Source organism: Xiphophorus maculatus, chromosome 14, assembly GCF_002775205.1.
Source record: "Xiphophorus maculatus strain JP 163 A chromosome 14, X_maculatus-5.0-male, whole genome shotgun sequence".
Taxonomy (NCBI): domain Eukaryota; kingdom Metazoa; phylum Chordata; class Actinopteri; order Cyprinodontiformes; family Poeciliidae; genus Xiphophorus; species Xiphophorus maculatus.
The window spans coordinates 18,340,714-18,482,889 of NC_036456.1; the positions used below are offsets into that span (position 1 = coordinate 18,340,714).

At 37.7% G+C, this 142,176-nt stretch overlaps 8 protein-coding genes, 1 long non-coding RNA gene and 7 other non-coding genes across 28 annotated transcripts in view; 2 read left to right on the plus strand and 14 right to left on the minus strand.

The window, feature by feature from the left end:
* Positions 1 to 1,123: 1,123 nt before the first annotated feature.
* On the minus strand, positions 1,124 to 50,707 carry ppp2r5b (protein phosphatase 2 regulatory subunit B'beta). The gene is made up of 13 exons (XM_023346359.1): positions 49,572 to 50,707; positions 27,059 to 27,255; positions 22,293 to 22,394; positions 21,679 to 21,771; positions 20,597 to 20,727; positions 19,624 to 19,683; positions 14,955 to 15,063; positions 10,477 to 10,530; positions 10,109 to 10,159; positions 9,907 to 10,026; positions 9,629 to 9,756; positions 8,258 to 8,359; positions 1,124 to 7,323 (listed from the first exon to the last, which is right to left on the minus strand). Exons 1-13 carry the CDS (start codon positions 49,762 to 49,764, stop codon positions 7,095 to 7,097), a joined length of 1,569 nt encoding a protein of 522 aa, XP_023202127.1. The 5' UTR covers positions 49,765 to 50,707; the 3' UTR covers positions 1,124 to 7,094.
* Positions 50,708 to 53,702: 2,995 nt separating this feature from the next.
* LOC111610768 (uncharacterized serine-rich protein C215.13-like) lies at positions 53,703 to 66,349 on the minus strand. The gene is made up of 4 exons (XM_023345614.1): positions 66,030 to 66,349; positions 64,010 to 64,129; positions 57,113 to 57,962; positions 53,703 to 55,722 (listed from the first exon to the last, which is right to left on the minus strand). The coding sequence occupies exons 1-4, from the start codon at positions 66,120 to 66,122 to the stop codon at positions 55,709 to 55,711; spliced, it is 1,077 nt and encodes a 358-aa protein (XP_023201382.1). The 5' UTR covers positions 66,123 to 66,349; the 3' UTR covers positions 53,703 to 55,708.
* A 3,903-nt stretch (positions 66,350 to 70,252) lies between these two features.
* On the plus strand, positions 70,253 to 72,780 carry arl2 (ADP ribosylation factor like GTPase 2). The gene is made up of 5 exons (XM_005814820.2): positions 70,253 to 70,439; positions 71,187 to 71,297; positions 71,470 to 71,632; positions 72,400 to 72,480; positions 72,549 to 72,780. The coding sequence occupies exons 1-5, from the start codon at positions 70,375 to 70,377 to the stop codon at positions 72,681 to 72,683; spliced, it is 555 nt and encodes a 184-aa protein (XP_005814877.1). The 5' UTR covers positions 70,253 to 70,374; the 3' UTR covers positions 72,684 to 72,780.
* A 760-nt stretch (positions 72,781 to 73,540) lies between these two features.
* Positions 73,541 to 80,713, minus strand: LOC102238428. 2 transcript variants are annotated; one of them, XR_002753949.1, is made up of 15 exons: positions 80,659 to 80,713; positions 80,024 to 80,057; positions 79,780 to 79,810; positions 78,422 to 78,467; positions 78,188 to 78,243; positions 77,971 to 78,002; positions 77,713 to 77,763; positions 77,149 to 77,188; positions 76,898 to 76,956; positions 76,586 to 76,634; positions 75,898 to 75,921; positions 74,886 to 74,912; positions 74,175 to 74,221; positions 73,854 to 73,880; positions 73,564 to 73,643 (listed from the first exon to the last, which is right to left on the minus strand). It is a non-coding gene; the product is annotated as an uncharacterized LOC102238428 (long non-coding RNA). The 2 variants fall into 2 exon arrangements; XR_002753950.1 differs by having other exon boundaries at positions 73,541 to 73,643; positions 73,854 to 74,221; positions 77,149 to 77,183.
* LOC111611271 lies at positions 73,733 to 73,805 on the minus strand. The gene has a single exon (XR_002753972.1). It is a non-coding gene; the product is annotated as a small nucleolar RNA SNORD31 (small nucleolar RNA).
* On the minus strand, positions 74,282 to 74,360 carry LOC111611273. The gene has a single exon (XR_002753974.1). It is a non-coding gene; the product is annotated as a small nucleolar RNA SNORD31 (small nucleolar RNA).
* LOC111611272 lies at positions 76,478 to 76,551 on the minus strand. The gene has a single exon (XR_002753973.1). It is a non-coding gene; the product is annotated as a small nucleolar RNA SNORD31 (small nucleolar RNA).
* LOC111611274 lies at positions 76,723 to 76,848 on the minus strand. Its single transcript, XR_002753975.1, has one exon. It is a non-coding gene; the product is annotated as a small nucleolar RNA SNORD22 (small nucleolar RNA).
* LOC111611269 lies at positions 77,030 to 77,097 on the minus strand. The gene has a single exon (XR_002753970.1). It is a non-coding gene; the product is annotated as a small nucleolar RNA SNORD30 (small nucleolar RNA).
* On the minus strand, positions 77,265 to 77,331 carry LOC111611268. The gene has a single exon (XR_002753969.1). It is a non-coding gene; the product is annotated as a small nucleolar RNA SNORD29 (small nucleolar RNA).
* Positions 80,714 to 82,319: 1,606 nt separating the features above from the next.
* Positions 82,320 to 88,826, minus strand: LOC102217220. 2 transcript variants are annotated; one of them, XM_005814823.2, is made up of 3 exons: positions 88,729 to 88,826; positions 85,609 to 86,238; positions 82,320 to 83,523 (listed from the first exon to the last, which is right to left on the minus strand). In XM_005814823.2, exons 2-3 carry the CDS (start codon positions 86,197 to 86,199, stop codon positions 83,368 to 83,370), a joined length of 747 nt encoding a protein of 248 aa, XP_005814880.1. In that variant the 5' UTR covers positions 86,200 to 86,238; positions 88,729 to 88,826; the 3' UTR covers positions 82,320 to 83,367. The 2 variants fall into 2 exon arrangements, with proteins under 2 accessions (XP_005814880.1, XP_023202921.1); XM_023347153.1 differs by lacking the exon at positions 82,320 to 83,523 and having other exon boundaries at positions 83,530 to 86,238.
* Positions 88,827 to 94,021: 5,195 nt separating this feature from the next.
* Positions 94,022 to 101,948, minus strand: b3gat3 (beta-1,3-glucuronyltransferase 3). Its single transcript, XM_005814819.2, has 8 exons — positions 101,788 to 101,948; positions 101,527 to 101,627; positions 100,899 to 101,082; positions 99,873 to 100,056; positions 98,626 to 98,787; positions 97,050 to 97,136; positions 95,837 to 96,040; positions 94,022 to 95,726 (listed from the first exon to the last, which is right to left on the minus strand). The coding sequence occupies exons 2-8, from the start codon at positions 101,618 to 101,620 to the stop codon at positions 95,628 to 95,630; spliced, it is 1,014 nt and encodes a 337-aa protein (XP_005814876.1). The 5' UTR covers positions 101,621 to 101,627; positions 101,788 to 101,948; the 3' UTR covers positions 94,022 to 95,627.
* A 3,170-nt stretch (positions 101,949 to 105,118) lies between these two features.
* naa40 (N(alpha)-acetyltransferase 40, NatD catalytic subunit) lies at positions 105,119 to 115,899 on the minus strand. 3 transcript variants are annotated; one of them, XM_023347131.1, is made up of 8 exons: positions 115,542 to 115,899; positions 111,970 to 112,065; positions 109,768 to 109,820; positions 109,590 to 109,685; positions 108,308 to 108,466; positions 108,142 to 108,225; positions 107,364 to 107,441; positions 105,119 to 106,218 (listed from the first exon to the last, which is right to left on the minus strand). In XM_023347131.1, the coding sequence occupies exons 1-8, from the start codon at positions 115,545 to 115,547 to the stop codon at positions 106,071 to 106,073; spliced, it is 720 nt and encodes a 239-aa protein (XP_023202899.1). In that variant the 5' UTR covers positions 115,548 to 115,899; the 3' UTR covers positions 105,119 to 106,070. The 3 variants fall into 3 exon arrangements, with proteins under 3 accessions (XP_023202899.1, XP_023202900.1, XP_023202901.1); XM_023347132.1 differs by lacking the exon at positions 115,542 to 115,899 and adding an exon at positions 114,712 to 114,813; XM_023347133.1 differs by lacking the exon at positions 115,542 to 115,899 and adding an exon at positions 114,282 to 114,380 and having other exon boundaries at positions 111,970 to 112,068.
* Positions 115,900 to 116,444: 545 nt separating this feature from the next.
* Positions 116,445 to 116,526, minus strand: trnal-aag. The gene has a single exon. It is a non-coding gene; the product is annotated as a tRNA-Leu (tRNA).
* Positions 116,527 to 122,792: 6,266 nt separating this feature from the next.
* rcor2 (REST corepressor 2) lies at positions 122,793 to 138,456 on the plus strand. The gene is made up of 13 exons (XM_014468971.2): positions 122,793 to 122,939; positions 127,395 to 127,520; positions 128,907 to 128,963; positions 129,853 to 129,933; positions 130,052 to 130,104; positions 130,194 to 130,355; positions 131,759 to 131,883; positions 132,184 to 132,250; positions 132,343 to 132,585; positions 133,408 to 133,485; positions 133,655 to 133,712; positions 134,993 to 135,219; positions 136,411 to 138,456. Exons 2-13 carry the CDS (start codon positions 127,397 to 127,399, stop codon positions 136,741 to 136,743), a joined length of 1,608 nt encoding a protein of 535 aa, XP_014324457.2. The 5' UTR covers positions 122,793 to 122,939; positions 127,395 to 127,396; the 3' UTR covers positions 136,744 to 138,456.
* Positions 138,457 to 140,585: 2,129 nt separating this feature from the next.
* Positions 140,586 to 142,176, minus strand: part of mark2 (microtubule affinity regulating kinase 2) — a 65,727-nt gene continuing 64,136 nt past the window's right edge. For all 9 annotated transcript variants that reach the window (XM_023346535.1, XM_023346540.1, XM_023346536.1 and 6 more), the window contains one exon: positions 140,586 to 142,176. This exon is cut by the window's right edge and continues 1,157 nt beyond it. The gene's annotated coding sequence lies outside the window, so the exon portion shown is untranslated.

The window sequence follows — 142,176 nt, forward strand, 5'->3', positions numbered from 1 at the left end:
ATTAATGGAAGTCAATGTGAAGTCCCCACAAGTGATGAAAACACGACTGTGTGTGTGTGTGCCCGTGCACTAGCAAACACTTTGTGTTACAAATTTATAATTCTTCTTAATGAGACACATGTAACACACACATATACAAGCTACTATTTTTGAAAAAGCTGATAGTTTAATTATTTATTAAAAACATGTATCTTAATAAATATATATATATACTTATATTTATATTCTGTTTTTAATGTTTTAATTTAAATAATGTTTTAACTTAGACTAAGAGTGAATCTAACTCAGGCACCTTGAACATTTTAGTTTACTCTTCTAAAGTTTTTTTTCTTTAACAAAGAAGTATAAGGGCCATGCTAATATTTTTTTAAATTATGACAGTAACATTATAATGTTACCAGAAAAAAGTCATAATAGTGTGAGAAATAACACAAGAATTAAGTTGTACAACCAAAAGTCATGATGTTATAAGAATAAAGTAATAAAAATGTGAAAAAAGTTGAAATCTTATGAAAATAAATTCATATTACGTGAAAAGTCACAAGAAAATAGTTATTTTATGATAACATAAATAATTATAAAAAATCAAATAAAATGAGGAATGTTGAGCATCTTGTTTATACTTTGGTGTCAGTTTTATAAATAGGACATACTTAATTTTTTAACACATCAATATTAAATTATCATTAGCAGCACTTTGAAACAGTTTTGCAAACTATTAAATTTATTTTGAAGAAAGAATCGAGACGAACTGATCAGATCTTGATCACTTTTTTCTAGTAATTTCACAACTTCATTCTGGTAATATCATGTCTTAATTCTACTAATATTAGCACTTTATTCTTGTAATTAAAAAAAAACAACTCTCAGTCTGGCCCTAATACGCCATCATATTTTTTACCTTTGGTGCAGAAGAAAAAATCTGCAATGATTGCATTGATGTTCTCTGCTTTGGAAATAGCAGATTTTTCACAAATATATTAATTAAAAAAAATTAAATAAAGCAGATAAACATTTTTAGAACCTCTCTAAATTACAATATTTAAAGATTTTTTTTCTCATAGCATTAACCGAGATAAAAGTGATGACACAAAAAAACAACACAGACTCCCAGAATGTTTTCTCAAAGTGAAATTTCATTTTGTTTTTTTAGCACATAGATGTTTTTTTTTCTCCAGTCTACATCCCCCAGTTGTTATGTTATTACGTACAGTAGTAAGCTTCTCTACATTCAAACCCCCCTCCCTCCCACTGATGTGTTGGTCCCCAAAATATACATCTTTTCCAACCTCTCTATCATCCTCTCTATTGTTTTTATCATCAACAAAACAAACACAGATCATTGGGCAGACAGTGCAAATCTAGACGTTCTGTGAAATTGCTACGTAACGCAGTTGTAGTTTTTATTAACATTATATTCTCGTTCTGTTGATCTGACTTATTGCCGTGCTTTCATGTATAAACTCTTTCCGTCTCTCCTCCTTTTGCTTAATCCTTACTGCCTGTTATCATTCAGTCCCATAGTGTCACCCCTCTGATTTAAAGCATTTTTTAAATGTAATTTGGCTCAATAAACATGGCCAAAATATAGAAATATGACAGTCAGTGAAATCAATATGAGATGTCTGCCTGTTGGGTGCGCTCTGAAAACACTCCCCTCTCCTCTCTCACTTTTAGTCTTGGATTAGGGCTGGATTAAGGTGAATTTCTCAAATACCGAGAGCAGTGAGAGCTGGGGTTTTGTTTTCCTGGAGACAGAAACAAGCAAATCTTTTTTTTGTTTGTTTTTTTAGTTTTCAAGTCAAAACAATATAAACAATTTAAATTAAAATGTTAAAAAAAAGAGTTTATGCCAGAAAGGTGAGACTTTTGTCTTGGCTTACATCAATTGTGTTTTTTAATAGTTGCTTTCCTGAATCAAGGCAAAGTTTGAAATCCATCTGAATGTTTCCAGGTTAGAGAAAACGTTTTTTTTAACAGTTTTATTATAACAGCAACAGCATCATTAACATTTGACATTTGACAATAACTGCTATGCAAGTTTCCCAGATTCTGTTATGAGGTAATGATATAACTGTAAGTGTTGAGCTCACCAATGTACTTTTTGAAAAATACATTTTCCTGCCTAATATTAAAAACTTTGTAGGAATCAAGATGATAATATTTAGCTCAACATTTGTTTCATTTTTAATGTAATTGTTGTTCTGACTCAGATAATTAAACGTCTGTTGCTTATGTTTGGATATTATTTGGTTTTTTCTTGATGTTTTACCTCAACCAGAATCTTAAAGAGATAATAATTCTAGTTTTATTTTGAAGTGGGGTCTGTAGAGTTGCATCAGCTGTCAACATCTTACCAGTGGATCATTCTGTGAGGTAAAATTAACAAAGCTGGAGTTTCTTAGTGAAACCTGAAGTTGAAAAAACCTGAAACTCCACTGAGAAACAAGAAATGCTATGGTGTGTTTTCACATAAAAAAGGTGTTTCATGCATTACTTTACAATTTTTTATTCTCTGACTCGATAGATGGAGAGGTTATGGAGTTTAAAAAAAACGTACTACAACTCTACCCAGAAAACTGTTAGTTATGCAACTCAATAAATTGGCTATTTGCTGTTTGGATTATGAGTTTATTGCATCTAAATCTGGGTTTAGGATCTCTGTTGCCTATGTGTTCAAGGCAAGTGCTTAACTACGCTGGATAGTAAAACAACTTTCTTTGTATTTTAAATTGCAACTAACCACTAATATATGTAACCTGACTGAATTTGATTGAATGTAATCAGATTTATTTCAACTCTTTAGGATGAAATTAATCTAATCAAATCACCCAATTCACCAATTTGTATCAACATTTCCTCCCAAAGTATTAACCGGTTTATGCCATCCTTCCCCCACTTCCTCCCTGTAAAAAAACTATTTTGTAGCTTTTGACCTTACCCTATATTGTTTTGAATAAACCTCAAACCACCACACAGCTGGCATATGTATATCAAAGGTGTCTGTTAATTAAAACTCAAAACATTTTAAATATCAGATTGGAATCATCTTTGCTGCCACCTAGTGGTGAGTTCTGCCAAATTAGGCCTAATTTGGGAAATTTGCATGCAATTACCCATATTTATACTTATTCTGTAGGCACTATATTCTAATGATACATCTCAGCTTAATTAAGGATGAGTTTGACACAAAAACAGACAAAAAAAATATGTATATGCTCGGAAATAAATTCAGGTAGCTGGAGGTTAAACCATCAGTTTATGTTTCACTGTTGTATTTTCATGACCTTTTGAGATAAACTGTCATAAAAATGTTTAAATGTCAAATGTAATTCCATTTAATAGTTTAATGTGATCTAAAAGCATTGTGTTACACCCTGTTTCCATATATTTTGGTTCTGATCCTCAATTGACCCGCTTATCGAAGTCACAAAAACACCTTACAGCCGACTCAGAGCAGAACATGGAGAGTTTTTGTAAATAGTTGGATGTCAAAGACTTTAGAAAAAACTGTTTGAAACAAAATGTTCTGTGGTAGATGCCACCATGTTGTGATTTACAAAATACGGTATGAAACGACCAGAGCTGCAATGATACAAAATGTTTAAAAGGCTAAGTGACCAGGATGATATTTGCAATGAACTGGAATAATATAAAGAGGCTGAACTGAGCTTAATTTTGGGTGATGTTGATAAAATAAAACTATTTAAAATCCTTCTTCACCCAATGGAAGTGGAAACTTTACTCCTAAAGTTGCAAATAAAATGAATTTCACAACTTTGTTGATTCAGGCTTGATCTGGTGTGTGTTTGTAAGAGTTTCTGAAGGTTTGCCACAAAGCAGCTGACAGGCAGCTCTGCGTTTTTAGCATTTAAAAAAAGAAACAATCACTTACATCATGCGGTACATTCGAGAATCAAACCCCAAATCCCTTAAAAAAGGAGAGGAGAGAGAAAACGAAACAAAGAGAAAACTGATTCTTCCTCTCAATCTCTGTCACTCTTTCTAAGCTCGTCTTCTGCTCACCGATTCTCTCACTGAAAACACACACTCACTCACACACACACACACACGCATCCACAACCTGAACATCACCTCCAAATAAGGTTACATTTCCTGATCAAATAGAAAATAAATAGCATCAGAATTGATTTTTCCCCCCACAAAATGAACAAAGTCATACAAAAAGACAATAAAATAAACAACATAATTACAAAGCAAAATCATTTCTCGTCAAATTTACAAATAATGTACCTTAAGACAATGTGAATATCACGGACGCAGCAGGAGATAAAACAAGAGTTTCTTTTATCCTGTCTGACTCCCTACAAACACACAGATTATCCTGAAAGAATGAAAATATTGCTAAAATAACTTTTTTCTGTTTTTCTCCCCTCTCTTCATCCCACTACTCTATTTTAATGATCAGACAAGAATGAACAATGATTCTGTTGATTCACAATGAAAAAAGTTTTCATCTCCACGGTCACCTTCTAGCAGCTTCAGGTCGGCCGGACTTACAGACGCTCCGGGTTCGGAAATCCAACCGGACTGCAGCGCTTTTTTTTCCTTTTAGTTTGAAACCGCTGTGGTTTGCTTCATTAGTTTTACACCTGCTTAACCAAACTACTGCGTTAAATCAACTATTGTTCCCATCAGGGGTTCATCCTAATTAGAGCAGAGCAGCAAACTGTTTTATTAGTAAGTTGGGCTGTAGCTGCATTTCCACCACTTTACCAGCTGGTGGCAGTAGAGAGACAGCTGCATTTCATCCAGGATGGGGTGAAGAAGATGGCACCTAGCTAACATGCATGTAGCGTGATTTGTATGTTTTGCACATGTGCTAAAAGAAATACCACCAGCTGGGAGGGAATTTTTATCTCTTTTTTTTCTTTTTGTATTTCACTGTAATCATAAAAATAATATATGGCGTAAAAGGAATGAGAAGATAAAAACTATTTAATCACATTTGATAGGTTTTTCAGAGGTTGCATCGACAGCGTAAATATCTTATAGTACCCTGAGTCCAATACAATTCCACTGAATTATAATCTACAAACTAAATTATGACACTTAGAATTCATTCAAGTGTCTTTGGCATTTCTGATGTCTTACGGACTTGGCATGATGTTAAACACATGCACACGTAGATGAGCAAACCGATAAAACTCCATCGATGCCTAAGTTATGCGCTCGTCATTCTTTCCATACACATTTTGTTTAACTTTTGTTTTGTTGAGGAGTACGGAATTTTTTAACTGCCAGAACTTGGAAATAAATTCAGGAGCAGCATCTTGTTAAATCAAGAAAACGTTTTTGTTATAACAAGATTCAAATCTTATTAAAACCAAATTATCTTCTCATTTATGTATGAAGGGTTGTGACAGTAAATAGCAACATATCTTGAGATTTTTAGAAGTCATCCAGTGGAAAAGGGGTAAGGAGAGTTGTAGTGAGCCACTTTACGCCTTTTTAGCGACACGTAATCTGTCAGAAAAGCATTTTTACATGAGAAACTTTCTTCTTTTAACAAGTTTTCCATTTCCTTTTACCGAGATATAAAACTCATCTTATTATATAGCAAGTAACTTTCTCAGTGTAACATTTTTGCGTCTTATCAACAAACATTTCTTGTTTTAACAAGCTTTGCATCTTCTTATGATGACAAAGCTTTCTTGTTTTAACAAGAAATTTTCTCGTATTAACACAACAAGAAATAAAACTTCCCGTTTTAACTAGATATCGCTCCTAATTTTCTTACCAAGATCTGGCAGTTAAGTGCTTCCGTAGGGAAGGCAGTGCAACACGTTTGCTTCTCTAAGGTCACTGCTGATCTCTTTCCGATTTGGCGTTGTGTTAATTAACACCCACCATCTTGCTCCAGACCTAAAAACCTGATAAAACTCCTGCTTTATAGAAATGGCCACACTTCCTACTGATTAATTCTGTAAGTGTATTTTATTCACATTATTTTGCTGTTACTTTTTTCTCTTCAATTATAGAAAAAGAGAAAGAATGTGCTTAGTTTTTCCCATACATATGTGTTTGTAGTAAAATCCAAATGTGGTCTATGATGGTTGCAGCACGTCACCAATGTCAAACATTTCAAAGTAAAAGAAAAACAGCTGCTGCCCGTCCAGTTCATTCCCCCTCGTTAAGGTCTGTTAAAGGGGTATTCTGCTGAATTTCAGCACTCACATTACGGCCTCACACTGCGTAAAAATTAGGATTTCCAGTCGGCCTTCCCCTTTTTATGGTTTCTGCTACACTAGTGTTTCTCCCATAATACACTACAGAAATATCCAGACGTATGTATATCTATATATATTTATATATATATAAAAACATCATCATCAGTAGTAGTTAGAGTAAAGTAGTAGTAGTAGAGTAACAAGTAAGAAGAAGGAACAATATTGTACTTGATACCAGAGTCATCACCTTCGTCATTAAGGTGCTCCGTCGGTGGCGCCCAGAAGAGTGGGAGGAGTCAGCGCCACACCTGGCTGTTTGTGTCTGAGTAAATCTGTGTGTGTGCAGGTGTTTTGTTTGTGTGAGATTCGTCTCCACAGCTCCTTCCTCTGATATTTACAGCAAATACCTACATGCTTGTGGGTTGCATGTGTGCAGCGATCGCTTTGGGACATTTGTGTGAAATTGCTTCGCCTGTGTTTGTGCTATGCACACGAGGAGTTAGCATCTTTCGGCCAAACAGATAAAGATGAGGCCACAATACAGACTCTGTTGGTCGAATGTCGAGACGAGTTGGACACCAAAAGAGACGCTTTCTTTTTGTCTCTAGTTTTGCAGTTTACTAAACAGGATATTAAATAACGTGACAGTCTGCACCTGTTTGGAGTTATGATCTGCAACATGTACAGCTAAAAGTGAACCAGTTTCACACAACGCTGTCGGAAAGAAGGTACAGCTTTTGCATCACAGAGATCGCACCTTTGTACAAGAAGCTGCCACCTCCATGATACAAGATAAATAAAAACAACGGATTTTATACCTTTTCTGTCTCCCAACACTTTCACCACCAACCTCAAGTCCCACCACCCTTTCCCCAGTATTCCCCCTCCTGTGTGCAGCGGCGCCTAGGTGGCGCTCTCCCCGGCTCCGGTGGAGGCGCCGCTGGGTTTGGGCTCGGGCTGGTCGGACTGGGCCATCTGCGTAGACGAGGGGCTCAGCGGGTCTCCTCTCTCGCCCCGCTCCTGGAGGTTGCGTTGGTTCCTGGCGGCCTCCGTTAGCATCTGCATGCGCCGCTCCTGGTACTCCTCCAGGCCTCGCCAGAGGTCGGCACGCTCCCGCTCCCGCTTCATCTCCCTGGCCGGGCGCAGAGACAGAAACCAGCAAGGTTAAAAGAGAAGAGAAGGAGTTTATTTAGGGAAACTCATTGAAGAGCCATGAATTACTACTGTAGAGTTACACAAGTCAGTAAAGTCTTTTAAAGCCAGTTTATTTAAAAAAAATAATCCTTCATTCCACTCCTTTTTCCATTTCTTTCTTCCTTGTGTCCTTCCTTCTTTTTTCCTTCCCTTCCTTCCCTCCTTCTGTACTAATGCCATTTCTTCCTTTGTTCTTTCTTTCCTTCTTTCCATCCTTCCTTCCCTTTTTCTTTCCTTCTTTTTCCTTCCTTCGTTCTGTCCTCCCTTCTTTACTTCCTTCTTTCTGTCCTTCCTGTCTTGTGTCCCACTGCCTTTTCCTTCTGTTTTTTCTTCCTTCCTTCTCTTTTTCCTTTCCTGCTTCCTTCCTTCCTCCCATCCTTCCTTGTGTCCTACTGCCATGTTTCCTTCATTACTTCCTTCCTTCCTTCTTTTCTCTAATTCTGATTTCTCTATTTAGTATTTAGTAGAAATATCTGCCATAAAATCTAAGTAATCTTCAATATTTTCATATTCTAAAATTATTAACCAGAAAAGTCGAACATGTAAAAGTTGGACATTTTTAATCAGTTGTGGAAATAAAATGAATTTATGAGTTTCTTTGGAAGAGCTGCTTCACCCTTCCTTCAAAGTCGGAGAAGAACTAGTTCCTCCTCCTAGGAATAAAAATGACTTAGTTATTTCCCTGAACTAATTCTTATCTCCAGTTTGAAACTATTAAATAAAAGGATTAGGATTTTGTTACCGGCTGACCTTAACCACACTAACCTCTGGATTACCGTCTCACTGGACAGATAATGGAACAAGATCTGATTTAAAAATTACTCCTGTTTCGTTCTGTCCCTGAACACAACACGGCGGTGAGTCATACTCACTTCTGTTTCTCCACTTTGTAGGAGGCAGTGAGGTCATCAAACAGTTTGCTGTTCATCTCCATGAAGGTCTTCAGCACGTTGTAGATCAGAGACACGATGGTTCTGGAGGAGAACAGGAACACTTTGAAAATATTTACGTCTTAGGACAAAATGGACAAATTTGGATGAATCAAGATGATGGGATTAAAATGCAAATAGAGACTGACACCCCCAACCAACATTTAATAACTTTTGCAGCATAAAAATATGATGAATGAATGTGATCAGTTCATCTCTCAGCAGTAAGTTTAACTTTTTAACAGTTCACTAATTCACTTTTATTCTGTGTCAACTGAACTTACATGACACAAAAGTTACACTGACAACTCACAAAGGATGAATACGCTGTTTAATTTGAAAAATAACCTCCTGTAATATGTAAATTACCAACAGACTGAGTTCAGTAGCCACAGATTTTTTTTGTGTTACAAAAGTCTGGGTTTGTTTAAATAAACTTTAAGTTGACCAACATGCTAAATACCCTCAAACTTTGATTTTTAACTCAAAATACAATTTATTCTTACTGAAATTATTCTTTACCTATAGAAGAGGATTGGGGCCACTGGGGAAAAAAAATAAATTTTCAACATTTTTATATTTCTAAAAAAAATAAGAATTTTGGGAAGTCAAAATTCTGAGATTAAGAAAAAATAATCTGAATTCTAACATTAGAGCCACAATTCTACAATGGTGTATTTAGAACATTATAGATAGAAAACATATGGAGTAAATTTCTGCCAATTTTTTTTTTTTTACTTTTTAAGATGTTTTCTAGAACATTTCTGAGATTCATCTCAAAATTTCCGAGTTTTCTGGTGGAAATTTACTCCTCTAATTTTTTTATATTTGGATCAATAGACGTGAATAGAGTTTGCATCAATAAATGCAAATACAATTCAAACTTTATTCTCAGGATATTGAAAAAGTCACAATTGTTTTGGTTTTTTTTAACTGAAAAAAAAAATATCTGAATTCTGAGTTTAAAGTTCAAATTCTGAGATTAAACTTCATAAGAATTCTGAGACAAAAACCTAAAAATTCCGAAAAGAAAATCAGAATTTTAAGAAAAAAGTCTGAACTTAGAATCTGACATTAAAGTTAAAATTCTGAGATTAAAGCAAAGTTAGAATCTTAAAATTTTGTCCTTTTTTATCGGAGTTCCAAGGGAAAAAAAAGTTATTTTTTTTAGTGACCCTTATTCTCATTTGTAATATACCCTTTATATTTGACGACAGATTTGACGTTAATTTGTCTCCTTTTGGCCATAAATCTACAAGCAGAACTCCAGAAAAGCGGTAAATGAAGTTGTGCTGTGTGTCTGTGTGGCCGTACTGGTTCCAGTGCTCCTTGGAGACTCTGTAGAGCGTGGCGAACACCAGCGGCAGGATGACTTGACAGTTCTCCTCTATCAGGCTGAGGATGTACTCGTTGTTCCAGAAGTAAAGAGCGCGCTCCGCTACCTGAAACACACAGAGCAGCTTCTAGAGTAAATCTCTAGATCGTACGATTACTGTAGTTTCCTAAGCTCCCCAGAAACATTTTTTTGCTGTGTGTATGTGATTTCTGTGGGTGTTTTATTTTGTTTCTCCGGTTTGCTGCTCGTTTATCACCTGAAAGTGAGGGCTGGAGATACAGGCTGCTATCTGCTTAAAGAGAGGCTCCTGGATCCGGATGAACTGCGACGGCTCTATCACGTCCAGTATCTCCTCAATCTCCCCCAGGAACATCACCTAAAATCACCGACATGTTTTTATGTTACACATACGGAGGAGGAGGCCATTTAAAAGATAAATCAGCTGCTGTCTTCTTTACCTCTTTCTGAGTGCAGGTTTTGGGCCAGTACTTGAGCAACCCCCTGATGATCTGCAGAACAAAAAGAGTGCAAATGATATATCTGCATTCATAACACTCTGGTTATCAAATTAGATATACTGTATGTATCTTTAAAAGTTAATAATTTAGCTTTCCAGACATTCATTTTAGTTGGTATGCAGGCACAAACATTAACAGATACATTTTATTATCAATAATGATCCTGAGAGTAGGGAATAATGTGATCACATGACTACATTTTAGGCCCCACGGGGCTAAAATATCTTGTTTTCCATACATGTTACACTTTTCTAATGTCTCACTCTGAATTAAATACTTGATTTGTGTTTATTGAGTTGTTGTCTTACGTATTCGGTCACTGTAGCGTCTTTCTCCATGAACTGCACCACACAGTACGCTAGCTGCAACAACAGAAGCACTCCGGTTTGAAATAAAGAACAGATAATATATCCGGTCATAGATTATTGATGAGAAATAAGGAAGATTCATTTTAGTGATGATTCTGATGAAGGTTTCAGTCTTTCCAAATAAATAATGAAAAATGTGTCATGTGGAGTCCCACAAGCATTGGTCCTAGGTGCCTGATTTTTGTGGTTCATCAAGGTTGTTAAAATTTGCATTGATGCAAATTTGCAAAACTGATGGGAATGTCTTAGTACGCACTGAAAAGTGTTTCTTTTCTCTGCATTAAACCAGAACATTAAACCAGAATGTGGGGCTCACACCTGCTTTGGCACGTTTCCTCGCAAGTTACTGATGCTAGATGTCTGCAGAATGCTTGTCACCAGCATAACAGGGGGCAGACGAGGGGTTTGTGTTCAGTGTCACCCAGTGTAGAGTCATTTTACTATCTGCTGGGCTTATTTAAGTGAAAGCAGAAGAAATAAACACAAACTCCTATATCTGAATCGATCACGCCCAGACTCTGAAGCCTGTCATGGTTGGTTTTTGAGGCTGCAACTTTTGAAAAATTTGCAGTATCAAAGTTGGACTTTTTTTTCTATTCCTTTCCCTTTGCTAAATGCAGTGCCACACATTCTCTTTGGCAACATGACAAATACATTTGGCATTTGAACTGTAGTCTGAAAAACTCTCGATCTCAGAGCAACCAGACTATATATACTGCAAAAACACAAACTCTTACCACGTATTTTTGTCTCATTTGTAGCGCAAATGTCTCAGTGCACTTAAAATAAGACAAAACTAACTTTTAACTAATATTTCAGCAATATATGGATATACTGTATATTGATTAAAAGGTACTTGTTCCACTGGCAGATTATTTCACTTAAGACATTTTTCCCACGTTATAAGTGAAATAATCTGCCAGTGAAACTAGAACTTTTTCAATCATTACTAAGGAATTATTGACTTAAAACAATAATCTCCTGAATCTACTGAAAAGTTACTTTTAAATAGTTTTTTTTCTTACACATAGTTCTCATGTGATGTCACACGTGCAAGGTTTGTAACTCACAGCCATCTTGATACATCCGCAACTAATTGTCATGACAGTTGCTATGGAGTTGCTATGACAACAGTAAAAAAGCCACAAGCTTAGAACTAGCTCTCGCCTCGTTCCTGTATAACTTATATATATATATATATAGAGAGAGAGAGAGAGAGATATATATTATTCTCCTTACAGTCGTCAGAGAGACGAGGCTCTTATCCCTCAGGAACCGCTGAAGGTCGGAACGACGGGTTTTCCGACCCTGTTTGAGTGAGTAGGACTACCTCAGCGCTCGTCTGCGCTCACTTACGCAGAGGCCAGTCTCTATTATTCAGTGTGTGTGTGTGTGTTTTGCGGTTGCCCCCTCCACCCAGGCCGGTTGCTGTGGTGAGTGGGCGCATGTTTACTTCGGAACGAGTGATGTCACACACATAAAGTCCCTTCAGGCCAAATGTTAGGCAGAGTTTAGACCTCCATTCTCTCTCCTCCTTATTGTGTTGCAGGTTCAATCAAACCATTTTTGTATTTTTTTTTTTTTTTTTTGTTCGTTTGGGTTACATTTGGGTTGTGATTACTGCAGACTGAGTTTGTGGTGTCAGGTTGAGATGATGTTCTTCTTCAACGTTACAGAGGTACAGTTAAGGACGGAGAGGGATGTAAAAAGACTCGGGTGGAAACAGATATGTTAAGCTTAAGCACAAAGAAAAGCAGAAAGAAAAAGATGAAACTAAATCCTGCTGCTGAGAGGTGAAACTATTACAAGCATTAGAGAGGCATTAGAGGAACTGGTTGGGGTAAATATGTTGGAGTCTGTTGTCAGGTTGGGCTTGGTGGGGGAAGGAGTCATTGTTTGGCTACGGATTATGACCTTTCAGTCTTTTACAGGTGCTAAAGTGAAGATTTCACCCTATTAAGCTCGCATACAGTAGAAATATTTCTGAAACGATCCGGTGTTCACTTCTAAAGAATCCGTTTCTAAGAAGAAGGAGGCAAGAGTGGCTCAATGTTCTGTAAAGTGCGGCGTTATGAAAAAGCATTTCCTCAAAGATTTCTTCTTTTTTCACACTTTAATGTTTTAGATAAACTAATTTCACATAAGAAAAAAAAACACACAGAGTAAATTAAAAAAGGAGTTTAAAATGAAGGTTTTATTTATTAAGGGACAAAAGCACCACTAGCTAAACAGTTAGTTGCGTTAACCCTGAAGCACTAGTCCTAACTTTAGCTACACTAATGCTAGAAGCTAATGCTAATGCTCTAAATTCAGCCATATTGATACCCACCATGTGTCAATGACAACATGTGTAACGGGTACAGAAGAAATGTAACTTGCTGCACTCCTTCGCAGGTGGACAACGTAAGGAGAGGAAACTGAACTGCTGCGTAAACGGCCTTCACCCCCTTCAAAATAAGAGCATGGATATAAACGTCTACTTGAAGAATCCTTAACAGTCCATGAGCAAAACTTCAGTGCAGTGATCAAACTTTATTTAAGTGAAAGTTTATAAAACAGCAAAGTAAACTAGCGCTTTAGACTTTATCCGTAAAAATTAACTGTGCTAACTTTTTTCAAAGTCAGCAAAAATACCAATTCTCTCCAGGTTAAACCGACAAATAACATCCTTTTCACCGGCCACATCTAGGCTGATTTATGCCAGGAATATAGAAATAGCTTAAGCAGAACCTGTCCGACAACATGAAGTAGGCTAAAAGATCTCAAAATCCAAAACTCCCTGCCCAGATCTGAAGAAATTCAGTAATAGATAACACACAAACTCTTTGATATGTCTGGAAATGGTTACAAAGCTGTTGGAAAGGGGAAAATATGTTAAGGTTTTCAACATATAGGTTTTTTTTAGTTTAGGTTGTTTTTGAAGCTTTTGTTCTGAACTCTGGCGCACAAGAGAGGAATATATACTTCACACAGTTAAGAAAACTGTAAAGTTATTTACATTTTCTGCAGGGTTGTCATATTTTGACATATCCACCCAGAAGTGGGTCAGTTGTGCTCCCGCGTCCCGCCTGGCCCCATCAAAGCCAGTTGTTTGTGTGAGTGAGTTAATAATGCATGTGTGTGAAAAGCGGGGGGAGCGGAGGAATGTAGGGCACGGCGGTGCAGAGACCCAGAATGCACAAACACAGGAGCCGCCGACGTGCCGGTGCGCCGGTGCAGAACAAACTGTACCCTCTGTAGCAGCAAATAATGTGGGACGCAAATAAAATGCACAAACAGACAGTCTGCCATCTGTGTCATCAAATATTATGACTGCCTAATCACAAACACACACACACACACACACACCAAAAGGTGAGGCGTCTCGATTATCTGTGGCGCAATCCTGCCTCCTAGTGGAAAACCTGACACATTGCAGGAGAGGTTCAGGCCGCTGAATTGAAAGCTGATTCTCTTACTTTGCTCTTTTGTTTGTTTATACCCTTAGCTGATATATGGGGTGTTTTTAGATATTGCTCATTGTTGTGTGTATAACTGCAACATTTTCTCTGGAGTTTTGTAAAGCAGCACTTAGATTATTACAAGAATAGTGTAGGAGCAGATTATGAATGAACATATATTTGTTACATGGTTCATCAGCACACTTTATGATAGGAACCTTTCTTGGTGATGGCAACTGTTGGTGAAACAGTTTTTTGACTTTACAGAGGCCAAGCCAACGCTTTAACACCAGGGTGGAGTTGACATGCTGGATACCAGGTGCTGTCAACAGGTGTTTGGTGGATGGAGTCGTAAAAAGTAGGATTTTTGGCTTCGATGCTCAGTGATGAGCTTTAATTCTGACTTTAATTCAGCTGACAGCGCATCCACTCTACCCCGGTGTACCACCCTGGTGGCTTAAAGCATCGGCTTGGCCTCTGCAAATACTGTTCAATTCGTTCATATTGTGTAAAATCACAACTACAATGTATTTTATTGGGATAGACCAACATAAAGTATCGAAATAAAGCAAAACGTGGTTTTAGAATATAAGTTTTCTTCCAGGTTTGCCTCTATTCGTCGTTGATGCTGCCAGTGCTGTGTTGTAATGTTATCATGGTGTGTTCAGAGTGACGCATAGTGTTAGTTTGTTTTGTTTGTAGCCCAAATTGAGCACCTTCTTCTGTGTGGTTCTCTGTCCGCTTCACAGATCCTAGCAAACTGCAAACATGACTTCTGACTTGCTGAATACACAACTAATAGCTCTCATGTGTGGATCTTTTCCTGATGACTCTTTATTGGTCTCTCTGAATTGACCTTGTGTTTTTGTGTGTGCGGTTGTTTGGTGGCCTGTTGAGGTTGCACCCTCATTTACCGCTGTAAGGACAAGCAGGTGTAGCCGACGGCTGGATGTTGTCGTGCTGAGGTTAATCACTGACCTGTGCATGGAAGATGGAGAGGGATTTTGCTGTATGTAGCGGGATGAGGACCCGCACCAGGAACTGCTTGTGTTCAGCTTTCAGCGGCAGCGCGAAGCCATTAATGATGCTAAAACACACAAAAAACAAGAATTATTATTTCTCTTATGTTCGCCTCATTTTTTTCTCACATTATTTTCTGTTCACATGGAAGGAAATAAGATATAATTGACAGTTTCTTCTTTCTATCAAAGAAAGATTGAGATAATTGGAACAACACTGATTTGATGAAGGCATATTTTGATTTCCAAATTTCACAGAAACAGTTTAGAAAGATTTTTGTTTTGCTTAGTTAAGAGCCAGAGACCAAATTTCTACACAAACTAAAGATAAAATGTGGCATCCCTACTGACATTTGCAGTTATTCTAACAGATTTGCTCATTTTAAATAGCATCCTTATTGTTAACTGTTTTATAACAACGTTTATAGATGAATTTAAAATGTCATTTTTTACAGCTACAGCTCATGTTAGCTGTTTATTTTTACTTAACTGAAAAGCAATTTAGTCTGTATTTAACTGTTGAACATTTAACTTTTCTTTTAATTTTGTGACTCATATAGGTTTTTAGTCGACAAAAAAAATAGGTAAATCAACTGTAAATAATCTGAAGTAGTTTTTGGGACAGTCCTCAGTTATGAGGATGAGCCATGATCTCGTGTTGCAGCATTTTTCAGTTCATTACCTCTGAAATGCTGCTGCATTGTGAATGGATTAACGATGTAATTCTCAGCAGTGACGTTGTAAAAACTGATAAAACATCGCCTACACTGCAAAAACACAAACGCTTACCAAGTATATTTAGTCTAGTTTCTTGTGCAAATATCCTACTACACTTGAAATAAGGCAAAACTAACTTACAAGTAACTGTCAGCAAGCTGCGGGGGATTGCTTTAAGTCAACGATGTCTTAATACTGATGAAAAAGTTCTAGTTATAAGTGAAATGATTTTAACTTATAATATGGGAAACATGTCTTGTTCCACTGGCAGATTATTTCAGTCCTAACTGGTACGTTTCCATCAATATTAGTGAATTATTTACCTGTTACATGCTGAAAGGTTACTTGTAAGTTAGTTTCTCTTATTTGAAGTGCACTAATATATTTGTGCTATAAACTGGACCAAAACACTTGTTAAGATTTAGTTTTTGCAGTGTAATTCTCCTCCAACATCCCTGTTTGTTGGGTTAATGCGTCGTAGTTTCTGACTGAACTCCAGCTCTGAGCAGCAGGAGAGTGGGAACCAAACTTGGAAAGTGTGACAGCCTCTGAGCCGTTTGGGTGTTTGTAAAGATGATTTATGTTTGTCTACCTGTCTGCTGGACTTCCTCTCTAGCTGCGTCTCAGTCTGCTTCATGCTGCTGCCGCTCTGATGTGAATCCTGCCTTCCTCTCATCTTTTTTTCTGAATGCTTATCTGTCTTCTTCCTCTCTCTTTCTTTTGTTTTGCCTCCTCTCTCGCCCGCCGATTCCTCCCCCTATCTGTGTGTGGGAGGAGCTATAAATACCTCTGTTACCAACAACATGAATACAAGCCTCTCTCTCTCCTGCTCTTCTTCTTCTTCCCCCACCTCTGACTCACTCTTCGCTCAGTCATCCTCTTCTACAAGCATCCCTCTTCTCTCACCTTGGACTCATCCTCATCTTCCTCCTTCTCTTCTCTCCTCACAACTCACAATTCAATTTAAAGGTCAGTTTTTTGATCACTGAATCATCGCCTGTAAGGGCGGTTGTGATTTGTATTTGAAAACAGGCTCATGTATTTTTAAAAGATGTCTTAAGCCTCTTAAATTATTTTAAACTACCAAGCAATGTGTGCCTAATAACCAATCTCAATGCTCGTAAATAGTTTTTTGTTTGTTTTCAATTTGTTTGGTATAACAGCTTTGATGTGATTGAGGTATTGACCTCAGTAAATATACTTACTAATTGTAGTTATTCATTTTAACATGGTCAATTAAAGGAAAATTAACAAATATTATAAAAAAGATGTATTTTTTTTACATTTGCAGCTTGAATAAATCTATCGGCATACTTGTACATTTATATTTACAGCTCAATAAGTGTCCTGGTTAACATCGTTTCTGGCTCACATGCAATTTAAATTTATACTACCCAGCATCAAAGTAAAAGCAAGCGGACAACATTTTTATTAGAGCTAAATTGTTTTCTTTTTTTAAGGTTTTATCGAGTAGTCATAAATTGCAGCTAAGCTTTCTGCTGTAGAGACAAGGCCAAACAGTCTAAGGTTGGAGAATGGAAGAGTCAAGCTAACAGGTTCAGATTTAATGGACCTTACCAAGCTCCGCCCACAACCGACCCACGTGACCGCAAGTCTCACAAACAAAGGCTCGCAGCGCCATGTTTCTATGTAAACATGACTGATTAGTGCATCATTTCTACCGGATTTTCACAATATATCAGCTACTACAACGGACAGAGGAACTAACAAGTTCATGTCATCATCTGGGAGGAGGTTACTGGTTTCTCAGTCACAAGCTGGTTGCAAACCTGAGGCCAGCAGGTGTCAGTCAGTTATGTTAGATCTGAAATTTGGTTTGATGACGTCAATATGAGAAGCTACAGACTAATAGGAGGAACCAAAGAGCTCTGTAAAGGTAAAGACAAATCTTCTTAAGTTGGGATATAATTAATTTAATTTCACATAATCATCGCGGTAGAAGCCATTTGTTTGTTAAAATTTTATGAAATATATATGTTCTATTTGATGTTTGTTGTGAATGACATAAACTCACAAAGGAACGAGGTAATTAGTCCAACGTTTAGAAACTACAGCGGCTGTAATGCACCACAGCAAAGGTAAACAAAGGTAAAATAACCCGAACAGGTGATCAACTCAAAACCACTCATACCTTTTTACTCTCTCTCTCTTTGTAGTTTAAGCACACCTGTTACCATGGCAACCGCCTGCGTTAAAAACATAACATTCAGTCTGTTACGATATCAAGTTTCCAGGCTTGATATTTATTTCTCGACTATTAATCAGCGCTTCCCTGAACACAGCGATGGTTGATTGACTAGCTGTACTTGGTGCTAACGTGGCTAACATGAGTAACAGTTTAGTCCAAAGCTTTTTCTGCTAAAATAAAATCTTTAGTGTATGTCAGATACAGTACATGTTGCATATTGATCTGTTTAGCTAACGTAAGACTGTGTAGCAGACAGGCTTCAAGGTGTAGAAGTTGTATCAGTTCTGCCATTATGCTGTACTTAGCTAACGGGAAGCTAACGGTGTGTTTGTGAGACGGCCACGCACATGACCACGTAGAATCAGCCAATGAAAAGCGGCCCCTCTGGTAAGGTCCATATAGTGCAACACTGACAGTGTATTGATTCTGAGTTGCAACATTTTTGTATTGCTTTACTTTTATTTTAGATCCTTAGTCCATCTGGAATTATGTCATATATTTCTACATAAATGATCATCTGATTTAAACATTACAATGGTTTAAAAAGGCTCATAAATTATTTATTGCATGGTTCTCAATGTTGTGGTAACAGATCCAGTATCTGTCATTCTTGACGCACTCTTGGAAACGAAAAAGACTCATAAAAATCCGTGAATTTAACTACAAACGATTTATCAAGAACAATGCAAAAACAACAAAAAATTAAGATCCAAAGTCTTTTATTACTATATCTTTGTCTTCTTTCAGACAAAACATGGAAGACATTGTCAAAAACTGTATTGATCTGTTCTTCTGCAATCTTTCTGCTACTCAACAGGAAGTAGGCCATTCAAAATAAAAGAAAAACTGAATTCCACAATAAAGTTAACCTACAGTGATATTAACCTCACTTTCTGAGAATGACAAAAATTAAAGGCAAAAAGCATTGAGCAAAATATAGAATCTAAATATGACTTATTTTTCGCTCAAATGTTTTTGACATTAGAGTTTTTTTGTGTTGTAGAAATTAGTTTTAAAACTAATTGTTAGTTTCAGCTTCCTTATAACATTTACTGCAGGTAAAATATCAACTTATTTTAACAACAGCTTACTTAAAAAATCTCAAACTACACCTTTAACTAATTACCATGTTTCCGCAAATGACTCAAATTATTTTCAGATTGTAGTGGAGTTTTAGTTTGTGTTTTTTTTTGTTTGTTTGTTTTTTTGGTCTTTGCTCAGATGTAGGGCCGTTCTTTTCAGAAATGCTAAAAATCTCAAACCCAACATTTAGCTGTTTGTGTTTTTCAGAAAGGTCAAAGGTAGAAAACAAACCAGACAGCAACACCATGATCCTATTATTCCCTCGTCTTCCTCCCTCTCTTTATTCATCTACATCTAATTGGTTTGTGTGTGTGAGGAAATGCGACTTGTTTATCAGTTTGGCTTCATCTCGGTCTTGCTCATTTTGTTTCCTTAGAGACAATTTTAAGATGTTACACAACCACATGACTCACAACATTTTGTTGTGGATGTTTCTCACTTCCTGTCCCTATCTAAATTAATTTCTCAGTAAAATATCAGAAGATAATCAGCTAAAGAACAGCTGCCACAGTGGCTGAAACTAAAACGTCCACAGCTCAATCATGAACACAAACATCTGGTTGTTGATGATGCGTTTTCTTGTTTTAGGGCATGTTTGGGTGTTTCTGCTCATACAAACCTGCCCAGGATTTCCAGCAGCTCCGCTACTCCGTTGAAGTGCTCAGTTTCATAAATGAACCTAGATATCAAAAAAAGGGAGAAACTGTCACAACAAAATAATGAGGAGGATGAATAATTAACTTAATTTAAGCTTCATTGATTAATTTAGTGTCATTAACCCTTCAAGACCCAGTTTCTTTTATTCTACCATATCTGTATTTTAAACCAAAAAATGTACAAATGTTGAATTTTGATCTGTTTTTTTGACACAAACATATTGTTTAGTTTTTTTAATTTTATTTAGTAGGAAATTTGCAAACAAATTCCTCCCACAGTGTCACAAAATACCACAATTTAGAAAACTTTGGTTGAGCAAAATCTCTGAATATGACTCAGTGTGTCAGATTAACACAAAGGAAAGTTTAAAAAAAAAAGTCTTTATAAATGTTTCGGTTGATCATTAAAATGTCTAGAACATGACATTTTTATGCAACACTTGTGCAAAATGCTAAATATTTTTATGTTATATTTAATAAACGTTCAAAAAACCACAGAAGAGGTTGAACTGTTTTGTTTTTCTTTCGTGTTTCTCTATGTCTGGGTTTGCAGGGTTAAAACATTTCAGAATCAGTTAACTGGTGTAATTATTACATACTTCAGGAAGATTTTTTTTTCCTGGTCACAATGATTTAATTCTCAGGAGAAAACGAAGGTTTCATGCATAACATCCTGCTGATTAGTCAGTTTTCTTTTTAATAAAACACGGGACCGACTGCAGCCTTTGTTTTTCTATTCTTAGAAACATCCAAACTAAAAGTAGCCTCCAAGTTTTTCCTTTCTGTAATAACTCTGCATTATTTAGCTGACAGTATTTAGTGTTTTTTCAGAACATTAGCCTGTTTTATATAAGGAAACTGCTGCCATTTATTATAAAATAATAATTTTTAACGTAAATTGAGGCTTAATTTTTATTTTTTAAATCCAGGTCGTACCTGAGGAAGATGTTGTTGATCTGTTTGCGGATGTACGCTCGGAGGCCCAGTAATTTTCCATAGACGCGGTGCAGGATGGTCTTCAGGTACTCCCTCTCTCTGGGGTCCTCGCTGTCGAACAGCTCCAGGAGCTGCAAACACACGTAACGTAATTACAGCCACTAAATGTGCAGCACTGCAACTTCACTGACTGCAATAATTCTACAAACGCTCTGCACTTATCTCTAGCAGCGACACTGCAGGAATATTATTGCTTTTTGCTGCACTGTGAGATTTCAACGACAAACAACAAGACTTAAAATACTACCATTTAGAAATACTTAGGATATTTTAAAGTATTTATTTATGCTAAAGAATTTACAACCCTTAAAGTTTTTAAAACTTTGTTACATTAGACACATTGAACTGTTGTGTATTTAATTGAGATTTCATGACAAAACAATTAAAAGTAGTGAGAGGTTTTTAAGTAGAAAGAATTAGCTTCTGCTAAATACCATACTGGTGTAGCACTTTAGGACTAGTTTCCGCTAATATACTGTGTTAGTGTAGCACTTTTGTATTAGCTTCTGCTAATATACTGCATTGATATAGTACTTTAGCACTAGTTTCTGCTAAAATATTGTGTTAGTGCAGCACTTTACCATTAGCTTCTGTTAAATACTGTATTTGTGCAACGTTTTAGCACTAGCTTCTGCTGATATACTATGATAGTGTAGCTCTTTAGCATTAGCTTCTGCTAAATACTGTATTGGTGTAGCGTTTTAGCACTAACTTTTGCTCATATGTTGTGTTAGTGTAGAGCATTAGCTTCAGCTAATATACCGTGTTGGTTTAGTTCTTTGGCATTAAGCAGAGCTAATGTTTAGATTAGTGCTTTAGGGTTAGCATAGCTGACCTTTTAGCTATCGGTGTCCACAACTGGCTTAATGGTTCATAAAACATTATTAGCATGATCTGCAAAATCCCAGTAAAACACTTTGAAGTTTGTGGTTGTAACATGATGCCAGGGATGCAAATACTTTGGCTAGGCACTGAAAAAGGATCCTGTGAATCTGGATTAGACGAGGATGGGAGGGGATTACCTGCAGGACAAACTTCTGGTCGATGTAGCGTTTAGCCATGGATGGCTGGAAGTCCGGACTCTCCAGGAATCTCAGGAAAAACTCGTACACCAGCTGGGGAAGAAGGAATATGAATGAGCTTCTCATTATCTAGAAATGCTTTGACATTTTATAGTTATTTATATTAATCCATGACAGAGAGTCCAATCTTCAGAATTATTTTCTCATAAGAAGTTAACAGATTATGAAAGACAAAATATGACAAAATATATGGAACATCCTAAAATTCTCTAATTTATTTCTAAGTATATAAAGAGATGGTTTCTGATCTGAAATATAATCCTATGTTTTAAATTATGGCTGATTAAAGTCAACCTTACTTCAGCTCTAGAGGATCCATTTCTCAGGCAATTAATCAATTTGACATAAAGTGCATTTGATGTCAGGGATCGTTTACTTTATGAACGACAAACAACATCCAGCACGTATGTTTTGATGCTCTGCTGCTAATTTTACTTTGTGACACTAAAATCTGTGGATATAAACTGAAAAAAGTCAGGATATTTTGCAGATGAACTTTGTTTTTAGGACTAAGGTATATATAAAATTCCTGCAGCAGCGAGAACATGGCGTACCTGCAGATGTGGCCATGAGGCTTCGAGAGTCGGCTCATCTTCCTCAGGGTCAAACTCTGGATTCTCGCTGGGAGGAAGCGTGCGGAAGATGTTTACTGAGATCTGGAAAAAAGAAAACATGGGAGGGAAGCAGAAATGAGAAAATCTGACTTTCATAGCATTTAGCATTTTAGGAGAATTTGACAGAGAAATCTAAAACATTTGGTTGTGGTTTAAAGACTTGATGTAGTCTGTGTCAAAATTAAGCATCCTGATTAGATAAATAAATATTTTATACATGATATGTCTCTGTGTTGCCCTGCGACAGACTGGCGACCTGTCCAGGGTGAACCCCGCCTCGCGCCCGGAACGTAGCTGGAGAGAGGCACCGGCAACCCTCCCGACCCCATTAGGGACAAAGGGTGAACAGAAAATGGATGGATGGATGGATGTCGCAGGGGGGCTGCACAGTGGCGCTGTTGGTGGCACTGTTGCCTTGCAGCAAGAAGGTCCTGAGTTCGATTCCCGGGCCGGGATCTTTCTGCATGTTCTCCCTGTGCATGCGTGAGTTCAAAGTCCAAAACATGACTGTTAGGTTAATTGGTCTCTCTAAATTCTGCCTAGGTGTGAGTGTGTGTGCTTGGTTGTTTGTCCTGTCTGTCTCTGTGCTGGCGACCTGTCCAGGGTGACCCCGCCTCTCGCCTGGAACGTTAGCTGCAGATAGACACCAGCACCTCCCGACTCCACTAGGAACATGCTTTTAGAAAATGGATGGATGGATGGATGATATGTTGCAAAGATATACAGTATATCATAATATCAGTGTGTGCAGTATACATGCATGTTTTTAAAAATGTGCCTGAATCTTTTTTAAAGCTGCATTTCTGACATACAGGGCAGTAGGTGACATCCTGGACTGCAGTGTCTTTGTTAATATGATTATTTTTGGACATCTTATTCTAACCAACAATAATAAAATAGAACATGTTATTGCCATTAGACATCAGGTTTGTTGATGTGCATCATGGTCAAACATTCCTACAATGATCTTATCTTTCAAAATGCAATGTTTTAGTTTGTTCTGATCCATTTCGACTAATCTACAGTGTTTTTACTTTGAAAACAGACGTTTCTCCAAACAGGCACACCCACTCCTGCAGCTCTCCTGGATTTTCATCACTTATTAATATTTTGGTCTGTTGCTCCAAACAGTTGAGTGATATTTGTGAAGACTTTTAGCCAGAAACGATCGTTTCTCCTCGCCGATGCCTTTCGTTATCGTCCGGAAAAAATGCAGCTTTGAGCTGAGATGTTCAACTTCACCTCAGAAAAATTTAAATGTCGCCTGTTTATCTTTAGCCAAAACATTTATTTATTACATTTTTATATGTTAAAAAATAAATATTGAATATTAATTAAATAAACATTAAGATTAAGTCATTAAACTAAAAACGGCCTAGGTTGCAAAGGAGGAAAGCGTTGACATTTTTTCTCTAATAACTAGTTTATCAAGTGAATTTGATTATTAGGACCAGATTTCTTCGCGGTAAGAAGCAAATGTTTTCATATTGTTCCCTAATTTGGAGAAATACAGAGTTCAAACCGTATTAGTTTAGTTTTAACAATGATTTTAGGCAAATCAATGTATTTATTCCCTGGATAATTACAGGAATACATTGATTTAATTAAATCATTGAAGAAAAATGCTCCATATTTTATCTTTGGTGTCACTCTGGACCGAACAGATGGGCTGAATGGGCAGCAGTGCACACGCTCTGTCAGACGAAGAAGCTGTTGCATTGCAGGTAAGAATAAAAATCTATCTTCAGCCCCGTTTTCAGTTTCCAAGCAACTCCAGCTGGTGTTGGTCATCTCTAATGCTGATACCAGCCTGTGTTCAAGGAAAAACTGATAAGTCATGCAACGACTGTTCACTAAGTCATCATTAATTCACCGGCCAGCTTAAACTGCTCATCTAAAGGCACTATTTAGATCTCTGGTTTAAAAAGAGACTGTTTTTTTTTAATCGCATTATTTTTCTCTCTCTCTTTGTGGTTTTCTGGGTTTTTAACTGCTGAATAAGGTAATATTCTGGAGATTGCTTCCACCACCATGCGTGATCTGATCTCTAATCTGATTGTTTTTTTCTTTTAAAGTATCATATAATCTGTTTTCTATTAACCCTGAGGCTTCATTAGTTCATGCAGAGGAGGAGGTTTGACTCTAATATCTTCTAAACAGTAGAAGCATATTTTTAGGTTACTCTATGTTTTGTTGCACTGCACCAAATTTTAAGGTGCTGCCCATCCCTGCAACTTTTGCAAAAGAGCAATTTCTTTTTTCATGTTGCTATTATTGAGACTTTTTTTAAGCAGAAAGCAGCACATTGGATCGTTCCTCCACTTTCCTTCCACCCCATTTTCACACCTCTGGGCAGAGCTGCTGGATGCCATAAGCAGCTATATATGTGCTGCAGGCTTTTCCTGCTCCTCTGGGATCTCTGCTGTCCACTCTCTGCAGCACGCTCCACTTTATCTCTCCCTTCCATCCCTCTTCTTGTCATCATGTGTGCAGACTTTTGCTTCCCTCTTTGTTAGCTCCTGCTCTCCTCTCCATTCTTACTCTTTATCAGTTCATCCAGATGCTCTCTTTTTTTTTTTTTTTTTTTGCCATGCAGGTTAGATTAGCGCGTGGCGGTCTTTTAAAATTTGTTCTCGATCCACTTTGGACCTATTTCCACATCAGCTGGACCGTTTAATATTCTGGCACCGCTGCAAATTGTAGTTTTGGGAATGTTGGCATTCATTAATTGAACTGAAATTTGGGAATTTCTTCTTAAAGCTGCAGTAACTTTTATAAATAAACATTTCTTTACATATTTGTTGAAACTGTCACCATGTCGTGACAGAAAAATGAGTTCCTCTGCATTCTCCCAGTGCTAACTAGAAACAGCCAATCAAAGCCAGGAGGCGGGTCTTAGTGCTGTCAATCACTCTCTGTGGCTGCGATGAGATTGATCTTTTGACAGGTTATCTCACAACATACCGACACGACATGGGGACACTTTTAGAAAATACCAAAAAATAAATATATATACAGTATATACTTTTATAAAAATTACATATTGGAGCTTTAAATAGTTAAATAAAAGTCTGCAATATTTTTATTCAATTAATCAATTAATTGTCAGAATAACCAATAGAATAATCAATTACTAAAATAATCGTTAGTTGAGTTACGCATCTATAGTATAATTTTTAAAAACATAAATATGTGGTGCTGCTTATGCTTTACAAGCTTTAGAGAATGTTAACTTTGTGTGCAAGAAAATGTCTCTTCCTTAAACGGATAAGTGGAAAAAATTTCCTCCAAGACACAAAGGCAGGATGTTATCCTGAATTATGTCTCTCTTGATTATCTGACATGTCGGCTGCATGATAAAGATGATTTAGTTAAAACGTTGGACTGAATATTTCCATAATCCTTACAAGAGCCTTTGTATTGTAATATTATCAGTTATTACAGTTTTGTCCTATTCAATACTGATACTAAAAGTGCTGTTTTGTTTTCTATTTATGGATAAGGACGGGCGGGGACAAGTTTAGAGGAACACTGAATTAAAAATTACAGCTCTGGAAAAAAATTAAGAGACCACTTAGAATGACCAGTTTCTGATTTTTCTTTTTATAGGTATATGTTTGAGTAAAATGAACATTGTTCTTTTTTTATTCTACGAACTACTGACAACATGTCTCTGAGATTCCATGTGAAAATTTAATATTTATTTTCAAAACATTTGTTTTGAGAAATGGCTAAAATAACAAAAAGATGCTGTGCTTTCAGACCTCAAATAATGAAAAGAAAACAAGTTTATACTCATTTAGAAACAACAATACTAGTGTTTTAACTCAGGAAGAGTTCAGGAATCAATATTTGGTGGAAAAACCAGGAGGTTTTCTATGATGTTCAGTTCAATGGGCTCTTAATTTTTTTTTCCAGAGCTCTGTGAAGCATCCAAACAACAATGAAAATGATTTTCATCACTGTAACTAAAGTCAAGAAACAAATCCAGTTACAGTTACAATGATTATCTTATTACGGTTATCTTACCATCATTATTATCATTAGTTTTCTCTTTCTCTGTTTTTTTACATTTGTTTATTGGTATATAACACAAATTAAGAAGAATTTATAGGTGCACATTGGCAAGGAGTTGGTAAATATTCTAATGCTCTACGTCCAGTTGTCATGATAATTATTATTATGATCCGTAGAGTTTATTGTCTTGTTATGAGTTAGTTTGTAACCATTTTGTCTATGTAATATAATATATTTATTGGCTCTTTAGCCCCAGTATATTGAACAGGCACATGACTATTATAACATGGTTTTATTTTAAAAAATTTGATAATTATTGAGTCAGTAAAATTGAGATAAAGGGTGGGATTAAATAAGTTTTCACTTCTTTCTGCTCCTTTTCAAAGATAAAATTAGTGGTAAACAAATAATGTTGTTCTTGGATATGTATGCACATGTTTTCTCTGTCCTACTGATCGCTTGTTTTCTTGTTTTTAAAAACCTGTTCAAAATAAATACATAAAAAAAATGGAGCTAATAACACCTGCGCATAATTATGTTTATGACCCAAATGTTTTAAGTTTTGCTTTGTCTGTGTAGTCAAAACACAAAAGGGTTGAAAAGTTTAATAAATATATATTAAAAAAAACTACTAAATTTATCCCAACTCATTCAATCACTCCAACCTTTGACCTTCCTGCTAGTCTTACCATCTTTATGGCCTCTGGGTAGAGAGGCTCGATGAGGACTCCTCTACTAGTGGCCACGCTCTCCACCAGCTCGTTAAGCGCCGCACGTTTGATCTCCTTTCCCTTCAGGTCGGCCACGCAGTCCAGGAAGTCAAACAGCACGCAGCACTGCTGCAGCTTCTTGCAGAACAGGTCGTGTAGCTCTGCCACCGGGGCGTCTGGGAGAACCATGGGTGGGAGGAAACACAGAGAGAGGAAAACGTTAAAAGCCAGAAAAGGTTATGAAAGTCGGCTAAATCCATTCCCAAAAGGAGCGCTGTGTGTTTGAAAATAAACTGTCTGACAAAGTGGGAGCGTGAGAAAAAAGAGCTCCAGCACACGAGTTGCACAGGTTTCTACTTCTCTCTCTCGGGTGATGAGGGAAGGAGAGTGAGAATGTTACTCTACAAACACAGACAGGGGATGGGATTCGTGCACAAACACGGCGAGTCCCAACATCTGTCACAAACATTCAAAACACCTGGTTCGTTGCACTGAACCAACCTGCTGGCTGCAGACACAATAAAACCATCAAAAACTCAGATTTTCACACAGACAGTGGAAACTCAGGGATTACATATCACACACAGTGAAATCTGAGTTGATTCCAGGAGCCTGGGAGTGTGAAAGTTATCAGCTCAGCTTGTTAGGCATCACACAAAACCAAATAACTGCACACGGAGTTACAGGCAATATTACAGGACATGACAACAACAAATAAGACTCATTTGCTCTTTATCAACTGCACAACTATGACTGCATTTACTCTGTTCGATTGGGAACGAAAGCTGAAACGTTTGTTACATTTATAATGCTGGTGCGTTTTGTTTTCATTCAGCACTGTGTCAAGCGATCCCAACCCTGTGAGGAACCTGTTCCCCTCCTCGCCTGTGGTGGCGCTGCACCAAGAACCACTGAAGGGAACGCCATGGAAATCTCTGAAGAACACACTGAGCACAGTTTCCTTCTTCATAAAATGTAAACAGAAATGGAGTAGCATCAGATTTTAACGGATGGAGGATTTCTCTTGTCTTTGACAAAACGACCACGAGCCAAGTCATGAAAAGTTGTAATTATTTTATGCTCCAGTCATTATGAACCAACAGCTCTGAACAAATGGGGTTTTAGCTTTGATTTAAAAGAACGCAGTGTTTCAGCGTTTCTGCAGTTTTCTGGGCGTTTGTCCAGGAAACAAACGTCTGGGCAAACTAAACTGAACAAACTAAATTCAAACATTTAGTTTAGCTAAATGTTTTGCTCAGAATTCAGCAAACAAACTTCCCAACTAAATATTTAATCTGCAAGTGAAATATTTATCTAGTGAATTAAATATTTAGTTTGGAACTATGTGACATTTATAAGTGTATGAGCAACATGGCAAAAATATGACTTTGAAAAATTAATCTTGTTTTTTCTCAACAGACTGTTAATATTTATACAGTGTAACTTTACAAACGGCACCTCGTAGTTAGCATTTCTGCAAGGCCAAACTAATGCTAACGTCACCATGCTAACATGCAGACAGCAACTACGGAAACCTGATGATTGTGAAGATAATAAGTTTAGAATAGAATAGAATTCAACTTTATTGTCATTGCACTGTCACAAGTATTTAGTAGTTTGCTGGTTGGGCCTGAAGCTTGTTTGGTTCTGCCTCGGCCTGCATTTCAGATTTATATCTTAATCCAGATTTGGGTTGCAGGAGAAAAAAGGAATCTAAATAATGACTTGTTGACACAAAGATGATAATATTTTAGCTAAATTGTTTTACCCCAATATGAAGCAGTAAAGCAGCTACTAAAAGCACAAAAGATAAAGGAAGTCCTTCTCCACAGACAGACACAGGAGGATGTATGACATTTCATACCGTCTGAGGAAATACAACCATTAAAGACACTGGTTTTAACAGGGAACAGTAAATCCTAAATAGATTATTTTCCTCTTTTTGGAACAAAACTAAACAGTTCATGAGTCGCTTACTGGGCCAACTGAGCATTGGAAGAGAGAAGAGCCGAGGTTTTTACCCGCAGACAGAATCACAGGAGGAGAGGATTAAATTTAACCCGTCTTAACCTGCAGGTGTAGAGGGGGCCTGGAGCCCCTCCACTCCCAGACCCTCTCATCTCCTCTGGGCTCACCTGGCCATCTGTTCCCATTGCTATGGAGTCAAACAGGAAAAAAACTAAAAGTGTGAGGAGTTAGGAAATCAGTTACAGCAACGGGAATAAATGATCACTAGAAAAACTAAATCCACCCTTACTACTCCTGGATTTAGGAGGGAAATTAGTAGATAATTAAAAATATTGTATGTTTTTAATTGAATATACTTCTATTATAAGTGCAGCATTTGTAGTTCTCTGGATCTAAAGGATGTAAAGAACAACACAAAGAGATTTTGTTTTGTTTTCTTCCAAAATCAGTAATCGGTTTTAAAAACACATCTACACAAATTTCCAGAAATGTTTTTAATCCACAGACACACAAAGGCCAGTAAGTGGCGCTAAACATGGAGTCCAGGAGATGATGCACTTAAATCCTCCACACAACGTTAGCAGTAAATACAACAAGAGAGCAAAAATGGAGAACAGAGAGTGAGAGTTTATGGCTGAAATGATTAATCGTGATGATTATTGAAATAATTGTCAACTAATGTAGTAAGTGGAGTATACAGACTCAAGAGAAGGTTATTTACTAAAGAGAAGCGATTAACCCAAAACTGTACAGAATATCTACACATTTTTCATTTAAGATAAAAAAATCCTTTTATTTAATAAGTTTTAGGCAGAACTTCACAAGTGTTTTAGTTTTAGCATCACCTGGTTCAAATTCTGCCAAAATCTTTATTTATAAGGAACTTTTCCTGTCAAAGTATTAATTAGTTAAAAAAAAAATCAACAGATCGGTCCTACAGTGTATTGATGTTAAGAGAAGCAGAAAAGGCTGAACTTTTTACATGTTGATTTTGGAAGCATTATTTTAGCTGCATCCTTTACTACAAAGGATCAAATGTACACTAAAGAAATGCTGTTATTGCATTTCATGGAATACAACATTTAAATATTAATTCAATTATTTTATATGCATTTTTTTTCATATACTTCTAGAATTGCATAAAAAAGACTTCAAGCTACAGTAACTTTTTAAAAAATATTTATTTTACATATTTGGTGAAACTGCCACCATGTCATGACAGTTTGTTATGCTCCTCTGTCTTCTCCCAGTGCTAACTAGAAACAACCAATCAGAGCCAGGAGGCGGGTCCTAGCGCTGTCAATCACTCTCTGTGTGGCTGCGCAGGAGGTGGAGGAGATAGATCCTTTAACGGATTATCTGTCTCATAACATACCGTCGCAACCTGGGGACAGTTTTAACAAATATGTAAAATAAATATATATACTTTTAAAAAAGTTACTTAAGTGGTTATATGAAAAATCTGCAAAATGAGCCAATATTTTTATCCAGTTAATTGATAAATTGTCAGAATAATCGATTACAAAAATAATCATTATTTGAGTTGCGGATCTATAAGAAAAAACATCAATATGCTGTTTAGCATGGTGGTGGCAGGGTGGTGATCTGGGCTTGTTCTGCAGTAATTCTCACTGAATCAAGCATTAATCGACTCTGCAGGGAGTCCATCTTAAGCCCAAACTGGGTCACGAGGATAACGACCCGGAACCCTGCAACAAAAAGAATCAATGTGTTGTCACGGCCTAGTCAAAGTCCAGACATTAACTTGATTGAAATGCTATGATGGGAGCTGTAAGGCAGAAGATAAATAAATATCTGCAAATGTAAATGAACTGAAGCGTTGATTGCAAAGGAAAAAGTGACCAAAACAGCTGCAAACATTTCCAAGCTGAAGTCAGAATCTGATCTTTGATCATCACTGTTTGACTTCAGTCACTGAAAGGTTCATTTATCTAACGATTTAAAGTCCAGATATTAGGTCTCTTTTATCTCTCGGTTGTCGACATGGATTTTTTTTGTTTGCCACTCGGTGAGTCACTGAAAAGTTCCAGTTTGTTCCTGAACTGCAGCCAATTTTGAGTGACTGGACACAAAAACTGGCAGCAAAGTTCCCTCTGTTTCCCAACAAACTTACTTATTTCACCACCGACACGTCTTTACGTTAGATTGAGAACTTCACGCTCCACTTCTCTGTTTTTGTTTTAATCTTTCTTCTTCCTTTGTCTTTTCTGCTTTTTTCTCCCCAGACTGTGAAGGTGAAATGTAGGCCTCACTAAATGTGGAGTAAACGATCGTATGAAAGAAGAAAATAAAATAAAGAACTGAAAACTGCATTTGCATTGAGAGGTAAGAGAACAAATGTGGGTAAGAAGGTGAAGGACAAGAAGGCGAAAAACCCTAAAAAACTGAGGAGAAAATAGAAAAATGAGTCTCTGTTTTTTAACAACTTAATGTTTAACGACCAAGCCTCATGTTTTATCACAATGCAAATGTAGTTGTTACTCCACTAACTGCACAACTAGGCACTCACTGTCAGTTTTACAACGGTTCAGTTTTATATTTCTCTTTGTTTCAGCTCAATTAAAGAAAATCACAGCACTCAGCAAAGGTAAACCACCTACGCCTGATTCCCAGCAGACTCAGGAAGAGAGTAGGCGTACAAAAATTAACTCCAATTCAGAAAACAAACGACTCCATTAGGTAATTTTAGAAATTGTTCTTTTCTTGCACCTTTTCTTCACAAACAGATATTGGAAACCGCTGAGACATTTTTTTTATTTTTTTTTTAGATAATTTTCAACAATCTAAGACAAATTCATGAATTTAAAGTTGGGAACAAGCAAAACATTTCAAAAAGTTGGAGATATAATTGGAAGGTAAGTCTAGAAAATCTGCCAACATGTCAGTGAAAAAACTTAAAGATGGAGTGCAGCTCGCTGCTTTTAGCTACATTAAAGAGTTTATTTTAAATCCATCAATACTGCTTTATAAAGCTGGAGAATCCAGATAAATAGGCAAAAGCAACAGCGTAAAAAAAATAAAATAATCTATTTTAAATTTACAGTGCCTTCCTCAATTACTGATACATTTTGTAAAAAGACTTTCAAATTACTTGTCGCTCTGGAGACTTGGCATCAGGACGCAGCTCCTGCTGCTGAAGTCTGCTTGCAACAAAACCAAGAAAAAAAATACAAACGTGGATGAAAAAGTACGTTGAAAAAGGAGAGTGGATGAAAATCAGAGTAAAACTTTGTGCACATAGAACAATTACTGCACAACAACCCAAAAGTCACTTCCTAATTAAATACTGTGGGGATCATTAGACCTGACGATGTCAGCAGCTCTAAAATGAAACCAGTTTTGGTCTCGTCACAACATTTCAAGCCGTGTGACAAGTAATTAAAAAAGCCACCTCAGCATTGTGGTGAAATAAGGCTTACACAGGAGACCCGATGTGTTGTTTTGTTCTTATAAGGAACGCAGTGCACTGCAGTCGATAATAATGACCTTCCTATGTGAAACACACACTGCGAACAGAACCACAGCCGGCCGGCCGATCAAGTGGACAACACTATTTTTATTTTTAACCTTGATTTTACACCTGATAGATTCTATAGACCTCACACTTACTGCAACACAGCCTATCCAATAAATTAGACTATGAGCTCTGCTGAGGCTCGTTTGTCAAATTAAAATTACTTTTACACAGGTATTACTAATGTTTTTCATTAATTAAGCCCTCATTTCTTTGTTAAGATTGTTTTTATTGGTCTTCATTTGTTTCAGTAGAAAGGGTACAGGCCTGTACTATTCATTGAACTATTCATTGAAATGAACTATTCATTGAAATAGTTCATTTCAATGAATGAACTATTGAAATGTTCATTCATTTCACAAATTCAATTCAGTGAAACACAATATATAGACTAGTTGCTCACAGGTTGATGTTTTAATGCCTTTATTTTTGGAAATAACTGTTAAATACATGATCTCAGTCTAAGTGTTGTTAAACCAGTGTTGACATAAAAAACTATCACAAGTTTTTTTTAACATAGTAGGTACTCATTTTTGATTGACATATCGTTTAGCTGTTAGCTGTCCTGCTAGGTTGTTAAACTGATGTAGGCTAAATGCGAATGGTTACCATTTAGGTATTAAATAACAGTTAACATAGCCTACAGTTAATAATTAGCCAACTGTTAGCTAACAGTTAGCTAACAGATAGCTACACGCTAACTGTTAGCTAACTGCTGAACTGTTAACTAGTAGTGCTAACTAGCAGCTATAGATTATGCTAAATATCATTTATAGCTCATCTATAACAGTTAATTAGCTGACAGCTAGCTATTAACTGCTAGCAGTTAATAGCTAAATATTAACTAAGAGGTAATATTTAATATTTAGATATTAGTTAGCTCTATCAGTTAACATTTCAGCAGTCAGTTAGCAGTTAATAGTTAGCAGTTAGTTAACAGCTAATTAACTGTTAACTAACTGCTGGAATGTGAACTGATAGAGATAACTGATATCTAAATATTAAATATTACCTCCTAGTTAATATTTAGCTATTAACTGATCATCTATTGTAGCTATCTGCTGATATAGAGCTAGCCGTTGGCTAACAAGCATCGTAATTAAAGTTAACTGGATTTGATTAAATGGGAAACTTAAGTTCAGTTTTATCAAAATACAGATACTGAGAGCTGTGGCGTTTTATTTCTACCTAGATGCTGGATTTGTTTATTTTATTTTTTGGTTTTTGGAAAACTCTACCTTTACGTTGAAATTCTGATGTCACGGTTGCTAGGCAACAGAGCAAACTCTGAGGCAAGAGCGGGAACGAATCTGAACACCCAGATTCGTAAGATGAACGTTGTAGAGATGCAGCTCCTGAGTCTGGACACAACCATAGACTAATCAAAACCAGAGTAAAATATTCCACAATGACTACAGATTTATGTACATTTTACAGGAGTTTTGAAAATACAAAATAGATATTCTTAATTTAAATTTAAATTGCCATTGGAAGTGCAATTGTAAAATTAAACAATAGAGTCAAAATCCGACTGTGCCTTTTAGATAGTTGCTCATTTGAAAAAAAAGTACAACCTTCCCTTCAACAGAAATGTTCCTCTGGCAGTGAGTCACACGCTGCCTGTGTTTGTAGAGGCTGTGTAGAAATAAAGCAGTAGCGCGTTGCTATTTACATAAACAAAGGTGGTATTTACTGCTGGTATTTTTTTGTACGCAATATTATTTCCAGTTTTGCCCACAGTCACCCCTGGAAGCATCCGTGTTGTTTGTGTTAGATTATTATTTTTTAAGTGATAACACTTTTTGTACGACACAGAGACGTTATTAAACAGAGCTGGGCTGCAGAGACAAGATGTTTTTCATTTTAAATAAGCCTTGTTGACAATTACACAACATCTGCAGACGTAAAGCAGCAAAACGGCGAGGGAGCAATGATGTGACAGGGAAAAATGTAGAGGAGGAAGAGGAGGGTTTGGTAAAACGAGCAGTGATACATAAGAAACAGCAGCTCAAACACACACAGCTGCATAAATCTAAATATAGTCCTGCTGGAGAGAGAGAAGGTGGAGAATAGGGAGGAAAAAGGAGGAAGAAGAAGAAGGGAGTGGTATAGGGTTAAAGAATGACATCATCCTCTTCCTCCTCCTCTCTCATCTTTCCGTCCTTGGGTACCTCCCTTGCTCCTCTCCCTCCATCTTTCCCTCCCTCTTCTCCGTCTCTCTGAGGCCTTTTTTTTTCTTAAATGAGCCGCTCTCGTCTTTAAATAACAGTTATTCTGTTTGGGGCTGAGTGTGTGACACACAGAGAGAGAGAGAGAGAGAGAGAAAGGAGGACAGCTTCTGTTTCAGCGAAGCCGCCTCTGCACGTCTGTCAATGCACAGCTAGAGTGACGCAAACGGCATGGAGAAACGAAGGGAAGGAAAGGGGGAAAGAGGCAGATAAAGAAGACGCAGATATAAATAGGAGAAGGGAACAGCAGCTATTAGCATTGAGGCGCCGTGCAGTGTAAAAGTCAGGGCGGTATAAATATCACCTTAAGGGGTTTACGTGACGCACTTCAAGTCCATCTTTAAATAATCTAATCCCAACCCGATAACAGCGGTGCCGTCCACACCACCGTCCTGCTCACAGGACGCTAACAAACACAGAAACCTGGAGAGTTCGGTCATTTTCACCTGCAAAGAAATTATCTTGATGCTTTAATTTAAGGGAATAGACTCTTAGTTTATAAATCACTGAACAGCTTAGCAACACAATACATTAAAGGTCCAGACCTCTCAGGTCTTCTGGTTCTGGTCTGAAGAACCAGAGCCAAACCTAGAGAAGCAGCATTCAGCTTCTATGGAGCACAAATCTGGAACAAACTGCAAAACTCTGCCTTCCATTAAATCTAGACTAAAAACCCTCCTGCTTCGAGTTGCTTTGGATTCATAATAACGAGAATATTGATCAACATATTTGATTGGTGATTCTGTTGATGGCATTTATCATAAATAATGTTAACTGCTGGTTCATAATTGGTTACTGTGTTACGTTTTTATGGTGTTAAACACATTGAACTTACATACAAATATAAATAAACTTGACTAGACTTGTTTGGGGGTTTTTTGCCCAAAAGCCACAAACTAGTAGACAAAAAAATATATAAAATCACACTTGAAATCAAAGACATAAAATAAATACACAAATATCTTGCCGTAGATTTTTGATATATCTAAATCTGTTCAATGCCAACAATACCAAACTTTAAAAGTTTCATCCTTAAAAGCAAAGTTAGTATTTCTAAATTACTCAAGTAGTTAGATATCGTTTTTCTATTTCTTAGTTTGTTTACTTGTTTTTATGATTTTCTTCATTTTGTCAGTGTCATTAGTCAGCTAACATCATCACTATGCAACATATATTAGCATAATTCCTAGTCAGGGGTAATGTAGTGCATCTAAAACAATTAATGAGCAGCAGCCTGCAGTTTGTCGTTACAGCCCAACCAACAGAAGACAGAACTGGGGTTTAAAACACGCTTTCCTTGAAAATAAGGCATTTTAATGTGTTCTAGCAGATTCTGTGAATCAGCATGTTGGTCCGCTCATACTGCTGCGTTCAGCGGCAAGCAATGTCCGCCACAGCAGATTGTCCTCAAAAACATAAACACTTCCAGCGGGCAGTTCCTGTAATCAGCTCTGAAACTGAATCTGCTAAAAACAAACCCTGGTACGAAACCTGCAAAAACAACCCAAATACCCATGTTATGTGGAGAAGGTTAATGTTACACTGCAAAAACAATGAAGCTTAACAAGTATTTTTGGTCTAGTTTCTAGTGAAAGTATCTAAGTGCACTTGAAATCAGACAAAACTAACTTACAAGTAACTTTTTAGCAAGATATAGGAGCTTGTTTTAAGGAAATACTTCCTTAGTAATTGGTAAAAAGTACTAGTTCCCCTGGCAGATTGTTTAACATTTATGTTAAATGTGTTGAAAGTTAAAAAATCTACCAGTTGATCTAGTCCTAGCACAATAATTTCTTAATCTGGGATTGCATCAAAAGGATTGGTTAATTAATTGTAGTGGATCACTGGGATTACAGCCACTCTAAAAACACTTATAACTGCCTATTTTATTTGTTTAAACACTAAATATACATTAATATGCATTAATACACGCAGTAGAAACCGCCTTAGCACAACGACTGCAGCTAACATCTGCAGTTGTCGTTATCTTAGGGGTTCGGCCAATCAATGCCAAGGAAAATAAATGGCACTCCTGGATTGGCTGCTTTGCAAATATCAGCCAATAGCATCATAAAACATCCCACCAATGAGGTTTAGCTTCATAAACTCCATTTTCTTTGGAATATTTTAGATATGCTCAATTTCCACAAATAATTTGAAATGCCGTTCCACAGAAAATCCACTAATAGTGAACTAGTCCAGTGTAAAGCCAGTAGAAGTGGAAGCCTGACCCTTGACCCCATGACCCTGATCATGTCCACATTCAAACACATGCTCAATGTTCATTTTTCTTCTTATGTGTGGATCCATTTCAGACATAATGCTATATTTACAATAAATGTTTTAACTAAGAAAAATGCAAACATTTGCCAAAAGTTTAAAGAAAAAATGTTATTTTCAAATGTAAAAACAAATTTATGATTCCACATCCTGCCATTCAGTTTGTGTTTTCTTATTTAGGAATTAGAGTTAATTCTCATCAAAAATGGGGGAACTGAACTGAGCTGGACTCATAAGGTCCAAAAATGGTAATTTATACATCACCTTGTTCTGAAATATATATTTTATATACAACACAAACTACTGTGTACTCAAGTACCTGAATTTTAACAAATTTTGAAGACAGAAAAATGCTGAAATCTTCCATATAATTTAATTATGATGTATATCATCATGAAAAACTTTGGTTTATATATTATTTTAATTTGTTTTAGTTGTTTGGATTCATTTATTCCTATAAAATATGTAGATTACAACCTCTGATCATAGAAAAATCCCTCTAAGCCGCCTCCTGCTGCTGGTTAATATTTATTGGAGTCACATAACCACCTTTCCTCGCAGTGTCCTTTGACAAAAAGGATGCTTCCTATGCCCTTTATTAAACCTCCAAACGTCTTTTTTAATTACTTTCGGGTTATGAGAGTAATAAAAATCTCCTCTGGAAATAATATTTTCTGGTAGGATGTAAACAGAAATGGCCGACAGTTAGTAAACAAATCTGGGCAGCTGCAGACATCTTCAGCATCCGATTAGCAGCTTTCTGCCTCGCCGCTGCGTCGCTCACAGATAAGAAAATGTGATAAAATGGAGAGAAAATAAATCACGTCTCCCTGAATTTGACTGAGGCTCAGCTGCGCTTTTCTGAGGTTGATGTGTTTCTAAATAGAGAGCTGGATTAGATTTTTCCCTTTTAGTGCTTTCAGTATATCTCTGCAGATAGACTACGCCTTTCATGACGACACATTTTACTGGACGATAAGTAATTATTGCGATAAACGATAAGATTGTTGTTTTGAGACAATTTTCAAGTAACATATTGATTGATAGTGGCTTAATCGTGCAAGTTCTCCCTCTCAAAGACAAATAAACTTGAATTTTGTGAAGAACACGCAACACTGGAACTGGGAGATATTTTAAATATCCAAAATGAAACATGGCAACCAAAAACAATGAATAAATAAAACAGAAATAAAAACCACACGTAACAGAAAACATAAATAAAATGTATTATGATGTTTCTGTAAACAACATTGCACTGCCGATGTAAATTATTGAGCTCATTGTGATTTATCAAGCGGTTACTTGATTATTTCTGTGTTTAATGTTTATTCTCTCTGCTTCCAGGTGAATGTTTAGGTTGTGACGATAAGTTCAGAGTTATTGCGTTGTTTGGCTTTTTATCACATCCTCTGCCAACCAATTTCCTTTGCATTTCTTTTTTTTATTTCCTCCTCCCTCTCCGCTCCTCCTCCACCTATCAGCTTAATGTTAAGTCATTTCCTCATCCACTCCACTGGACCACTTTCTTCTCTCCCCCCACTCTTTCTCTTAATTGATCTGAGAGTAGAAACGGCTCCACGCCTTCTGTAACACTAAACCGGACCGACCCGGCCGGGCCTGAAACACGCACCAGGAGTCATTCAATCGCCGCATCCAGGCTGTTGGAGAAGGTGACCGAGTAAACACTGCGTTTAAAACACAATCATCTGTACATTGATTATTATGATATGAACAAACACACTAACTAACACACTGGGTGGTGTTTGTTACATGTCTTTGTTTATTCTCTGAGTGGATTTATGAATACATTAATTTAAAAAAATAACTATATTTTAAAACTACTTGCCTTTTGTCTGGAATAATTGAAAGTCCATTTAGATCAAGGGTGTTCAAAGTGGGGGACGGGGACCATTTGCGGCTCCTGGAATGATTTTGTGTGGCCCCCTGACCACAATATTACAATAAATTAAATAACTTGAAGACTTTTTCACTAAAATCCACCCACAAAGATGTTGCAACACAAGGTGATCATCTTTTCCCAACTTTCCCAGCAACTAGAACCACATCTGCTCATTGACTTGTCCTCAAAAGTACACCTTTGTGCACCAAAATCTGCTTTTTTTTTGTTTTATTGAAAGTTGGATGAGTGCAGCAGGTGTTTTCAAAGGAAGTCGGACCAAAGTCCAGTTTTTATTGCTGAGAAAAGACCAAATATTTTTCCAGGTTTCCTCAATCAATGCCTTTAATTTAACAAGGAAAAGCCCTTTGAATAGAATAGAATAGAATAGAATAGAATAGAATAGAATAGAATAGAATAGAATAGAATAGAATAGAATAGAATAGAATAGAATAGAATAGAAGTTTCCCCCTGAAAACTTGGTAAGCCCAGTGGTTGGGTTCATCCAGCAGCCCGTCGTGTTTTTGAGTTCAAAAATGTTTAAAGTTGGCAGGAAATTTGAAAATATCACTTGATAATTATGTGTTGTTGAAAGATTAGAAGATTAATACCTGAACACCAGCTATAAAGTCTTAAAAATGCGAACATTTTAAAAAGACTTAAATAAATAAGCAATGTTAAACCTGGTGGGGGCAGAAGTAAAGTCTGGTGGCCCGCCAGGCTTATAAAACACTAGGGGAAACCCTGGACAGTCTACATCGGTATTTGGGTTCAATTCACCAGATAAAAACAATGTTTCACTAAAAAAAGACTCTAAATAATTACTTATCCATTAGTAAAAATGAACTGAAACTAAAAATAGACATAAAAATAGATGAGGTCAAATTGACATTCAGCATGTTGATGGCCGACGGGTTAAAATTTGAAGTTTTGGAAAATTACTACAGAAAAAATCTGATTACTTTTTTTTTTTTATTAAAATGCATCACGGTTAGTTTATTGTTGAGTAGGTAGAAAAAAATCACAACATATTTGATGATTTTTTGAAGTTTGAACGTCCCTGATTTAAATACAGTTTGTAATTTTTTAGATATTTTTTTCTGTTAGTATGAAAAAAAAACAACCCAAAACAGGTCAAATTTGCAAGGGAGATTATGTAGTTTATATAGATCTACGATTTACAGACTGAAGGTCTCTCTGAAAACAAGCAGACGGTTCTTCAGGTTTGTTTTTGGTCACTTTCCAACCATTCTTGCAGTGCTTTGGTGTGGGTTGCTTTAGACGGCATTTTCGACTTGTTTCCTGTTCTTATAGTTAACAAAAAGCAACTTGACCACAAGTTTACGTCCTTTCCTGAGTTTTGTTTGTGAATTACTAACTTGTTCTTCTAAATTCAGCCCTTTTTTTATCACTGACACATCTTCTAAATGTGGCTAAGACTGGAAGCTAACAGGTTTATTTTTCTCTGCTTTGCCTTCAAACGCAGCTCTTCACATCTAAACACCTTTCTTTCACGTCTTTCTGAATCCATGCATCGCAAGATAGCAGCGTTTCTTTCTTCTCCTTTGGTCTCAATGTGGATATCTGGCGGCAAGCTCTCCGTCTAATCCCCTCATTGTTGGCTGTGAAAATGGCCCAGTTCTGAGCTTGTTATGAAACACAAGCAGTGGTGTATTTTTGTACAATGCAGACAGCGGTGGAAGCATTTGAAATGCATTTCCTACCAGAAACAGAAGGCTTGCAAAAGCACACTTTGACCCGCTAAACTGCATTTAAACGATTATTCTAAAACCGGCCAAATGTCTAAAATAAAACAGCTAAAAACTCTCCCTAATTCTTATGCTAAACAGGATCTGAGCGCAAAAATGTAGGATTTATGTAACACGTTAACTCAAAGCATGCAACAATAATTAATTCTTCCTGCCACGCCGCTCAGCTTTCACTCTCCATCTGTTACTCTGTTCAACAAAGTCTGATCCATTTACTGTCTGTAGAGCCTCTCTGATATCTGCAGGCTGATTCAAGGCTTTTAGAGATACTTAACCACTGGCACAAAGCAGCAGAATGGGTTTTGTGCAGGTGCAGGAGGTTTAACACCCTCTAAGGTAACACAACATGCTTTAGGGCCTGGTGGAGTTATTTGAAGCCACTCAGCAGGCCTTTTAAAGTCACTGCTCCTGGCAGCAGATGATGGAAATGTCAAGGACAGAGAATGTTTTTGCGTTGCTATTTACCTTTTGGGGCATTTCTTTTGAATAGTAAAGTGAGCATGAAGAAATAACTTGGGTAATTAAAGGGGGTCTATTATGCTCACATCCAAGGGCTGCACAAAACATGTTTATTACTTTTTATTTTGCACAAAATCATTCTCAGAGGATGAGATTTTAGTCTGGTCAGTTCTGCCTTTCAGAATGAGCTGTTTTAGGGACTCTTGTCGCTTCAAATCCAAATAAGCTAATGGTGGCCACGCCCACAACTCAACGTTTACACTCACGCGTGAAAATGGCTGCAAACAGATGAGCAATTATACAACCATACATCTTTGAAAAGCAGAAGTGGAGCCTCCTGCACAACCAACAATGTTGCAGCAAGTGGTTTCTGAACAGTAAGCCAACAACAAAACACTTGTGTTTTCCTGCAGCCATTGTACAACGCATACAGCAGTAAAACCAGCTGACCAGAGGTGCTGGATCGCATCTAGGGCTGGTAGGGAACAGCGCCGTGTTCGTCGAATGTAACTTAATAATCGGGAGGATTTTGAAACAGCTCATTTTCCAGACGCCAAAAAAATATTAACTTATAGGCAAAAACCAGCTGGGTGTTTTTTTAAGCGCTTGAGCTGCTTTTTGACCCAAATTGATGTATAAAACCCTGTAAAATGTGAATTTGGCATAAAATGTCCGCTTTAGTAGATGGGAATGATGTTCAGATTTGAAGCTGGGTGTGTTGAATCGTTTTCAAAACCTTCTGCTTCTAATCTGCTGCTTTCACTTCAGTATCAGACAATAATAAGCGAGCCGGTATAAATTTTTGATGAGAGGAAATCCAACACCGCAGCTGGGTGTAAGCAACAGCTGTGGTAAAGCAGGACTATAAATTCATATTTTCCTCATCTGCTGCTGTTCTCAGGAAAAGATGTGAGTTTGTTCTTTCACTAGGATTGTTAGACTTGTGCCTCTGGTGACACAGAAATGGTTTTCATATGATCGTCTTGTGACTTCTAAATACAGATGCGAGCTCTCAGATGGACTACTTTCTGAAATAAAAGGGAGAGAGGCACATTACTGGTGGGCTTTTTTATGGAACCAGTAAGCAATGGGATTTTTCTCACACACTGGGCCGTTTTTCATGCCATCTATGCTTTCAGCCACATGTGGATATAAAGTTTTACACACTGCTGTTAAAATGACAAGTTGTTGTGGTCTGAAGAATCATTTTGGAAGTTTTTCCACCTTTTATCTGCAGTGTGCAAAACCTGAAACTAACTTTGAGTGTTGTAGCCAAATAAAACAAAAAAACTTGACAATAGATCAAATCAAAAACAACAGCTGTTAACCAAAGTACTGCAAACAAAATGGCAAAAAGGCTACTTATTATACTAAAAATACATCCTAAAAATACCATAAAACAATTAGTAAAAAGTAGTAGAATCTTAACAAGAAAGAACTAAATCATGTTAATACTAAACTGATGTAAAACCAGTTTTAAAAAGTGATAATCAGTGAAAGGACCGGCTGAGTCTGCCTGTTTTATCTCTCGGTTTGTGATGAGGTAACTGCGAGCGGCAGAACGATTCTCTCTGAGATCCCTACACAGACCAAAAAGTGTTATGTTTTTATAAAAAAGCACACAAAGTAAACACCCAGTAAGGCTTTTAATAAATGTTATTACTGCAACATTTTGTCAGTTTTCAAACCTCGGGCAGCTCCAGATATAATTACAATAGTAATACATGATGAAACCCAGAAAGGTCCCAACCTCCAAACTAATCATCTGCCTGCAGCAACGCCACCTTCACTGAGGATTAATATAACGCTGTGATGAGGTATTTAAAGGATCCTATTATGCAAAATTCACTTTTTACTCATTTTTATACTTCATTTGAGTACAAAACCAGCTTAAGACCTTAAGACACCCAGATGTTTTTTGGCAATAAGTTAATATTTTTTTTCAGTTGTAGGATTTCTCTTTTGTCTTTGGTAAAAGACCACAAGTCGTTTCTCCTGCTGGTTCTTTAAAGCGTGTCAGTTTTGGTTGTATTTACCCAGAATGCCCTGCGCTGTAGTCTGCTTCCTGCTTTTGGAGCGGTCTCCGGTCCGCTTGCATTCACGTTTGCCTTCAAACTGAACCACAGTTCACTTCACCCAAACCAAGACCGAGTTTTTTTCCTGATGTCAGCATTGATGGTCTTGTTCTTTCTTTCACGTCTCCGGATCATATTTAGGACGACCAATCAGAAATCTTCTGAAGTCCTTCTGGGTTCACATTTGTACCATCTGTCTCAGGAGTTTGTCAGCTGGCCTCTGCCGGCCTCCTGAATGCATAATGGATACAATGTGACCTTAACTCTGGTTTGTCCCGACAGAAATGGCCCAAAACCCAAGACCAGGAAGCTAAACGGGGGTCATGACCCCAGTGGAGCACATCACAGCTGAAGGTCAAGGAGCAGAGAACCGTCACAGAAATTAGGTTGTTCTAAACTCTGACCGGTTTTTACTGAATCAGTTATGAGAAATTCAAGGTTTGGATCTGCTAGTTTAGATTAGCTACTTTTCAGATCTCCTTTACTTTAATGGACTCCACCTCTTGATTTGTTTATCTGTTTGAGTCAGCATTTTGTTTCATTGTTGTTTACTTTACTCTGTGCATGATGGCGCTCAGACAGAAGAATCCTTTACATCCTTGACAACGTGATTAAACTGTAAAGAGCAGGAAACCAGTTTCACATCCATGTTTAGGCTTGGTAAATGTTGAAGGTTGACTTTTTTTAAATGTCAGAACTCATCTTGTTCTCTGAGTTCTGCATCTCTAGTATGACTTCAGTTCTCATCCCATTTGAGGTTCTGCTCTACTTGCTTTAAAGATCCATTTCCTGCGCATAATTAGTGTCGAAAAAGTGAAATTTCTGAAAAACATGAAGCGAGAGTTTCTGTGGGGAATAAAGTAGAGCTCAATTTTAGCTCGATTCATTGGATAATTTGAAACTTAAAACAACATTGAGGCTTCGTTCTGTAGTTAAATCATAAGAAAATTGTCTTGTTTACTCCATCAGTGTTTAGTGATAGAAATAGACGAAAAGACTCAAAATCAGTTCTGTGTTTCAACCAACAATTTACAAAACAAAATGACAAAATTTTACAGACTCAAAGTCCCAGATTTGTACTTCTGTTCGATGGATGGATGGATGGATGGATGGATGGATGGATGGATGGATGGATGGATGGATGGATGGATGGATGGATGGATGGATGGATGGATGGATAGATGAACCAATTAATGGATGGATGGATGAATGGATGGATGGATGGATGGATGGATGGATGGATGGATGGATGGATGGATGGATGGATGGATGGATGGATGAACCAATTAATGGATGGATGGATGAATGGATGGATGGATGGATGGATGGATGGATGGATGGATGGATGGATGGATGGATGGATAGATGAACCAATTAATGGATGGATGGATGAATGGATGGATGGATGGATGGATGGATGGATGGATGGATGGATGGATGGATGGATGGATGGATGGATGGATGGATGGATGGATGGATGGACGGATGAATGGATGGATGGATGGATGATGGATGGATGGCTGAACCAATTGATTGATTGATTGATTGATTGATTGATTGATTGATTGATTGATCGATCTTTTGCTCCCAGTGGGAATAAAACATGTTATTTTCCACCAGTCAGACCTTTTTCTTCATTCTGTCCGTTTGGATCTGATGCTTCCAGCTCTTTGCCTCCTCTGCACTGTGAACATGTAGAGACGCTGCTGTGACCCAGAGGCCGGACATGAATCCTCTGTAAAACGTCTTATTGGACCCGGTTGCCCTCAGCCTTCACCTATTGATTAGCTGGCTGCTTCGATCATCCCTGCGGCTCCCAGATCCGATCTGTGTTCACTGGAGACTCAGAGATACGATCACATTATCTGTTTATTATCCAAACCCATGCGGGGCTGCAGCCCACCCAGACCGCGTCAGCACTCCGATCTCAGGCGCGACTTACACGTAATCACACAAAATCACAAATTTATTGGCATAAGATCCAACCTGTGATTGGTTTGGCATCACCAATCTCAGGTTGTGTCTTTATAAACTTACTGATGGCTGCAAAATTGGTGCTTTTCTCTACAAGTGGCTCTTCAGCATTTCACCAAAGCATCGATTATGTTGGCTATTTATTAGACAGCCAGTATTTCTAGTTTGATTATGTGTAGATTAGAAAATATCATCTACAGCTTCAAATTAGAGATGCATCAATTCGATATTAATATCTGTATCGGTCCTGATGTTGGTGTTAAATATAGTTGTTGGGGTTTTCACATTATATCCAAAAACAATGAGAATTACAACAAGGAGGAGGAAAAAACAAACAACCAACATTCCCGTAAATACTGTCACCTACAAGGTGACAGTATTTATATAAAAATAATAAAAAAATTTATAAATTAAGACAAATACCTCAGTCCAGATATAATAAAATTCTGGCTCAATTTGTGACAATGTTCCTGATCCATAAGGGCAGATCTATTCACTCTAATTCTATGCTTCGTGCTCTGATCAACCTCACACTTTATTATTTATTTTACATTATATTTAGAATTTCCTAATTGCACTTTCTGAACCATTTGAAAGAAAGTTTGTTGCAGTTTATTTTTACATATTTTTGTCAGTTTTAGTTTATTATTTGTTTTCTATCAGCTGCTATCTTCCTAATTGCGCTGACTGAACAAATTAACCTAGCTTCACAAGCTTCAGAAGCTAATTGGTGTTTTTAAGTTTGCAGAGTTGTTAAATAAATGTGTAATTCAGTACATTTGTGTCTGTGTTTAAAAAAGGAAACCTTTTAGTTCTGTTTTTCTGCATCGGATCGGTATCTGCCGATATTCGACCTCCGATATCGGTATCGGAAGTAAAAAAAAAAAAAAGCAGATCGGTGCATCCCTGCTCAGAATTTGAATGTTAAAATGATCATTCAACCCCAAAAGAGAATAGCTTGTTTAAATCAGGAAAAGGCAGAATGAATAAGACATGAATGTTTCTCATGTGTTCATTAGTTAATGGAAAAGAGGCGACAGTAACTAGTTATCCTGCTGTACATCTGAATCTGTTAGCAAGACTCTCAGCAGAAGGAACATGATGTGCATGAAGGCAGAGTGTGTTCACATTTGGCCCACATATTGACGATGGGAGAGACTTTCCCACAGCAGACACGCCTCCTGCACCAGGCTGCTGCAGCCGTGCTGCAGCCATGCAACAACCGGGACTCCTGCCTGCTGCAGCATCATGTATGTATGCAAAGTCAGAGCTGAACTAAGAGGTGCAATAAAAACCAAACCACTTTACCCCGCCCTGGCAGGACGTTAAAGCCGGGGGAAATGAAGTGTAAAAACACATAAAGGAGGACAGACAGAGGGATCTCAGAGCCTCTCTGAAAGCAGAAACGTTTTCCCTCAGTTCAGAGTTAATAGGAGGAGATCACCGACTACACAGAGGGAGAATGGGTTTATAAAGCGGGGTCAGAGGGAAATAGAAACACAAACTGTCGGCCATGTTGCAAAAACACACGAGACACAAGAGGGGCGGAGCAGCAAGGGCGCAGGGAAGGATGGAGCTCATCGGTCAGTTAATGCCTTTTGTAACGGAGAGTAAATTATTTAAAATGGTTAATTATTTAAGGTGAATTTTGTAAATCATTTAAATCTGCAAAATTTCCTAATTATTTATAGATGTTTGTCTGTTTAGATGAACAATGCTGGTTGTTTAGATTTAGTTTTGATTTAACGGTACATGTAGTTTTCTATGTTTATTTTCTACCTCATCCGATGCCGTATAAATCTGTCAATAACTGAATCAATAATAAATCAGTTAATCACACTATAAGTTAAAATGAGCTCCATAATTCTGATTCTTAATCATTTTTAAAGGGCAGTTTTTCCTGCCAATTCATTTATGGTTTCAGTTCATCAATGGTTTCAGTTTTGTGTGGTTTATGTTTCTGTTTATTGTTTTTGGTTGTTTGTTCATGTTTTGGGAGGGAGGATTTATTTTACCGTTTTATTTATTGTTTGTTTTTATTTTAAGTATCTTCCAGTTCCAGTGTTAAGTGCTCTTTACAAATTTAAAGTTTATTGGTCTTTGAGAGGGAAAACATCGTGATCCATTTAATTTGTGGTTTTGGTTGTATTAAATTTTTATTTGGTTGTGGGGTGTTTTTTTGTCAGCTTGTTTTTTGGGGGAATTTATTTAGTCATTTAATTTTTTTATTATTTATTTTTATTCAAAACATCTTCTGGTTCCAGTGCTAAATGCTCTTTACAAAATTAAAGTTTATTGGTCTTTGAGAGGGAAAACCTCATGATCCATTTTATTTTGGTTTCTGTTTCCCTTTGACTTTTCGATTTTTTCTGTTGTGTTTTATTTTGAATATTGAAAATATCTTCCAGTTCAAGTGCTATGCGTTGTTTACAAAATTAAAGTTTGTTCATTTTTGCAATTGTCATTAAATTTCTTGAAAATGGCCTCATAACAACAACATTGTCGTTTATCGCAATAACATCTGGAACAATTTATCGTCCAGCAAAATCTGCTTTCATGACAAGCCTCGTTATTGACTCTGACACCGAAAAGAAAAGAATCAAAAGTATTGACCACTCTGACATGCATCTCGCTGCACAAACACAAAGTCTGCCACAGAAAACAAACATGCATCAAACCGCAGGCCGATTCCCTCAGAGATTATTCGCTGCGATTCAAATGCAACATGTTGTTGCCTCTACCTCCTCTGCAGCCTTTTGCCTTCAGGTAGATTAAAAGTTTCCTCAGTGTATTTTCAGGAGCCGAGGGACCAGAACTATGGCAACAACAGATCTGCATCTCCAGATCCCCATCCAGTTTGGCACAAAGGTCACTCATGTTTATGTATTTCATGGCAGTTAGGAAGGGAGTCCAGTCCGCATGCGGAAGAGGGAAAATGTTCCTGTGACGGAGGGGCTGCTGCACCCGTTTCCCAAATCAATCAGTCGGGGAGATGAACTGATGCTGTGATTCGATGAAGGCTAACAGGGGAAAGCTTTCAGTCCAGATGATTCCAGAGGCTCGACATCGGTGGACGTCGTTTGTGGTCATCCAGTTTGCCTAAACTAAACTGGACTTGTTTTCGTCTTTATATCTAAATGTTGTTTATCGCTACTTACGGCTAGGCGATATGATATATTTTTTTCAAACCAGATGCGATTTTAATTGATTCCCACTTTCTTTTCTAAAAATGAAATTACAAATGACAGGAAACATTTTCAAAAATTAGCATTTATCTCTTTCATTCCCTCTTTGAGTTGTGCGACGGGCTATTAGCGCCAGGCTGCAACTACTTTTGTGAAATAATAGCAGAATAAAGACACAATTTACCAGAAGAAAGCTGGTTCACCTGGTAAACAGATTTTACTATCCACTTATTGATTGGTTAAATCAATAATCAATAGATTAGTCCTGCACTGTACTGATGTTAAGAGGGCTGAGCTTTGATGTTAGACATTTTTTAAGTTGTAGATGCATCCTTTGCTACAAATTATCAAGTGTTCGCTAAAGGAATTTTATGTTGTGTTTTAGGCAAAAAATATATTTTCTTACTTAAAAAAGGAATTGAATTGTTTGCTTATTACCTTATTTTAATATATTTCTAATATGCCTGCAGAATCTGCCATTTTTCCTATTAATGGATTCATTGTCAGAATATTCGATTACAAAACAAATTGTTCAGAAGGCTGACATTTTTGCATTAAAAATGTATTTTAAGATCAGTTAAATTTGGGCTTTCATTAGCTTTAGGCGATAATTATCATAATTAATAAGAAATAAACACTTTAAATATATCACTCTGAGCATAAAGGGTTTACAGAATGCATCAGCTTCAACTTTCGAAGTGAAAAGGAGAAAAAAAAGATGTGGATGCGCAAAAAGTGGGTATGCACTATATGTGAAGCATAGGGGCGCTGCGCTGGAGGGGGCGCCAGAATATGGCGGAAAGAATATTCCTAATAGAGAACAAGCTAGTGGACGCTTTTTATATTGTCATTTGGATTGTGTTGTCTGATGACAGAGAGCGAAAGATGGAAAAAAACGGAAGAGGGAGTAAAGTGAAGAAAAATCTCTTCAAAGTGGTTTTGTGAATCTATCAGAGTAGCCCTGTACCAGGTTAGCTTAAGCTTCTAGTAAAATGACGGGTTGAAAATAGAGACTGTAATAGAGTGGGGGGGTGGGGGGGGGGGGGGGTTCATCTGTGTCAGTGGTGAGTTGACAGTGAAAGTCTTTGTAGAAATTGTGTGTGTGCGTCTTTTGTCTCTCACCTTTGAGCAGGGGCAGCGGGGTGAGCTCCACCTGGGAGCTCTGGTAGCGGAACTGGGACGAGCTGTGGGACCTCCTCTGCCGCGCTCTGCGCATCGACCTGCGCGGAAAGCCGTCCACCTTCTCCGCGGACGGCACCGAGAAGCTGGTGGTCGGCGAGGAGGGGCTGGACGGGGGCAGCTTGGTGGTCTCCATGACGGCTGCAGATGTGGAGCGCGTAACGGAGGATGGATGGGTGGATGGATGGATGGATGGATGGATGGAGTGGGTGGCTTTGTGAATCACAGATGGATAATCAGTTGATTAGGATGGAAATGCGCAGGAGGGGGCAGGAATATCTCTGGAGGTCCAGTCCTGATTTGCGCCTCTATGAGAGCCGGACTGATGGCCGCATCGCCTGAATCTCCTGGTTTGTTTTACGCACAGACGGAAATGGGCTGGCGGCTCCTTCCCAGTGATGCTCAGACACACACCTCTGCTGCTGTACTGGCGTCACACAGGCTCCAGACTCGGTCATCGGCCTAAACGTGGATGTTCATTCAGAATAATAACAGCCTGATGAAGAAAACCCGCAGAGCGCCTCCTGGTTATCCCAGCGAGAGAAACAAACACAGATTCCCGATCAGTTTGCGGTTTATCCTCCTTATTAATCGGATCCGGTCCTGGCGGTGGATGATGATATCATAAAATCATCAATCTGGGCCCACCTCGGCTGCCGCATCACTGTTGTCCTTCTCTCTCGTTTTATCGCATCCTCTCCTGATTGTCTCAGCCGCTTCTCCTATTAACACATTTATATATTTCTATTTGACTCCCTGCGGCTCGGTGATTGTTCTCCACCTGCTCCTCCTCCCGCTGCCGTCCTCCAGCCGATATCAGGGCGGAGAAACAAACGGAGCCGACATGTGCAGGTCCTCCGCCGCCGAGCCGCGCTCCGGTCCCACCTCCGAGGAGCAGAAAGCAGACAAAGAGGAGAGAAGGAGCCGCTCCGCCTGGAGGGGAAACTGAAGGCCTGCGGTACACAACAGGAGAAACACACACCACCGTCCGACTGATCCGTTTTGCTGCCGTCCTCCTTCTCGGTTCCCGTTATCCGGTTATTACAGCGCCAGATTTGCGTCAAAGCGCACGAGACGACCGGAAATGATCCAGTCTTATTTTTCAAATTAAATCACCGCCAATTGACCAACATTTGTCTCTCACTTTTCTTTGTAATTAACGAAACTCACAGCGGAGTATTAGACACTCACTGTGATAATAAAGTTTTAATATCACAAAAAGAAAGTCGTAGTATTACAAGAATGTAGTCATAAAATTACCACTTTATCCTGGTAATTTTATGACTTTATTCTCATAATATTGTGACTTTATTCTTGTTATTGAAATTTAAAAAAAAAAATCTCATTATGGCCCTAATAGTACATTGTTTAATTTCAACTTCATTCACGTCATATTGACTTTATTCTTGTAATTTTAAGAATAATGTTATTTTTTTTGTTAGTGTGGATCAAAATTTTTTATCATAGTATTTTGACTTTATTAACATATTAATATTACTTTATCCTCAGAATTTGTTTTTCTCAGTACTGTTCTAATTCTATTGAAAAAAAGTAAATTTTTATCCTAAGAAAAAACAATTGTAATTAATTCAGTTCACATATTAATTTGTTTCTGTTAATTTTATGTTGATTAAGACTGTCAGCTGATGTAAACTTCGAGTTCATTTGTTTTTGTTTATTTGTAAGGAATTAGAAAACTAATTTCAGGGAGCAATCCGATATTCTGGGCCGAGGTAAACTGCACTGGATTATGGATTAAGCATGTAAAATAGCTGCCCGTTTATCACATCATTATAATTGTAACCGGACTGGGCAGCAGACGGTCACTGAAATCTTCCACAAGAAGGATAAGCAACTGAAAAAAGAAATGATTCAACTTAAAAAAAAAATAGTTGAGCAAATTAAGTTTAAAACATATACAGTTTATTAAGTTGCCATGTTAAACGTAAATAAAATAAGTTTGACAAACTTAATTTGGTCAAATGTAGCAAATTAAGTAAATTTTTTTCTAAAGTTGGAGCTCCATTCTCTTTTTTTCAGTGTATTCACAGAGCACTATGTTCAGGTTTTAAGTGTAAAGTAAAGTTGAGTGGAAGGAAGAAGTGTAGTTTATAAAGGTACACAGGATTGAGAAGCAGACCCAGTTTAAATTCACAAAACATTTCACTTCATCAACTCTCCGATTTTGTTCAGCAGGTCTGGATAGATTTTTGCTTTTAATTGATATGAAATCACATTTTCTTTAATTGTATAGGCAGATACAGATATTATGTTTATGAAATTGACTTACAGAATTTTACTGCGATTTAACTGCCCATGCTTTTATTTTGACGGCTCCAACCGGATGCACCCTCGCCCCACTCTGGCCGCCTTGACTGCTGAAAGGTGGCGCAAGACGAGAGAGAAAGGCTCCTCACTGCAGATGACGCTACGGCTTTGATTTATTTATTTATATGGCTCATTTATTTTAGGTGTGTGGCGTCAGGAGGATTTATTTATTTCATTCGGATCATTTTTGCGCCTTTCTGCTCATATTTTTTGCAGAAAATCTGCAGCATTCGTGCGATTTGGTTGTAAAATATCTCCTTCTGACCTCCAGCAGCGCTTTGACGTCCATCGGTGTATCTGTCTGACTCCCTTTCCCTCCTCCTCCTCCTCCTCCTCCTCCTCCTCCTCTTCCTCTTCCTCCTCCTCCTCCTCCTCCAGGAAAGGTTGTAAGTTGAGGATCAAGCTTCCTCCTATTGTTCCTCCCAATCAGACCATCCAGCGCTCAGGTACCCACAATCCCCTCATCTTCCTCCGATCAGGTCCTAATGTTTTATTCCCTCTCTAAAAGAAAACAAACTTCGGATCGTCAGCTGAAATATTCAAACTGATTCAACATTATAATTTTTTTTATTTTTTGTCCCGATGATGGTGCAAGATAAACACCAAAGCGCACAATGACCAAATTTATTACGGTTGTTTATTCGTGTTGTTTCAGTTTTATTGATTAACTTCATTGAAATAATCACCAATATATTGATATAATTTCACTACAACTGATTAAATGAGTCCAGGAAACATCTTTTTCTCCATTAAAATATTTTTTAGTGCGTTTTTAAGAAATGCGTACACTGTAAAATCTGTCACGTTACTTCAACTTTGAATATCTTTCTTGAAAAAAGCTTTCTTAAAAAAAGGTTGGGTTAAAAAACATTATTTTTTCAGCTGTAATGTTTTCATTGTTCAAATCTCTGTGCTGGTTTGATGGGTAAAGATTTGATTTAAGATTAAAAAAAATAAAGATTTGGTTTAGTCGTTAAAACTTGATCATTTATTTCATCTGAATTATAAAGTCGTGTGAACCTTTCATTTTTTTGACATAGATTTAGATTATTCAAGCTGTTTTATTTACACCAAACTACACAGACTAAGCATAACATTATGACCGTCTGTCTAAATTGTGAGTAACCACCTGCTTGCGTTTAATATTTGTGGGTTTTTCTGTGGAAAATTCACATAAAATTTGCTTAGATACAGATTGTTTTTATACAGCTTATCTAAAATTTTCTAAATAAAATGCATATGCAATACTATTAGACTATTAGACTGAGATGGGCTCTTTTTACAGTTATATTTTTGTGATATTTTATCTGATTTCAAAAAAAGATTGAATCTTTTCAAAGATTCAGTACCTTACTTTTCTCTGTAAGGTACAAAGCAAAGTATCCATTTTTATTAACCTTCTTTCTGGTTTCCTTCCTGGTTCTTGGCCTGTTTTTCCTTCCCTCTGTTCTTCAATCTGTCGTATTTAAACGCCTCTTCTCCGACTAGCTGAATGAAGATGTTTGGACATTTCCACCATTTTGCTTTAAAGTTATTTTTCGGGTAAAATGGAGTCATCTACAGTTTAGATTTGCATGTTTTTGTTCTACAAAATCCTAAAATTAAACTAATAAGAGAGAGCACACTTCAGGAAAAAAAACATGCATGAATTTGATTTAATTTAATTTAATGTTTTAATTACGGAGTTAAGTAGATAGAAGTAGATAAAGATGCGTGCATTAAAGAAAAAGCTTTTATTTTGCATTGTTTTACACAAAAATACACTACCACAGCATAAATACATCTGATAAATACACACATCTTAAAAACACACTAAATTGTTACTATAAATTCATATATTTCCTCTCTCCATCTATATATATATATGCCTAAACTCTATATTTTATGTTTAATTACAGACAAAATCAACATGAATCATTAGAGAAATCTAAATCGTCATTTAAATAAAAGCACTGGCCTTTTCCTAGATGTAAGAAAAAGTAAATTAAAAGTTGAAATTAAGTGAAAAACAAAGTTAATGCAGCATTTTTATCCAAAGCATGATAATCGTTAAATTACTAAATGGTCCCTAAAAACCCTCTCATTCACCCAAACTAAACTCATTCAGCATTTTTTGGCAACTTCTGGTTTGTAAGACAATCTTTAAAATAAAATTAATGACATATAAATCAGAAGAGCATAAATGGAAAAATAACATTCCTCCAACATGGCTGTTTTATCTAGAGTATGAATGTTTTCCTCTCCAATCCTCAGAAGATCTAACATTAAATTCATAACCTGTTTGACTTTGGTTGAGTTGATGCAAAAAAAAATGCATAAAATGTGTAGAAATGTAATTTTTTTTAGAGACGTTTCTCCTTCAAGAGCTTTTTTGAGCTAAACTGAACAATCTGTGTTGCTTCTTTTATTCCCTCATGTTGAAATCCCTTCAGATTTTTATGTTTTATTATTTTCCACAAGGTACATTTGTTTTTATGTGTAATAATGGATGGGAAAATCAACTTTCTGATGACTTTATAATTAGTTTCCAAAGTAAAAATAGATCAGAATCATGATCATTTCCGCTACGTTTGAAGGGAGCTGACACCAAGATCATTAATAAAAGAAAATGGAGAATACAAGTTATATAAATTATTTCTCCTGCAGTGTGCAACAGAGCATTTTTGTGTCCAGATTAAGCAATTTATTTACATAGTTTTTTTAATTACCTGAAACTACCAAACCTCTCAAAATTCAATTTGAATATTTAAGAGAGGAAAGAAAAACCTTTGTGTTTAAAAAAAATCTAGTTGAACTGCTAAAACAGACATTCAAGAGGTTATAAATCAGAATATTATTTGATATTTGAGGACTGAAGCTGATAAATGTTGGTTTCTCTTTAAAAGGTCACACTTTGTGTCCTTGGCCCACAGGTGGAGCCGTTTACTCTGTTTTCTACTTTCTAAAACATAAAACTTTTGCTGATGTTCTAAAGTTACTATTATTATTATTATTGCCTCCTCAGAAAAACCCGGTGATAAAATCCACTTTTTGTGGCCAAAACTGGCATTCAAAAAGATAAATATTCAGAAAATAATAAATATTTGTTATGTATGCTGGCGACTGGCAGTTAATCTCATACTTATGCAAAATTTGGAAAAACATGTTGATGCAAAACGTGTTTTATGACCTGAGACATGATTAAACAAACGTCCTGGTGGGATTGCTGCGTGTTCGGTGTTGCATGTCAGCTCAGCGCGGCGCCCCGCGTGTGTCGGCTGCTGCAGCGAGTCATGAGTCAGACCAGCCTGAAGGTTTCTGCACCGCCACATTTACATCTGGTACCTGCTTCAGCCCACAGCAGCACAGACAAAACGACTGAAACCAGATTAGTTCAGATCGCACTGCAGAAATAAAACACACTGTAGTGTTTGAGGAACTGGATTTTGCAGTGTAGAAATAAGAAAGCAGCAGACAGAGAAGACAAATCCCACGGATACAAAAACAAGTTGACAAAATATGCAGCCACAGCTGCCTGGTTCAGTTTGGGAGCTTCTGACGCAAATAGTACTACAGATTACATTTCCATGAAGTGCAGCCTCTGCCGGCTTGGACTCAAAAGGTTACAGAACCAGCAGTTTCTTTTTAAACTAAGAAACAGCTGACGACCAGGACCGATTTATCTGTAGTTCTTAGAAACAGAGTGACTCAGTTCAGTTGATGTTGCAGAGTTTGAGTCCTGGCGTAAGCGGCAGATTTCAGGGGCCATCAGTTCAGTCCGCTGCCGCTAAAAAGAAAATCCGGTTTAAGAAATATTAGGGCTGAAACGATTAATCGATTACTGAAATAATTGTTAACTGGAGTAAAGAGACTCAAAAAAGAGACTTTTTGATGAAAGAACGACACAGAGCAGTGAATAAACCAAAGCTTTACAAAAATACATACATTTTGCACTTAAGATAAAAAATCTGTCTGTAAATATGTTCTACCCAGAACTCCTCAATTAACATAATTTTAGCTCCATTTAATTTTCAGAATGTGCCAACTTTTTTATCTGATTAATCGATTAATCGTCAGAATAAGCGGTAGATTAATCGATTGTTAGGAGAATTATCTGAGAAAATTAACTGAACCTCTGAGATCGCAAAAGGCGCCAAGCAAATCTGGTGTTTGGCGTATTTTTCTTCTCTAGATTTTGGGAAAACTAGACAGAAATAAAACTCTTTGTTTTGATTTTATTATGTGCAAAACTTTCTCAAACCATACTGTGTTTATAGATTCCTTCCAATAAGTTTTGAAATCTCTTAAATGGATCCTGATGAGTCGTTTTTCTTGCTTTCTGAAGGTCTCTGACCAATGGAGTACTCTCTGCTAAAACGGAGGACAAATGAAGAAGTTTTGCTCAAAACAGAACAGGAACAAAATCAGGCAAAGGCCTGACACAGGAGCTGATCGATGCATCATCCTTCTTTTGTTAAGTTGATTCATTCTTTGAAAGCTGCAGCTTCACTCATTTATTGCCAGCCAACATTTTCAGATACAGACGTATTTCTTGGCAGCCTTGGAAAATGTGTGAAATATTTAAAGTAACTTGATCTTTTATCGGATCAATAATACAAGTACAATACCAGGAAAGAGCTTTTTCTGCTCTATCCAGGGGCGGTTCTTACATAAATGGGGCCCTGGGTGATATGTTCCCTCTGCAGCCCCCCCAAGAAGGACTTTAGCAAACTTTATTCCTATTTACATTTGTGATGGTAGAGCAGAAAAGTGCTTTTTCTGGCATTACTGTAACTGAATATCTAAGTAGAAAATTATACTGCTGAAATAAAAATGATTTTTATTTTAAGGTTGTTTACTATTATTGACATCCCTGGTAAAAATGACTAGAAAATGATCTTATTGTTGGGATTATATGACGACTCCAAGCTATAAAAACCTAATAGGGTTTGATGCAAAACAACTTTAAGCGATAAGCTCCCATTTCTTCTGAATTGTAACTTGTAGGTTAATTTTGTGTTATTTAAAGTTAACTAAGATGTTTGCACTAGAAAGTGCGCCAAAAATACATAGTGAGATTTTTTGTTTTTGCAGTGTGAGACGTTGGTTGTGTCTTACAGTTGGACTTCTCTCAATGTAATAAAAATAAACAGCTGTTCTGTGATGCTACTGGTTACCGAAGCCACTCAGGATCCACTCGTTGACCTCCAGCAGCTCAGAGAGAGACATGTCTTTAGAGGCGGCCGGTGCTGGTGCAGGACAGCTGGTCTGACAGTGATTCAGAGGGCTGGGCACGGTGAGCAGGGACAGCAGAGACTCGGGAGCCGGAGAAACATGTTGATCGTAACCTTCGATGGAGGCTAGAGGAGCAGCAGGAGGAGAGGTCACTAAGGTCGCAGCATTGCTTCCACTGAACCTGCAGGGAGGAAACTGAGGCAGATTCCTGGGACTGCTTGGTTTCGGTAAAGCTGTGTTTTGGACCTCTGAGGAGGAAAGCACTGCCGGTGGAGCTGCAAAGGAAGAACTGAGGGTTCTTAAAAATGAATCGTCTGTAAAGGAACTGCTTTGAGATGCTGAGGCGGTTGTGTTAGCGTTGTTGGTCAGTAGCTGAGCTGCTGTGGAGGGAACGAAGCTGGGAGGCGGTTCACAAAACAAAGAATGAAGAGCTGGATGTGTGAAGAAAGAGGCAGAATAGGAAGACGTGGATGAGGACGAGGTAACGAGGAGTTTAGCCGACGAGGCTGCTGCTGCTGCTGCTGCTGCTGCTGGAGAGGAAGATGAAGACGGGAGGCGAGTCTTTTCAGGGTCACTGAAGGCTTTTAAACCCACGCTTAAGGTGCTTAAGGAGGACGAGTCCTGCAGAGGACCGGAGCTGGTTTTGAGATCTGCTGGGGACGAAGCGGCGTCCTTTAGGCGGCAGTGAGGTTTGTGGCGTTCAAGCGCCGTCTCATAGAGGCGAAGTTCTTTCTTCAGCTTTGCAATTTCCTTCTGCAGAGCTGAACTTGATTGCTCAAGACTCTGCAGCTCCTGAAGAAACCAGAGGAAAGAAGATGAGTGATGGGGTTTCTTTATTAAAGAACAGGTCTTTGAACAGGTTAGGATAGGTCTATGGTTTATACAAAACAAGTTCATAAAATTTTTTTAACCAAAATTACTCTTAGATAATGAAGTTTTAGTCTGCTCAGTTCTGCCTTTCATAAAGATATGTTTAAGGGCCTCTGTCACTTTAAATCCACATAAGCTGCTGCTGGTCACAACAGTAAGTCAACTAGGGGCAGGCATTTATTGTATCATTCATTATTTATTGTGTAAAATTACTTCAATAATTTTCATTTATTGTTTTGATAAATTCCAACTTATTTTTAAAAAAAACTGTCCATATTGTCAGGATTGTTCTGTTGTTTTGTTTTTGTTTTTTCCATTTTCTCCAATGTTCAATATGAGTATGAATAAATATCAATAAATTTGAAAGTATGATTGTGCACAACCAACCAGAATGCAGCCAGTGGTTTCTGGATGGTAAGTAAACAAAACACTTGTCTTTTCCAGCAGCCATTGTGCAGCGCAAACAGGGGTAAAACCAGCTGACCAAATGTGCCGGAACTCAGCTTGGGTTGCTAGGTAACAGGTTAGAGCTAAATTTTGGTTGCTAGGTAACCTGCTGATTTGTGACGTTACATTCCGGAGGAAACAGAACCATAAAACATTAACTTATTGCCAAAAACTAACCAGGTGTTTTTTAAAGTGTTTGGTCCGTTTCTAGAAGCAGCTGAGACACGAATTAAGGTATAAAAACGCACAAAATGTGAAGGTCCCCTTTGTTAAAGCAAAGAGAAGCCCTCATCAGCCATAAAAACCCAACAGTAACACAAAGCATCCCACCCACATACGATAACGCCAGGCCTGGCGGCTGCTGTAATTAGATAGCAGAGACTCTGAGGCTTTGAGAAAGCTGCAGCAGAAAGCATGAAAGTCACCGAGACGATGATGCCCGGTTCACACCACAGCCCCCAAGGAGAAGTGAAATATGGCCGTTAATAGACGGCTCAGTGAGCTCAGCATGAAACGAGTGAGTGGATGATCAAACAAGGACGGCGATCCCCTGCTGATCGGTGCTGGACTCAAGAGTTTAATTAGAAAATAAGCTGCTGTTATAAAGGACATAACTGCAGCTATAAAGTTCGTCAGTGACATAACAGAAGCAGCTCTTCCTGTCTGTGTTTTCAAAGCCTTTGATGATGTTAATCGCTGGATTTTAAGTGAAGTTCTTAGTAAATAAGCAGAATGATTTGCATCCTGTAGCTAGAACTAAAGTAATTAGGTCCATAAAGGGGATCCACAAGGTTTAGTTCTTGATCCATTGTTGTTTTCTTTCTATATACAATTGGTTGGTGCAAAGTTTCCCCCAGAAAACTTGCCAAGCCCGATGGTTGGGCACTAGGGCAGTCATTCATCCAGCGGCACGTCGTGTTTTTGAGTTAAAAAATGTTTAAAGTTGACAGAAAATTTGAAAATATCACTTGATAATCATGTGTTATTGAAAGATTGGAAGATTAATACCTGAACACCAACTATAATGTCTTAAAAAATGCAAACATTTTGAAAAGACTTAAATGAATAAGCAATGCTAAGCCTGGTGGGGGCACAAGTAAAGCCTGGTGGCCCGCCAGGCTTGCACTGGGGGAAACTCTGGGTTGTTAACAGAAATAGGATTTCACTTGATATGTTAAAGATGAATTCCTGCAGTTTAAAGCAAACATCAGAATGGGGTAAAAACGTCGATTTAAGTTTAAGTGACTTTGATTGTTGGTATCAGTCAGGCTGGTCTGAGTATTTAAGAAACTTCTGACCTACTGGGGGTTTTACACACAGCCATGTAAATTAGCACTTTCAATTTATCAGGAAAAATTTAATTACAGGAAGTAACTGCGCTAAATATTTTCAAAATTAGCAAAACTGCAAAATGAAAAGTTAGCTCTGCTATTAGCGCATTAGCAGATTAGCGGAAGCGTGTGTGTATGTAAAGGAAGAGTGAGTAGCGTGATCTACGTGCTCGCCCTCTCAGGACGTGTTCAGATACTAAGCAGTCATTTCCTTCTTTCTTATTATCTGTTTTCACGTGGAAACAAGGAAACTTTTGTTCAATACACAGTTTCTACAGGGAGCCACGTATTAAACCCTGTGGAACTCCCTAAAGGATTTGCAACAAATCAGAGATAGAATGATGATGGTTGTGTTTGAACTATGTTGCAGCAACATTAGCCAACTCTCCCTAATAGAAAAATATGTTATTAAACTTCCTATTTCTATAGTCAACTTAAACCTCAAACTTTGTACTTGAACGTTGCTTAAAATAACAAAGTGTCCCTCAAATAAAGCTGCACTAAGGATCTTCTTTCTCTCCAGATAGTGTAGTTGGGCACTGAATCGCTGACACAACGCTGTGCTTTTAATTTTTTTCTTTAAATCAAGCAGCTTGCGGTCTCCGTGCTTCTTCAAAATGTGGTTAAACGCCACACTGAAAGCAGAAGTGAAAGAGATGAAAGACAGAAAACAAAAGTCAGGACTTACTACACATGACAGAGACACACCCATTCATAAAACCCCAGCGATTACAGTACAGCTCATCCAACCGTCTCCAACAGACGCAGCTTTCACACAGGCCAAGAAACACCTCAGGTGTTAAAGGTTTCACTTTCTCGTTTACAGACAGATGTTGGTCTGAAATATACGTGACAGGCTAATAAACATTTTTTTTTTTTTTTTTTGCCAGTTGTTTGTTGATTCTTGCGTTGTGTGTGAATTGTGAGACAGTTATTTTTTGTTTTTGGGCATGTGCACCGACTGATGGCACCCTTTGAATTTCGTTGTCTTTGTGACAATGACAATAAAGATTTATCTTATCTTATCTTATCTTATTGGGATTTAAACTTTGGCCTTGTTCTCTCTTTTAAATAAATCAAATTATTGCCTTTACCATAGAAATTTTTATTCTTTTGGCCTATTTGTCTTGGAACCTTGAATTCACCTTTAGCTTTGTATCAATTTACTGTGCAAAAATCTTGAGTCATAACTAATTTGTCCAGACATTTTACAGATCTGTTTAACGTTTTTGTTTTGGTTCAGTCCAGCACTTTACCAGTTTAAGCAGAGTGTTTGGCTTTGTTTTGTTTTTTGGGGGGAGGTTTTGCATTTATTAGACTCCTTAATTTACCATCAGTGGCCACTGGGAAAAAAAAAAGAATTCTGACTTTCTCAGAATTCTGACAAAAAAGTCAGAATTCTGACTTTAATCTTAGAATTCTGAAATTAAAGTCAGAATTCTAAAAAAGAGTCAGAATTCCAAAAAATAAAGCCAGAATTCTGAAATAAATCAGAATTCTAAAAAAAGAGTCAGAATTCCAAAAATTAAAGCCAGAATTCTAAAGTGGGAATTTTGACATTTTCTGAAAAGATCTGAATTCCAAAATTAAAGTCAGAATTTTGAGAAAAAAGTTCGAATTCTTAGATATTTATGCCATTTATTGTGTTTTTGTCAGTAAGAGGGACAAAGAACAAAAGAATAAAATAAATTTTTTTAAAAACCTGCTATATTTCATAGTTGAATATATTTAGAGCCAAAGAGCCACTTGTGGCTCCGGAGCTGCAGGTTTCAGACCCCTGAGATGAAAACTGTGATCCTACCTCAAAACACCCGAAGCTAAAATTTAAATTTTAATTCCTTATTGTTTTCAGTGACTCATCTCTGAAAACAGATAGTAATGATTAGAAGGAGTGGAGTTTTTTTGTCTACCTTTTTCCGGCTGCAGTTCTGGTAGTGGCAGAACCTGTTCTAAGGTGTTTGCTGGGATTTCCCCTCGTCTTTGATATTACACATTTCAAAAGGCCATTTAACAGAGGCATCATTTACTGAATTTCTGACGTGTTTTGGCTCAAAGTGCAACACAAACACAGTACCATACCACAGCATTCCTCTCCACACCGTCTTTAGAAAGGTTTTCTTTTGTTTACAACAGTTTAACTGCAATTCATTTTAAATATAGTCAGTTTAACAGAAATACATTAAGTTCATTTCAATGTATTTTGATTTAATTTAATGTATTGTATTTTAGTTTAGTTCACCTCAGTTCAAATCAGTTCAGCTTCATTTAATATCTTTTTCAGAGATCCTTTTGAAAAAATTAGATTATTTGAAAAAAAAAAAGTTCAGTTGCTTATGGTGGTGCAGATTTTTATGCCATTTATTGTGTTTTTGTCAGGAAGAGGGACAAATAACAAAAGAATTAAATAAAAAATATATAAATAACTGCAATATTTCATAGTTTAATATATTTAGAGCCAAAGAGCCACTTGTGGTTCCAGAGATGAAAACTGTGATCCTCAATACAACCGAAGCTAAAATTTAATTTTTAATTCCTTATTGAAATAAAAATGTCAAGATAAAACATAAAATTTATCCAAGGGACCAATAAATCAAATTCAAATTCCAGTTTTATAGGTGCACAGGTCCCTGCTGACCCCCATCTAGGACCGCCCATGTCCCCAAATAGTAGTGTTTCTAAAAACTATTTTATGGTAAATCATATTACTGTTATTGGATCTAATGAAAGGACATTAACTCCAGTCCCTCTGGTAACAGATCCACTAAAACTGGTCATTTATGCTCCCATTTTTAAAGGCAGTGTCCCACGTTTTGGTTTATTTTGTCTGCTTTCCAGTAGTTTGTCCCCATAAACAGGTTGTGTCCAACTGGGTGTTTGGAAAACCATTAATCAGTGATCTAAGCTGGATAGCCTGTTAATATTTTTTAGAATTAACCTTTAAAGTGTGATAGGATAAATGTTTGCCAGAGAATTTTAATTTTTAAAAAATGTAAAAGTTTTTTTCTTTCAACAAATATATATATACATGTATTTTATTTTATTTTTTTAAAACATCAACAAGGTTTCCCCCAATTATTTTGCATCATATTTGATATATTCAGCTTTTGTGCTCATGTATTTATTCTAAACAGATTTTTTTTTTTTAATGTTTTTGCACTTTTTATGACGGACGTGTGAAATACACCTAGAAAAATATTTACTTGAAATAGCAAAGTGCTAATCTAAAGGTTACAGAAATAGTTGGATACAAAATGATGTTTGGTTTTATAAGATTAACGATTAAAGCCTGACAGTACAAGAGAAGAGTCCAGAAAATCACATTTTTAAAGAAATTAACTATATGCATTTTTTTCTTGTATCATATCTGATACATTAGGCTTTTGTGGTCGTGTGATTATTCTAAACAAATATATTAGGATTATTTTTTAATTTTATGAGGGACGTGTAAAATAGACCCAGAAGCATGCTTCCTTGAAATAGCTGAGTTTTATCATTTAAAAAGTATTAACATAAAGGGGAACAGGCCACAGAAATACTGTATCAAAAATAAAGTGAGGTTAACAATTTAAAACCTAATACAAGAGCAAAAGCCAGAAAATTCAGATTTTTAATAAATTCATAACTACAAAGACTTTTTATAGTTTTTAAGTGCCTTGAGATGACATGTTATATAATGAACTGATTTAAATTATATAAAATATATTAGGTAGCATTTACTTAATACTTTTTTAAATGAATGAAATAACTTAGACGTTAAGAAAAGGAGGTGATCCTTTATGTGTCTGAGCTCCAGGTATTTTTCTTAATGCTTGGCTTAAAGTCAGAATAAACTGTTGGAGTAGAGTTCAGGTTTAGCTCTGAGGGGGAAACGGGTCGGGAGAGGAAGAAGAGAAAGGAGTGTCTGTGTGTGTGGATGGGTGGTACGGGTAGAGGGGGCGGGCCAGCGTGGAGGAGAGGCCAAAGGGAAAGTCCTTCTCTTAAAGCCGAGCATTTACAAGAAACGGCTACAAGCCTGCCGCCCGATTGCACAAGATACACACACATTCACTCCCTGACTGTCACACTGTCTGAGGGTGTGTGGGTCAGTGTGACTCGGAAGGCGACTGACTGTCGGAAGTTGAAGAATGCAGGAAGCATGAAGAGAAACAGACGGAGGTTTTCTCCGGTTTTCAGGGAGGGATTGTTTCGCACCTCGTGCAGCTCATCAGCTCTCTCCGTTTGTTTACGCCGGCTTTTCCTCGCCGCGTCTCGGTTCTTTTCTCGCCTTTTTGTCACTCTGGGTCGAGGCCGGTTCCCCTCTCCTTCTCTCTCCTGCAAAAGCAAAAGCAAAAGGTTTAATTGCAGCCCTGCAGAGTTAATGACATACTCGAAAAGATCAGGTTTACTCCGTGTTCTCTCTGACTTCACGCGCCTCCTGGGTTTGGAATTGCAGCTATAAAAAGATAAGATAAAGATTTAAAAGCTAATCTATTATGAGGCAGCATGTGATCCCTAAAACTGAAGCAGAAAATTAATAAAAACATAAGCAACCCTGGACGTGTGAAGTTAAAACTGATCATCTTGAGATAGAAAGAAAGTACAGTAAATTTCAGATTTTTTTTTTTTTAAATAAAAATGTCAGGGTATAATTTCCAGAAAACTCCTGGTTTTAATAATAAAACCATCATTTTAGTAATAAAATGTGCTTTATGGTACTGTCTATATATAAGGTACCAATCCAATGTATTGTAGAAAAGTTACTGAAGTTCCTGCTTCATTTTCAGGTTCAGTTTTCATCCACTAACTTGAATAAATTTACCAAACTCCCCCTGTTTGTTCCCATTCCCATTAACTTGAACATGTATGTTTGAAAACATTTAGAGTTTGGATTCTGTTTCCATTAGTTTTGTTTCCATTAGTTTTCTTTTCTCTTGAAATAGTAAGAGGGAACTGAGCATATTTTAAGGTACATTAATTAGTAATTGACACTTAAGTTTCATGAGTTTGAAAACTTCCTGCAGGAATCCCTGCAAACGACTGCATGGCTGCTGTCTTGTGGATACAGAGTGAAGATAAGGATTATAAATAGCAGTAAATATTCCCATTTCAAAGCAAAAGTGGAAGTACACACATCGTAATCCCTATGCTATTCAGTGACAAGAACAATATGAAACTCAGGTAGTTTATTAGAAATAACTCAGCCATTTTAGTTTATAACAACTATATATATATAAGGAAAGAAAAGGAATCCTCCCATTAAAGTGGACCGACTTTGTAACAATTCAAATATATCACTCTATCTAGCTAACATTTACAAATGTAGGAAAATAAACACGCTGACAAATGTCTTGTCTCCATTGAGCGGTCCGGTTCGATTCGGTTCGGTTCGCTATTTTATGTATGTACCAGGCGTTTCACGTCTCACTGAGCAGGCAGGACTAAACCCAAACGGCCAACATGGCGTCCTACTAGCACGACGACGAACGCGCTAGCCGTTAGCATGTCTCTTTCTTGTTGCGAGCAGTAACGTTTTTCTGTCCGCCAATCGATGGAGTGTGTTGTGTGACGTCAAATAAATAAATAAATAAATAAATAAATAAATAAATAAATAAATAAATAAATAAATGTTTAAAAAATGAAGGGGTTGTGTGACGCCACTAGCTCCGGCCTAACGGTGCCGTTATCGTTGTTCATTGACACACAGGGAGGCCCGGGAACGGTGCGGCAGGTTGTCCGTTATATGGGCCGATTTAATAACGGAAACAAAAGAACCGAACAGACTCCTCTAGAAACGAAGCAAAAATGGGATTTCACATAATCGATACATGTCATTAATTATCCATACTGGTTTGACGTAGAGGGACTCCAGAAAAAATTTGGAACCCATATGGATTATTTCTATGCTGTACAATTTAAGCAGATAATATATTAATAACCATTTAAAACGTAGGGTGACCAATTAGTTGTCTCGGTCCATTCAATCTGAGGATATGGGGCCTAAATAGACTTGTTGGTTGGGTATCTGCTATACAAAAATCTATAAAATTGGTAAAATTCGGGCCCCATGCGGGATATGTCTATTTCTACTAGCCATTACTACAAACAATAATTATTTGTGGTAAAAAAAAAAAAAAAAAATACTGCACAGTAATTGTTATATAGTTCAAATATGACAATATTGACATGTTAAATTTAATTAGATTATATATAAATAAAGGTGATGAGAGCTTACCAGAGCAGAGGTGCTGCTGCTGCACTCGTCCGCTGACAGGGAGCCGCAGGGGCTGCTCAGCTCACACCCGGTGTCCATGAACAGCAGGGGCATGTTTCTCCTCCAGCAGGACTGACTTTCACCCGGTCCGGATCAGCACACATCCAGCCTAGCAGGATGAGTCAGGCCGACCCACCTGGTTCTGCAGGTAGCTCGGTGAGCTGCTGCTGATGCTGTGTGAGGACTGAGCCGCTCAGTCAGCTGCTCCGACCAGTTTTGAGTGCAGGCGGGTTGACTCCCGGCAGATGATGATGATTATGATGATGATGGTGATGCAACATGACGCAGCAGCTTCTTTCGGTTTCTCTTTATTTTAAACGGCCCCGTTAATACTAAAGCTGGCATAGGCTACCTTCACTTGCTGTTTGTTAGTTTCACTTAGCCGGCATGTAAACAAAAGACGCTCAAGTGTTCCGCCAAGATGGCGCCGAACAGACTAAAACTCGTGGTGATTGCCAGACAGCTACACATTTCCTGAGATAAATCTGTTTCCAGGTGTAAACATTTGCGACAACCTGAAAACCGTAACCGCCGTTTCCCACAACCCGTGAAGGGCTCCAGGCTTTTCCAAGCGGAAACTTTGACCATATTAGGAGAGAGGTGGTCGCACTTCCCCCACGTTCAGGGAATTTCTGGAATCAGTTTTGCCGGGAAACGAACAGAACCCACCCCCTCAGGAAACACAGTATTTTTTTTACTAGGCCTGCGTGGAAAAGGACTTCCTACGAATCCCTTAATGACTGCAGCTTGCAGCCAAAAGCTGAACATCCAGACTCAGGACGAGTCAGAGGTTTCTTTACACAGCTGCTTTGTTTCTGCTCCTCTGCAGGGTGTACAGTAGTCCAAAAAGAACGTTCTGTTCAAAGGAAAGTACTCCTTTGCAGTCATTTCACTCATAGACATATATATATAGATCAGAACATACTTTATTTCTCCCCTAGGAGAAATTGCGTATTGGTAGACAGGCTCCCATCCAGAACGTTAAATATTACTAAACATAACAATTAGTGATATAGAATTTATAACACGTGTGTAAATACAAGAGATTTATGTATAAAATGCATTAAATAAATACAAATGAGAACAAATATCTAAATGGAAATATGTGATTCTACGAAATATTTAATTCTGCTGCTTCTGGGCTGACATAGTGTAAAATATCTTATTTGAAAACTATTTCCACCTTTAATACAATCTTTGTCCTGTTTGATTCAACTGACAAAAAGCTAATTTGAAAATGTACTAAAACTAGCACTAACCGGCCTGTAGAAGAGAGCACACCCTTGTTGTGTGCTTTCCAGGGTTAGGGTAGGTGTCGTTTTATAGCATAATGAATTAACTATGTTACCTTCAGTTGCTATAAATAAAGGCTGTATATATCAAACATGACTTAAAAGAAAATTTACTTCCTGATTTAACACCTTGAATTTGGGCCCCTGTCTCTTTAAAAACTCTGCCTTCAGGAAGTCATCACAACATGCTCTTCTAGTAACCCTTTTACAACATTTTTATCAACTTTGGGCTGAGAAGTAGCTCAGCATATGTGCAGTTCCGCCAGGCGTTTGCTAATTGCTGCTGGCTAGTCTGAAGGAGCAGAGTGAGGGAGTCAGAGGGATGAGCGCCCCTCAACAAGTCTACTACTTTGACTCAGCTTCCGAAAACTTCCAAGTTTCCGGAAGCTCAGAAACTTAAAAACTGCAGCCCTGAGGAGGAGCTGCGTCTTGAAGGCGGGGCTAAGTCCATCCAGGCGTTTTGCACAGCTGAATGGTTGCCATGCAGATTAAAGGATTTCTCAAACATGCATGAAGGAGTCAAAGCAACACTCCAAGTATGATTTTGGTGAGGGAATAACATTAAAAAGTTGATTTTACACAACACTCCCCTTTAAACTCGTCCACCTTCAATGACGTCTTCCTGCTGCTTCACGTTTCTCATTCATGTTCTGACTTGTTTAATTCATTTTCTCTCCAGGGTTTTTCCACTTCCACAGAAACTTCTTACTCTTTAAACCAACCTCACATTTCTCTTCTCGTTAAATAAGTCCTTCTTAAATCTGCGTCCATTTTTCCATCACTCTTCCATGTTCAGAAATTTATGTCGATTATCTGGAAATTTGCTGCTTGTTAAATTTCTGATTCCTGGCCGTTATGACCCAGCAATGCCCATGACCTAAAAACTGAACTTTTGGTCTTGTATGGCTTTCTTTGGACAGAAAACATTTTAATTGACAAAAAAAAACAAAACTGATGACAAACTGCATTGATGTGTTTTTTAATATAGATTTTTACTACATAGTCTGCACTTCAGGTTTTGCTTCTCCATAAGCATTGGTTTCATATCTTCTTTTTTTATTTAATGGTATTTTTATTTTATAGACTTTCCTAGCAGCATTGTAACACTGCAGTCTCTTCTCGATTTTAAAATATATGAGCTGATTTCTAAGATTATCTTAGGAGAAGCATTTGATTTAGAGCAAGAAATGTTACTTGCAATAACTGCACTTTCAAACAAATAATACTGTCTCATACTGTTTTAGTTTTTACTCCTTTTTGTACTCTTTGTTTTTCTTTTACAAACCCTGCTGTAGGCACAGAAATTGTTTGTTTGAACACTCTGAACTGGTTGCCAGTCAGTCACACGCTATATTTACATTTCTGTTTGAACCTTTTTCCTATTTTGTCACTGCAGAGTGAAAGGTATTTCATTAGGGATTTCTGTGACAGACCAAAACAAATTACTGAACAATTTGGAATTTAAAGCAAAATTATACAGTACTGTTATTTTTTTTTTATTATTATTTTACAAAGAAAATCTGAAAACTGTGGTTTTTGTTTGTAGTCAGCCAGTCTCAGTCACCACTTTGTTGAGTCATCTTTTACTACAGTTACACCTCATGTAAAGTATTTCCTTCAAGTCAAGCTGAAACTCTGTCAGATTGGAGGAAATACATACATAAACGTGAAGTTTTGCCACAGATTCACATTTATTTGGATCTAAACTTTGACTGGGCCATTTTTACACGAATGAGGATGGCGTAATTCCAACTTTGACCACTGGGTGGCGACAAACATCCCGTATATCACTAGTGTACATTTTTCTGAACCAGGCAGATAAAATAATTACACAAATTTAATGGGTAAATGAAACAAAAAATAACTTAAATCTTATTATGTATCAAAACATTTATCAAAAGGAATTTTATTTTTTGCTTTTAAAAATAATTTTGATCTTAAAAAATCAGCGAAAAACTAATGAACGTATCACGAAAAGTACATTATTCAAACAGTCCCATATTATTTTAAGGTTGTACTAGTTCACTTTTGTTTATTTAACACAATATGAGGTAAAAAAAAAAAAAAAAAAAAAAAAGAAACATAGACAACAATAAATAGCATATTGCATTAGAAGGCTCAGAGAAATTATGTAAATTCTCCACTGACATAACAAACGTTATATCAATCTATCAGTGCCATACCATCATCTATATGCAAAACAAATTAGAAACATTGACAACATAAAGTTTACATATTGATTTATTCGAATAAACAAAAATAAGTGTTTGAATAAAAACAGCTGCAACGCAATAATTAGATGCTCTTTATTTATGTATTTATTTAGTACAGGAATATTTTTCAGCCAAGTGAAAAAACATATTCCCTAGTTAAGCATCCTATAATAGAAAATGTATGAAAAATCAAAAATTGTTTCATAAAAACAGATTTTAAAGTTAAACAAATCTTGAGAAAATACTTGTTCAATCAAACAGAATGAACAGACCATGTTTAAAATGTATTTAAAATGTCTTCACATCTGTGTTAAAGCACTTTTTGGGTTCATACCTTCCATTAGATACAGGGATAAAATTAAAGTTCCTGACATTTGATCATTTAAATCTTGTAACGGAAGTCATAGTTTGCAGAGAGGTTTCAAATGATTAAATGGAAACAGAACTTAAAATTTAGAAAAATATGTTCAAGTAATGCACATTTTAGTTCTATTGCCGCACACAGCTTCCCGCCCCAACATGGCGGAAGCGTTGACGTCTCTTGGCAGCAGTTTATAACTGTTTTCAGTGCAGTTTCACCTAGCTAACCATTGGCCAATCAACTAGCTTCAAGAACACGTAACAGCCAATTGGACCTTTGTTAGAAGCAAATTAACCAATCGGAGGCTATGAGGGGCGGGTCCAACACTCCCGGATGCGTGATGGATTCCAATGCGGCTTCTGAAAGCTAACACGTTTATCCAACGGTTACTGTCTTTGTAATGCGAAAATATTTATTTTGGGGATTTTTTACGCTTCAAGATGGGGTTGCTGACGATATTAAAGAAGATGAAGCAGAAGGAGCGGGAGATGAGGCTTCTGATGCTGTATCCTTTTCCGTAACGGCTAGCTAAAAACAAAGTAGCATCCAGAAAAATATGCAAAAAGTAGAAAAAAATGTGAGTATAAAAAAAACAGTTGTTTGCTGCAGCACTTACATGTTTTTCTGTTTTCTTATCACAACACTTTATACTTGAAAAGGCTATAAATATTTAACAATGTAGATAAATGAGGATGTCTAGCTAAGCTTAATTGTAGCATCATATTTAAAGGTAATTCAAAGTGCTTTAGAAAGAACCGTAGGATCAAATGTAAAGAAATTGACATTAAAAATGTTTAAATAACTGACTTAATGTCAGACAGTGAGAAATAATCTCATTATAATTGTCCACTATATCAATGGAAGAGATGGTTTGAGCCTCATCCTTCTCACAGTTACACATCAAATCAAAGGGACCAAAACCAGATGGAATAATTGTACAACATGCAAGACCTCAACCAAAAAAAGGAACAAATCAACTAATATAGTAGAGCCAATCCAGCGTCCTGCCACCACAAGTGGTGCCATTCAAGAGTACAACCCTGGTTTTGATGGTTTTCTCAGAATTAACTGGTTTAAATTTGGTTTCTGGTTTGAGGATTCTCAATAAAGTGCTATGGCAGAATATTAATGTTGCTTTATTTAGTATTTGCTATACAAAATGACAAAAATAAATAAAATAAAAAATCAAACATTACAAATAGTAGTGTTTTTATGAAGCTGTGTGGAGTTTCTTTAACTTTGCTCCCTGCAGAGGTCTGGATAACGCAGGGAAGACGACCATCCTGAAGAAGTTCAACGGAGAAGACGTCAGCACCATCTCTCCAACGCTGGGCTTCAACATCAAAACCCTGGAGCACAGAGGGTCAGTAACTCTCAGTCCTGGAGGACAAAAGCTTTGCTTTTCATTTTTAAGACCTGAGAAAATCATGTGTGACAGGAAAAACCTTTAGCGTTATTTAATCTGGGTGTTGGAAGTAATCATCTGTGAAAGAGTGCTGAATTTCCACCTTGATTCCACTCTGACGTTTTTCCAGCTTTAAGCTGAATATCTGGGACGTTGGAGGTCAGAAGTCCCTGCGCTCCTACTGGAGGAACTACTTTGAGAGCACGGACGGGCTGGTGTGGGTGGTGGACAGCGCTGACCGACTCCGAATGGAGGACTGCAGGCAGGAACTGAGCGCGCTGCTGCTGGAGGAGGTTCACCTTACTTCTAATTCTGGTTAAAGTCATAGAAACTATAGTGATGAAACGTTGGTTTGTTTTCTTGGCAATAATCAAGAATTACAAGTAAGTAGGTGAGAGTTTTACATAAACTAGTCTTATCTCAGTTGATTGAAGAAGAACAATGTTGGCAAAACAAATCTGCCACTCTGGAAGGAAATAATTAGATTAGTAGGTAGAGCTGAAACGATTAATCGATTACTGAGATAATCGTCAACTAACTTAGTAATCAATTAACTGTTAATAGGAGTATAAAGACTCTAAAAAAGGCCATTTGCTGAAAGAACAGACTCAGAGCTATAATCAAAACTGTTAAAAAATATATTTTGTATTTGATAAAATATGTTTAAAAACATTTTTGTAAATATGTTCTACTCAGAACTTGTGACAATTTTAGGTTTTTGGTTCAAATTCTGTTAAAAAAATGTTAAACACATTTTGCTATCCAGTTATTAATCAGTAATCACTACACTGTGTCGATAAATCAACTAGAAACTGCTGAGCTTTTCAGATGTTAGAACATTTTTTAGCTGCAGATGTATCCTTTACCACAAATGATCAAATGTTCAGTAAAGGAATGAATAATTTAATGTGTTTGTATTTATTGTATAAGTGTGGTTAAGTGAAAAATCTGCAGGATGTATAAATGTTTTTTTTATCCAATCAGAATAATTGAGCAGTTAGTTCCAGCTCTATTGCAGAGTCCAGATAATTTATTTCCATCATCTTTTTTCCTGTTGCAGAGATTAGCTGGTGCAACGCTGCTGGTGTTTGCCAACAAACAGGATTTACCAGGAGCGCTGACCAAAGAGGCGATACGAGAGGTAAAATAAAACAAGTCCCAGCTTTTCTAAATGGGCTCATTTTATGTTTCTTTTCTTTTTAAATGCAGGTTTTGGCTCTGGATGACATCAATACTCATCACTGGTGCATCATCGGCTGCAGCGCAGTGACAGGAGAGAACCTGTTGGCCGGAGTGGACTGGATGTTAGATGATATTGCTGCAAGGATCTTCACTGCAGAATGAGACTCTGGTTCTGTTAGAATTAGAAACCTGGACTTTTGTTTTGCTTTTGTGTTATAAGAGATGTTTGAGTTTCTTTATTAAATGGTTGTCTCTATGATCAAGGTTCTGGTTCTGAATTGACTTTCAGGTAAATTTTATATCTGCCAGGCAGAAACTTAGCAAAAGGTTTAAATCCCATCCACAACCCATCTTGGTGGAAACTACATGTTTTATTTACAGCACCATTTATGGATCAGAAACATGCAGCCTAGAACTAGCAGCTAAAAGCTAGTGGTTCTGGTCCACCTCTAACTCCCAGCCTAAATTTGGCAGATGGCTACATTTTCCAAATGTATTAATGTGTGCTGGTCCATTTACAGGTTAAGAGGATCCAGATGGAGGCAAAGCTTTCATTATGTCTGCTTTTATGTTCCAGACAGTATTAATGCTTGTATATTTTTGCAACAAAACTTCTTAAAAACAAACCAGTATCAAATCCAGCAGCAAAATTAAAGTGCCTGAGGAGAAAAGTATGAATGACTCCTTCCAGAGTCCAGAACTCATTTTATAACCTTTTTCTTAGTTTAAACCCATTGTGCCCCCTGCTGGTTAAAACTGATATAAACTAGAAGTTTAAAATGTGTACAGACAGGACAGCACAATAGTTAATTTTATTGAATCTCAAGTTTTCTAGGAATTAAAAAGAAAAAAAAAATGTAAATCTGAGTTTGAATTGCTGCCATTTTTCTTGAAGAAAAATCAGATTAATCTTCAGTGATTTTTTTTCCTCATGTTTGACTTGAGTTCTGAAATTTGTTTCCCACCTACAACAACCCTTGTATACCAACATAAAATTCTAATGCAGTTAAATTTTTTATAGAAAAAAAAAAGACAATTTTTATATTTTGTCAGTTTTAATGCACAGAAAACAATAAAAAAAAACAAAAAACAGCAAGTTCTTCAGATTCCGCTGGAGTCCACCTGCATTAAAAAAGAAGAAAGGAAGATTTTAGATAAACAAGACTATACAGGTGGTGGGATGTAAAAGTTTAGGGAGCTAATAAATGCCACAAAAATCAGAACAATACCAATCAGTCATTGATTCTCAGACTGGGGCGGTACCAGAAACTCATCACGATGCAAGTGGTCGTTTCTAAAAACGTTAAAATTCGAAGAAGCTCCGATACTCACCAGCAAACCTCAAGCCAAGACGTCAGGCTGTCGAAAAGAAAGGCATAGAGTCAACGTTTACTTAATAGATATATACCATTGCAGATGTGCAACCCATGAGAGAATCAAAGATTTCAAGCCTGGGATGTGATCAGCTTTTGTTTTTCAGCCAGAACTCCATCAGAACTCAGCAGGTCACCTTACACCTGAGAAACTCAGGGTTCTCAGTGCCAAAACTGAGCCAACAGGAGCGGAAACTAGCTGAGTCAGGGTAGGACGAGTTTAATGGTTCGGAGTTTCATCACTTCTACAATCCCAGGCACATCAGTTGGTTTTACATACCTAAAATATAGTCTGGTCAGAAGTTTCATCGTCCTCAAGAAGAAAACCTGCAAAAAGCAGCGAATTAGAGGCCGAGTGACGACCGGACTGTGACAAACAGTGAACTTCGTGGATCAGAGGGGGATACCAGTCAGTCATTGCTTCTCAGACTGGGGTGGTATCAACAAGAAAATCATCATCTCCATTAGAATATAACTTTAAAAAAAGGGAACCACTACTTCTGAAAATGACAACAAAAAAAGTAATGTACTTTTGTTGGAAACCAGTCACATGAAGGGTTTTGCATCACCAAACTGCACAAATTAAATATTTAATCACATTTTCAAATTTATTGGCACTTTATTCGCCTACTGACCAGTGGAGAAAATGGTAAACGATCCCAATAATTTAAACTCAATAACTAGAATTAATAAGTTAAAATTCTTAACTTCTCACTATAAATGATAAACGTCCACCACTAGCTGAGTTACAATTCATAAACCACTTTGCATTCTTGTTGGTTGTGCAGGAGGCTCCACTTCTGCTTTTCAACAATGTAGTTGTATAATTGTGCATCTGTCTGAAAGCTCAAAATAGGCAGAACTGAGCAGATTAAAATCTCACTATCCAAGAATGATTTTGTGCAAAGAAAAATGCAACACGTTTCATATAGCCAATAGAGACACCCTAACCATTACAGGTCCATTTAAAAAGCTTCTTCAAGATACTCACCAATATGGTTCAGTTGACCATTTCCATCTGAAAAACAGGAAGGACCCAAAGTGATGATTATGACATTTATTGGATTCTGATGTACAACCTGTAGCTAGAACGAGGTCAGATGTTTGTTTCAGTCAAACTCAACCAGAACCTCCAGCTCCATCAGAACTCAGCAGGTTACTTTACACCTGAGGTTCACGATCAGGCTTCTCAGTACCATACTGAGTCAACAGGGGGGGATACTAGCAGAGATGGGGAAGCCAGACAGCCCCCAGACTGTTTGTGTGCCATACATCATTCCCGTCCCCAACAAGGTCAATGTGCTACTTTGTTCTGTCCCAGTCAGAAGGTTACATTCACTCAAGAAAACTGGGCTTTTAGTGGTAGAGTAACACATTTCAACCAATTGACCCAAACCATCACTTGGATAAAAGCACAACATATCAATTCAAAAGAGAAGATCTCCTGTAGTAGTTTGTGTTACAGAGGCTTTGAAGAAGCCTCTGACTGGAGCTCTGTTTCCATTATTATTACTCAAATTAAAATGATGAAAGTCAGAATGACTTCTCTCTCCTGCACCAATTAAAAATCAGACATTGATAAATCATAATAAAGGGTTGGCACTCCAACATGTTTATTTCAATTAAAGATTTTTTTAAAAGTAGGCCAATTAATCATTAAACAAAATAGACAATATATGCAAAAGTTCAAGCCGGAACCCTTGAATATGCAACTTTCTGGTGCTACTACACTGCAGAGTGATGGAATAATTCAACTTTACCTCAAGTTTCTTACCGATTAGAGAATTGGTGCAAATATTGAGTTAATCAAACTTCTCAGTTTCTAGTTTGAGGTCAAAGCTTAAACTGAACAAATTGGGAGGAAACTCAAGATTCAACACCAGCCCAGTTGGTGTTTAAATAAAATTTTAGCTCAATCCGCCTGGAATCCACCAGTTCATACATGCATGTAAACCTTCTGACCAGAACCTTAGATCAAACACGGAGGAAGAAAAAATACTCACCAATATGGTTCAGGCAACTTCAACCTGAGAGGAGAGAAAGGAAAGTAAATCAGAATTAACATTTAAAAACTGTGAAGTAATGAGTCGTATTCAAGTACGCCACTAATTAAAAACCACATCAAGTTAAAGAGACCAACATTCCAAAGATTGTATAAAATAACTGAAAAACTAAACTGACAAAGGTTTCTGTGTTGAACTATTGTTGTTTTCCAATGAAAAATTTGGACTACCCACTTAGGAGAAGAAAAAAAAAAAAAATTTAAAATCCCTCCAAAGTCAAATTTCCTATTGGGAAACTGGGAGCAACTCCTGACTACCCCTAGTTACCACTTGCAAGGCAGACTCCCTGTTTCAATATGGCCGCTCCTCACATCAACAGTAGTAAGATGTGGCGGAAACACATTTATCTAAGAGACGTCTTAAAGGGACAGCATTGTGTTTCTCTAAGCACATGGCACCATTTTACAGCATCATGTAGTGACCGTCCCCTTCGGTTGTTCCTGAAACTCTGAACTGTTGCCAACTGAAAGTGACATTTGCATTTGGAAAGTAAAGCTTTAACTGATGTTTGAGCGTTTGGGTTGGATCAGAGTAATACCAATCAGTCATGAATTCTCAGACTGGGGCGGTAAACAAGGAATCTTCACATCCACCCATCCGCTGTTAACCATTATTGAGTAGAACCGACCTCCATCTGCGCTTCGTTCCAACGCTGCGCTTCGGGCGGCTCCTCCTTCCTGAAACGCAAACAGGAAGTCATTTACTCCAAGCCGCCATCTTTAGGGCCAATCAGTTTTAAAAAAGGTCAAATCCCTTCAACCCGTTTCCAATCAGACTGTTGGTAGCCCCAACGAGTTGTCCCCTTGTTGCCGTAGCAACGCCAGTGGGTTCACCTTTTCAGGTCTGGCATTGGCACACGGCGTAAGACGCGTGCGGGTGTCATCACTATGGAAACCAAACAGTGTGGCTATATTTCCCCCTCTGAAGTCACATTGCTCACCTGGATGAACGCCAGTTATGTGGAGGGGAACCTTGATGACATCACTTCCTGATTTTGACCTGAAAGAAGGACAAAAGGCGAGATTAAAGGACTGAACTGGTTAAATAAAGGTGAATAAACGCTGAACTCCACTGATGTCAGATTTTTTTTTTCTCAACAGCAGTTCAGACGAACGAGATTCCAGATTTCTCATCATTTCCAGCAGATCTACAGGTTAATGGAGCGAAAAACCTCAAATTTCCAGATCTTACCTTCAAAACAGGAACTCTCCATCAGGTCGGCGAAGCTGTTCTATTAAAAATAAAAACATTAGATCAATAAAAAAGGATCAGATCACATAAAGAGCCTGAACAGACAGATGAATGCAGCTGCTCAGGTGTTTGGATAATTTTCACATCGGGTCAAAGTGAGCTGAGTAGTTTTCATCACTGAAGCTGCATTAGAGCTAAAGTTCTCCTACAGGGTGGAAATCAGCACAAAATGCTGGTGAAATCTTGTTAACAAGCCACAGTGAAGCTTTCCTACTATTTGATGTTGTAAAATCTCATCCAGACAAGACAAAGGATTTAGGTAAAGTTTACACAATTGTGTAGGATGCTACAGATCTTCAGAAAATGTAGAAATAAATAAAAGATTTATGCAATTAAAGGGTTACTGGTGAACAAATTCTTCAGTTACTCATCTGCATGTGCAAATCTACATCCTGTACTATTAAAATCAGAACAATTTGTACCCAGCAGTGGCTTGTAAAGACTTAAAGGGTTCATTTTAATCACTCTAGGATTTACAGAATATGTAGATTTAAAAATCCTTACCGGGACATGTTTATGATTTTCCAGGGCCAGATGTCAGCCACTTTAGATTCACTGCAGGAGAAAAAGCGATTAGATCAGAACGAATAGTCTCTGCAGGCATGCTAAAGGTTTGGATGTTTGATCAGGGCTTTGGTGACAAACTGCCATTTGACATTTGAGTCGTCCAGGAGATTAATGGGTGCTAACCCATGTCATCCTTTCAAACAATACGACTTTCATTCTGAAACTAAACAGCGGTAGGATGTAAAGTAAACTTACCTATTAGTGAAGCATTTATCACAGGTTTTCATCTGCAACAAAAATATGCAAGTTATTAACTTGCACAAGCTTCTCCTCTGGTCCCAAATGTTAATCTCAGGGCAATCAGATTAAAAGTTGACTTCATTATGTTCAGGCATATGCTTGTCTTTAAAGGTAATCATCAGATTTACACCCACAGCTTTTATTAAACTTTCAACCTCATTTCTTTACTCACCTCCACTAGGTTTCCAATTAATCTCCAGCATTTATGATGTTATTGGGGAACAAATCCTGCAAGAAAAAACACTTCATCAGGTAATGTCTTAAAATAAAATATACATTGTTCTGTTTTAGGGCTGGTTCAGATAAATAAGCTGTCATCAGAAGAGTCAGGCATATGCTTGTCAGTTATAAAATCATCAGTTTTAGCCTTTAGATTAGTGGGAATTTCACCTAAAAAGCAGATTACCTGCTGGGCTTGAGGCGTTGATCCTCACTGAAGGTGTTGATCACATCTGTGGGAGAAAAGTGAATAATTAGGACCAACTTTAAACCAAAATAAAAGTCAGGAATAGTTGATGTTTGCTGGAGCTATCATGCTACTCAGAATCTGGTAAAGGGGTTTCTTCAAAGGTTGATTCGGTAAGAGAGAGTTCAGAAAGATTCATCACTGCAGCAAACAAGCTCCACCAGACAAAGACTGAAGGTGTGTGTGTGTGTGTGTGTTACTGGTTATTTCACCCCTTAATTTTATTTAACACATGACTTGTTTTCTCTTTCCTATGGAAAGAAGTCAAGTAATTTTCCACTCATCAGAATGGATGGCTGCCATTCAGGAGGATTTTTATTGATAAAATATATTTCTTAGGAACCAACTGGTCCAAACTGGTATGTTTGGACTGGAAATTGGGTGTAGTAAATCTTTTGAGGTCGACGCCCGCCCTGTGGCTGGCGTCGACCTCATGTTTCTGTGTGTGTTTTTTGCTCCAATGTGATAATAAATTTTGTCAAAATGAAACAAACACTGTAAAATCACAAAGTTTAGGATGTTCTGAAAATAATGATACCAAACAAGGTAAGGTAAATAGTTTTTATGGTGAAAATATAAGGGTAAATTCAAAATTAGACCAAAACGGCCATTTAGACCCAAGACTCCAAAGGGTTAATAAAGGACTGAAACACAAACAAAATGAATACTCTTTAGCAAAGGAAATTGATTGGAAGTTTTTACGTACCAGATTAAGTAAGATGAAATTAAATTGTAACAAACTTTTGGTGAAGAGGTGAACTAACCCAGAACCACGTATGAAGCAACTTTAACTTTAATCCCATTTCATCTCAATGTTTCTGTACAGCTTTGCAGGTGTTTAAGTGTTTAAAATATGCTGCAATGATTAAAATCAAAATCCATCCAAAAATACTTTGAATTCAACAACAAAGTAAATGTGGCAACTCGTATCTTCCTGGTATATCATAATAAATCTGAAAACTGTTGCTGTACGACAGCCTTATGACCGTTTTCACAGGCTAACCAGTCAAATTCTGGGCAGCAGAGACCAAAATTAAACATGACCTGGACGCTGCTAATCGATTCCATTTGCTTTTGACACTCATCTATAAATTTCTATCTGGCTGTACGGTTAGAAACCAGGCAGAAAGACTAATTCAGGGATAATATATAACATTTAATTATAAATGGCACGTTTTGGCACCATAATGTGTCTATTGTATGGTTAGAGAGAGGAACAGGGGGGTGGTAATATAAATAACTAAGAAATAGGATTCAGCCTATAATGCTTCCTAGTTAAACGCTAAATTAATAGTTACCTTCTTGTGCAAGAAGCCTCAAAACCCAAACCTGGAAAAAAAAAATAAATAAAAATTAGATTTCAGTATTAAGAGACAATAAAAAGCTTGTTTCTGGTGGCCTCATGCCACTCAGAATAATTGAATTGTCTTCAATGGATTATTCAGTGAGAGAGTTCAATTAGAACATCACTGTAGCACGAGGCAGCAAAACACTCAAGATTTTAAAAATACTTCATCCTCCCATGTAAGATGCAGACCTCACCTTTGGCAGCAAAGCGTGCGCCATCTCTTCTTTGCTGAACGACAAGAGCATAAATGTTAGCATGCTAAGTTAGCATTTTTCCCAAGCAGCCAACACGTGACTGGACCATGCGACCCACCCAGGCAGCATGGATTTAGTTGTTGAAATATACGACTAAAAAGGTGAAAACGCAACGTCTCTCATCAGAATAATAAAAGTGCAATCACAGTCACTCAGAACAGGTCTGTAAAAAATTATCATCATTGAGAGACAATGCAACAGCTAGCAGCCGCGCCAAGCGAGCAACGGCCATCGCTTTATTCTAGCTGGAAAATATACATTTCTAGCCGAAGCTTGGCGAAAATGATGAAGCAAAAAGCTCAAAAAGACGTTCTGAATTAAGTTTGGAACATTCAGAAAGCAAGATTAGAATGATTTAAAGGCGGATGGTGGAGGATTGTTCTCCGCTCCGTCGTGCTGCACCGTTGGAAAGCAGCGAAGTTTCTGGATTAATTACACCTTAAAGCTAACTGCGGGCCGCAGCCATCGGTCAGCTGCAGTTCCAATTCTATTTTAGATTATTTGCGTATAATAACACAATCGTATAAAATAATGTTTAGAGGAACTATAATGAAGAAGGAGATAACTCATCTTACCAGCAGCAGAGGGAAGGAGGAAGTGGGAGAAGAATCCGGTGCGTCTGCTTTTTATGTCCCCACTACTTTGGCTCCTCCCACCCCGGAACTTTCAGCGGGAAAACGACTTTATGAGCTTTATTTTTGATATATTAAGATTAGACCACGTTAAAGAAAGCGTATTGTAGCAAAAGTACGGTATTTCTTTTAAGAAACATATTAACTTGTAAATATGTTTAAAAGCGGCGAAACGTTATTGCTGACGTCACTTCCGTTTCACGGATTTTGACCACAAGGTAGCAGCAGAGCCATTCAAAGCAACCACTTTATACTTCTGCTCTTACACTTTTTATTTGACACGAATAATTCTCTTGATTCCGCAGTAATGATTAAAATAAATTATTAACCACGTAAAAGAATAATAGATTTAAAAATCACTCGTTTTTTCAGTTACTCAGAAAAAAAAGAATGTGTTCAGCAGAAATGTACATATTCTGCAATCTGCATATATTTTTGCAAGATGCAACTGGAGTAACTCAACACTCGCACAGACAAACCTACACAACCAACCAACTGTTGATATTCCACCCAGGTCTGCATGGTCTAGGGGGCGCCACAAAAAATTGTGCCCTAAATCATGAAAAGATTTTTTTTCATTGCGTTTTTGCATGTCTAATCAACACAAACAGGCACCCCGCTGTATAAAGTCCTTATTCTTTATGGAGTGGAAAGTTGTTAGTATTATTGCTGCAGTGAAAAGGTCTTGTGTGTACATTTGGAGCTTCTTTGCATGGATTTTGCATGTTGTCCCTATCTAGTTTCTTTCTGGGCATTCCAGCTTCCTTCCACCATCCAAAAACATTAGTTGGTCTCTCTTAATGTCGCCACCTTTCAGCCATTGATTGTTGAACACTGACAAACGTAGCATTAAGCTGTTGTAGTATGCACAGTATTTTTATGCTTGCACCAAATTAACGCACTGCTGCTTACATTTCAAAACAGGATCAGCAGATTTTGGATGTAGATCCAGGATTTCCTTCTTAATCTTTTCAGAGATTAAATTATACATGCACAAAACTTGCTGCTGGATTTGTTGCATTATGTTTGCTTAAGATAAGTCATCTTTATTTGAGGATAAATAAAGATGACTTTATTTATCAGTCATGCTGGATGTAGAACTACAACAGCAGGATTGTTTTGGTCTAAATCTGATTCATGTGGGGGGAAAAAACTAGTCTTTAGTTATAAATATGCAATTCTTTCACTATGTTCAGACAGTGTCCTGCACAGTGATTGGCACCCTGTTAAAGATGTATGAAAACTCTTAAGATGTTTGGTTTGTTTCTTTTCTTTGTTTTAATGAATTTGTATCTTAAAATTTGATTACAATCTAATTTTTTCTTAAGAAATACACAGTTACTCAACCTACTGATTATCAGAAAACACTGCCAGAGTTATTGAGTAACCTTAATAATAAAATAAATTATAAAATAAATGTCACCTAAATGTTTTTTGTAATTTCCAGTAAATGTTTTAATAGGGTGCTCTATTACTTTAAGGATATACAGAACATGTTTTTAAGTAAACTTAGTCATTATAAGTGTCTTTTATGACATGTTTTAGAATCTTAATCACTAAATACATTAAAAAATGCATATAACATTAATAATTAAGACAAAAACTTGAAAAGTTCTTAAAAATTTATTGCAAATACAGTTTATTTATACAAAAATCAATCGTCAACAACTCTTAAACACACACTGAAGGACACCAAGGTTGTATTAGTCCCCAAAATAAAAGAAATCTTAAATATTAAAATATATTTAAAATAATTATTTACAAAGCATTTTGTATAATTTACACACAACTCCTGTGGATATAAATGTGTTGCATAATAATGTTTTAAATAATTTCATAAGGAAATAAATACATAGGATAAACATTGCCATTTCTCTGTGCAAAAAAACACCAAGAAATACACAGCTTCTCAAATTGTTGTCTTTTACACTAAGTTGTAGTTTGTCCCTTCAGGTTTCTACAACCTTCATCAGAACAAAATAACAGGAATAAAAAGTTGTAGTTGATGTTTTTCTGTGATGGCATGTAGGTGTTTAAATATTTTTCTATAAATACTGTTAATCAGACGCATTGAGTGCGGATATGAGTCAGAAACATGCGTAAAGTGGTTGTGTGGGTTTGGGTGTGTATCCAGACTCCATAACATCACCTGATCCCTGATCAGACATAAATAAAAAATGATGATGTCTCCAAAACAAAAACTCCACCGATCAGTCATCGCTGCTTATGAAATCTTCGGTTCCTTTAGCAGTTACACATCAACGCGTGAGCGGTTTCATCATGCCAACCCAAAGGAAACAAAATATCATCACTTCATGCTCCTGACGGTGAGTTGAATATATAACAAAAAAATATATATTTTTTTCACTCTTTAGAATAATGTAGAAAATAAAAGGAGCAGCTCAGTCACAAATGTTAGACTTCAATGCAAAATCCACAGCTTCGCTCCTCTAGGTGGTAAAATAAATACCTGCAGTCTGAAAACTGAAACAAAGCGATAAGGCTGCACTGAGCAATTACGACTCAGTAACAAACATCAGTAATTATTGCTTATGTAACCTAATCTAAGGTCCTGTAAATGTCAGGATTGAAGCTCCTGTCCTGATTTCATTATGTTGGATTTTAAAAAGTCCAAGTTTTTCTGCTGCAGCTCTACTGAAACTCAGCCAGCACAGACGAGTGCAGGCTCTTCTTCTTCAGCGAAGGCGAGGTCGATGTTGGCGAGGAGGCGTTCACAGGAGTGAGCGTGACGCTGTAGAGGTTGGTGATGAAGGCCTCCCAGCCACGACGAAGCGCCCGGTCAAACGCCTGAAGGAAAAGAAGACAATTATTAAACATGAATTAAACGTGGAGATTGTGCAGACTAGTCCTACTTTAGTTACTTTGGATTACATTTTAATGTTTTCTTTTATGCTTTTTACTGCAAGATTGTTCATATCTCTCAATGCATTTTGTTCTGGTCACCTGTATAGTTCAATGGAAACTGAAATTTCCCTGTTAGGAGCACAAGCTGCCTATTGTTTCTAAAAGTGGGGCAGCTATGTCACTCTTTTCTGGGAAAGGAAAGTAACTAGGAAATAAAGTCTAATACTAGTGGGAAATTTACATTTCAGGGACTTTTACCAGCAGGAACTTCAATAGAACCAACAACAGTGAAAAGGATCATCAGAAGTCTCAAAAGGTTTGAAAGAAACAAGTTACCTAGAAACACTAATTGGGACGTTAAATAGCAAATAATATGGATCGTCCCATTTATTACCAAGGTCTGGAAAAGCTAAAACAGTGTTTCAAAGAATCTTTGCTCAGAGTAGAATAACCCAGTCCCCACACGAACAATTTAGACATTTAGACTTTGAGCCGGTGATCAAATGTGGCTTTGGTACCTTAAATAAAACAGAAGATCTGCTTGGAGGGTTTCCAATGAATAATTTGAAAAAACAGAATAAGTCTGTCCCTGAGATACATCCAATAATAATATCAAAAATCACTAAAGCATAAGTGTAAAGTTCTCAACCAGTGGAGAAGGGGCAGCTAGTGGTCTTCAGAAGATATTTGTCCAAAAAGAGGTTTTCTCAAGGCACAACGATGTTTATTAAATCCCTTAATGCAGAAGTAAGTTGGCAACAGTGAACCAAGATGAGGGGCTTGTGGATATTTTTACGCCCTCTTGCAACATTTGTTTCTTTTCAACTGGTGCGGTTTGCTTTTCACACAGCACTCTGTCAAACAAACCAAACCATTTGAAGACCAAGAACCACAGAAGGAAACAACACAGAAAACTCTGAAGAAGTCACTAAACAACTTAATCTTCACAAAATATAGACAAAAATGGAGTGGCGTCAGAGTTTTGTGGTTGTAGGCTTTCTTTTTTGTCTTTGGTATAAAAAAAACCACAAGCTACTTCTCCTGTTAGCGCTGAATTAGCATGGTTGTTTTGGTTGTATTTACCCAGAATGTCCCGCTCAGTAGTCCACTTCCTGCTTTTGGAGCGGTCTATGGTTTGTTTGGAGTTCGCATTCGAACGCCAAATGGAGTTCACTTCAACCAAACTAAGATAGGTTTTTAAGAGGACTAGAGTTTGCTTTTTCAGTCTGCATCAGTGTTCGATTGCAAATTCAGACCTCCACAAATGAAGCAAACTTTCTAGACAAAGCAGAGTTCAATTAAAGCGGACTAAAGTTTCAAGTTTGAGAAACGCTTGGATTTGCTAATTGATATGCTCAAAGAACAGCCAACCACTGAACAACAACGTTTTGTACTTTCAAAATCTAGTCTGAAAGATTTCCGGAGAGAGTCAGACATGATTCTTGGCGCTTGGGTCAGTGGAAAAACTTCATATTTGGCCATTTTCAAGCTGAAAAAGTCCTAATCTGGTGGTACAGGAGGTCTGACTGTGAGAATTATGCTGGTAGATTAACATCAGAGGAATGTTTTCACTCCATTGGTTTGATAGGAAGGCTCTCGTTTCAGTCCACTGATCAAAGAACGAGGAACCGGAGACTCAGGAATGCCACCTCGGAGTGAACGCGTCTCAGTCGGAGCAGAAAATCTCTACGACATGCGAGAATGGTGAAAGTACACGTTTTGCGCAGCCTGCTGACCTCTGTCCCCTGGTTTAATTTTTATGACCCATTAAGGGTGAGGTAAAGGAAAAATTGCAATTAAAGTGTTCTGATATGCACCAGTGGCTGCTGTACTTTGTCCCAGGTGGTGATGTACTATTAAGGTGATATGAAGGGTTTCCTTGGTGATTAATAACCAATGATGAGCCAGAACTTTGCCCTCTTGTTCCACATGCTCGGTTACGTAACCTTTAAGGGGATTAAAGTTTAACCAAGCAGCATAAATGTGGAATTTGTCTGACATCTTAAACCGGCAGAAACAAAGTCTCACCTTGCGATAATTCTTCCTCTTCACCATTTTCATCCCTTCCTCTTGCTCCTTCTTCATCTTCCTCTCTTCCTCTGACTCTTCCTCCTCTTCTTCTCTCCCTCTCTTGTTGTCTCGGATCAGAACCCGGTCATCCGCAAACTCCCGAACTTGGAAGTGAACAAGGCCAGTTTCCTTCACCATTTCTTCCTCCGTCTTTACCTTCATCTTGTCTTCCTGAACTTCCGGGCTGGACTTCTCGTTTTGGGTTTGGTCCTCTTCAACCTTCTCGTCCTTCTGCTTCCTGCTGGTGCTTCTCCTCCACCGGCTGCTGAGGCGGCTTGGCTTTCTTTGCAGGAGAGTCTCTCCGTCGTCCTCAATAACCCCAAACCCGTCCACGTCTTCGTCTGCCAACATGTTGGGTACCATCGTTGAAGAGGAACCGCCATCTTTAACCTCAGCCTCAACGTTACCTCCGCTTATTTCACACCCGTCGTCTGTGGCGGGCTCGGGTTCATCAAGGCGGCCGTAGAAGCCGCTGGATTTATCAAGGAATTTGGGGGCCCGGATGGAGCTTCGGGTTGAGGTTTTCCTCGAGTTTCTGCCGATCGTCATCTTGTCTTTGCTTTCTTCTTAAACACTTCCTTGTTTGTCCTAAAACAGAAAAGACGTGACAGATTAAGAGATTAACATCGTTACATAATCCACCAGCATTCTTTAGAAATGACCTATTAAGCTTCCTTGAGCAGGGTAGGATATATACAGAACATGCTCATTGCATTTTTTGCACAATAATGAGATTTTAGTCTGGTCACTTCTGCCTATTTTGAGCTCCTTACAGAATGAGCTGTCACAGAGACCCTAAAACCATTTCCCTCCAACTCTCAAATGTGAAAATCACCACAAATTTATGTGCAATTATACAACTGAACATCTTTGAAAAGAACAAGTGGAGCCTCCTGCACAACCAACAAGAATGCAGCAAGTGGTTTCAGATGGTAAATCAACAACAAAACACTTGTCTTTTCCAGCAGCCATTGTACAGAGCATACAGCAGTAAAACCAGCTGACCAAACATTTTGTAGCTCAGGCTGGGCTTCGCTGGGGTAGCTAGGTAGTGGCATAGCGCCTGCTGATTTGTGACAATATATTCAGAAGTTTTTGCATAAGTTCAGTTTCCAGACACCAAAAAACAGTTGTTTTTTTAAGCACTTTTACTGTTTTTAGACCAAAATGGAAGTACAAAAATGTGTCAAAATTAAAATTTTGCATAGCAGGTCCCCTTTAAATTAAAATTTTCTTGACCTTCAATCAGCTCAGGTCACTCTCGAAGAGTCTGATGCTAAAAAGAGATAAAACTGAAAAGTCAGTACTGTGAAAGATTATTAATGGATAATTCTGGTACAAATTCCAGCTTCGTTGGTACAGATTGTGCAAAACTCTGCAGGTTTATCAGTGTAGATCAGCTGCTGTGGATTGTAGAAGGTCAATGTCAGTGTTATCAGGGTTGTCAGTAAGCCGGGTGTCACAACCAAAGGCACATTGTTCTTACAGATAAATACAAACACAGACAGTTCGACTTTGATATTCAGCTCTCCTGCCATAGGCAAACTAGTATCCACAATCACCAACTTCAAACTGAAAGGCAAAGTTGAAGCCAGGACACTTTTAGTATGACTCACAAGTTACTAATAGTCAGGATGATATTATCTAAAGCAAAATACCATGAAGTCTTAGCAGGTTTGGTCTTTATTTTAATTGGACAAAATAAACTAGACTTAACTGTCTGTCTGACAAAGTTACTTTAATTGTTAGGGTGTGGTTTAGGTTTTAGCATCATGGTTCATATAGGAGCCTTAAACAGGAGCAACTCATGCAGCATTTGATTCATCAAAGTGTGAATCAGTCTGATGCTTTGACTGCAGCTGGGAGGGACTGCAACAAGCTTCTAAATATGTGGTGTTAATACGTCTATGATCTTAAATCTGGGAATAGCTTCAAACCCACTTTTATTGGGTTTTCAATCTTAAAATCCAGTGGAATTGGCTAACTGAACTAATCTGTGAACATGCTAACTACTATTAGCCTTACAAGCTAACATTGCATTTTGTAACTATGTGTTCACTAAACATACTATATGTTACACATGTGTGAAAGACTTAACGATTGTCAGATGAGAATAAAAATGTTTTAGTGCAAATGTCACGTTCTAAGCAAGGCGGCCATATTGGATTTTGAGGTCGAGGTCAGTGAGAAAACTTTGAATTTCTCATGTGGGAAGAAACTTACCAAATGTTAGCTTACTTTGTCATGGTTTCTATCACGTTACACCAGTGGTACACAAAGTATGGTCCAACATTTGTCACCTTTTAATGTTTGAATACATAAAACAGAGATGTGCACTGTAGCTAATGTTGCTAAGCAGCAGCATCACTGACTGAAGTCAATAAAAGAGGAAATGTTCTTTCATGTGGAACAACTTAAATTTCTTAAATGTATCAGCAGTTGGAGTGAATGCTACACACGTTTCCCCATGTTTTTTGTTTTCTTCTGAGCTCATATTTTGGGATTAAACCGGATGAACCGTCAACCACAGCGGATCAGAGGCAGAACCACTTTGCAACGACACCTAGCACCACCGGTGTTCTTCTGCCCAACACAAACCAAGTAATGGAAAAGCTGGTCTTCGTAAAAAACACATTTAAAGCATAATATCTGCTTTAAATAGATGTTACATTATCCTCCTTCAGAAGACGCCCATTTTGAAACTAAACAAAACATCTAAATGTAAGGTGTTTTTTTTTTAAAACCTAATTTGACTTTATTATTATTTCCTGGTTTTGATTAGTCAGCTTTTTAAAAACTGTGTAGTTGTAAAATTAACATAGAAATGTAGCTCTGCTGTTTTATTTTAGTCACCATTTGAGTTTTTACGTTTTCTATAACTTACAGAAGAAAAATCCTAAACTTTACAAATAAAAGGTGGTAATTTACATCTTTTTAAAAATTATTTTAATCTTTTTAAGATTGGTTTTCATGATAAGTATAACTGCTGGTCGCAGACAGAAATCATTCTGGATATAAATTAACTTGTAACAGCTGAATTGAATTAATGTAAAAATAAAGAGTATTGTAAAGTCTTACCTGCTGTTGTCCGGAATCCTTTTCCTGCTCTGTGTGTGAATGACTAAGGACGGCTCCCTTTAACGCACCACAAGCTCCACCCCCAACGTGACGTCATTAATGAGCTGATCTGAACCTGCAGCAAAAAAAAAAAAAAAAAGTTCCTATCAGGGACTCTGTGTCCTACTTTTCAGACAAACCTTCTCTTTACGCTTTTAGAGATAAAAACAAAAGTTCTGCACTGAAAACTAAAACATAAACTAAGCGTGTCTACAGAAAGTTTTATGTTCAAACTCTTTAAGATCTAAAATATGCAGCTATTTATCTCTGCACCTTTTGCAGGCTTCCTGTTGTCAGTGAATAGTAATAATGTTGACCCTGAACAGCTGTCAGAGATAAATTAAAAGTCTCAAAGGTTGATCAACCAGTTACCTTTAACTCACATTACATCAGATTACAGGCTGGGGAATCTGGGTTAAAAATAACATATCTGATTGTTTCGTAAGAGATGTGATTTCTGATTTTAATCGCTTGCTTTTCTAAGAAAAAAAAATACAGAAAATATCTGAAGTGTATTCGGGAACTAGAGATTCGTGTTTAATTACGAGAATATTCAGTATATCAGCAGAATATAGACGCTACTTTACCAGAGAAAACATCTTAAAATTACGACAAAAATAATTATTTTATTGAGAAAAAGAAATCCTGCTGTGGCGTGACCGATCTGTTATGTAGATGTTTCTTTCAAATAGTTGCACGATCCTTTCAAAGTCCTGATACTGATAATAATTTGATGCATATACATTAAAAGATTAAATATTTCCGAAGTAAAACTTAACATGAATTCTCATAAAATTTGTACTTTATTCTCCTAATATTATCACTTTGTTCTTGTATTATTTCGACTCTATTGTAGTCTAAAACAAAACAAAACAAAAAATCTTAACTTGCCCCAAATATCGTTGAAGAGTTGAGTCCAAAGTTCAAATAGAAAAGCTGTAAAAAGCTGTAAAAACAAGATGGCGGCCTTGGGCGTGCTGATGTCACTCTGAACTGTAGCAACCAAAGGAGCGCAATGGTGGAAAATAAATAATCCAAATTTTCCAAAAACGTAATTTTCAAGAAACAAAACTTTTATTAATCAATAAAATCCATAAATCAAACAATATTTGATGTCTTTACAGTTCATGGAAATTATCATTAAAGTGATTTTAAAGACTGAACAATTGAATTATTTGGACCAGTTAACTGTAAAATTAGTTGCCTGAACTGTGCAGGTTCCCAACAGACATGATTTATTGGTTGTTATTCTAAAATGCTGACGTGTCCACGATATAAAAATATAAATATAAATCAGAAGTCATAAAAATGGAGTCCCATAATCCAATAGTCCAACGAAGAAGTTGTTCTCTTTATGACTTAATTAGCTTCATATTGTTGTTCTAGAGTAAATTTCTTCTTTATGACTTTACTTCCAGGCTGGCAAATATTTGTTTCTGATGATTCGTTTCATTGTCAGCCATCTTGTTTCACATCAGGGGTCTTCAACTTGTGGCTCATGATAAATGGGACTAGTGACAAAGAAACTCCAATAGTGTATTATCAACTTCTGCCTACAAACTCAGAAAGTTTTCAATACAAAACAAAACAAAAAACAAGAAAAAAAGTGAAAAATTTCTGAGTTTGAAAAGTTGTCAATTTTTGACTTTTGGAAGTCAGAAAATTGAAACGTTTTTGGGAGAGCGGGGGTCAGAAATTTCCACGTTTTTTCCTAGAAAAAGAGTTTTGGTTTTTTTTGGTGGAGATTTACTACTACTTTTTAAAAAATCTACAATGACCGTAATATGCCTTTGTAAGATGTTTTAAATATGCGTTTAATAACAAATACTGGGTTAAGCAGTTTTTTCTCATTTAATAAACTGATTTCCAATTACAGAATAACACTAAAAATAGCAGTAATACTGTTTTAAATCTATTTTTGTCATTGTGTTGTAAATCATGTTCTTTTCTTCGTTTTCATTTCCCATAAGTTTTAACATCCCACAGAAGGAAATATATCCGTCGTCTTTTCTGCAAAGCTTTGATGTTTTTTCCTTATTTTAAAACCTAAAAACAGAAATAAAATGTGATTCTTTAAAAATTACAGCATGTTTCCTTAAATAAATATAAAAAATATCAAGTTTTCTTTTTTTTAAGTTCATGCAACATTTGTGGTTATAAACAAATCTTATTTAGCTGGACTGACAGCAAATATGGCCAAAGCGCCTAATTATTGTTTTATCTTATCATTACACTGACTACTTGCAAAGTACAAGATGAGATATGAAACCTTTCTGATTACATAATAATGTCTGAATGCACTTATCTTTCAAATGGTTTCCTCAAACCAGAAGTTGCATTCTTTATCTATTTTCTGTTCTGGGATCAGATTTGCTCCAGAACTGATCGTCCCTTTTCCAAAGGTGGACTCCAGTTACTACTTTGGTGACTAAACACGAATACAAATCATTTATTAACCAAATGTTTTGTATTTTGTAGGTCAATAAAATGTTTTTAGTTTTTTATTCCCAGCAACAATGATACCAGCAAACACTGCAGGAGTTAATTTGTTGGGCTTTTCCTTTCAAGCAAGAGCATTCCTCAGATAATAAACGGGAATGTTTACAGCCTAACCTGAGGCAGATGAACGTTTGTGGAAGAAGGAGATACGGAAATGTCCTTTCATGCTTCTGTTTGGAGAGTAAATAGTGAGTTTGGGAGGAACAGGGAGCTACAACGGCGTAGCAGAGATACTGCAGACAGAGAAAAAAAAGAATGTCTTAGTTTTTTCTGCCAAAAAACTAAGACATTTTTTTCGCATTAGTGTCAGAAAGTTTCAACAAAAACTTGGACATTTTTTAGTTTGAGAAGTCAAAAATAATTTTTAAAAAATTATATGAAATTTCAAAATAAATCTCAGAAATTTTCCAGAGAAAAAAATCTGAGAAATCTAGAAATATATCTGAAAGATCTAAACAAATCGATTCAAACTCAGAACTAAGGAAGGTTCTGAGTTTGAAAAGTCAAAAAGTTGCTAGTAAAAATTCAGAAAATTTCAATTAATGTCAGATTTTTTTTTAGAAACAAATTGGGAATTTCAGAGTTTGAAAAGTTGAAAGTTTTCTCGAAAAAAATCTGAAATTTTCAAATGTCAGATTTTCTAGAATTTTCAACTTTGTAAATTTAGATATTTCCAAGTTTACTTTCTAGAAATTTTCTGAGATTAATCTAAAAATTTCTGAGTTATTCTAGAAAATGTTTGACTTTCAGACCTTATAAATGTCCTGGGCTTTTCTAGAAGATTTCTAAGATGAATCTAAATATTTTTGAATTTTTGGCAGGAATGTATCCCTCTTTATTTTTCCTGTTACGCTGTCGTAGGTGGATGATTAGCTGTGTGTGAACTAAGATCCCAGCTGCTGCTTCTCAGACATGCATGTTGAAGCATGAGAAGATGATGACATCATCAGCTGTTGTTCTGTTAAACCCTGAAAGCTTGACACCGAGTTTGTCTGCACAGAAAGCATGAAAATGAGAGTGAATCATTGTGGATCTAACAGAGTTACGACCTCAGCTCCTCTTACTCACATCCCAAACGGTGTGTGTGTGTCTCTTCTCACTCCATATACGGTCGCAGAGCGGAGACTTCCCCACCCAGAGGGCGTAGCAGCCGTCAGTCAGCTGAGGTTAGAGGACGATGATGGATGGCGCTGGAGGAAGCCGCCATGAGGCAGAAACAGGTGAGGATGATTAAATCTGCAGCTCATCAAACAGCTGAACGGCAGAATGATCGTTCAGGTGCAGACTGAACCGTTAAAAGTCAGACAGGTGAGAGGTGTGACTAAGAAAAGTCCTCCTGAAAGTGAAGAGCGTCGCCCGACAGGCTCAGACGAAAACTGATGCACCGATGACAAACATGGCAACATTCAAAATGACCAAACGCCAGTGGATATCAACGCAAAAATAAAGCAGACCCCGTCAGATTTTAACCAGGAACAAACAAACTTCTGGGCGTTGGGTCAATTAATGGCCAGTAAATCAGTAAAATGGTGGTTTCTTCCTGTAAATTTCTTTTACTTTTATGAGATTTGGATTCTTTTGCAAGTGGGAAAAATAATTATTCCAATAGTTTATTGGAACAAACCAGACTTTTAAGTGGTTTCCACAACTTTTTCAAAAGGTCTCTACCTTCAGTTTACTCTGATCCCCAGAACCACAGTAAGGCTCGACTTAAACGTCAGAGTTTCAGAAATACAAATGAATGGGAGCCAATACAAAGTAAAGAAACATAACATGAATAAATGTGATCAATAAGGCATGAGCATAATGCTGATATGTCTAAATGTGCAGCCTTTACCAAATTACCTGTAATATTAAAAAAATACATAATAAAAAAATATCCTAACCATTCAGGCGTGTAAGTATTCAAAATATATTGTGACAATGTTTTTAAAAAGAGGCACTTAATTAATTAATTTCTAACATTATTCTGAGTGCGGAGAACCGGCAGGTGTCTTTGATTTAATGTTTATTTCAGCCTCTGCTGCAGTAAACTGACATTCATCTGTAAAATTATATTTAGTTTTCTGATGTACAAAATATATTTGAAGACATTCTGGCAAGATCTTTGATATTTAATGAAATGTTTACTGGCTTATTTCATTTGTAAAAAAATAATTAAGGATCAGAAAATATTTATCTGTAATAAAGTAGATATTACGGCCCCCTCTGGTGAGGTCCATGGTCCCTCTGGTCCCTGGACCTCACCAGAGGGGGAAAACGCTTTTCTACGTGGCCCTTTTCTACTGATGCCCATTCTACATGGTCATTTTTTCCCCTAAAAGTCCAAAATTGCCAACTTTTACAAATTTTCAGTTTCAAAAGTCAAACTTCTTTTGTTACTTTTCCATCTTAGAAATTTCCAACTTTTTTTCCTAGAAAATTTCTGAGATTAATCTAAAAATGTCAGAATGTTTTAGTTGAATTATACTCCTGTCTTCTGTCTACAATGCTGTTTTGGAAATGCTACCCATATTTATTGTTTATTAGAGGGCAATAGTTTGGGAAAGATGGTTGAAACTGGGGCACATTTGGTCATTTCAACATGACAATAATCAAAAACACTTAAAAATTGCTTCTGGAGCGGCTAACATTAAGCTTGTCGTATGCCTGGATGTTGCGGTGAGGCTTTTTATTAATTTATTTTGTGTTTAAATGGTTATCAGCCATGTTCTCCCACGCAGCCTGTTATAAACGGACACTTGAACGCATCACAGACAGATTAAACACGTTTATTTACAAGGCCTGGGTCAGACATCATCACACTGTACAATGTAGAGAACAATAATCACAATAATAAATACACAAACACCAGCAGATAAACTTTCTCACAGGCACTATTTTTTCTTACGCAGGCACAGGCTGATTTTACAGAGAGTTTAATGGCCTTCAGTCTGTTTCACTGCAGACGACATTGTGGGAGAAAACCTTGATATGCAGCTAGAATAAAAATAAAAATGGATTCCTCCCCATTTCAGCCAAATTCAAGTGTTCTGCAGAGTGGAAATGCAACAGTGTGTATTTTTAGTTTGCTTATTGCGCTGTGAATATACTCGTTTATGAGCGTCAGCAGTTTTCTCCTCATTCAGGGATTTTCATGGTGCAAGACGTAAACTCTGAAGCGGCTCTGGGCGTCAAACCATTCGATCAGAGGATTGTGTCGCAGCTGCACCATGGAGACGAGGCTGATTTGTTCGCTCTATTACTAAATACATAGTTAGTGTTTATGTAGTGAATATGTCTTATTGCTGGAGAATTGCTGCTAATGATCTAATTGGGCTCAGAAATATTTAAATAAGAACAGAACTCGTCCACGCTTTAGAAAATACCTAAGAGTTATAGACATTAATCATGCTAAAACAAAAGCCATGCATGAATATTTGTCCTGGAATCTTAATAAAATAAATAGAAATGGAGTTACAGAGAGGTTGAGGTCAAACCACATACAGTCTAAATATATCCAGCTGCTGCCGGGAATAATTACTGGTTTATTCTAAAGTAAGGTAACATGGAAAACCTTCATTTGTGTATGAAAGTACAGTGTGAAAGTATGGAGGAACAAAAGTGCCACTAAAACAAAAAAAAAAACTAAATTTAATTAAATACATAACCCTATGTAGCAGCACATTATAAATGTTTGTTTTATATAAATGACCATATAATAATAGTATACTTATTTATATTAAAATAAGCCAAAAAAATTGTTTTATATTTTTTTAAAATATGCAAAATTGATCTATTTATATATTAGGGTCAGGGATTTAACAAGTTAGTTTCAATTAATTAATTACATTTAACCTGGTAATTTTAACACAATTAATTGCTTTTGTTAAAAACATAATCAAGTCCCACTAGAATGCTGTAGTAACCTGCACTATTACAGGATGCTAAAATAACAGAAGAACTCCTAAAACTATAGATTAAAAAGTTTTAGATGCTTCCCACAATAAATAAAAAATAAATTCCACATTTATTTAAGTGTTTAATACATTATTGAACCGTTTAATAATGAAAATTTATGTATTTCCATTTTTATTTAAAATATCAGCTAAATCAATATTTATTTCACATCTTATTCGTGCATTAATTTGTGGCCCTTGATAAAAACGAAGCTTTCAAAATGTTATGTTTGGCGCCCCCTGTAGGCAACTCTTCAAAGTGCACCATAATAATTAAACAAAACTGCAGAACGACTCGGGGAAAAACACCAAAACGGTTACCTGTAGCACTCATTTATGAGCTGAACCAAAACCAGCCAGACTAAAGTAAACTTAAAAGCCTGTTTTTGAGCAAATGCTTTTTAATGTTGGTGTTTATGTTGCTCAGACCTCCACAGCGGGATCTGAGCCCAGCCCCTGAACCTGCAGCGCCTCCTCCCTCTTCATCTTCGGCTTCTCTGTCCGGGTGTGCCACACCAGCACCTAAAAATCAAACGCACACAATCAGAAAGCCTGCTAACATGCTGAGCAGTTAAAGCGCAGTTTCATTCAGTCTCTGTGACAGGAACAGCAGCTGCAGCAGCAAGTCGTACTTTAGTGCAGTTGTCTGCTTTGGGCTCCAGCTCGTCCGCTGTCACCAGACCCTTAAGCAGGCTGCTTTCCAGGAAGCCCATTGGTGCTTCGCCGTCAAAGCAAGCGTCCGGATTGGCCAGGACCAATCGGAGGGACACCGCGAAGCCGGCCATGTCCATCGGGAACGGCCGACTGGGCCGCCAGCCGGTGTGGAAGCGAACCACCTGAAAGGAAGCATCAAGTATGAAACTGATGATCTGTTAACACTTTATGATACTAATCACTAATCTACTGTTAACCCTGTGAGATCCTGTTGTAATATTTCTATTTCAAATAAATAACAAAAATATAAATGCTGGCTTCCCCCCCAATCTTAGAGACTGAAACCTGTTGTTCAATCTTCGAATGATTTTTACAATGTCTAGAAAATGTGGGCATATGTAATTTTTATGTGCAACACTTGTTCAAAATGTTAAATATCATCATATTTAATAATGTCATACAAAACATTGCGAAAAACAAACCAAAACAAAAATCTGAGAACATGATTTAATGTCCAAAGAATTCCTACCAAACCGTCTACCAAGTTGAACTTTATTTTTTAATCTTTCTTTGAAAATGTTTTTCTATTTTTTTTTGTCTCTGAGGGTTAAAATAATGGAATTCTATGACATTGATTTGAAAAGTTGCATCTATATCAGTGGTGTCCAAAATGTGGTTAGAGGGCCATTTGTTGACCGTGGACTGACTTCATGAGTCAACAGACAATGAACTTAAAAGCCTTTGAACCTTCTGACTTTTTATTAAAGCCTTCCTGGGCTTTTCCAATGTATTTAACTTATTTTTCTACATAATTATTTTGTCTAAATTGACACAGATGGAATTACAAACTTAAAAATCCTACTTATAAGAATTTAATGCAACAAGAGGCACAAATGAGAGTGGAGGGTTATGAACTGGTGGCTTTTGTGTGAAATCTTCCTTTATTAAAAGAGGGGTATAAAAGTCTGTGCAGAAACAAATTAATCTGTTGCTGGAGGGGGAAAAATATTTTTTTTATTTATCTGTTTATTCTGACCATAGCATTCAGTCTGTTGTCGGATTAATCTGATTTATTACAGCACAAATAAAAGCTTATGTTTTTTTCCTCAGTCGAAGTTTATTAAAATGTCTTGAACTGAATTTATAGCCAGAAACTTAAGGAAGCATCTTAACAGAGAAACGACAACCCACCTTTCCTCCTTCAACCACGGGGCTCTCAAACTTCATCCCACCAACCAACCCGACGGGCCACACAGAAACCCGCTGAGTGCTCCTCATCTGACAAACACATCAGGTTACGCAGAAAAAAAAAAATCAAGCACTTTTCTTAACATAATTTGTTACTGTTATTACTAATATCTTGTGATAGTATTAAATATAACAAAATGCCATGTTTTAGAATGTCTTACTCACCACATACAGAAAACAAAAACACTGAGATAACAAAATAAGTCGCATTATCTTTAATAACTTGTAACCATGAAAGAGAAGCGGAACGGAGCAACGGTAAAAGCAGTGAGATCGCGAAATTAATGCAAAGTTTGGATATCGGAGCGACTAGTGGCATCTACTTTGTAATTAGTTTTTAGCTGAGTGGTTTCTGTTCTGTATATAAAGGATTACCTGAAGAATGAACGCGCAGCAGGCAGTGGCGCTCTGTTTTGAGCTGGAAAACGAAGAGGGGAAACCTGCAGCCGCAGTCTGGGCGCAGTGGGGATTGTTATGATGACGATGGCGGATCGATCATTCTTACTAGCAACTGACATCAGAGACTGAGAGTACGATGAGTTCCTAGCAATCTGAAAGGCACCTACTCAGAGGTCCAAGCAGAGGAATGGCGGCGCTGCGCAGCTGCAAGGAGTCGATCACTACGGGGTGAGGCAGAGCCACTCCTCCAGCAGCTAGTAGTAAACAGCTTACAGCCACGGCTAACTCCGGGAGCCAAGGTAGAAAAGCCTTTTCTCTATAGTCAAAAAGACCTTTTTCACTCCGAAACGCAGCCACAGTATGTCCAAAATAAAAACATAAGTGCAATCATTTGCATATTGAGAGTCTACAGAGGCTGATAATCTCCCCATTCAACTCCTGGATCACTGTTAAAACTTTAGAGTTTTATGTCAAATCCACATGAATTAAATGACGGAAACTAATTTTCTCACTGCATCATCGCTGATTCATTTTGTCCAGCTGTAGATTGTTAAGACTGTCCAATCAGAGTCAGGTATTGTGTAGTTGGTGCTTTTAATCAGTTTTCAGTTAATTAAATCCAAGTATATGGAACACAAAATGTCACTAGAATCACTCTGTCCTTCTAAAATGTTTCAGAAAATCGTAAAAGTGCATCGAATAATTTTGAATTATATCGTTTACCAAATACTGTGATACATATCGTATCGTGATCAGAACATCGTATCGTGAGATTATTGTATCGCTGCCCCCCTAATGTTTAATGGTGCAGACAGTGATTTTTGACATGAATTATATGGGCAAATGCCCAGGGCATTATCTTTTTAGATAAGCAGAGCAAAGAGTTTGTTCGGTTTTTAATATTGGTTAAATTGATTTCAGCTCTAAGTATTTAATATCTATCTATGGGAATGTGAATCTTTCAGATCAATTTGAGAAGCAATTTTGATCATATTTCACATTTTATTGTGTCATGTAGCACAGGGCGCTGGTCTTGGTTTTGACTCGGTCTCGACTTCCCTCGGTCTTGGTCTTGTCTTGGTGTCGGGTTAGGTGCTCTTGACTACAACACTGCACAAACCTCTTCGAACAGCTGCAGGCTGTACGTGTTGTCGTCATCGGCGAAGTAAACCACGCCCTGCTGACCGTTGTCCCCCGGCTCAGTCTTTCTGTCTTCTCTGAGCCACCGTAGTCCTTCATTTCTCTGCTCGACGCCGCGGGGTTTCAGCCAGCTGGGGTCACCCTGAGGTCAACAGCGAACAGTCAGAGTAAAATGTTTGAAAACATAAAAGCAGGCTTTAATGTTGTGTTTCAGTTTTACTCGGAACTGGGACTTAGTTGTCTTGGTTTTTATTCATATTATTTGTGGTACTTTATTGCCAAATTGTTTTGTTGTTTTTATTATTATTATGATGATTTTTTAAATCAAACTGATTTTGATTTCTTGTCTTTTGTCCGTCTGTGATGTTATGAATCACTTTGGTCAGCTGAGGTTTATGTAAATGTGCTACAAGATCAAACTTCGACTTCACTTGGACGCCCAGCGAAAATACAAGGGGGACTTGCGCATAATTCTTAATTCAGATAAATGAAAATGTAATTTTTGACTAGTCAGAAATGCTTTCAATGTATCTTGAATTATTTTTACCAGTAGTGTTGGGTAGTAACCAGTTACTCAATTACATTTACCTGAGTAACGTTTTTGAAATTTACTTTTAGGAGTATTTCTTACTGGGCTGTTCTTTATACTTTTTACTTGGGTAATTTTACTATGAAGTATTTCTACTCTTCCTCCAGTAAAATTAAATGTAACCAAAAGTTCACCAGACACAGATACACACCTGCAGTTTTTGTTAAAGTTTCATAAGTTTTATATTGAAAGAAGCTGATTTGGAAAAATGTCTTTAGCCTGATTTTGTTATTTTGTGTTACTTATGGGATTTATTGTGATTTTTTCTTAAACTACCAAAATTTTATATTTTAATCCTTCTGATGAAGTAAATTTTAAATATTAAATCACTGATAATTTGATCAGTTACTCAGTACTTGAGTTGACTTTTTACCAAATACTTTGTTACTCTCACTTTATTAATTTCTTGGATGGCTACATTTACTTCTACGCAAGTAAAAATATGTTGAAATAGTGCTGTTTTTACTTGAGTACAAATTTTGAGTACTTTGCTCAAAATCTGCTTACTAGTCAGAATGTGAATGCATATATCCTAAATTATCATTCGGGACGGTCAAAATGTCGTTTTAGATATCTAGAATGTAATCACGGATAGTCAGACCAAACCGATTTTATGCTAAAATGACGCCTGCACCCACCTCCTGCAGTTTGCGCTCCTTTGCGGTGGGAACGTTCAGATGCGTGTAGGTCAGGCCGCTCTTCATCAGGAAGTTGGAGACGAGTGGCGTCTTGCGTGGCGAGTCCTCCACCAGGATCCAATGCAGCTGAGGGACGTGAAGGAAAGTCTGGGACAGACGGGTCAGCTCGGCCTTCTGCACCAGTCTGCGACGAGGAGGAGAAGACGGCCACTGAGAAACACTTCTGGATCAGACATCGACTATCAGCCGCTTTAGCTAGTGACGCTCCTAAAGACGGCATTATGTGAGTCACTGAGTGAGTCACTGACGTCCATAAAATCAGATTTTCCAATAAGGGATGAGCAGGAATCTGTCGTAAAAATGATCGTAGAGCCTTTCTTAGCCGATTTCTATAAAATATGGCTTGAATTGAGGAATTAAAGCAGAGAAAATTCCTTATGTTTTGATATGTATTCCCTTATAAATCTATAGCTTGGTTTCTGTCAAGATGCAATGACTAAGCAAATTTCTATTATTCTGGTTAATAATTTAATTTTACATAATTTCCGTTGTAGGAGACTCTGTTGAAATTTAACAAACTATATCTGCTATACTTTATGAAATATTTCATCCTATTTGATGATTGTTACGAATATTGCAGAGAATAAGTCCAGTTTTGTCGTTTATTTAACTCTTAGACATTACAGCGACTGCTGTCCAAAAGGAAAATAGCGCCAAAAATAGTTGTAAAAAAAAAGTTAAAACCGCTTGTAATTTGCTTTTCTTCGCTCTGTGTCGGTTTTTACGCTACACGCAGACACGTTGCCACGGCAACCGACGGACAAAAACCTCGCGCGCTCACAGCGCAGAGATTACGTTCAAGTGCGTCAGGAGGAATCAACACTGTAAAACCGTCCAAACCCCAAAATGTGAACATTATGCCTGTTACGGCTTTATGAAAGTGTCACTTTAACTTTCTTCCCACATTTTGTAAAGTATATCAACGGTGACGGCGACCGAAGGAACCGGAGAATGGAGGAGGAATACCTGGCATAAGTTGGGGTGATGACAAAGATGGTGGAAAGCGAGGATTTAGGAGGCTGCTTCTTCTCTGGTTGCTTCGCCTTCTCCAGCTGCCGTATCTGGCCCTGGAGGCGGTAGAGCTCCTCCTGCAGGCGGGATATGGCGCGGTCTTTCGGCAGGTCGTGCTCTGCGCAGTCGCAGTGCTGGCCTGGGCAATAAATCGATTTAATCACTCAATAGTATTTTTAGTTTTTGAAGACTTATTATTTGGAAAATTTTGTGTTTCTATAGTTCGGAATGATGTCAGCACACCCAGAATCGCCATTTTGTTTGACATAAAAAAGAATATTGATTATGTTTTAAAGACATTTCCCACATGTTACTTTCGGTTCCTGAAAGTAAGGTGGGAATATTTTATCCAGCTGCTGTGTTGAGCTTTCAATCATCTGAGACCCTTCTGCCATGTAAGAAAAAATAAAATGAAATCTAAAACTGAGAGAAAACATTGCATCTGAAAACAAGTTGTGAACTTATTTTATTTTCAGTTTCACATATTTTATTTCAGTTTCGAATATTTTTTTCTTCAATTTATTTATTTGATCAAACTTTATGGCACCAATTTAGCTCCATATTTTCTGGCTATCCTACCTACCGAGCTGCATCAATGCATAGATGAGACCCATCAGGGAAACCATGAAGTACAGCACAAACACAGTCTTCAGCTTCAGCTTCATCCTCGCTGCCATGGTAGCTCTGAGAAGGAAATAGATCAAGCTAATGTGAATTCAAACAAAATGAAGACGTTTCTTCCCCAGGCAGCTTTACTTTTAACCCCTAAAGGTATCTGAGGTTTAAATAGCACGATAACAAATCAGTGGGAGAAAAGGCTAGGCTAACACTTAGCATCACTCACCAGAGGCGGGAAACGGGGTCAGGTAAACTTAAAGCTTCATGTCATCTCGACTAGATGTAAATAAAGGTCGCTCAGAGTATCAAAACCTCCATTCATTATTGTGTCTGATCAGGGCATTTCTGCAGCGAAGTGCACCAACAACGTCCGGTGTTAGTGGAACCCCATAAAGAGTCCCCCTGGAAACATCTATGATTAGTTCCGAGAGCGGAAAAATAAAGATGTTTACCAATTTCTATATAGGTATAGTAAAATATTATAAACATTTTTTTTACAGTTAACTAACCAACATGTAAAAATGAAAACTATGTAAATTATAAATAACTAGCTATAATTATGTATTTTATTCTTTCAAACTAGATATGACTAAAAACTGTTATGAAAAATTAACTTTATATTTATGCAATTCATCTTTTGTGCTATAATTTATTTTATGCTTTCACTTTTTCAAAGGTTACCGCAATTAAAAACCCAAAAAGTACCCACCTCATGGATCGTGCATCATTCCTCAAATGAGAAAAAATGAGGACATCATTAATCAGAAATGTTAAAATATTAAGTTTAAATTGCATTATAAATAATGCGTATTATTTCAAAATGAGATATATATTTTTTCAAAAATAAAAACCATGTAAATTATATAATGTAATCCATATTGCTGTTTTGAAATAAAATAGTTTTTACAAGTAATTACATAAATGTATGTATATCACGATTTATGTAATTATAAATTTAAAATCAGATAAATATTTTCAGTTAGCCATACTTAAACTATAGAAAATGAAAACCTACTTTGTAAATGATGTATTAAGTACAATGTATTATTTTAAAATCAGATATAGAAATAAAAGTCAAGTTAACTCTTTTTGAAAATGCCAAAATACATTTATAATATTACAAATAAGTTAGAATATTTACTCATTTCTCATATTTTTTTCTAAATAAATCTAATAAACTATAAATAATTTTTTTATTCAATTAAACTTCACTGTTTAGTAAAATGTATAAATCAGATAATTTCCCAAAGCAATACATGCAAGCGGAAAATAGAAGTATTTCCTTTATGTGTATGTCCAATAAAATAACAGAAAAAGGGAAAATTTCTTATGAAGTCAGACAACTTTCCTTTATTTGTAACATACAAATAAAACACTGACAAGGCAGAATGACTTTCCCTTTCATTGTCACTGAAACAAGCACTCTCAAACATGGCGTTTGTTTTAATTGAACATCACCTTTTTTTAAAAAAGCATTTCGCCCCTAAAAGGCTGAGAAAAGACGAGAGGATGGATCCACAACAGCTTATATATATTTATACTTATGTACAGAGAGGAAATAAAAATGAAGAGAAGGACGTTGAAGAAACCAAAAATACTCACTGGATTCAAAACCAACTGGTTACAGAAATTCTCCTCAATCCCCAGTGAGGGCTTTTATAAAAAAAACCAACAAAACAAAAAAACAGCCTGCAGCAGATCTAAATTTACTCTCATGCACTGTCACATTTTTAAAGGAACTGCAACAAACTAAAACTGAACAAGTTACTTACAGGGATTTCAGTGTTTTCACTATTCAGGTTGTGTTTAAAGTCTTTTACATATGAAACAGACTCCAGATCAGAGCCAACAGGAAGCTGAAAAGATGATTGACTGACCTGAGAGAGAGAGAGAGACTATGCAGAACAGCATTGATCTAACTGTGACCTATATGGTACAAAAATGTGAGTTATAGTAGAAATAAGCACGTTGCCTGGTCCTTTTGTCCTTTTCCTGATCACTGAAAAAGACAGAAAACTTTTTCTTTTTTAGTTGGGAAACAATCAGCAAGTCTCACATCATATTCAGTCAGCCGTGCGGTTATTTTTGTGATTCATGACATTTCTGACCTGTGTAGTTTTTCACATTTCAGCCTCCAGTTTCACATTTTACAACAGGCATCAAAACCGTACAAAAACTTGATAGAACCGCTTACGAAAGAAACAAAAAAAATCTTAGAAACATACTAACCTACTACCCTCATCATGATGCTGGATGGAGAAACTTCCCATCTACTCCTCATGCATGCATTTTAAAACAAACAGTACTGGATGTAAAACTAAAGAGCCTCTGGAGGGAGAAAAAAAGAAGCAAAAAACAGGGTTTCTGATTTATAACAGCACATGAATCAGTCTGAAAAATACCCTCAAGTTTGTTTTTTTTAAATAAATGGATGTGAACGTAACCTTAAAACAACTAAGCTAAACTTATTACTTTTTGGTGAGACGATGTTATGCATACATGCAGAACAACTTGCTGCACCTCTAAATTAAGTCTAAATTTCATGCAGCTGCACGTTTTGGCTTATGTCTGCTGGTTTAGAAAATTTGCAAAAGGAATTTCAGAGCTGCTGTTTCATCATTCATCAATATATTGATGAATGATGAAAACAAGTTAATACTGGGGAACGGAGAAGGAATGACGCTTAGCTTCCAATCAAACAATCCTCTGAACCCGATTCAGGTCAAAATCAATATGATTTTAGACGACTGCATGAACATTTTGTTTATGTTGGCTCTTTAGTTATTTACTGATGCTGTTCTTTTTCCAGAGTAGATTGATTATACGCCAAATAAAATAGGAATTTGGTGCTCAACTCTAAACACAGGATCTAATATTTACATACATGTTTATGATTTATTAACTGAATGTATCAATTGTTGTGTGGAGCAATCAACAAGATTCTGGTTTAATTCTGGGTGGAGTTTTCACAATTCGTATCAGATATGGAAGAGTTTCTATAAATTAATCAACAGCGTAACCCTCAAATGTAAAAATTGTTGAAGTTGGAGCTTAATAGTAACCCGTTTCTTTACATTTTCTACTTCCAACAAGAAGGACCCTGCTCCAAAACGGACGCCATTAAAAATGACTAAAATTATTCAGCTAAATGGTAAAAACTTGGGAGTCATGAACCTTTTCCAACAGATCAAAGATCGAAAACATGGATCCAAACTGGGTCTGGAAGGCTAAACCGGACCAACATCAAACCAAGAAATCAACCAATATAAACAAACTCTGCAATGTCTAATAAGATGTCAGATGTGATTGAGGTACAACTGGCTATTAATAGGAGTGAATGTAAATATTTGAGCCTGTATGTACACTGCAAAAACAATTAAAAGTATTAGTTCCACTGACAGATTATTTCACTTATCACAAAGCATTTTCTTGTAAAAAACACAAATCTACCAGTGGAATTAATACTTTTTTTAAAATCAGTATAAAAGGAATTATTTAATTAAAACAAGTTCCTATATCTTACCAAAATGTTACTTGTAGGTTAGTTTTATCTTATTTAAAGTGTACAAAGAGATTTGCACAAGAAACTAGACCAAAAAGAAATACTTTGTAAGATTTTGTGTTTTTTCTCTGTGGATTAGGTTTTAAGCTGTGCAACCATTTCAGTTTTCTGCTGTAAAGTTATTCCACCTGTGGTGAGTGTATGTAAAGTTGTGATCTGAACTCTAAATGTGGCATCATAACACTGATATCTGGACCTCTGAAATATGAGGCGAAATGGTCGAAAGGATCTTCCAGAACTTTCAGGCACAGAGGACAGGGAAACGCGAAGGAGAAACTGGAGCGTGGGAAACCGATTCAGCATCATAAAGCGTTAAAAGAGAGGAGGACAAGAATAAGTAATCTAAACTTCTGGATTAAAAATGGTAATAAAATAAAGAAAAATTAGGATTAAAGCAGCTTCTATGTAAATACAAACAGGGAATGATGGGGGATTGAGCAGATTATAGCAATCCTGCGACTGTTTCCATAAGGCAGGGAGAAACATTCGTCATCAAGAAGCTGCAGCTTGTCGACACAAACTGGACAACTCATTCAAGTTTCACACCTGCTGTCTTGAGTCAGGACATGATTTAAAGCTTTTCAACTGACTAGAGGCTGAACCAGCACAAGTATCTGGTCTTAAGCCACAGAATCAAAGAATCAAAATGACTCGTTACACTGCAGAACATGAAGAGACGGGAATATATCTATGAACGGCAATGAGACCATGAGTAGGTGAAAAAAGAGGGAGCGGGTCAATAAGTTGGGAGGAGAGAGAAAAGCTTGAGCTGCTTTCCGTCTTTGCAGAAGGAATAAAAACAAACGCACACAAAACAGAATCCTGAAAAAAGCCTATCAGCATCAGGACTTCCACCTGGGGCTCGTTTCTGACGCCGTTCAATCCCCCACCCCAGAAAAACGCTCCATCATCCACACACACGCACAGCTTTTGAAAGTCGTCGCCCATCAGTGGCAGCAGCCGCCGCAGTGGCTGCCGCCGTGGGTGTGGCCGGCGGACGCCTCGCCGTGTTTGGTCCGTCTGCTCAGGATCTCGTAGGAGCAGTCGTCGCCGCAGCAACCGGACATGCTCGGCGAGGTTTCGTCGATCTCAAATCTGTTGGAGGAAGAAAAGTTTGTTATTAGTGCATCAGAGGCGGCAGAGTCTATTTTTACCCATAATGCTCAGCTTTTACAACAAAACAGAATGTTTGAACTATAAACTCAGCTGGCAGTTTATAGGCAGTGTGTCGAGTTTATAGAGTCAGGGTTTCTACAGGTTTCACCAACTCAAGTTTAAGACTTTTTAAGACCATTATTAGTAAAATTTAACACCTAAACTGCAAAAACACAAAATCTTACCAAGTATGTTTGGGCTAAATTCTAACACAAGTATCTTAGTATGATTAAACAAAACTAACTTCTGAGCACAATAAAGGAGCTTGCTATATCAATAATAAAGTCAATAATTATTTAACAATGATGAAAAAATACTAGTTATAAGTTAAATAACCTGCCAGTGTAACTAGTACTAGTTATTGACTTAAAACAAGCTCCTATTTTTTGCTGAAAAGTTACTTGTAAGTTAGTCTTGTCTTATTTCAAGTGTACAAAAAAACTAGAAAAAAAAATACTTGGCAAGAGTTTGTGTTTTTACAGTGTATATTGCGACAGAGATGTACAAAAGAAACACAAGCTACCAAAATAGTAAAAATTCTGGAGGGTTTTGTGGCTCTTGGAGCAGTTTTGTGCTTTTCACATGACATATTGCTCTATAGCTAGCTAGCTATAGAGCTAATATTGCCAGCTAGCTTGCTAATACTTTCTAGCAAGTATTAGCAAGTTACCGGTAGCCTACCGGTACCGGCGGTCACAGAACGCATTGAGTGAAGATGTAAATAATCCTGCCTCAACAAAATGCAACACCTGTGATTACATTTTAATTACCAACTTGCATTTTCTTTAATAAATTTAAAGAACTTAATTTAAAGAAATTAAGGCTTTAATCTTAATTAAGGCCTTAATTTTAGATAAATGAAGTCACGCATTTTTAAGACCATAATCAAATAAATGTAAGACCTATATCGCAACAGAAATGTAAAAACAGAAATGCTGTACATTTTTAGGGGTTCTTTTGTGGCTCTTTTAAAAATAAAAAATCAGTCTACAATTTTTCTTTTAAGTCAGATAAGATTGTGCTCTGTAAGAATTACATCTTTCAGTATTTATTGAAATTTGTCCATAACCAGCTCTTGTACTCACTGTAGAGCTTCTCTGAAGAACTGGTAAGCCCCGTGGTTGTGCTTGAAGACCGTCAACATGACCTTCTTCATCTGCGTACTGAGTGGAAACAAAAGGACAAACAATATTAGTTTATATATTCACCACTTGGAAATAATAATCAAGATCAAAGTACTTGCAGGCCACACAAAATATATATATATTTTTAAAGAATAAAACTCCTACATCATTGTAAATTTGTTTTATCATCTGCTCAACAACAAACATATTTTAATGAGATGAACAAGATAAAATGAAAACCATTAACATATAAGCCATATTTTGTGGAAAAATGAAAAAGTAGTATGAATTTTGTCGAGAAATGAAATGGGAATCAAAGCAGATCTGAAAGATCAAAAAAAAGGTCTTTGAAAAGTTTAATGCATCTAAAACTGCTCTTAAGTAAAAGTTGCTGAACGTTTGTAGTCCTACTTACTTTTTTAAAAACAGGACATTTAAAACCTGATTAACAAAAGACAAATAGTTTGTGTTTTCCATAGCATTGGCCATTTTATGGTTAGAATATGTCAGTGATTATCTTACACACAAGCAAATAAATAAAGATTAAAACATGTCTATCAGCTGTCTGGTTAAATTTGTAACATTCTTGATTTGCAGTTGAGGGGGCCGCACAAAATCATTTCAAGTAACACAAATGGCCCCATTGGACATCTCTGATTTAAAATGGACAGTTTAAGTCTTGATGAAGGAAGGGGAGGAATCTAAGGACTCTATGTAAAACCGTGGCTGCGGTCTTCACCTGTTAGCGATGAGCTGCAGTATCTGGATGAGGAACTTTCCGAGCCCTTTCCTCCGCACTTTGCTCTCCAGCTGCGCCTCGTAGCTGAAGAACAAACGACGCATGACAAACAAAAACAAAACTCACTTCCGGGGTCTTTTTTATCTGGACATCCGGAGCATCCTACCAGTATAAAACCTCTTCCCCGCACTCCACGTCGAATCGGAAGTGGGAGAAGGCCAGGGGGGTGGAGTCTGCGTCGCGGGCCAGCAGGTACCACGCCCTCTCGTCGTTCATCTCCTCCCTCTTTTCCCTCTCCTTCCATCCCCACTCGCTCTGCTCATATCTGCAGCGACAGCAGAGAGGAAGCTGCTCTGAAACCTCACAAACTCCAGAGAGATTTTACAATCATCTCCACTGGATTGGAACAAATTAGGAAAGCAGGAGAAACTTTGCTAAAGAGTAAGAAAAAAAAGAAGACGAAGCAATTGACATGACGCCACAGCAAGATCTCAAAAAATGTGCAAAGAATTAAAGTTTTTCATTGTTTGTTGGTTTGCAGTTTTGTTTGATTGTGATTATCAGACATGTATGTAATTAAACACTAACTTGGCTTTTCACAAATTCATAATCTGTTAAATTATACTTGATTACATCCAATGTCCAGGGGCTGCAGCTGGAAATTAGCATTTTTGTTGTAACCTGGCGTCATACATCGCTGCTTTTCATAAAAAGGTTAATGAAATGTTGCACATTGTCTCTGTGTAAACAAACAGTAAACAATATGACGCCATAATGGTACAACACAGAAATTTTTTCTTATTTCTAAGGAAAAAACTAAATTATGAGAATAAAGTAGTACAAGACAAGCCATAACAATACAAGAATAAAATCAAAACTATGAGAATAAAGTCAAAATATTGAGAATAAAGTAGAAAAAATACAAGAATAAAGTGAGAATGAGAATGAAATAGAAATAATACAATAATACAAGTCAAAACTATGAGAATAAAGTGAAAATAATACAAAATAAAGTCAAAATATTAATAAAGTCAAAATAATACAAGAGAAGAGAGAAAGTGATAATGAAGAAGAAACAATACAAAAATAAAGTCAAAATATTGAGAATACAGTCCAAATAATACAAGATTAAAGTAAAAAAAGCATTACAATAAGGTGAAGATAATGCAAGAATTAAAGTATTTAAGTAAAGTTTGTTTTAAGTGCATTTTCCCAACTGACAACATTTAATCTTGTTTTCCAATCATTTCCCACCAAATCGCTCCGACCGCCGGACTTTCGTAATGATAAACCCGACACTTTGAGGTTCAGTTCCTCCAGGTGAGCGGCGTTCACTGCTGATTGGTCGGTTACTGCCGAACCCACTGGACGGACTGACAGGTGGCGTCATGCGAATCGATCCCGTCTGTGTTCAGTTTTCTTATCTACCATTGAACCAAACTTCTTACAGCGTCTGCATGTTGGCTCTGGTGAGTTCGAAGGCCCACTCCACGGCCAGCGGGTTGAGCGACGTCACCCTCTTGCACTCTATCTGCAGGTTCAACCTGCACCAGACGGAAAATCATCAGTTCAGCGGCATCAGAGACGAGGAAAGCTGGAAAAAAACGTGCGGAAACTGATGCGTACCCGTTTCTGTCGTACTTTTTGAAGGCTGGGAAAGCAGCCAGAGGATCGTCAAGCTGTAAGGAGGAAACAATTATCATTTATTTTATCATTAAGCATCAAAACACAAACACCGTCCTGGTGGAGCCAAAGCCAAACTTTTTCCCACTACTCTCATTTCCATGGAACAATGATACCAACTATTATTTTAGTAATCGACTAATTTAATCACACTGTTAAATATCCTTTTGAAAATACTAATAAACATATAATTAAATTCCTTTTTTAAATCAGAAAACAAACATTTTATTGTCTGACAGGATTTCTTGATCATTTGTAGCAAAGGATGAATTTATAGCTTAAAAATTATTCTAACAGCAACATGGAAAGATCAGCTATTTCTGCTTAATTTAACATTAATACAATGGAGATGATTATTTTTTTAATCAACCAATTAATAATTGGGCAGCAAAATGTGCTTAAAATTTTTTACGTTTATTTTCTATAAAATTTGAACACGGTGAAGCTAAAACTAGGAGGAGTTTTGGCTTGTAAATATATTTACAGATAAAAAAACTTTTTTTTTCCATCTTAAATGCAAAACGTTTGTTTCTGTACAGTTTTGGTTTAATTACTGATCTGAGTGTTTTGTTTTTTCAGTAATTGGCCTTTTTTAGAGTCTGTATACTCCAGTTTATCAATTACTAAATTAGCTGCAGATTATTTCAATGATCGATTCACCACAATTAATCGTTTCAGCAATAATCACAAGAAACAACGAGACAGGAGAGTTTAGACGATTCCGCAGTTTATTTATTTGCTTAACGCCGCCGCTGATAGCAGGAATACAGAAATGTTTGTTAAAGGTTTGTAGGGGAGCAGCTGCTGTTCAGCCGGTGGATGATGCTTGTAAACAATCTTCACCAGATTGTTCAAATTCAAACACAACTGGTGGATTTAATTGTGTATGGAGAGGCATATGGAGTGTTAATTGGGGCCTGCCCATAGCAATGCATAGGGATGTAATCCCTATGCATTGCATGGCAGGCACCTATTGTTCTACACCTCAAAATAACTGGCGCTTCCTACTACCGTTAATGCGGCTCGTACCGCTGCATGCCCCCTCACAATATATATATCAATACGTGCGGCTCAATCCCGTGAGGGGAGCTATTACTTTTGTTGGCATTTCGAGTAACTGTGGCGACATAATTAACAAAAAACGAGCCAAATTTAACTCAAAACAAAAGTCTAACTGACACAAAACTGTGTCAGTTAGACTCAAAATAGACATAGAATTTAGTCTGCCTCTCTGAACTGCTCTTTAGAACTACAATGACTGAAGGTTAGAACTACAACATGGCGGACACTGAGTGCCTACAAAAGAGGTCTGAGCTGAATGTCAGAACTACAAACATGGAGGAACTGTCAGTTACTACAGAGGAGGACTGAGCTGGCCTTTAGAACTACTTGTGTTTTGGGCTTTTTATAACTGATTTTACCCAACCATTGTTACACATGATATTAGTTTAGCTCTTTGAAATGAAGCATACTGAAAATTTCAAAATAAAAGCCTTGAATATTTTTACATCAGATAATTGCTCTTTTTGGCTTTATGTGACTTTTTTATCCAAAGCACTGTTACACATGGGATTAGTGTGGCAATTTAAAATTAAGCTTAACAAAAATTTCAAAATAAAAGCCTCAACATGCCCCTGCGGTTAGTGCACCGCCTACGGCGGTGCAATAATATTATTCTGCATTATCTTTTTCTCTGAGGTTAGGGAACTGCCTTGCGCAGCAAGGCAGTTCATTAGCATTAGCATTTTAGCTTTAATAAGCTATTAGCTATTTATTTTACTTTTTAGCCATGTTTAGTATACTGAATGGAGTAAGTCCATTATAGAAAACATCCTAGTGATGTCCCACATGCTACTGACAGCAATCACGCTAACATTAGCATTTTTGCTAATTTTAGCTGATACACTTACTTTATCATACTGAATGGTGCAAGTCCATGTTAGTAAACATTCTTGTCAATCTCCACATGCTATTGATTACGTTGCAGCTTTCTTTAGCATTGATGCTAATTTCTAGCATCAGAACGCTGGGTCCAAACCGACGGGCACGCTTTGGCAGGCCCCGGTTAAATTTCTTCAGGAATTTTCTAGTTATCGATATTCTTTTAGTACCACATGCCATCCATCCGTTCATTTGAGCAAATACCTTATTGGCTGCGTCCACCTTTGCACACACAGCGTCCATCGCTGCCCTCTCCTCCAGACGCCGGGCTTTCTTCTCCTTCGCTTTGTTGGATTTCCTCTGAAAAAGCAGAAAATAAGGAGGAAATGAGGGCAGACTACATGACTTTATGGAGCGAAGATAAGCGGAGGAAAAGTAAAAACACTTTTCCTCCAGAATGAGACCAATCATAACATGGCATAAAACTATTCTTAAATGTTTTTATCACATTTTAATTGACAAACTTTGATCTAAACTATTACTAGTGTTTGGTTTTCTGGCTGGAAGGTGAACCTCCAGCAGGTTTTCCTCCTCATTTGTGTCGCATTTGGGTCCATCTTACATTCGATCAGCTTTCTTGTCCCTAATCAATCAGGAAAGAGTCTCCACAGCATGATGCTGCCACTACCATGTGTCACAGTGAGAACTGTGCATCCAGGGCACAGGTACGTGATACGGACTTAAAAGTTTTATAACAATATTTTGTGGTACTGCAGTGAAAACAAGGAGTAAAAACTAGAAACATGTTCCATTACTTTGTTTTCTTTTTTCTCATATTTATCCAAACGTGGAAAATAATTAAATAAGAGTCCATACTTTTCAAGATGTTTTATCTTACACTTCACAGTATTGCTAAACTGTTTTGGTGTATCATATGAAACCCAGTTAAAATACAATGAAGTTTGCCGTAACGTGAAGATTAGTATGGATGTTTTTAAAAAACACTAATTGTAATTTTATTTAAAAGAAAAACAACATATATATTAATAGCAGAAGGAAATTAAATGCATCTCATGTAACAAAAGTTTCTTCAAAGTTTATCACATTTGGTATGACAGATATTCTAACAGACTTGGGTAGAAATAATTGACGAGAATGAGGAGGAAATATTACAAAAAGTGATTACATTTAGCAAAAAATATATGAATTGGCCAAAAAACATGGTAAAGTTTTTAAAATGTGTATTGCACATTTTAAAAGCCTGAATGTGAACTTCGTTTTGACCAGATATAAAAGTCCTCACTGCTGAGAGTCGGGCTGAACAATTGAATTAAGCACATCATGAACATTTGATGCAATTATTCTGCTGCTATGTGATAAATATTAATAGCTTGTTTTGCTGCTTTGTGCACAATAAAGTAACAGTAACATTTATTTTTTACAAATACAAAAATAAATAAACCAAAAGAATCTAAAAACATGAACAACCCAGAAGATTACAAAAAAAATATGATCAGATCCAATGAAACTGTTGCATGTTTGCATCCATCTATGCGAACACGCTAGCGTCTTTTGTTGTGGGACAATTGGGTAGATGGATGTTGGAAGGATGGACAGACCTGGATAGACTGATGGACATAAGAACAGACAGATTCACAGAAAGAGATGATTCATGTACGATTTGATAAATAGTCAAAGAAAAGATGGTGGACAAAACAAATAGATGATGGAGGGAAGTGAACAGCTTGGCCTGTCATAACAAATTTTGCGGGACGATAAGCAATCCCTTAAGTTATTGCGATAAACAACAACATGGTTGTTTGGAAACTATTTTTAAAACGGCATAATAATGGAAGAACACATTTTCAAAGATCATTAAACTTTAAGTGCTAAAGAATATTTAACTCTGGAACTGGAAGACGTTTTCAATATCCCCAAAAAATAAACAAAACAACAGAAACAACAAATAAAATGAGTTATGAAGTTTCTGTAAACGAAATTGTCCTTTCAAAAAAAGGGCGAGATGAGACTAAAACACCAAATATGACTTTTGTCATTTAGTTTTTGGTAGAAAGAGAGAGAAAAGGAAAAAACAAATCATGCTAATGGAAATTATTGATTTTATTCTAATTTATCATGCGATTAATTGATTTATTGCTTATTGCAATAGGCTTAGGGACAGGACAGTTTGACAGATATATAGACATCTTGATTGATGGATATGTTGATTGGACATAACTACTGGACAATGAAATAGGAATTGAAGGGGGAAGAAATACATATTTTTCATACTTATTCTGTGGAAAACACTTTAAATTAAACTCCACACTTTTTCCAAAGCCTTCAAACGTGAATATCATCCATAGCATCATGTCCTGCTAGTACAACAACTTGTGCAAGCAGCAAGAATGTCAAACCCTGATCTAATTTCTGCGTGTTAATAAAGTTTGTTGTTGTGTGTTTACAGTGCCGAAGTGATGCGTTCGCGTTCCACCAATAAACAAGCAGGAATTAAGCAAGAAAAGTGCTCCACTCCGAATCACTCCTCGTGCAGCATATTTATTCAGTTTAAGCTGTAAAAAAGAAAATACAGCGGTTACAGTAGCGCTCCCAACATCCGCTGCAACAAGTTGTCCTCTCGGCAATGGCGGACTCCTACAGCCTGCCAGAGCGTCACCCGCTGTTGCATGTGGTACTACAACAAATACACATGCTCTCTACTGACATCACTGTACATCTACAACCAACATACTTTCATTAACTCAACTGAACTCAAACAATACATAAGTTTAAAACACATGTTGCGGCCCTATTAAGCCGACCCACCGAGCCCACATAAGCGCGAGCCAAGCGTGAGCCGTTAGCCTCGCTACTTTAGCCTGGTGCTAACTCCTGCTTTATATCTAGCTCAGTAATGCAGCTATACTGAAGCGCCTTTGTTGTGTCATTCCGTACCCATCGGAGGCTACTGGCGTTACGAGCTATACATTCTAATACTCAGCTTACCTGTAAAAAAGAAAATACAGCGGTTACAGTAGCGCTCCCAACATCCGCTGCAACAAGCTGTCCTCTCGGCAATGGCGGACTCCTACAGCCTGCCCGAGCGTCACCCGCTGTTGCATGTGGTACTGAGCGCCCTCCGATGGCGAAACCAGAACATTGTTAAATCTAATAAACATTAACTCTAATAAACATTGTTAACTCTAATAAATTCTAACGCTAGGCTGTGAGTGATCATCACCAAAAACAAAATGTGGGGGGGGGGCTAGTTTCATGACTCACTTTCCTAGTGCCACACAGGCCTGAACAGACCCAGGAACAATCAAGAACTGGAATGCACGCCGAGTTGCCAACTTTAGCTCAGGGAGCATTAACTGTGTACCAGGCACAGACTGAGAAAAACACGTGGATGGGTTTATTACGACTGCAGGGGAAAAGTGGGGGAACAACCAGAAGTTTGACTGAACACGTTCAGATTGTGTCTGTTAGGAAAGAGGCGAAAAACTCCCAGAAAGCTTGACATTTTTTGATTATTAGCAGGTGGGTGAAGGCAACACACTCGGGCCTTTGTGGCTAACACAGCCTGCTAATAACATCACAACACACTCGCACATAAATGTCAGAAATGTGACGGGAAATGACGTGTTAATAACAGGGGGAACTAGGCAAATTATGTATGAGCTAACACTACAATGCTAACTAAGCTGTCTGGATGAGGCCAAACACCTTTAGCTACATCCATCCACCACCACCATCATCATCTTCTCCTTTCATCCTCTTCCTCTCATCATCACTCACATTTCAAGGCAACATAAAACAACAAAAACATAACTCACCCCCATTTTTTTTTTTTTTTACAGCTGTGACTTATCGTTTTCTTCCAGGCAAACACTCCTCTATTGTCCCGGTGCCGCTCAGTTATTATTAGTACCGTGACTCCGACCGCCGGAGGAAAGAAAAAAAAGGGGGAGCAGATTAATGTGACAATGATAAATAAGGTGCTAACGAAGCTAGCTGCATACGTCGCCGACTGTTGGGGGTGAAAGAAAAGTGGCGGCCAGTCATAAAATCTGACCTAAATCGCAAAGAAAATCTTTTAATTGCTATGTAAGCGGTCGCATTCGCGCCAACACAGCGACGTTGAATTCATTAGGGCTCCTTCCTCTACCCCCCCTCTACGCTTTCTTTCTTTCTTTCTTTCGTTCCTCCTCTCTGTCCCGTGCTGCATTCACTTGTTCCTTCTCCCATCGGAATTTTCAAACTCCACGCCCTAACTAAACACTAAACGCGTCCAAAGCCCGATATTTTGCCTCTAAGCAAACTTATATTTTAAATACATGTAAATTTACACCTTTGTAATATGTAAACGTGTGGCTTTTATCACTTAAGGCAGTTATTAAGATAAATACGTATTTTATTCAACTGAAGGAGGCGATCCCTTTAAGAAACAGACACATCCTGGTGTATCTGTGTAAAGTAATTTAAGAACTGTCTGTTAAATAGAAACATGAGTATGAGTACTCCTGATACTCCCGATAAAGTAGAAAAGCGAAACCTGTGACAACTTCTGAAATATAGAACAACTGTAATATCTTCTTTACCTCGAACATGATCTTGCATTACGAAGCATAGAAAGTGCTACGTTGATAAATAACAGTTACTTTTGTCCACTTTCACGCAGTTAGACTGGATTACATGAAATATCAGACATCAACAAGTTATAAAGAAAAAATGGTTCCTGGCAGCGGTGGGATTCGAACCCACGCCCCCGAAGAGACTGGAGCCTTAATCCAGCGCCTTAGACCGCTCGGCCACGCTACCACACACACGTGCTCTCCCAGCAGGGATGATATTTAAGTGGTGCCAGGACGGTTCAGATAATATTTCGGCTTCTGAGATGCTAATCCAGAATGGGATAACATCCTGAATACAAAAAGCAGTTTTCAGATTATGATTTTGATATTTAAGTGAAGAACTTATCCAAAGCAACATGGCTCTATATAAAAAAATACATACCTTGTTTTGTATGGCTAACATCAATGCAATAACTAGCATAGTCACTGTGGAGGAGTTTTCTCTCACTGTTGTTTGCCAAATTGTTTTAATTCAGCCATATCTGAGTTTTTCCGAGTATGATTGACCTGTTTAAGGTAATGTCTCAGACTGATTTAAGTCCAGACTTTGAGTAGGCCATTTCAAAACATTGACCCATCAAGTGGGTAATAATGTGCTGCTGTAATTTGATCATTGTCCTGCTATATAAAGTGTTTTTGAGTAATCCTATATGTCACTGTAAGTGTTGTTTTTCAGTAAAATTATGAAGCACCGAGACTTACAACCACTGAAGCAGCAGTGTTCCACATCGACCACTAGATGGCGGTAAAGTGGCATTAAACTGCCAAATCCCACTCCAGTCCCAAAGAGTTTAATAATAATAATAATAATAATAATAATAATAATAATAATAATAATAATAATAATAATAATAATAGTGCTTGAGTGGAGCTTGGAGCAAAAATGTAGCTTAGTGCCATCATAACTTTAATGTATAAAGGTCATAAAAGATATGATTGTTGTTACTACTTCTGTTATTTTTAATCTTTTTGCTGTACAGTATCTTTGAGTGCCTTGAAAAGCATTTTACAAATAAAATGAAATGTAATTATGATAAAATTATAGATTTATGGGTTTTTTTGTATTTATATTTTTCTATCTTTAAAATTATGCTAATTCAAGCAATAGGTTTTGCCCCACAGAGCAGAAACTATTTCCACCATTTTTATTTGGATGATCTGGGAGAACCTGGTTGACCTTTGATTAGCAACCCTTAAGCTATTTATTATTATCTTTAAAATAGTGATGACAAAGCAGATTGCTGCACAAACATGCACTAACTTCATACAAAAAGGTGTTTGACACCATTTCTGTTTTTTAAAGATTTTTAAGAACATGGACAAGGAGCCACTGAACTCCACTGGAGGCAAGGGTGCCTGACTTATACTTATCACTTCAACCTGTCTGGATATTTCTGTGTATACTTGAAGAACTCCCAAATTACTTATCTTTGGTTAAAGCATCAAATTGGCATTGATTGAACAACATTGCTTTTGTGCCTCAGCATGGGGTGTAAAAACATATTTTAGTCATTATGACATTGGATGATCACCTATCTCTTGAAATATCTAAATAAAGACTTTGTGTAGGGGTTTCTGTGAATCTCAGAGCACTAGCAGCAGATCTCCACAGCAGGCAGATGGCCTTGTCTCCAAACCCCGCCTACAGTCTTTTGTCCTCAGGGAATCTGTCTCAGAAACACCTTTTTTTCCCAATCGTCAGTAGAGGGCGCAGTGAAGCCCATTTGAAAGTGAGGCCTAGTGTTTATTGCAACAAGCCTTTTCTATTATTGCATGCTGCAGCAGGAGAGGCCAGATAGTTTCTGCTCAGATGTTCTTGTCTCTGTCAGTAAGCACAGCGGCGCAGGGGAGGAGGATAAAATGCAATAAAGACCCCTGACCACCTCCACCCACACGTATACTGTTATACCTGTAACTACAGACACACTCAGCTGGATGAGGAAGGGTGGAAACAGGGGGGAGGATGAGTAAAAGAATCAGCAGTGCAGTGTGGAGAGGTCCAGAGCAGAGTGGATGAAGATGGGAATGAGCTCAGAATTGCCTAGACTGGGCGTCTACAAGCCTACAGTGTGCTTCCTAAGAAGATATCTGCCCTCAGGACTGAAACCTTAAATCAACTCTGGTCAATTATGTTTAATTTGCTGTGTCTCGCAAAACTATTCATACATTTGGTCATGTTGCACTCAAACTTCAGTGTGTTTTTCTAGGATTTTATGTAGCAGAGCCACTGTCAACTGAAAGGAGACATTTTTCACAAATAAAAAAACGCAAAAAGTGTTTAAAATCAAGTGGAACCAAATTGCTCTGAGACGTCGCTCAAAGTCCAACCTTGTGTGATTTACTATCAGTGTAAATATACACGCTTCATGAAGACTTCAGAGGTTTGCTTTGCTTTGTTTCTCCAGAGCAGTACATCACGGGTTGGTACAGTTTGGTAAGTTATTTTATCTATTTTGTGTACAATCTCCTTCAGTTGTAGATCCATAGGACAACGGTACAGTTAGGGAGGAGTTACCGGCGTCACACAACACAGTCCATTGATTGGGGGACAGAAAAATGTCATAAGAACGAGACATACACACCGGCATGGTGCAACGTTAGGCCTTTAGGTTTAACCCTGCATCCCAGTGAGAGTCCAACTGGTGGAGGACATTTGATTCTCAGCAGATTGCTTTTGTTGACTGTGCAAAGTTTCATGTTTGCATCATCTTGTGAGCAACTATTGCCATATTTTACGCCAATCACTCAGACTATTATAAGTAAAGAGATGCAAATTAGCTTGTCCCTTTTTAATTACGCTACTCGGCAACCATGATTTATTAGAGGAGGATCAAAGGGTGATTGGTAAATCGGGTTATAATGACCCAACAGAAACCCCTGTAAGGCCAAACTATGCAAATATTCCTCCAAATTCTGTCATTGTAAAGCTGAGCAGGAAGCTAATCTGTGAAGCTAATGAGCATTAGTCTGTGTCCTGAATTCTTGTTCCAAGAGCTCTCTTCATTTCAGGATTTTGTGACAACAGGAAGAGTTTTTTTCTGTTCAGTCTGATTCTAGGATGGATGGATGGATGGATGAGTTGTGTAAAAATGTGGAGAGGAATGCAAAGGAAAACAGACGTTTTCCTCATGAGGAGCAGACTAACAGACAGGCGAGAAGAAGGAAGGAGACAGGTGGAGAGCTAAGGAGGTGGTGGAAAAGAGAGGATGGGCGGAACACCGAGCTACAAGAGAGGATGAAGAGGAGGAGGAAGAGTGGTGGATGAAAGGAGGGAGCTAAGAGGGTGGTGAGAGGGAGATATATAACAGTTGTTCATTAGTGAAGATATGTTAGGGACCGGAGAGACGGTGGACTAATGAGAAGGGAGACGAGGAGGAGAGGAGAGAAGGTGCAAAGGGTGAAAATGAGACTGAAGAGGGAGGAAGAGGAGCAGGGGAGGGGAGAGGTGGGGTAAGAGGTGGGTGGAGGAGAAGGAGTGGTGAGGTGGTGGAAGTGAGCGAGGCGAAACTGGTTGGGGGAGGGGAAGGGAAGAATTTGCACGTACGCACACCACACAAACACACACTGTTGAAACAGCAAGCAAAGAGGAAGAGGAGAACGTAGAAGAGTGAGATGATGAGAGCAGAAAAGACACAAGAAGAGGGGGAAGATTTGGAGAAGGAGGAGGGTAGGGACATGAAAAGAGGCGAGGTTATGAACGGGAAGGAACAGATGGAAAAGAAGGAGGATGAGAGGAATTAGGGCATGGAGGAGAGGAGGAAGAGAGAAAGTTACAGAAGCAAAAAGACCGACGAAACTGGAAGGTGAATCAATCAAATGAAGGAGGAAGCAGGAGCACTGAGGAGGAGGAAGAGCAGGGAGGGATGGAAAACAAGAAAGCTCATGGAGGAGATGGTGATGAGCTGGGATGAGGAAGAGGAGGAGGAAGAGGAGCTGAAGGAGTCTGTAACAGTCTGCTGCATGTCAACAAGTAACCCTTGTGAGGGTCACAGCAGGTTGTTGCAACAGCTGTCCATAAAAACACTCTATATTCTGCTCTCTCTCTCTCACACACGCACACACATCTACCTGTGCGAGTACAGGTGCACACACAGATGCAACAAAATGTCTGCAGACACGAGGCCGGGACTCATCTTAAGCTTTTGACATTTTAAATGAAAAGAATAATAAAATGGAGCAGTCTGAGTCTGTGCAACTGAGTCACAGCAAGTTCAAGCACAAAGTCACGCATGCTTCTGGGGACACTGTCTCTCTCTCTCTGTCTCTCTCACTTGTACACACACACACACACACACACGCACATACACACTCACTCACAGCAGTATGGAGCCATGAACGTGCCAAGTGTGAAAATAAAGATGGCGGTGCGCTACGGAACAGCATCTAACAAAGAAACCTTAAGCTATATAAATTAAACTGAATTGAACTGAACCCGTTGCTAAAAGATTCTTTAAAATCATACAAATGTACAGCGCTCTGCAAAAGTATTCACACCCCACTAACATTTTGTCGCATCACAACCCCAACCTTCATTATATTTTACTGAATTTTATGTGAAAGAACTCAAAAATAGTTACTACTCCTCTTTGTAAAACAATTCAGCCCTGGTCAGATTGGATGGAAAGAGTCTGTGAACATACATTTTCAAGTCTTACCACAGATTCTCAATTTGATTTAGATCTGGACTTTGACTAGGCCATTCTACTAGATGAATATCCCTTGACACACAGCTCTGGATGTATCTTTTTGGTTGTTTTCTTACTGGAATGTGAACCTTCACCCGAGGTTTGAGTCTTCTTCAGCCTGTAGCAGCTTTTCTTGTGCCGTATTTAGTTCCATACATCTTCCCATCAACTCTAAAAAGCTTCTCTGTCCCGCCTGCATCTTCAAAACTCTAGCTTTACATAAAGTTTTGTGTCGACTTCTGTTACCTAGTTTCTGTTTCCTAGTATTAGGTTAAATTGACATATTTTTGCAGTACCTACAGTCAGGTTTACTTTCAGTTGTCATCCTAAATAAGTAAGTATTCAAGTCCTTGACTGACTTGAATAGAAGATGGAAAATGCATAAAGCGAGAATACTGCTCACAAACACTTGTTTTATTTCTAAAAAATGAGGAAACCAATTTAATTTCTAAGGTGAATCTTTCATTTTCTGATTTCGGTGTAGGGTCATCCAGGAGGGTGTCATCGTGAGCAGGCTATACATTTCTAAACAAAGATAGTTGCCCTATGTCAGCTCATGCAAAAAAATAAATAAATAAAAATTACATTTATACATAATCCAAGTTGTGATTTCTGATTTTGCATTTCTATTTTTTACTGTTTAATGTATGTACATACATCAAGTACAAACTAAGTACTATAATATGCTAACAGTTCAATATCCAGACATGAGAGATTGTAAAATGTCCTGGATGTCATCATCTGTTGTTGGCAAGCACTGCTCTTCCACATTTGCTTTTGCCACACCTTGTTAAATCTTTCTGGCCGTATGGTTAGAAATCTCTGTTCTTTGGTCCTACTCTGCATCCATACACCCTCATTTTCACCTCCTCTGAGATTTGGATTTGTAGTTCAGGTATGATTTTAGCTGTTGAGATGCTAATCAGATGCTCACAGGTGTAAGACCACCTTGTTGCCATTGTGACGCATCATAACAACTGTCCAAAAGTTTAAAAAGTAAGAAAAAGAATCCCTCCAGGTCCACATAATCAAAAACCACAGAGAATAGTTGTAAAACATGGGTTGCCTCAACTAAACAACAAAAAAAGGACTGAAGTCTACAAATCAGAACATAACAGAGACACTCCAACATGGGGCGTCCATTAGGAATGCAATTCTAGCACTAAAACGAGCCATAAATCCAATTTCAACTGATTTTCCTTTATTATTTTAAATACTGGCACTTCCTGGCCTCCATACAGTTGTACCCAGCACTCTCACCCTTTCTTCCAACAAGCATACACCAGTGCAAGTCTGGACAGCCTGCCTCTGCACAGAGATGCACAGCTGACGAATCACTCCGCCTGCACACTGGCAAGTAGACCCTAAATTATGGGAATCTGATGGATGGCAGATAGGACTTTAATTTAACTATTGCTCTGCTAAACTATACTCATATGAGATGTCGCGTTGTTATGTGCTGACTATATAAAAGGACTAGAGGGAAGTGGATTGCTGCTTGTTTAAAAACATATTCCTTTCACTAAGGGTTTTGTTTAAATAGGTGAGTGAAACACTGTGCGCCCTTATATTTGTGATATAATTTACAGTTGAGAGAAATCTCAATTTAATAGTTTCAGAGGACTATTTTCAGTCAATCCCAACGGTTAACTGGGAGAGGCGGAGCGGATGTCCACCTCACTTTTATGCGGGTGTTGTCCGTCCCACGCTCACTCACGGCTGCTTCCATCTATCCCTGCACTTCTCCGCGCTCATCAATTAGGCACAAATTAAGCCGCTGTGGAGGCTTTAACTGCCGCCCTTTCGCAACTTTGAAGAGGATTGGTTTCCGCGGACGGGGGCCCCGGACAAGTTTTGTGTTTTGGAGTGCCGGAGGGGGGTGTGGGGGGGGAAGTGGAGAAGAAGCGAAACGCAGGTAAGAGTGTGTGACTGTAACCTCGACTTCCAACTACCCGACGTTACAAATGTAACGCGGGGGGGCTACGAGCCGGCCCCGCCAGCGAGCTAGGCGGCTAACGCTAGCATCCCGACGAGCAAAGTGGGGAGGACTTCCAACTGCACTTTGTGAGGAGGGAGGGCAGTTCGTGTCGCCTAATTTTTAACATATATATACATATATATACATGCATATATTTTATCGTTCGGTTTGTGGTAATTACTCCGACCGTTGAAACTGTTTGTATTCTGAGCGTTAGGTTCTGAAACAGTTAGGGGGGAAAAATAGAGCTGAAAAAGTGGAAGTTGTAAGTTGTAGGAGAGAGCGACCTTCGCATGGGGGGGGGGGGGGAACAAAAGGACCTTAAAGTCTTAACACACGCTGATGATGAATGAAAGTCTGCTGAAGTGTTTATTTAAATATTGGAAGCTACATATACATACATTTTATATGCGTAGTATGGAAATGGTTTAAAATATTGGAGACTTGGCTTGAAATTATTTTAAAAAATAGAACTGTCCATGGCCATGATGTGAACTTTGCCAAATGTAATCTGCAGTAGGACTTGAAGAACAATGAGCGCTTTATTAATCGGCCTTATTTGTAAGAATCTGAAGTTATGAATAACGCAAATAAACATAATTTGCGCTCAAAAGTACTATTTTTAACATGTTTTGGTGTGTTTAGTTGCAATTCCTGTCTGGATATATTAAGATGCCGATTTAAAAGTTATTAAAGCATAATCTTATGTATGTATTTGTTTAGATTTATGTATTTTTGTCATTTTTAATAATAAATGGAGATTATATGGTTTAGTTTTAGGTGTTTTGGCTTGTTTATATTGATCGAGGCTACCCATCTTCCAGGCTACTGCGCTGAAAAGTCCATGAAAGTAAAGTGAACCAGAGCGATATTAATACTTGTTTTGCCCCCTTAATGGGTGTCAAAAATCTTTATTGTAGCAGCAGTAGTTTATTTATGAGTGTTGATGTGAGCGATTTCTGTCCGGTGAAGTTGGATGGGGCAGCTGCTGTTGTCTTTGGGAGAGAGAGGGGGGCTGAGGGAGCAGCGACAGACAAAAGACCTCCAGAGAGCCTCTTGCATTGTCTGCCTGTAGCTGCTGGTTGGTGTGATCGTAATCTCTCTGATTGGAAAGCTCATCCGGCTGCAGATGTATAAACTGGCCAAATTAAACGTGTTGAAGGAGAGATGTGGGGTTAATCTAGGGAGTCTATGCGTCCTCTTGCTTTGTTCCGGTTGGGAAACTGAGGACGATGAAGTATCTGATGGGAGGATGAGGGCTGGGAAAGTTCAGGCGTTTGAGGCAACTGTATATGATGATTGTTATAATCTGATATTATTAGTGAGAAGCCAGGCGGACTGTGTGGATCTGCGTCTTCTGAATAAAAAGCTCTGCTTCAAAGCTGCTCAAATCAAATTTAAATGCGCTGATTAAAGAGGCTGATGCAATATTCCCCCACTCTCATCTCGGATGCTGTTGGTTTTATGTTTCTTTTGTGATAGATTTTACCGACTTGCTTGGCTTTTGGTGAGTTTAAAATGTTGTAAAAATGTTTAATTTTAGAATATTTGGTATAGAATGATGAAATGCAGAGATTTAACAACCATAAGATATTTAAGTACTTCAAAACTTTTTAAATTGAACTTGGATTACCTTGTGCTGGACTGGCAACTATTAACCAGTGGAAATGGGATCCAGCTCCTTGTGACCCTGCAAGGACAAACATGTATAAACAATGGATAGAAAGATGTATAAACTGGAGTTAAACTCACTTCATTGGTGCATGCATATTAAGCCACGAAAAGGAAGTGGAAATCTAACATATTTATGATAATCTCAGGGCTTTCCCCAGAAAACTAGCTAAACCTGGTGGTGGGGGCATTAGGGCAGTCACCCAGTGTTTTTAGTTAACAAATGTTTAAAGTTGACAGGAAATTTGAATACATCGTTAGGTAATTATGTGTTATTGGAAGACATTATTAATAAAACCTTAACAAGAACTCTAAAGTCTTAAAAAATGCAAACATAAAAAATCCCAATTAAAATACATATAAATTTTTTGCACTTCAGTCGTTTCATCCTATTTTAAGTATCCAAAAAATTTTGATAATTTTTCAAGCACAGCTGGTTGAAAAATTTAACCATGTATAAATTTTACTGGTCAATTTAACCAGTAAACTGATATTAAGAGGAATTACTAAGCTACTGCTCTTGAATTTGCAAAAAAACTAAATAACTTTAATTATTATTTTTTTGTTTCTTTTCTTATCATCTTGATCTAACCTGATTCAGTGGTTATAAATGTTTAATTACTGCTTTGACTGATCACATTTAGGTAAATTTATCCATTTTCTGGCTTGTGTAGAACAACTACCATGCACCTTGAGTTAGGGTTGCATGATGTATATCGACACCAGCATCATTATTGGTCAATGTTAGTCATTTTTTAACTTATCTGTATTGGTCCAAGTGAGTAAAACTGGGCCAATATTAACGACATGTGTTGATCTCGGCCCAGATAGGGAGACGCCTCCGATGCAGCGCAGGATTATGGGATGTTTTAGCTGAAGCAGAGAAGAAATGTAGTTGCTGTGATTGAGTTTACGTGTCAACAGTAAACGCAATCACAGTTTACTAACATATATGAATAAATGTTATATTGGTAAATATCAGTTGTTGGCCATAACAGCAGTATGAATATTGGCTTTTGGTATATGTATTCATATCGGTACACAAGTTCTCTGGTTTTTCCTATTTTGAAGAGTGACTGTATGTCAGTGAAACAGCTGTCCTAATCAAACTAAAAAATATTATTATAAATTAGATTACAGAAACTAAAATGTTTCTGTTGCATCTATTTTTTAGGAACTGCTTGGAGTGCAGCATGGGGATTTTGCTGAGAATGAATTTTGGCTAAAGACCAAATGATGCCCAAGGGGGTTGCTGTGTTGTTTGGGTTTGCAACTCAATCTTAAAGGTTAATGCTCGTCATCAGTGTGCATTTAGTTGAATACTAGAAGTCAGAGAAACAGTCGCATGAACTAATCCCATCATTTCCATTAAAAGGTCTAGGATGATTTGAGACACTTTAAGGAAACAGAGTTTTGTGTTCCCTAAGGTATTCTTTCAAAAACTAGGCAGTAACAATAATTCTGGTTAACACACAGTAGCTAAGTTGGGAGGTAAGGAATATTTCTAATGAGACTAGTCACTCTGACAATGCTTCCTTCAAAAATTACAATCTTAACCTTAACAGGAGTGTAAGGGGAACATGTTTCACTTAAACATTTCCTCCTTAAGGTGAATGGCTGTTATCAGAAATGTTTCAAGTGAAGTTGTCTGGAAGACCAGAAAATGTTCCAGGAAAAGCTGCTCATGATTCTGCTAGAGGCTACCCTATGTAGTGGTGGCGCAGGTTTCCGTTGTGCAGCTCAAAATGACCTACATGCAAGAGTCATCACAAAACTAAACCTCACAGGTCCACAGCAGATTATTCTGACAGCGCTGCTAGATTTTGCTTTTTAAATGTGCGGTTTATATTAAGCGTTCTGGCACATTAATGCTCTGAGAGAAAAAATGAGTGCAGAATTTCATGATGTCCCTCCCTGTTGTTAATCACCAGAGAAGATCGATAACTTTTCATGCTTGCGTTTGCAGTCAGTAAAGTGGCGAATATTTGTTGAATCAACGGAAGAAAGAACGGATTTAATTAAATAAAAGCAAATTCTGGAAGTAATGTTTACAAATGCACATTCTAGCCTGCATTGGACAAGCTAAGGAGGCATAAAGCTGAAGGTTTTTAATAGCTGTTAGTGCGCAACCTAAACTTGGTAAAATTAGTGAAGGCCACAGAGATTTGTTAGAGAACATTAGTGAAAAAACCAGCATCATAAAGACAGCAGGGAGAAGTCTAAAGCAGTTAGGTCATAAAACAACATCCCAACCTTAATCCATCACCTGAAAATGGAAAGAGTCTAGCACAGCTGCAGATGTAACAAAACATGGCCTCCCTTTATCGAAACGAAAAAGAATTTTAATAAACACCATCTTACCTAACAGGCCAAGCAAGGAGAGTGTTAATCAGAGACTCGGGTAAAGGGCCCATTGGCCCATGCTCCTGTCTCTGGAGGAGCTGCAGAGACAGAACCTGTCAGCAGGACAATAGTTAGTCAGATCAGTCAAACGCATAAAACTCTCATAAAACACATTGAACTTTGAAATGTGGAAAAATGTAGCACCTGTTCTGTTTTATGAGAATGTTGTGATTTTCAAGGATTTCAAGTTCAAGAATATGTCAACTCCTACATTTAACCCGACTTTGAGTCTTTGTTTTATTGCTTGGGATAATCCCACCTAATCCATAAATGTCAGGGTTGGAGAACCGATCCACTCAGTGTGTGTGTGTGTTGCAGTCATGCCCTCAGTGATGGAGCGCTCTGGGGCCGGGGTCCTGTCCAGGAGCAGAGCCAAAACCGTCACTAACGGCAGCAGCCAGCCCCACTCTGAGGAGGAGAGCAGCGATGAAGAGCACGCTCATGGTAGACACTTGTTGAACGGTTTTTCTTCTTCTCTGCCGTTGATTTAATGCATGTTCCCGGCCCAGATGACGCCAGCTGTTCTGGTGGAGTTTGTCATACTGCTGCAGTGATACAAGGCGTCCCCTCCCCCAGCATCTTCCCACACTCATGTCACCCACTGCCCGAATGGATCTTTCCTTCTGTTTTTCTCTTGCCACTCACTCATTTGGTTTTAGCTTTTATATCAGACACATCTGTTTAATTTTGTAACATTTCCTAGATTTTGTACAGCCTGTTTCCTCTTCTTCAATCTATTTTACTCATGTGATGCATCTACTCCTCCGTTCCTATCTTCTCTCCCTGAGGAAAGCCTAATGTGTCTTCCTGAACCGTCTCTGTCCTCTGCTTGCTGTCCACTCTTCCGGTCTGCGCTGCTTCCTGTTAGCTGAGGCACAGCGTTAATTACGCAAAGCCAGCCTCTGCTGTTGCTCCGTCTTAGATGTTGCAGAAGAGTAGGGCTGGGCGATGAATATATTTGTTTTTTTTCAGATTTTTAGAAAACCAGATTATTTTTTCCTTTTGTTCATCAATGCAATCCTTGGATCTGTATTTCAGAGCGATGTCAGCACGCCCAAAGCCGACATCTTGTTTGACATGAGTTTTTTTACAGTTCCCATTTATTTGGGCTTTAAATTCAGGTCAACTCTACAACAAAGTATGAGGGCCAGGCTATGATTTTTTTATAATTACAAAAATAAAGTCGTATTACAAGACAGCAATTGTATGACAATTAAGTCCAAATAATAAGAGAAAAAAGTTTAAATTTTACTAGAATGAATCTGTAATTTTAGGAGAGTTATGTATGAGAACAAAAAATTAAAATGGGCAATACTTAGCATCTTGTGAAGTTATGCATTGGTATCTGTTTCAACAGATAAACAAATACATTATCTTTTAACACATTAGTATAAAATTATTAATTGAAACAATTGTGAAAACGACACTTGAACTGAGCACATCAAATCCTGATAACTCTAGAGAAGCTTTTTTTTCTTGTAATTTTAAGATGTTCTTCTGGTAAAATTAGATGTTATTCTGATAATATTACAACTTTATACTCATAATTAAAAAGATTTTGTAGCCTGACCCTGAATTTCTTTTAAAAAAAAATAAAGCAAGAAAATAAACTCAGTTAAATTTGATCTGGAAGGAAAAAAATCGTGTTTATTTTTAAGCCACATCGCTCGGCCCTACTTAGTAGCATGGATGAAAATGCTTTCATGACAACAGAAACTATAGATTATTTTTTTTTATGCTTTATGTCCCAGTTTGAAAGTAGCTGAGCCTCATCATTGATTACTGTAAACTTCCTGTCCTTAAACCTCCTGTCGTCTCTCTAATACACAGACAGCATGATCAGAGTTGGAGGAGACTACCAGGCCCAGATCCCAGAGTTCAAACCAGGTAAGCCGGAGAGAGAAGGCTGTGGAAGGGATGGGGAAGGATTTTAATGTAACAATGATGGGATTTATTGTTTTCATCTGTTTCTGGACCATCAGGGACTGCAGATGAAAATGAGCCTCTATGGCCAAATCTGCCTTGTCTACATGAAAGACTGAAATATTTGGTTTTATTTACATTTTAAATAATAAAGAGAACACAAATGGCGATTAAATTAAGAGAAATGAAGTGATGGATTATATTGCAGAGAGGTACAGTCTGGAAATCTCTTGGAAAAATATGGATTTTGGCAAAAGATGTTTCAGGTGTGGAAGTGCAGAGGAAGAGCATGCATGGAAAAATAATTACCGTAGTGCTTTAAAACAGAATCCTCCTTTCCACCATCTGAGACGTAGATCTGTGAAAATCCGTCCCTCCATCCCTACGAGGAAAATTAAATTAATTGTGAACTTTTGGATTTACACTTTAAAAGACTCTGAACTATTAAAAAGATAAACTGAAGAGAAAAACTGATCAGACTTTTCGCATCTGAATTAATAAAAAAAAACGGTACGATTTTGTAAATAATTTGGTGGATGTATAATGTGTCTGATAGTTAGTATCTCATCATAAACCATTTGGCTTTGTCATTTACATTTTGAGGAGAAACAAACACTTCATAACAGTTCCTAAAATTGTTTTGTTTTCTGACATCACCTTCACTTATCAAAGAAAGAAATCATGAACCATGAAGTTTTTTTTTTAAAAGGTTGTTTATTGTTTCAAAAATTGTCTAATAAATAACCCCATCAAACATGAGTTCTAGCCTGAAGGTTTGCTTTGAGTTTATGAGGAAAATGATGTTGAAGGAATAATTTGAAACGTATTAAGTTGTTTCTGTTCTGACCATCAGACAGTCCAGCCCGCTACAATGAGAAGGACCAGAGGAGCATGCTGGTCTGGTGTCCTAACACTCAGCTCTCAGATAACATGTGTAAGCTCCTTCCATCTCCACAAAGTTGACAAAATAAACCTAAACTTCTAGTCCAAAGGTTTAACTTTAACTTTCTATGGAAGCGTTTTTTCTTTCTGATTATTTGATTTAATTGCAGTGGATGAGTACATCCTAATGGCTAAAGAAAAACATGGATACAACATGGAGCAGGTATGATGTACACCAGAATGTTACTGATGATAAAACTCATCTGGTGACCTTTTTCCGTTCCTGATTTCTGGGCTCTCGGTTCCAATCAGGCTTTGGGGATGTTGTTATGGCACAAACACGACGTGGAGCGCTCGCTGGCCGACCTGGCCAACTTCACGCCGTTCCCAGACGAGTGGACGGTCGAGGACAAAGTTCTGTTTGAGCAGGCCTTCAGCTTCCACGGCAAGAGCTTCCACCGCATCCAGCAGATGGTGCGAAACGTCAACAAACACACAACAGAGGGTCTATAGATGCTACAGAAGCATCGCCTCAAACTTTTCACCTTTTTGTCACATTATATCAAAAAACTTTGATGTATTTTGTTGGGATTTTATGTGAAGTAGAAGTAAAATTATTCACAATTTTCAATATTTTCCACAAAAAAAAACCTTAGAGGCGGTATTATGTATTTTCCAGCCACAAAGTAGCTCAGTAAAGTAACTGTTGCCTTCAATTGTTACAAAAATGCCATATGTATATCAAACATAACGTTAAAGAAATTTGACGCCTTGAAATTGGCCTCTGTCTCTTTAAGAAACTCCTCTTTCCGACACTCCGCCTTCAACACATAATCACAACAGTGCTCCTCCATAATGCCGTTTGGCTTGGCGTTAAACAGAGAAGTAGTTCATGTTATAAGCTTGAAATGTTTCTCAAAGCTCCGTTCTGTCCATCATATGAACATTAGAAAAGTGAAAAACGTTACGACAGTCCATCTAAACTGACAGGCTGGAAAAAGAGAATATTCGTCAGTGAGGCAGCAAAGAGGCTCATGGTGACTCTGGAGGAGCTGCAGAGATCCACAGCTCATTGTCACCAACATTGATTCTCTCAACATTGATGCACTCCACCAATCTGATGGTCATGGAAGAAAGCTGTTATTGAAAGAAAGTCTTTGAAATGTTTAAAGTTTAACCCTAATCACAGTGGAGCAAAGATGAGCAACATGAACAAACCATACAACCGTGAAACAATTTTAGGTTATTTATAACTTCTATCACTTCAGAATGACGCACTACTTGTTGATGGATCAAATAATATATATTTAGGTAAGGGATGCATGAAATATTAGTGTCAACAACAATATCAGCTGATTTTAGTTTGTTTTTTTAATTGACATATTTATTGTCCAGCAAATTGTGCAGGATGACAATTTGTCACAAAAAATATTCCAATAAACAATAATGTTGTTTTGATACCATTTTCTAGTAATATATTGACATTGGTGTCATAATGCAAGTTAATTTTGTGAAGAACACTTTAGACTGGAAGTGGAAGATATTTTAAATATCCCAAATAAAACAATAAATACAATGGAAATAAAAACACAACCGAAATAAAATCGATTATGAAGTCTCGGTAAGCAAAATATTCATTATCAGAATGGAAATTATCAAGCTCATTTTAATTTATTATGCCATTAATTGATTTATTGCAAAGTATACATTGGTAAATATTGCCATAATAGCAGAATTAATGTCAGAAATTATTGGCACAAATTTTTATATTGGTGCATCCCTAATTTAGGTTTGTTGTTGTAGTGTGACAAAATCTGGAGAAAGTTTAAAGCGTAATGGAAACTTTTCAAAGCTGCTAACATTTGTTTGTTCTGTAGCTTCCAGACAAGCTGATCTCCAGCTTAGTGAAGTATTACTACAGCTGGAAGAAAACCAGAACCAGAACCTCCGTCATGGATCGACAGGCCCGAAGGCTCATCAGCAAGAGAGAGAAAGATGACAGGTGACAACGCTTCTGTTGATAAATGCAGGCGAAAGGAGAGATGGACGATCCCAGACGAGATGTGGCATTTACAGAACTTCTTTGTTAAATAACACCGGATGTGTACGTCGTCCTGGGAAACAGTTCCCATGAATATAAATGAGGCAGACTCGTTATTTCTGCCCCTTTCAGCTGACATGTGGAGAGTGTAAGACGTCATTTGTAGATTTAATTAAGAGGCTGGATGGAGACGGAGCTTCAGTCCAAACCAATTCTTGTCTAATCTATTTCTGTTTGTCTTTCTTCTTTTTTTTCATGCAGCAACGATGAGATTGAAGAAGGAGAGCCGGGTGAAGACAGCGACTTCGAGGTCGACGCAAAAAAAGAGGTGAGCGCCACAAATCTCAACTTTGAGTCGCTCACTTTCTACCTGATGCGGTGAAAAGCGACAAGATGGTGGCGCCTCCTCTCTGCTCTCAGGCCGTAAAGCAGAACAGCAGCGGCAGCAGCAACGCAGAGAAAGCCCCGCCCAGCCGGTCTGGCCCAGTGAAGAAGGAGAGCATCGGAGCTCAGTACAGACACCACCCGCTCAGAGCTCGCCGCAGACCGCCCAAAGGCATGCACCTGGACCAGACTGACATCACGGCTCTGTCCACCTCCCACGATGCCGGGGTTCTGTCCGTACGTCAGCTGGACACACACCTGGTGTCGCTCAAGAGACAGGTGGGTTCACGGACAGCAGTAAGACATTGGTGTCCTCAGTGTGCTGCTGTATTTGAAATTTACAGCGAGGTATAAAGAGAAATATAAAAAATAAGGGTGATCAGCTGATACATGCGAAGCCAATCTTATAACCTGATCTTATCTACTACAGCAAAGGTCTAAAAGTCAACTATTGTCCTTCTTTTTGACTGGTAGACCCACCAGGTCATGTCTGCACGTTTCCAGTTAACCAGTCACTCCACCATTACCAGCTCAGTGACTTTCTTGCTATATTTAGCAACATTTCAGACAAAATCAGCTTTTCAAAGATTGGCAATTGGTGTTAGGTTACAAAAGTGTTAGGTTGAATTTTATGCATTTTTTACTCCTGTCTAGAAATATTCTGCATTTCTGCTTTGCCGGCCATTTTACATTAGCAAGTAGCACTTATAACCTGATCTTATCTTCTCCAGCAAAGGTCTAAAAGTCAACTATTGTCCTTCTGTTTGACTGATAGACCCACCAGGTCATGTCCGGTTAATTTTATTCAAATTGGAGTCTCCATGGCTACTTTCACACAAGGCAAATCCGACCCGTATCCGACTTTTTCATGTTTAACGATATAAGATTGTATAAAAAAAATTAAAAATGGTTTTGTTGAGCAGGTAAAACTAAAAACTCATCTTTGCATTTTTAATTTAATGGATTGTGTGAACTGCCAGTAGTTTAAATCTGCCCGTTTTATTCCCTGGGCTAAAAGGTTTGGACAGCGCTGCCTTAAACCTGGTAATGCTGTGATTTTAAATAAACCAAACCTGATAGTCTTGTTTAATTTTTTCTCAGGTTCAGTCAATCAAACAGACCAACAGCAGCTTGAAACAGGGCCTGACTGAAGGTGTCGACGTTTTCAGACCAGCAGAGGTAAAACTCCATCTGTCTCCTAAGCGTTTTCTCCTTCACTTTCTCCGTTAATTCGTCTGCTTCCCAGGTTTATTTTCCATCATGTAGGACGGATTAGTTTTGATCTGTTTGCTTCCTGCCGCCTCGCTCAGTGACTCTAAAAAGTCTCCTCCCTTCTTCTTCTCCTCAGCCTGCCCCGAAGATGAACTCTCGTTGGACCACAGAGGAGCAGCTGCTGGCCGTGCAGGGTGAGTAAGAGCCAGAGTGTCATCTTCCTCTCCCACAGAGTCTGCTGTCTGTCCTCGCAGCCAGACAACACATTCATATTCTCCACACAAGAGCCGTCTGTGCTGCTGCGGCTCACGGCTTCTCTCAGGTTTGGAGTTAGCCAGTCAGAAGTTTACATACACTAGTAGTGGGGATGAATCTCGTATCAGTATTTCACATTTAATGATTTATGATTGGGATGATGAGTGAAAAAACAACTTTGCTGATATCTGCGTGCACTGATTTGTTTTATTGGGGATTTTCTCACATTTTTACAGGATTCAAATTATACTCATTGATAAACACATTTCCACTATCACGATATATGCTTTTCACATCGGTCGTTACCAATAATTATTGATCAGATTTTTTTTTTAATTATCCAAAATACTGTCAAATTGGTGATGTAACCTATTATTATTCACAGTTTTCACTTTGTGCCGTTTATCTTTAAGCAGTTATGAAGCACGGAGGTGAAACATGAAACTCCTGGGTTTGTATACATAAGTGAACGAACGCTAAGCAAACCGAAGGCCGCTCCAAAAGCAGGAAGTGGACTATAGAGTAGTGCATTCTGGGTAAATACAACCAAAACAAACACTCTAGTCTTGCGTTAGCGGGAGAAATGGCTCGTGGTCTTTTGCTATAAACAAAAGAGAAATCCTACAATCACTAAACTAACGCCACTTCATTTTTGTTGTCATTTAGTGAAGAAGGAAGTTGCTCTCATGTCTTCCTCAGAGGTTTTTGTGTCGTTTCCTTCAGTGTTTCTTGGTGCAGCGCCCCCACAGGCGGCAGAGGGAACAGGTTTTTCAATTAATTTGGTTGTTTAATTTAACAGTGAGAGTGAACCGCACCAGCTGAAAATATAACAAATGTTGCAACTGTGGTACCAAATCGAACCAAATTTATCAGACTATGGGGAGTGAGAACATCCTAAGATTACTCCACTGTTCACTCTTCTCCGTCTTACTTTGCATATGGCCACATTTAAGCCTGTCTTAATGAACATTTTCTGTTTATTGACAACATAGTAGATAGACAGTAAACTTCTGACATGTTAACAGAGGAAACTCATGAAGCCTTCAGGTTCTGCATAAAGGTCAACAGGTGAGGCTCATACCCTCCCAGCAGCTGCAGACTTGCTGCCCTCCATTTCCCAACCACAGGAACGTCTGAAGCAGCTGTGCTCACATCGAGGTTAACTGTAGATCGAAAGGAAGCTCCTCCTTCATCCGTTAACCTGACGTCTCCTTTTCAGCCATCCGTCGCTACGGTAAAGACTTCACAGCCATCGCCGAGGTGATCGGCACCAAGACGCCTCCTCAGGTGAGCTCGTTCTTCGTCAGCTACCGGCGACGCTTCAACCTGGACGAGGTGCTGAGGGAGTGGGCCGCCGAGCAGGTGGCCACCAGCCGGGACCAGAAAGACGCTCGCAGGAGCAGCGAGGAGCTGGCGGCCGACGGAGGAGGCGGCGAGGAGGAGGAGGTGAGGCTGTGGGCTTTATCACAGCTGGTCAGGATGAACGGGCAAGCTCTGGTAAAACAGAACATCTGTTTGGTTATGAAAGACTTCACTAATGGAAAACATTTCTACTTAGTCATATGATTTTTAATCACCAGTTTGAGCAAGTTTAAATCTCTAAGAACTATAAAAACAGCAAAACACTTGATTTCCACTTAATGGATAAACTGAAAATTGAACTGTGGTGATAAACGTTTTACAGTAAAATGAAATGATTTCTTAAAAACAGCCCAGAATTTAAGAACGGTTTGTATATGAATATCTATAGATACAATAAAATCCTGCAGGTTTACTATGGATTGATGACCGGTTTTCTTTTTGAACGACGTGCAACATGCCTCAAGATGTTTCGTTTTAAGCTGGATGTTTTATCTCAGGGGGAAGCTGATCAGAGTTGATGAGCAGGTTGGATGCAATTCAAAACAAAACAAAATCTGTTGGAGGCTGCAACAGACTTGGACATATACTAGCGTATGAAGCCAACAGTCGGGCACAATTGATGTGCACCCCCTCACTGCCAGTTCAGTGCGTCAACTATAAACCTAGCTTAATCCGTTTTTACCGTCACAAACAAATGAAGCTCAGCCTGGTGGCCCACCAGGCTTATAAAACACTGAGGTAAACCTTGAGCTAATGTGAGCTTCTGCGCTTCCTCTGGCATCGTCATCAATAGTTAGAGCAGAGGAAACCCACTCCACCCTGTCCAAATCAAACATTAGTAAAGCTGAGTAATGCTGTTAATCGGTGTTCGTTAGTCCATCTCCTGACTCGCCACCAGGGGGCGTGTGTCAGCGTGAGATGAGAACAGTGGCTGTGTGAAGAGAAGCCGTCATTATAAACCACCAGGAAATTCAACTGCAGTATTCACTGGTCAACCAAAGAGGGCAGCACAGAGACGGTTTTAGGCAGAATATTGCAGCATGAAACAAATTTACATGAAAATGTCACAATTTGCACAGAAAAATAAAGGCAGAACCCTAAATAACCTGTTTGGACCTGAGTGTTAGTTTAACTTTTGGGGATTGGGAAACTTTTGTAAAAATCTTTACAAACAGAAAACAAACAGTTTGTGTTTTTCTCATGGATGAAAGGTAAAAGTTCCAGAGATGAAGCTTTTCCACCTGAACCACCTTCTTCTTCTTCTCTCCTCTTCAGGTGAAGATGGAGGACTCCCCTGCAGACCCCTGCAGCTCCTCCTCTCCTCCCTCTGTCACCCCCTCCTCTCTCTCCCAACCCCCACCTCTGCTGCGCCCGGCCCCGCCCTCCGCCCCCCCGAGCCTCCTCCGCCAGCCGCCGCCTCTCCAGACGCGGCCGCTCCAGAACCGAGCGCCGCACAATCACCCCCCTCCTCCGCTCATCCGGCCCGCCGTCACCTCCTCCTCTTCCTCCTCCAGTCTCAGGGGTTCTCCGCCCAGCTCCTCGCCTGCTGGATGCCAGATGCCTCCGTCGCTGGTCGGCCTCAAAGTGGAGCAGCCCAACTCACACTGATACTAGCTTCTTCGTCACATGATGGCGCTCAGGTGAACAGCTACCTCCAAACCGCGGCTACACCGACCGGCAGGTAGAAACACGAAACCCACCAAACCGGAAGAGAAACACGAACATCTGGAAAACAGGAGGAGTCTCCCACATCTGAGCCAAATCTGCGTTTTAAGACGGGTCATGTGAAGAAATCGCTTTTATTTCTGAGCTTTACTTTAAATTTTTAGACCCTTAGAGCTGCAGTGTGTAACTTTTATTAAAAAAATGTTTTTTACATATTTATTGAAACTGTCACCATGTTGTGACCGTTTAAGAGGCAGATAATCTGTGAAAAAATCGATCTCCTCCCGGTGCTACTATTGCAGTCTGAAATGCAACGCTCCCAACCAAAAATAACCAATCAGTCAGGAGGCGGGTCTTAGCGCTGTCAGTCAACATCCTGAACTCACTGCTAAACGTTCTAATCACAGAAAAAACAGGAAAACCGACATAGGTGGCCATGTTAACTTGCCTTAGCTTTCATGACAGGCTATGCTAACTTCTGCATAGCAGAGAGCAAGGGGAGAAAGTGAGGGTAGGATAAGTAGTGCCAAACATAAGGCGATTGACAGCGCTAAGACCCGCCTCCTGGCTCTGATTGGTTGTTTCTAGTTGGCACTGGGAGAAGATTAGGGTTTTTGGGAGGATTTTTTTCCCCACAGATTATCTGTCCTACTATACTGATATGACATAATGATAGTTTCAACAAATATGTAAAATATATTCTATAAAAGTTACATATTGCAGATTTAAAGACGAGGAAAAAACGGTACACAAGCGTAGAGAAGCTGAGTCTGTTGTTGTGGATTTAGGTAGTTGAATCTGTTGCTTCCAGTTTAAGTTAAAAAGACATAAGAGCTGCAGCTCTTCAGTATAACTGGAGCCATATTTAAGGTTGAGTCCTAGATAGACTGTTAGTGACTGTAAGTAGCATAGATTGTGCATACTGATGATGACTGAGCACAAAGGAGGCAATGAGACGACGAGAACTTTAATCTGCTTACCTCTGGCACCTCAGAGTCCCAATTAATCCATTAAAGTCACATTTTCCATCACCAGATTACATAAAAGTATCACTTTGAGGACAAAATAAAAACTAAAAATCATATTTGGCTGGTTGGAACCAGAGAAGGTTTGATCTGCTACTCTTCAGTGTGGAGGTTGCTACCGTCGGAAGACGAGTCAGTGAGGCGTTTAAAATGAAGAGACGGACACTAGACTTCAACACAGTGAGGGTTCGTTCAGGCGGGAAGAGAGAGCGAGACGTCCAGCGGAGAACATGAAGGCAGAGGAGAGTGAAGAAAAGTTTCTAAAGGAAGGTTTTGAAGCTGCACTTTTATAAACAATGGGTTTTTCACATGTTGTTTAAAACTGTCACTTTTAACAACATGATAGAATATTGTCACCTTGCTAAAATAATGACCCAACTTTTTACAAAAATTTGTTGGCAAAAAATGACTTTGGTAATTATTTTAGGAAGGTGACACATGAGACAGATGATCTTTAAAGAAATAATTGAGCTCCCTGTGGTTCTACTGCCATCTGTAGGAAGACGCCATGCCCAGTCAAAAACAACCAATCAGAGCCAGAAGGGTCTTAGTGCTGTCAATCATACGTATGTATATGCTGCTCAAACCCTCCACCTTTCTATATTACATCTAGTTCTAAATGCTAAAGCTAGTTAGCATGGCTACCAAATCCAAAATTACTTTTATCGATTTAAACAGCAGTAGCAGCCCATATACAAGGTTGATTGACAGCGCTAAGACCCTCCTCCTGGTTCTGATTGGTTGTTTCTGACCTGGAGAGGTGGATTTGTGCAGATTACAATGGAGGGGCTCCAATCTTTTTTTTTTTCAAGATGATCTGTCTCATATTTTACTGTAATGACGGTGACAGTTTTAACCAATATGTAAAAATCATATTGTTTCTAAAAGTTACTTACTGCAGCTTTACTCTTGCAGAAATCTAATCACTAAGTTCTGATTGGTGCATCAGGATGACTTCCTGTACATTTGATCCAATCAGGAAAGAGAATGCGTCCTGCTGGAGGAACTTCCTGCTGAAATCCCAACCACTCGATAACTTAAAGCAGTCCATCATGAGGAAACGCTGCAGTTTTTGTTTGTTTACATCAATATCATCTTTAATGCTTCTTCTCTTTCATTTGGACACGATTCCCAACTGGAAACAGAAACAGTCCCATCACTTGGTTTGGATTCAAACAAGGACTGCCTTTTCATTTGTTTTGGTTCTTGCTTGTTTGTACCTTACGTGAGAAGTTGTTTACACTGTGGAGATAAAAAAAAACCCACATTTTCTGTTCATGTTAGAATAAAAACCAAAATGATCAAACATTTTTAACTCCTGTCGTGTTTTAAAGAGGAGATTGATCCTGGATGCAAAGGAAGGCTAGACAGAACGGAGGTAGGTAGCATTCAAGAATAATAGTTTTTGTCAATTTATTCAGATCTGGAAAATTTAATTTAATCCTGGACTGCATTCAAATATCCTTTTGTCACTTTTCCTAGCCTGTGCAAATCAAATCAAAGATTTAATCTTTTCTGTGAATCAGAGAAATTCAGCATCCGGTTGTTGACAATGTGACTCGTGTTGTGAAGAAAGTGTTTCTATAGCAGGTTTGGGAATTAAAACAAATTTAATGTCAAAAAGAGAGGTTTTTTTTAAATTGTCAAATTCCACAGTTGTGTTAATCGAAACGCAGCTATTAGGACAAAAGAACCAGAAAATATCGTGATGAAATTTTAAGTCCATGTCGCCCAGAGTACAGCTTGTATAATACATGTTGCCCACCCGCCTAAAAAAAACAAACTGACCGCACAATGTCCAAATTTGTTCCCAGTTCACATTTTTCTCTCTGCGGTTTCAGCCCCAGTTTTGAAGTTACTTGCACTCTCTCATACTGGTCACTAGATGGCGCCACATGGCTAAGAACTCACAAGTTGGTCACAATTTGGACCTTTTCACTGCCAGAGGTTTAGACAATGTCTCATCTTCACGAAAAGCTATAATAAAATATTTACGCCTCATGCCCAGCATAAAGAAATTCATTAACAAAATATATGACATTTGTTCATCTGGAAAGGGTTTAAAAAATTTTTTTGTTCAGGCAAACCGAAGTGAGAGCCAATATCCAAATGGAGAAAATGTCAGAGTGGTAAAGCTTCCCAGGAGCGGCCGGCTTGCAGCAGCTCAGCAGGTTTCACTTGCTGCTGTAAAGGTCAATGTTCGTGATTCAATAAGGGGACACAAATAACCTCAGAGGGAGAGATTGAAGGTCCAAACTTGTGAATCAGCAATGCTCAAAGTATAAAAATAATTTTTATTGCAAAAATGACACGTTGCATATTATTGGGAAGTTGAGTGGAAGAAAGAACTGCAATAGAAACGCAACAGGGATTTATTTCTGTTCACAAATCCAAGTTAGCTTGTGAATCTATCAGTTTTTTGTTTCACTCAACTGTCCATCAATACGCCTGTATGCTATATGGGTGTAAGTTTAATAAATAGAAATCAACCAATTGTGATAAATTTTAAAAGTAATTGGCGACTAATTTAGTAATCGATTATATTCAAGTATAGAAACTCAAAAAGTTCAGTGGAAGAAAAAACTGAAAGGATGTATAAAACAGATGTTAATTTCTGTTCACCTTGATGTATGAAAAATTCACAATAAAATTTTTTAATATATAAAAATTGTAATTCCTTGTGTTGCACTTTTTCCTTCCACTCAACTTTACATCAGTATGCTTGGATACTGCTGCAGCGTAGCCACAAGACGTTTGAAGTAATTCTCATGAAATTTTAATTTTTATACATTGTAAACAGTAGTTAGTAGCTTTACTTTTCCATATTGAATTTTTTACATTTACATTTCTTTGTCGATCTGAAACATTTTAAGTTTTAGTTTAACACTTTCTGCTACGTTACCTGAGACGATCCTCTCGTTCGCCACCTGGGGAGGCAAAGCGGCGGCAGCAGAGCGGAGTCAGGCCGTCATTATATCATTGTTTTATTACTATCATTGTAATTTTTCATTATGTCGTCTGCACAAAAAAAACAAAAACAAATACATTTTCTTAAGGAGCTGATCGTCCCTCCCCAGAGGAAAAGAAAAGAACAAAAAGTAATCCCACCACTACAGTTACACTTTCCTCAAAACACATTTAAAATCAATGTAAATTACAGCAATGTAAAACGAAAATAATGCAAAATAAAAATCAACCCTGAAAGAGATAATATAACAGCAACTGGCTGAATAATAATAATAATAATTAGAATCCAACACCCAGCACCTTAATACAATGATTTTAGAGAAACTGACGTATTAAAAGCTGAAAGGAAAAGTGTTGAGTTACTAACTGAGGCTTCCTCACTGATCCGAGTTTATTTCTGAAGCTAAAGCGTCAAACGCAAACCAGAGTCCGCTTGGGTGGCCTTCTTCTTCTTCTTCTTCTTCTTTTTAGTTTTTTATTCTTTTTCCGAGAAAGTAAACTTTCTCTATCTGCTTCAAGCCATTCTGGACCAACAAAACGCCTTCTTGAACAGAGTAAAAATAATACAAATAAAAAATAAACCAGCAGTAGTCATCATCACCACCACCACCACCATCGTTATTAAATAGGTCAATAATCCAGGGAGGGTCGGTGTTAATCTGTGTTAAAGGTGCAGTACACCCGAAAACAAAAAGGCAGCAATGATATGATCCAAATTTTCCCCCCTGCCCGCACAAATCTGTACAAATCCCCAATAATTTCAACGACACAAAAATATATTATCAAATCAAAAAAAAAAGAAAAAAGTAGAGGAAAATAATTCACCATTCGTCGTCAACCATCTTTTTTTTTTTCTCGTTGTTTCCAGTGATCTTCTATAACACTCGTCCTCCAAAAGTAGAAATAAAAACAAACGACTTCCTGTGAGTTTGCTCTTTGGGACGCTCGACAAGCAGGAGGAAGAGGAAGAGGCCGACATTCTGGAGATGAAGGCGCGAACACAACCAACCAATCAGAGGTGAGCGGGGATTCCAGGGGCACAAATAAATCGCTTGAGGACGAGGAAATGAAAAAAAACCCCCCCGATTTAAATTCTTCTACGAAAGGCAACGTAAAATCCTCCCCATCTTGTTCCAGTGCACAACTCTTACAACGACGGATTATTAGAGCCATGCTGAGAAAAAAAATTAAATTCCAAAAATAAAGTCGAAATATTATGAAAATAAAGTCGTAATATATTGAGAATGAAGCTGAAATATCACAAGAAAAGTTGTAATACAATAAAATAAAGTTTTATTACGAGAATAAATTCATAATATTACAAAAATAAAGTTGTAGTAATATGTGAACTCTTGAGAATAAAGTTGTAATATTACGACAAAGT

What these genes read in the sequence shown, in the direction of transcription:
- ppp2r5b (XM_023346359.1), bottom strand. Translation starts at nt 49,764, where the DNA reads ATGGAGACCACCAAGCTGCCCCCGTCCAGCCCCTCCTCGCCGACCACC. An exon ending in ACCAGAAGTTTGTCCTGCAG is followed by an intron (nt 20,728 to 21,678) that starts GTAATCCCCTCC and finishes GTGTGTTTGCAG; the next exon opens with CTCCTGGAGCTGTTCGACAG. An exon ending in ATCAACAACATCTTCCTCAG is followed by an intron (nt 19,684 to 20,596) that starts GTACGACCTGGA and finishes TTTGATATCTAG; the next exon opens with GTTCATTTATGAAACTGAGC.
- LOC111610768 (XM_023345614.1), bottom strand. Translation starts at nt 66,122, where the DNA reads ATGCCCCTGCTGTTCATGGACACCGGGTGTGAGCTGAGCAGCCCCTGC. An exon ending in GCAGCAGCACCTCTGCTCTG is followed by an intron (nt 64,130 to 66,029) that starts GTAAGCTCTCAT and finishes TTGCTTTTGCAG; the next exon opens with GAGAGAGAAGGAGAGGGGAA. An exon ending in GAGCTGATGAGCTGCACGAG is followed by an intron (nt 57,963 to 64,009) that starts GTGCGAAACAAT and finishes TGGTTTCTTCAG; the next exon opens with GAGCTGCAGAGTCTTGAGCA.
- arl2 (XM_005814820.2), top strand. Translation starts at nt 70,375, where the DNA reads ATGGGGTTGCTGACGATATTAAAGAAGATGAAGCAGAAGGAGCGGGAG. An exon ending in GCGCGCTGCTGCTGGAGGAG is followed by an intron (nt 71,633 to 72,399) that starts GTTCACCTTACT and finishes TTCCTGTTGCAG; the next exon opens with AGATTAGCTGGTGCAACGCT. An exon ending in CCAAAGAGGCGATACGAGAG is followed by an intron (nt 72,481 to 72,548) that starts GTAAAATAAAAC and finishes TTTTAAATGCAG; the next exon opens with GTTTTGGCTCTGGATGACAT.
- LOC102217220 (XM_023347153.1), bottom strand. Translation starts at nt 86,199, where the DNA reads ATGACGATCGGCAGAAACTCGAGGAAAACCTCAACCCGAAGCTCCATC.
- b3gat3 (XM_005814819.2), bottom strand. Translation starts at nt 101,620, where the DNA reads ATGGCAGCGAGGATGAAGCTGAAGCTGAAGACTGTGTTTGTGCTGTAC. An exon ending in ATCACCCCAACTTATGCCAG is followed by an intron (nt 100,057 to 100,898) that starts GTATTCCTCCTC and finishes TCCTCGTCGCAG; the next exon opens with ACTGGTGCAGAAGGCCGAGC. An exon ending in GCCTGCAGCTGTTCGAAGAG is followed by an intron (nt 97,137 to 98,625) that starts GTTTGTGCAGTG and finishes TGTGTTTGTCAG; the next exon opens with ATGAGGAGCACTCAGCGGGT.
- naa40 (XM_023347131.1), bottom strand. An exon ending in AAAAAGTACGACAGAAACGG is followed by an intron (nt 109,686 to 109,767) that starts GTACGCATCAGT and finishes CGTCTGGTGCAG; the next exon opens with GTTGAACCTGCAGATAGAGT. An exon ending in AGAGCCAACATGCAGACGCT is followed by an intron (nt 108,467 to 109,589) that starts GTAAGAAGTTTG and finishes CTGTCGCTGCAG; the next exon opens with ATATGAGCAGAGCGAGTGGG.
- rcor2 (XM_014468971.2), top strand. Translation starts at nt 127,397, where the DNA reads ATGCCCTCAGTGATGGAGCGCTCTGGGGCCGGGGTCCTGTCCAGGAGC. An exon ending in TGGTGTCGCTCAAGAGACAG is followed by an intron (nt 132,586 to 133,407) that starts GTGGGTTCACGG and finishes ATTTTTTCTCAG; the next exon opens with GTTCAGTCAATCAAACAGAC. An exon ending in GCAGCTGCTGGCCGTGCAGG is followed by an intron (nt 133,713 to 134,992) that starts GTGAGTAAGAGC and finishes TCTCCTTTTCAG; the next exon opens with CCATCCGTCGCTACGGTAAA.